At 31.7% G+C, this 104,562-nt stretch overlaps 2 protein-coding genes across 33 annotated transcripts; both read right to left on the bottom strand.

Moving 5' to 3' along the window:
* Nucleotides 1-3,317: 3,317 nt before the first annotated feature.
* Nucleotides 3,318-37,125, bottom strand: LOC139521003 (uncharacterized). Of its 31 annotated transcripts, none has more exons than XM_071314268.1 (24): nucleotides 37,045-37,125; nucleotides 32,137-32,961; nucleotides 27,931-27,969; nucleotides 25,727-25,813; nucleotides 23,991-24,035; nucleotides 22,946-23,033; nucleotides 22,362-22,595; nucleotides 21,828-21,989; nucleotides 21,242-21,353; nucleotides 20,467-20,592; nucleotides 19,581-19,685; nucleotides 18,960-19,048; nucleotides 18,837-18,854; nucleotides 17,092-17,309; nucleotides 16,567-16,587; nucleotides 15,170-15,308; nucleotides 14,602-14,874; nucleotides 13,955-14,156; nucleotides 13,487-13,629; nucleotides 12,948-13,139; nucleotides 9,876-9,929; nucleotides 8,673-8,709; nucleotides 6,769-6,814; nucleotides 3,318-5,412 (listed from the first exon to the last, which is right to left on the bottom strand). In XM_071314268.1, exons 2-22 carry the CDS (start codon nucleotides 32,909-32,911, stop codon nucleotides 8,676-8,678), a joined length of 3,156 nt encoding a protein of 1,051 aa, XP_071170369.1. In that variant the 5' UTR covers nucleotides 32,912-32,961; nucleotides 37,045-37,125; the 3' UTR covers nucleotides 3,318-5,412; nucleotides 6,769-6,814; nucleotides 8,673-8,675. The 31 variants fall into 31 exon arrangements, 28 of the variants coding, with proteins under 28 accessions (XP_071170369.1, XP_071170379.1, XP_071170327.1 ...); XR_011663994.1 differs by lacking the exon at nucleotides 6,769-6,814 and adding an exon at nucleotides 11,404-11,445 and having other exon boundaries at nucleotides 5,271-5,412; XM_071314278.1 differs by lacking the exon at nucleotides 6,769-6,814.
* A 3,803-nt stretch (nucleotides 37,126-40,928) lies between these two features.
* On the bottom strand, nucleotides 40,929-71,372 carry LOC139520995 (serine-rich adhesin for platelets-like). Of its 2 annotated transcripts, none has more exons than XM_071314125.1 (9): nucleotides 71,166-71,372; nucleotides 68,394-68,536; nucleotides 66,448-66,698; nucleotides 64,076-64,314; nucleotides 63,056-63,199; nucleotides 62,301-62,441; nucleotides 55,549-61,647; nucleotides 50,022-54,709; nucleotides 40,929-45,486 (listed from the first exon to the last, which is right to left on the bottom strand). In XM_071314125.1, the coding sequence occupies exons 1-9, from the start codon at nucleotides 71,274-71,276 to the stop codon at nucleotides 43,239-43,241; spliced, it is 14,064 nt and encodes a 4,687-aa protein (XP_071170226.1). In that variant the 5' UTR covers nucleotides 71,277-71,372; the 3' UTR covers nucleotides 40,929-43,238. The 2 variants fall into 2 exon arrangements, with proteins under 2 accessions (XP_071170226.1, XP_071170234.1); XM_071314133.1 differs by having other exon boundaries at nucleotides 55,561-61,647.
* Between the last annotated feature and the right edge of the window lie 33,190 nt (nucleotides 71,373-104,562).

The raw sequence follows: 104,562 nt of genomic DNA, 5'->3' as shown, positions 1-104,562 counted from the left end.
CAAAAAGACATAACTCATCCGATCGATTAAAAGCAAAACAAACAGACTAGACGTCAAGAATGTTTAATGTAAACAGAACTTGACTATACATGTGCCAATGTAGACTTTTGCTCATTGCTGAAGACTTAAAAGTTACTTGCATCTAGCTCATTGGGACTCTGGTGGATAGTTATTTATTAGTCGCCTACCAATGAAGTCAAAGGGACTGAAGGTTTGCACTCTGTCTGTCAGTATGTTATTTTGGCAGTTCACCACATTTCCACGCTTTTTTCTTCCCTGTTTGAAGATATAGATTTGATATATTTGTTTTATCATGACAAGTTACAGACCAATTTCAATTTTGTTCCAGTCTGATTTTTCTGTACAGTGTTATGGTCCTTCGACCAAGAAAATTCATTTTCACACTTTTTTTCGTCATGCTCGAAGATATTGACTTAATCTTTGTTATTTAATGAATGGCTATTATCTATTTTGAATTTATTGAACCATAAAACTAATTTTTGACTCTTCACATTGAATAATCTGCAAAGCGGATTATGTAAAATGTGAAGAGTCAAAAATTAGTTTTATGGTTCAATAAAATCAAAATAAATTATTGCCATTCATTATAAATAAATTTCTATCAAAAATAAGGCTAAAAGAACTTTTTATATTAACAATAACAATGTACACACATGTTGGCGTATGAATACACAACGTCAGAGTGGGCGTGTCGCCATTAAAATTGACAACATTGAAAATAAAACTAATAATTTTAACCAATCAGAAGACAGTGAAAACACCATATTTATTTATATAGTTTACATAATGACAAATTATAGATCAAGTTAGCATTTTGTTCCAGTACAATTACTTTCTAACCAGGAGAGGACTATATATTGCCATGCAATACTCTTGGAATGTTATATTTATTGATCAGATTGTATATTGAAGATGCATCTTATTGTCCATGTTTATGATGAAGTATAAAAATGCTTGATCCTTGATATTTGGTATTCTGTTACATTTTAGTTTCTAGTAGCAAACACTTGAATTTCCTAACTGTAACAATTGGACCCCATTGAAATTGTGTCATTAAATCAAGTTTCGCGATGAACAACTTATTTTAAATTATTAAAATTTTTAAACTAACCTAAGTATACTAGATACAAATTAGGAGAAGGGACACAAGTGTGAATGTATAGAGGTACAACGTGCAACAATGATTAATACCCATACTGTAAGTGAACGTATAGAGGTACAACGTGCAACAATGATTAATACCCATACTGTAAAAGTATAAGTTCCAGGATGACAAACCATTAATTCATTCAAGAAACAACAAACAGCCTGATATACAAACTAAAAACAATAATGTCTAACAGTAATCAATTTCTACTGGATTACAGGCTCTTACTTGGGGCTGGAACATCAAAAATATGATATGGGTAAATATGTTGTGAACACTTTTAAAACCCTCTGCTTATTGACAGTGGTGTAGCAATACAACTTTTAAAATGGATCTCCACTTTCATCTAGTTTATTGAGTTTGTTTATGACCCTTCAGCAGTCTTCAGTTAATTTTTATGGATGAGGTCTGTATCTCTATCTATACAAGATATTTTAAAAGAAATGTAGACATGAGGATGCTAACAATGTTATTTCCATGTAATTTTTATTTCCAGCATGCCTGTAAAAAAAAGTTTCTGATATAAGCATTTTATCTTAATTTCATAAAAGTTAAACAAGAAACATAGATGTGAGAGTGTTTACAATGTAAGGTTCAAAATGAATTGCATTCCACATATCTTTTTGGTGTGGCTCGGTACTCCTGTGTCCTTCAAACTTGTTGTTATGTTGTGGTAAATTTTTGTGTTCTTCTGATGGAATTTTCTATATAGTTTATATAACTTTTTAAAATGATTTATTTCGGTACATTTGTGTACTGAATTTCCAAATTGTCATTTCATAATATCTGGAAAGAATTGTACACTTGAGAGCATTTACAATGATATTTCCTATAAAATTGAAATTTCCAAGGGACATAACTCTTGTTAACAAGAGTGCACACGCTGAAATGTCTCGCCTTCTATACTAATCATTGATATTATGTTGATAGTCCTAAGTATAAAGCTAAGCTTTATAACAACTGTACCATAAACTTAACATTAACCAAGATAACTAAACAAAGACCAATGAACCTTGAAAATGAGGTCAAGGTCAGATGAACCATGCCAGGCAGACATGTACAGCTAACAATGCTTCTATACAACATATATAGTTGACCTATTACTTATTGTTTAAGAAAAATAGACCAAAACACAAAAACTTAACACTGTGCAATGAACCGTGAAAATGAGGTCACGGTCAAATAAAACCTGCGCGACTGACATAAAGATCATAAAATATTTCCATACACCAAATATAGTTGACCTATGGCATATAGTATTAGATAAAAAGACCAAAACTCAAAAACTTAACTTTGACCACTGAACCATGAAAATGAGGTCAAGGTCACATGACATCTGCCCGCTAGACATGTACACCTTACAATCATTCCATACAACAAATATAGTAGACCTATTGCATATAGTATGAGAATAACAGACCAAAACACAAAAATCTAACTATAACCACTGAACCATGAAATGAGGTCAAGGTCAGATGACACCTGCCAGTTGGACATGTACACCTTACAGTCCTTCCATACACCGAATATATTAGCCCTATTGCTTATAGTATCTGAGATATGGACTTGACCACCAAAACTTAACCTTGTTCACTGATCCATGGAATGAGGTCGAGGGCAAGTGAAAACTGTCTGACAGACATGAGGACCTTGCAAGGTACGCACATATCAAATATAGTTATCCTATAACTTATAATAAGAGAGAATTCAACATTACAAAAAATTTGAACTTTTTTTTCAAGTGGTCACTGAACCATGAAAATGAGGTCAAGGACATTGGACATGTGATGACGGAAACTTCGTAACATGAGGCATCTATATACAAAGTATGAAGCATCCAGTTCTTCCACCTTCTAAAATATAAAGCTTTTAAGAAGTTAGCTAACACCGCCGCCGTAGCCGCCGCCGCCGGATCACTATCCCTATGTCGAGCTTTCTGCAACAAAAGTTGCAGGCTCGACAAAAATTACTGATTCAGGTCGATTTTAGAACTTGCCTCAGACATTGTTGATATAAATCTTTGGTATAACCGTATAAATTTCATAAGGATCCTACAATCTGAATAATGAACACAAGAGTGCTTACAAAACCAGACAAATCTTTTCCCCCCACATTGCACTGTGACAACAAAGAGTAAACAAAACGTGTATACAGACTGATGTTTTTATTCTACAAAGATCATCTGTAAAGGCACATAATCAGCAGTACATAATAAATATCACAGAATTAAGAAACAGACATATAATATCAGCAGTAATAAAATCAGCATATTTTCAGCAGGGGATCCAGAATTTTCAAAAGGAAAATCAGGAAAATTTACTCAAGACAAATATTTTACAATTATCTCTTGGATCGGCCCTGAATTAGAAATAACCTATAGAAAGGGATGAGCAAATTGAGTTAATATACATTTGAGGCACTTTAAGATTATTAATGATTAAATTTGTAGTTAAACTTCTATAAATTTGTGGAAATAAATTGTATTTCTAATATTTTATCACCAGATCAGTATTGTACGATAATAGCAATTTTGTTATATAGAGACAATAGCATAAACAAAACTTTGAACAATTGGCAAGTTACTCATGAAAAAAGTTAATTTCAATTTCAACAAAAACATTTTTTTAAACAAAACTGCACAAAAATATTCATGTCTCCAGAAGCTAACAGTAACCTTTGTTTTTTTTCCAAGTGCAACAACCACATGCCTCATATCATGCTATTATGCATGTACTATTATTCCAAAATAGTGTGGAAGTAATTTTCAGATTATAAAATAACATTATACATTAAAGCATCTGTTTAACAACCCTAATATAGGAGTTGATCACAAACTAAAGCAGGCAAATAGCACAACAGATAAATGTAAGAAGATATACATGGTGCATTCAAAACTACCACCACCCATTAACAAGTAAGATGATTTAACAGTGTTCTAAGTCAGTTAAGATATTATATTAAATAGTTAAAACAGCACCAAGAGAGAACAAAGGAAAAAACTTCTTTTTTTATTAAATAAATCTTGAAAATGCCACAATCATACATATACCAGGCAACCAGCCCCCTGCAAACATTTTTACTAGTTCCAAATCACTGGGGTTTTGAATAATTTGAAGTAATAAACACTTAATTGAGATGGAAACAACCCTGCCTTTTGAACTTAATTTTACCTCAGTACTGTTATCAGAAATTAACTAGACTTGAATAAATTAAGTATTGGCTTATATAGATTTATGTAACATTTGATTAAAACCAACCAGAATATTTTAATTTGATGCATGCAAATATCAGTCTGGTTGTGAGTTACTTCCTACAGAATAAAAGTTCAACAAAGTTTATGTGGCAAAGTGTACTTAATCTCTATTTGCTGTTGTGTCGTCACTGAAAGCCAAATATACATTTAAATACAATGAATAAAAAATCATAGAAAATGGAAACCGGTACTATTTTTCAAATCTATTATGTGGAATATATGATGAAAAAATGGAAAACTTTAATTTTAGAATATTTCAGGTACTCAGAAAAATATATCAATTTTCTGTTGTCTTATTGTAATTTTAAACAAATACATAAAAGGTCAAAAAGTCATCCGGCATTGTAACAATAAACAGGACATAAATTGGCACAAACATATAATTAAACAATTTGGCACAAATACAAACCAAAATATCAAACCAAATACAGTTATTTAAAAAAAAAGATACTGCAGGAATTCAATATTTATGCAGGAATTTTTTATTCTAAAATTTTAAATTCAATATGAAAAAATATATGAATATTATAAATATGTAATAGAAAGGGCACTTAGGCTGTATGAAAGTGAGCTTGAAGCATACAAATTCAATGATACAAAAATATAACCAATAATAACATATATCTGTCAAACATTCATATCAATTTGCCATTTGTGCAAAAATAAATTAATCTACATGTCGTACAAGAAAGTACAATGTATATTCAGTAATTTACAATTTTTCTAACGAAATCAAAATCTGTTACAATAGTTATATAAATAAATATATAATTGCAAATTTGACACTGGCATACACCACTCCATTTAAACTTCATCCAACAATGATATTGTCATGAGTTATCTTCCCTGTTTTGGTTCCTAGATTGAGGATTATCTCCCTTAAGTAACAGTTCCCTGAAGTCTTCTACCTGGGGCAGAGAAATGTCTTTTCATGTCTAGAATATGGTAACGAACAGGTGACGGCGAATGATCCACATACTTCTCATATCCTCTGAAAAATATATAAAACAAACATACAGCTTCCCATAAAACAGCTTAATCTGAAATGTGTTTCTGAAAATAGCCTGGCATTAGTATTGACAATCACAAGAGTCCTTTTTCACAAATGAATGACTTGTGATTTTTAAACTGTTTCTTTGTCTCAAAGACTCACAATCATTTTGGAACCAAGGTTAGTTTATCATGGTAAAAACAAACTACTTCCCAAACTTCTATAATATATACAAGATATGTCAATTCTACCATAGTTATACAAAATCTACTTTTCATTGAATAAGTGTAATTTTTCATTAACAGGTGACATCAAAATAGTTATGGTATCAATGTGTAATAATTACTTTAAAAAGGAAAAAATAATTGGGAGAAAATGGATTTAAAACAAATATAAAATACTACAATGTACAACAGAGTGGTGTTGCTTGTTTGATTTTTTGTTGTCAATGGGTTTTACTTTATTGCTACAGGTATTTTTTAGGGTTGATGGTTAACATATTTCATAAGTTCTGAAAATTATGGTTCTCAAAGTAAAAATATTCTTTAAATTATGATTGACATTCTTTACAGATTCCTTTAGATTATTGTTCACATGCTTGATGAACTTCAATCAGGTTGGTTCATAAACATTTTGAACATTCGGAAGATGATAAACTCTGTTTTGAATATTCCTTAGATTTTGGATTCTAACATTTTCTAATAAAGAAATTTGAAAAATATCCTAACTTTGAAAACCACTATAAATGATATGATAATGAATGTATATTGTTGTATTTAAGGACTAGGGTAGGACTTGTGCATCAGCTAGTGAACTAATAGACAACTTTCGAGTTCAATGCATTTCCGTCAAAAACTCTGGTTTTAGTGAACGTCATTTGTGCGTTTAGGGGCGTCGTCACTTCCATTTTAATGTTGAGCGAGTGGTTGGAAATCTATAATTCTATATTGTACGAATTATTCGGCAAATTGAATTCTCAAAATTGACAATCAGCACTGCTGTCATTAGGGAATTGTCATTAAGTACCTACAGTACAACCATTATTTCTAGTTTATCCTGCACAACGACGATCACTAAGACGCTTGATGAACGTTAATAGTGCAGGCTTACAGGCGAGCCCCTCTATCTGGTAAATGACGTCATAAAGGCGCGCATAATTGACGAGTTTTTTCCGGTGACAGATGAACTCGAAAGTGGTCTATTGTTTGAAATGTATATAGGAAGAAGTGACAAAGATAAATCACTATCATATATATGTAATAAGATATTGGGATTGTTGAAATTTATGTAAAATTTGGATTTCCCTATGAACTGTAAATACATGGGAGAACCTGTCTTTAAAGTGTCTGTAATTACCTGTAAATCAACTAAACGAGGAACAAAAGTCCGATGACGCTGAAGTCTGTTAATAAAATAACATGCAGTAAATAGACAGACCATGCACTATTAACAATGAATATATATGTTTAATATAATACACAGACCATGCACTATTAACAATGAATATATGTGTTTAATACTTGTTAACTAATGTTATACAATTCTAATACTAGTCTAAAATACAGTAAAATAATATAAGTCTATCAAATGAAATAACCAAACAAGATTGAATGAAATGCATGAGCTTAAAGAAAACATTAACAATATATAATTTCTTCTTCTCTATCTCGTGTAGTAATAGGTTCTGATTTTTTGATAATATGTTATAATCATCATGACATGGTAGCTTAAATTCAAATCATTTCAAAGTTTTCAACCTTATTTGAATCAAATCTTTATTAAACTATCAATTTCTCAGTCATATGGAGCAAATTCAAGTTCAAGTTCAAGCTACCACACATCTAAATGGAAAATGAGTCAATAAAATAATTTTTAAGTAAATTCTTTTTTTTTTATCCTGAAGTTATTGTTATATTGTAGATATAGAATGTGACATTCATTTTTCAAAAATTGATAAATTATTGATTAATTTTACCAGTTTTTGCCTTAAAAAGTTGTGTACTTCTTTTTTTTTTTTTTTGAATAATAGAAACAATATCAAGAGGAGTGTTAAGATAAGCTTAAAACAAAAACATAAGTTAAAGACACATAAACTTTAGACACCACAACAGCATTAATCATTTATATCAGTTCACATTTCATTATGAACAATGGCTATAGTGCATAAGATCATTTAATATATTCTTCTGATAGATTGGTATTAAGATTTGTTGTGAATTGGCTTGTACTCAGATACATCCACTTCTAAGTAATAATACATTTCCCAACACTTTTGCAGCAATCTCATTACAGTGCAACAATTGTCACCATCAAGTGAGGTGAATTTAGAAATCATTTTCTTTCAACTTCAATATCTACTTGAATAAAAAAATATGTGAAGCCATGCCAGCATGCAAGTAGTATCTATTGTATTTCCTATAAGGACCTTTTGGATCAAATGTTTTGCCTATTTTAAAAGACCTTGTGGATTAACAACAACATTTTTAACCAAATAAGCTGGGTTTTTTTCACCCAAAGATAGTTCTAAAAAAACACTTTTACAAATGTTTTCAAGTACTGAGCTGCTTAACAGTTCTCAATGTTAATGATCACTGAACTGGAGTATGTTAGTCCTTTTAAATGTGTTATACTGAACCACTTTTTGATTGATTGATTGTTGGTTGCTTAATGTCCAGTTGCAAATATTTCATGCATATTCAGGACAAACACCTTTTTTGGTGTAATCCAAACTGGTTGTTATCTTTCATTATACTAAATTGGTCAAATTTCAAATTATTAGACAATAAACCTCATGGGAGAATCTTTAAAATCTGAGTTTTAATGTCCAATTCTTAATTTTCTAAATAATTTAAGAAGCTTGAGATGGTATGTCCTGAACTGTTAAAGGACTTTGTATAAGTGAAAAATCAATAAAACCAATGCAAATAATTGTTATCCGAAGTTTCAAAAGTAATATTATGTTAAAAAGTTCTGTGTGACTTTAGTTCCTTCTATACACTCTTTAAAATGTAATATTATTTTTACGGTTTATCATTTTTCTCTTTCTTTTGAAAGAGTGCCTATCTTGCATAGCTTAATTGTTTCATTTACTTGGTGGATATCAAAAATATTTAAAAATTGCAGCCCTAAATTACTGCATGTAACCCCCTTGGGCATAATTTTAGAAAATAATATCAATAATCCAAAAGGTAGTGAACCTTTGCTAAAATATTTGTGCATGTATTGCTTCACTACAAAATCAATCCTTCCGTCGTACTTACAAACTAATTTACATAAATGATCTGGCCCCTTTCCTCTCTGTACAAAAAAAGGGGAAACAGACTTACTAGTAATTCAACTTGGTTCACATGAGCAAATGATGAGAATAACATAGTCAACTACTTTTTCTTCAAACAAAAAGTACATGTAGGTTCATAGAAATAATTTGAATTTAACACATAAAATTTCTACATTCAAATTAGATTAAGATATTAAAATAACTTTAAAATCAAAATTCTTCATAAAAAGAGTCATTTTATAAAATAAAACATTCTGATCTTGAAAAGATATAAATGAGATAGACCACCAAAACATTATGTGACCACCATGAATGATTATATAGAATGAAATGATGTAGGTGTAACTATGCTTCAGATATATTCTTATGCCCATCTACCCTCATTTCTTTACTTAGATAATTAGAACACGAGTCTGCCATCACATGTATGTACAGTCCAGACTGACACACCAAGAACTAATGTAAATTTTATAGATGTTTAGCAGGCATGTCTTGTATGTATCTTATGATAAAATTTAAACTTAGGTTATAATAAAATAACTCATCTACATGCAGTGTCAATTGCAAGAAACCTATTTCATAAAAATCTAACCAGACAAGATTCAAACAAAAAATAGAATTATAAAATATTTAAAAATGCAAAACCCTACAAAATAAAATTCTGAGTATAAAATAGAAAATCAAATCTACCATTAGTATGCAAAGGAATTTAAAACAGATTTTAAAATAAATTAACATATTAGATGAATTAGCATAAATTATTGGTAAATCAATCAATGTGAGTTTTATTCCTAATTTAACGAAAATTTGGTTAAAACACAATTCATTCAAGTCTGGTCTAAAATTAGAAAGTATAATTATGTTCCCTAAAACATTATAAAACTTTCAGTTATGAAGTCTTAATGAATAAATAAGCTTTTTAACAAATGATTATGTTAAAACATGCCAAAGTTATAACGCTAGCCTAAATACAAAATGCATTACGTGATAAATTTTGAGTTCCTTTCAAAATTTTCTATGTAATGGCATGCATATTGTGTTATAAAAATTAATTTCCTTGAATTATTTTTACATTAATTGTCATCTTTTTGTTAAAGCAGTAAATGACATGCTGATGAAATGCCGGAATGAATTGTGAGGTGATTCCCCTTAGATTATAAATGTGCGAGCATACAACACAAGTTACCTCCTCTTGAATGGTTCGATTGATAGCATTGGCCCAAGTTTAGCATAAATTTCCCTAAAAAGTTATAAAGATATAATGAAAATTTCTACTGAAGTTATTTTTACTTTTTTAATAATTTTTTTTTTTTTTTTTAGAGAAGACATCTTGATTAAGATTAAAATTGCATGAAACAAAAATGTGACATTAGGTTATCAAATCAGTTAGATATTTGTTTCTTAGTAATACAGTGGCAATATGGTGTAGATTTATAATAACACACCATACACAATCAAGAAAGATATTATACACAGGCTAACTTGCATAATACTGGTAACGTTCCTTGACCACATATAGAAAGAAACCTGAAACACATTATAGGGCTTTCACTATTTAATCAACGACAATTTTTTTACCGGAAAATATGATGTTATCAAATTCAGTGTGATATCCAGTTTGAGCAACAAAATCTGTGAAAATTTTATTAAACGATCAGAGATGAAATGTATATCCTTCCTGCAATCATCCTGCTTGAAAAAGCATAGTTATCTCCCCTTAAACTGTAAACATCTAGCTTGACAAAGCATATTTATCTCCCCTTAAATGAATTTTACAAAATTAAAACATCCATCAGTTGAATATTTTAATATGAAAAAAATAGTCATTAAAAATGAGTTTTGTTAAAAATTTGTTTGTTATTGTTAGATCAAGTTTTTTTGAAAGCTACATGTTTTATAAATCCTTTTAACCTTAACATTAAAAAAATTTCATTACTTTGAAAAATTGTATATGCTTTGGTAATTTTTTTTAAGCAATAAGAAATGTTTAATATTCACTGTCACCTGTAGTTCCCAATTTACATAATTTCTATTTTTTCTATACCCAGTTACTTTTAATGATAAATAATGGTATTACTATATCTGCAATTAGAAAGTTGGTAATTAGCTACCACCAAGGAAAACTAAGAAAATCCTCATCAATATCTCCGTCACCGTTTAAATCTACAAGCAACAAAGGTGACCTAGGCCTAAGTGAAAAAAACTTTAAGTGACAATACATTTAAATTGTTTAAACATATAGTTTTTTTTCTTACAAAAACCCAGCAGTCATAGACATATTTTCTTGAGACTGGTTAAATCTATTTTGATTGTTGCAAACACTATATAAAACGCCAATAGGTCTTGAAATTTTGAAAGATTTCTTTAGTTGTACTTGGGTCAATTTCATATTTTTATTGTTTTCTAACCATCGAAATAGAGGTACCAATAATAAGTTCCAATGTAAACATATATGTATTCCAGCTGGGTTTTGATAATAAATGACTACTGTTTTTTTTATTCAAGATGATGATATTGATTTATATTATCATCATAATTTACAGGTTAGAACGTTGGTTGAACACCAAATCTTCTTTATGGCAAAATTTCATAAACAATCTTATCATATCAAAATCTACTTGTATTCAATTAAATGATTTCTAAATAAAGAAAAGTACTTTTAGTATTGTCACTAGCTAAATTGTGAAAAGTGTTTTGACAAAAAAATCCAAAACCTCAATCCCCTTTTCCATCAGTGCACGCTATACCTAATCCACCTTCAAAAGTGAAATAAAATTGTAAATTCAAAGGAAATTATACAACAAATAGTCCTTAGTTTTAAAACAGGCTAAATGTCTGAGACCATTATAACATCTTATTTTAGGTATCTAAGAAAAAGATAATAATTTTTTGAAACTAGTGACATCACTTACTCAAATTATCATTTTATTATCAAATAGGGGTGGTGGTAAGATGTGGTTTCATACTGAGTTCCTGAAGATGCTTAATTCCAGAAAAAGGCCCTTCTGTTCCTCTCTAATACATTGTGTTGCAAAACAATAAAGGTATTAAGAAGAATTAAGATTATATATTTTTTTATATTCATTGAAGTTGGAAAATATGTGAGCATTGAGAGTTACCTCAATATGCATCAGGAACTGGATAAATTGAAAGGAAATTGTTTTTCAAGTTTTCTGTCTTGTTTTTTCTTGTGAAGAGTATATGAACTTTTCAATAATTTTTTATAAAATTGTGTGGAATTTTTAAGTATCTAAAAATGTTCATGTGAAATTCTAGAAATGTAAGAGTTCATTTGAAAAACAACTTTTCCCCGTGATTTGTGAGAGGGATTTATTTACAACACCGTGAATATTGATATATGGGAGGTAACATCTAGCTAATATATAGAACTATTTACTAATAATATAAAACACACAATACACCATGTAACATTGAATTATATATATGTAATGTACAATACTGATCGTAATGATAAGGTCAGATTTCTGCATCTCTTATGGTGTCAGACCACCAATTACTCCCTCCAATTTAGAACGTATGTAAAAGTAGTCCTACTTTGACACAAAATAGTGCTTTTGATGTCATTGTTTACTTAAACTAACCAACAAATTTGCAGAAATGAAACTTTTGGTGAAAGGGAAATATATTTAGACCATTTTGAGCCAAAATTCACTTGTCTATGAGTTTGCATTAAAAATTCAGGATTAATGCGCTACATAGTACACTAATTTAAGATTTCCAGAAAACCGGGAGTTATTTTGGTAGTACCTGTCTTTTCAAAATCAGAAATTTGTTACAAGACTTTAAACATTGGTTGAAAATTGGCATGTAGGAAGGTGATACATGTACAATTCAGGATATACCTGGTTTCCTTGAAGTTAAACTTAAGGTAAAATACTTAGAAAGCTGTGAAAATTGCAAAATTTGGTTGAACAGATAGGGATTTTTAATTGGTGGTCTGACACCTTATCTTAGTACCATTCAAACATTCAATTTTCTAATTTAGACATTTTGGTTGGAAAAATATATGTTGCTCATTGGCATTTGAATCCATTCTGATCAATTAATTGCAAAAATAAAATTCTGTAATTTGTTTCGTGGTACTAAACCTGGAAATTTACAAAACCTTGTACCCTTATTAACAATAATAACCCTTTTTTTCTCTCTTAATGCCTATAAAAATGTTTTTCTAATATCCCCAGCGGTATCTTCACTTACCAAGATATGAAATACAATGACTGTACAACAATAGACTTACTTGACTTGCTGTATATTTGTGTTTTCTCTGAGTCTGTCCACTCTGTCCTCGTCAGTCGAAGATGTGAGGGGGCGCTGTATTGGCATTAGTGCAGAGTCTACGGACATTCCAGGATTACCCCAGTGGTCCACTCCTGTACCCCCTATCTCTCCACCCCAAGCTGATCTCATCCCAGATTTACCCTTCACTGGACTGAAAATATCAATTGATTCCTAATATCAGTGTATATAGTGAAGAATACAAATCATGTTCTTGTTAATAAATACATGCCATTTTTATCAAATCAGCTCATGTATAAGCAGGGAAATAGGAACTCCCAAAGTTGTCGTTCGTGTGAGGCCTTTATAGCCAGTCAACATTGTCAAAAACCACCATCATTATCCTAATGTTGTAGTTCTCTCCAGGTACTCTGGCCTCTTCAACCAATAAAAACTGGTTGCCACGAAATAGACAAGAGTGTTTAACATGGCATTACACATCAACAATCAATTAATGAGGTCTTATTTTAATTTAAGTTACCTTTTATACTTGATATTTACCTGAATCTGAAATCTCTGGGCAAGGCGAACCCTTGCATTGCCTGTAACCTGGTTTTCATTACTTGTTTTTTGAAGTCTCTTCTTGCATTACCATAGCCATTGAATATATGATCACAGAATGACAGATGCCCATTCATATACATCTAAAATATCATTTAGGATGTGTTAAGACATGTTAACAGTATAGCATGTTAACATCAACTTGTCACAATTTATAGAGTTTTGTAATGAATAAAACTTTTAGGCAGTAAAAAATTAAACTAAAAGTCAATTATGCAAATTGATAGGTTAAGTAGATAAAATGTGTTGTGTATAGATTGTGTTTATTCAAAGCCTTTCTTTTGCATATTAACGTAACATCATAAACATAAGAGTCAGCTAGCAACATCTACATGAAATAAATAGTGCTAAATTTTCAACAGAGCTATTGAATTTATATCTATTGATTTCATTCATAATAGGACTCACAAGAATCATGCCAGGAACTACATTATGCCGAGTAAGAAGAAGAGGTGTTGTGTGATGTGACCCTTCAGCTGCCGTATTAATATCATATTGAAAAATCCTATAGGTATCATTCCGTCCTTGAACACAAGGTTTAGTCCGATTCCTATTTTGATTCATATAAATTTCTTCCAACATATCTTCTGCTGAATTAACATATGGAAATCTGAAAAAGAGACCAGACATATTTCTGTGGAATTATATCATCTGAACACTTTGTATTTCCCTTCCCCTGTTGTGTCATTATCCATCAGGCTGAAATAACTCTTTCTGCTTCTGTTACAATGGTGCCCAAATTTTGAAAGTCTACCAATAATTTTCTATTTTCACCACTGCACACCAAAATCTGAGATTTTATTTTGAAAACTTTGCATATCAATTATTTGTTTGATTTTTTTAGACACTTTTCTCAGCCGTCTTTAAAATTGTCAACATAGTCTTAGAATTTCAGTACAGTGAAAATTAAAGAAGTGAAATTTTTTTAAATATATGATAATTTATCCCGAAAAAACAGTAGGAATTCTCGTAATATGAATAAAACAAGATGTGGGGTGCATGTCAATATCAAATATAACCACAAGATGTATATAGGGAACTGAAAGTTGACTTACAATGATGAAATAACGCTGATAACAATAACTTGTGATTCTGGAGCTTCAGTTGAAACAAAATCATCATATTCAATGTCAGTGATCTGTGGAATGTAATGTCTGCTGCAGCGACAAGATGGCCGCTCTAATCCTAATAGCTGTTGTCGAATAGCTATTGGACAATGGACTTTGACAGATGACAAGTCTATATGGCTTAAGCTTGTTAACTGTCTAGACACAGGAGCACTAGATAAACTTGTTCTAGTACTTCTAGTGGATCTTTTACCAGCTGACCTGAAAGTAAATTTAGATAAAAATGCATGATTTCTTTGTATACTATAACAAACAAACAAATCTACAAAATGTGTTTCTAATGATTTTTGGGTAAGGAAATTTCAAAGAGAAAAACAAAAATACTTCTGTCAAATGATAAAAAATTTCTTCCAATTCAAAATTATGCCATGTCATCAAATTTTTATGTGATGAACTCCAATGGTAGCTTGTCAACAAGGTTTATTTATGGCCAACCTGCAATCAAATTTAAGTGTCAAAATACCACCCCATTCCCTAAACAATATAATAATCCTACTGTGTTAATCTCTCTAGGACAGCTAATGCAGTGGGTGACACATCATCATCACCGATCTCATGTGGCTCGTCATCAAACTTAACCACTGATGCCACAGCAGACTTCCTTGCAGTGTCTTTAGGTGTGGTCCGTGATAAAACTGGAAATAAAAAACATGCATTCATTCAAATTAAACTCTTTTAGACCAGATATTATTATAATTGCACTGCAGCATATGTAACCAAACAAATTACTAAAAAAATTGTCTTTTGAAAGTGATAATAATTCTAAGGATACATGGTCAGGTTTGACATAAAGTTAAACTTCAATTAGCTGCACCATCCCTTGAATAATATAACCAACACAAAATCAGATCACTCATCAAAATGTCTCATCTGCATACATCTAAATCTATTAACAACACAAAATTTAGGTCAAAGTTATGACACCTTTTACACAGACATGTACTCCCTTCAGTAAGCTTTCTTATCGCTATTTTACGAAAATTTTCCTTTGATCCTGCTGACTGATAATTTCCTTTCTCAGTACAGTCGAGTGATATGAAAAATTACCGCTAGAAACTAAGAGGGCATGTGGCATTGTCAATGACATTGACAACATCGTCATAGGTAAAATAGCAATAAACAGATTATCCTTGGTCATCTCAACTTGATTGCTTTTCTCATTTTCAAGCGAGAAAATCAATATCATTGAGATGATCATCAATTATCTATAAATATCACATATTTTTAATTCATCATGCTTTGTTACCAAGGAAGTTAATTCAAAATATTTAATCAGATTTAAAATGCTGCAAATAAAATCCACATACCAAATAAATTATGAACAAGTCATGCATAGTTATTGAGAATAAGAAATTCTCCAAAATCTTTAATATGGGTACTGGAATGTTAAGATTAGGACAAGGTCATGCAAGTTGTGACTGGCTGAGATGGTTACTGTGTTAGCTAACGATTTACAACTTTTGGCTGGTCATTGTTGAATATTTGAAAAGGATTAACAGTATAAACTATTTCTGACAATTAATGGTTCCTGTTCAAAATTGTCAAGTGAAATAAAGATTAATTACATATGGCATTTAAGAAGAATTATGTCATTTGGGTAGGTAAATCTAGTGTTCTTGTTGAATTTGGCAATGAAGTATTTTGGGGTTGAAATAAGACTAATAAAATAAGATAAATATTACTTTAAAAATATGTAGGCTATCAAATTAGGAAATCCAGCAGGCATTTGAATTTTGAACTTGCCCAAATAATCTTCCTGCAAAAAGAAACAAACAATTTTCTTTCTTATTTCAACCCTTGCAACTGGTATTTCTGGTTTAAAGGATTCGCTCGGGAAATATAGGACAGGGATTCGGATTGTATAGGTGATCATTTAGATAGGGTTAACTTTACCTTTCTTTAGGCAAGAACGGGCTAAAATAAATACATGAGTTGGTAAGTCATAACATATGCAAATCCAAATAATAGTATCAAGTAAAAAGTTATATTATCTACTAATTATAAATATGAATTTGGCTGACCTTTTCTTTTAAAAACAATAAGCCAAGTTTAATCTTGCTTTTCAAAGTGACATTGAATTTGGTTTAGTTGTTTAGTCAAACACAAATCTAAATTCACAAAGTAATAATAATTGAACCTTGATTCAGACATTTTAGATATCTTACAATATGCATCAAATTTTCCTGAAAATAAAAATAAAATATTAAATACCCTTGAATTTTCTATGGTGTCCTGATTCCAGAAATTTACAAAATTATTTGGTATTCTTTAATTAAATCCTCTGTCAGTTATTATATTTAAAGTACTCTAAAATAGCAGTAAATCATGTATACACCTTCTCCAGTACAGAACTTTAACTGACTGTTAGGATATAAGAAAGTATCATAAGTTTAAAATCCTATTTCCTTTTGCAATTACCTAATGGTGCTGATGGGGCTCTAATTCGTCTGTCAGTAGCCAGGTCAAGTACTGGTCTCTGGCTTGCTGGGTCTCTGTCCAGTCTTTCTGATATTCTAGCTGATTGTATCTTGCGTCTGTAATCTGTAAATTCAGGTCGGTCTTTCATTCGGCTGATATCAGGGGAGATAAGTCCTATTGTTACACGATAATGTTCCATCCAGTCGTCAACTAAATTTCTACAATTTAAAATTACAATGCAAATTTACATGTTACATACAATATATTACAAGAAATAATTCATAAAGGTTTACTTTTCATGACTGCTTACAACTTTTATTATTCTAAATTTACATAACTTGAAACAAATTATACTTTACAGCCCTCAATGTAGTCTATTGAAATGGTCGCTTGGGCGTTTTTAAAAGCTGATTGGTAACCAAAAATTTATATCTGGTCACCATTTTGGCAATTAGAATATTAAAGATCTGGGAACCAGAAATTTTTGGAAATTTGCCCTGATCTGAGTCTGGTTTTAAAAAATCGCCTGAGCGCTGGACAGTAACACAAATTTATACTGTATTTCAAGCGCCTTTTAGATTTAAGCTTGATCTTATCAGCGCTTTATTGCATCAGGCAATTGTAGGTCATTTGTAAGCATTGACTTAAATTGGCACAGATCCATCTATTTTCTTATTTTGCTCTCAGTCTAACCCGAATAATGTCAGTCTTTATATTCCGCCGATCTCTGTCTAATCTCTGATTGCTAAATTAACCTCTATAGGCTATAGGCTGCTAGAGGGCGCAAAATTATTGGGTTCACTCTCAGTCACAATTTTGACTATTATGTGCCATTAGTAAGAAACCCATTAGCATTTGTGGATTGTTTATTAAAAGCACATGGTCGAGCCTCCTTCATGATTTCGTCAGTAAACAGATGAAACAAGGTTGGCGACAATTTTGTAACTTGTTCTCATAGTCTACGACATAGATTTAATAAACTACTGGCTACAATTTCTACAACGATTTCAGATGTTTGCTTGCTACTGCAAAAGTCTGATGAGATTTTTTTTTGACTGGGCTTCAGACTACCGCTAAACGTCACAGATTGTTATATAAAGCATAAAATTAAATAAATCATGTGATTATTTTACAATTGATTTATACAAACTATTTTCTACACTCAACAATATTAAAAAAAACACAGAACAAAAAAATAGTATTTTTATTCAGCAAGGGTTGTTTAGCTAGAAAAAAAATGTAGGCGGCCTGAAATTATATCCTGGCCACTTAAATTTTGATTTGGCCACTTCATGCTGTTCATGTCTGGTCGCCAGTTGGCCACTTCATTTCAGAAGCTACTTTGAAGGCTGCTTTGTTAAAACTGTAAACAATAACAGAAATGGTCTTTTGTTTTCTTGTCTCATCTTTGTTTTTTATTTAAAGGAATTAGATTTTTACAATGATTCAATAATGTTTAACATCAATTGAAATTTTGTTTTCTCTGTGAATATTGCAATAAAAACATTTCACAGCATGTGACAATCTAATAGTATTGATTTTTGTATTTCACTTTACATTATTTTTCTATAACTAGGAACTGATCATTTCCAAACCATTTATATTATAAGTTTAATTGAAAACATTGTATGACTTGTAAATAATTAATGTTTATGTAAATAATTCAAGTTTATGGTATTGCAGATCTCTAGTCCCAATCTATATAATTTTTACTTGACTGCAAAAGACAACATATTTTAACCTACTTTGCTTTTCTTTGTAATCTTGGATATTATTTGTATTTTACTAGAGTATTGTCTCATGTCCAATTTATCTGTATTCTTTTATTACCCAAACCTAACTAAACCTACTTTGCTTTTCTTTGTAACCTTGCTAAGTCTCTTTCAGATTCGTGCTCATACTGTAGTTTATCAGGAAACTCTAATAACTTCTGCATTTCAGCTATGTGGGCTTTCACCTGAAAGTAATTATGTACTTTTCTTATTGGTTATCAAAACAAAATTAAATTTGTATGGAATATACAATATTTTACAATATTTTTTTATTTTCCAAATTCAAGGGCCCATTAAGAGAATATAACCTTTTAGTGTCTGGATTTTTTTGTCTTTGGGTTCCTTCCTGTTCAATGAAATAAACCTATCATTTTCCCTTTTTTTCAGCTCATACAAACAATATTCATATTTCAAGCCACCATTGCAAATTGTTTAATTATAGGAATTGCACATGGTTAATGTGTCTAACAATGAACTAATGATACATCCAGTGGCAACAACAAAAAAAACAGTCATCTACTAATTATATGGGCATAAAAATTACTTTAAAAATTCAGAAAAAAATTTAAAAAATCTTTGGATTCTTACTTGTAGTCAAGAACAAGACCTCCATTAATTAGAGCTTTGTAAGGCAATTTTCCATTATGATTTCTATGTTACAGATTTTTTTCAGACAGATCCAATTTTCAAATTCTGTTGAAATGTTATTCTTTTTACCTTTTTCTGTTTTCCTCTGTTCTTCGTTTTGGTTTTTGGTGCAAAAATTCTCATAAGCTCTTTGGCTGCTCTTGAAGTAAAGTTAATTCCTGTAAGTAATTGTTCCTAAAAAAAATTGCAAATTAATTTAAAATTAATTTTAAGAAATTGATAATATAGAAATGTAAAAAATATAAATAATTAATCAAAACACTTATGGATAATTAACAACTATTAACCAAGGATGTCATTAATAGCTCAGTGGAAATTACTTCATTGTTTGACAAAAATATGTAATTATCTTTTCAGTTACAGTATATATTTGAATATAATGACAATATAAAAAAGAAAATGTGTTATGATTTCCAATGACAAAACTCTCTACAAGAGACCAAATGACACAGAAATTAAGAACTGTAAATATTCGTACAGCCTTCAACAATGAGCAAAACCCATACTGCATAGTCAGCAATAAAAGACCATGAAATGACAAATGTAAAAGAATTCAAATGACAAATCTAATGGCCTAATTTATGTACAAAAATTGAACAAAAAACATATGTAGCACATCAACAAACGACAACCGCTGAATTACAGGCTCCTGACTAGGGATAGGCACATACAGAATGTGTCCGTGTTAAACATGTTAGTGTTGGTTCCGGCCTCAGGGAAGATAAGTTATATAGCTAACTGTGTAACCTTCTTAAAATACAGTATTGTTGTTGTTGTTGTTGGTTCTTCTAATATTTTCTTTAAATTTTTTTTTTAAATGCTGTGAGATTTTTTGATTTTTTTTTGGAGTGATCAAGCTGTTTCTGAAATCTAGGAGAAACATTATTGCTGTCACTTTTCCATTTTTAAAACCTGATCACATGATTATTGATTACTATCTTGCCATTTTACTCACATTGTCTTCCTTCTCCACAGCTCCTGTATAAGGTAAGATAGGAAACTTGGCTGTTTCTTTCTGACAGTTGAACACGATGGCCATACTTGTCTGACTATAACATCTGAACACTAGGTGGCTATTGAGCTGGGAAAAAAACATATTTTAATTGTTTATTGCTGTTGAAAGGTATACAGTATTAAGCTTTCTGTGAAGTGAGGGAGAAAAAGAACACAGTTGACTATCTGTAATGACTACTAATGAGTATGATTTATTTGATCAAAATTGCAGATATCAGGAGAAAACTAAAAATTACATCTCTTTTTGTTGTATTAAACTTCTGGAGTCGATTTCACAAAAAAACTTACGACTAAGATTGATCGTAAGTCATGAACAATTCAGTATACTTAAGATTAATCTTAGTCGTAAGTTTTTTTGTGAAATCGACTCCAGGTTATTCATTTCAGCCAAGCAGGATAGTTATAGTCAATATTGACAAAGATGTTACTTTATATTTGTAGTGATTCAAAAGAATTCCTCCTGAATTTAAGGAGTACCAACTATTGTTAGTCAACCACAATAAGTTTGTCATGTTTTGTATTCTATTTTAATTTTTATTTTCATATTGGAAATATAAGATATTGTGAAATATATACTACATAAGTGTTTAAGACAGATACATATCCATGTAAAATTTCTTTCTTTGTGCAATTTTTTTTTTGTAAAGATCATGTACAGTCCACAAAGTGTAATGATTTGTACCTGTAATATAACAAGAGTCCCCAGTTTAACATACCTGTAATATAACAGGAGTCCCCAGTTTAACACTACCCATCGGCCATTTCCATCTCTGTATAACACTACCTTCAGTGTCGGTTAAATGACCTCCCTTTGCTGTAGACAAAAACCTACAATAAAAAGTAGAATTGTTAAAGTTATTTTAGTGTTGTAAACACGGTGGATAGTTGACTCATTGGCAATACTTCTTATTTTGTTTTGTTATTTTGTTAGCCTTAGATAAAATGAGACAGTTTTGAAAGAAATATGATTTACAATAATCTTAGACTAAAAAAAAATACTTTAACAGAAATTATAATATGAAATGTATTAAATTTATCTTGTTAATTTAAAAATAATGTGCCTTAAGCAGACGACACATTCAGATGAATGGCAGTTTGCCCAGTCTAAGCTTCCATTTCAATGTCTTTTTTATATATCTTATCAGTGTTGTGATATCCTTTGAAATTTGTGATTCTTGGGGACATGACTTCTAACAAGTAGATTTGATGGATCTTATGATGACAGACAACAAAACCTACCTCATATTTTAGAACAATTGTGTTAGGAGACCTCCTTATGTTATTTTCCTTTCTCTTTCTTACCTAATATTTTTACTGGTATTGCTAAAACATACACCCTTGCCACAGGGAGTAAAACAGGCTAGCATTCTAGGATTGTTGCCATCATCATATGCCACCAAGTAATATCCTGGGCGACCATATCCTGCAGAACTAAACATTATAGCTGGCTTTCCAGAGGGGTAACTGACAATAGTTAAGGATAATGCACTGTATCTAATAAATTGTGAAAAAGTTTTATTTTAGACAAATTATGTAAGTACCAAACAAAAAAAATATTGTAATGTTTATAAATGTCACAGCCTGTATTCTAGTTACTGTGGATTCATTTTCTTTCATTTGTATCAATTTTCATGGATACAACAAAAAATTGTATTTCCATTGATATTTGAATTCATGGTTTTACCACAGTCTACATTCAAGCCTACAGAAAATGTGTACTTCATTTGACATTTAATTCGTAGTTTACTGGTAACCATGAAATCAACGTTGATATCTCATGAATAATAATGAATCCACAGTATCATTAATTTCAATGGCATCATTAACAAAGGATACTAAACAAAACTAGTTCCATCATGAACTGTGGCCTGTATGAGTTGTTTCCCTTCATTTCTATCATCTCCAATGATGGGTATCCGGATTTTCCCTGACTTTCCTAATACTGGACTATCTGTTTTTACAGGTGACTTTCTGTATTTTAGAAGGACTTCTTTTTTGTGGTCTCCATAGTAACGAACTACAACTGGCTTATCTTTTCCTTCATCAAGATCATCTTGTTGCTGTTGTTTTCTAAAAACAAAGAACAGTACATACAAAACAAAGGATAGTTTTTTTTATTAATTTATCAATTGGTTTGTCCTGAAAAATGACTAGGCTTAAATACTAATCTGATGAAAGTAATTGTCAAATTGTTAAATTGAGTGATTAGATCTGAAGATTGAAAACCAGCTTGGTGTCAAATACTTTCTCATTATAACCTTTTTTTTTTAAATAACTGGATATAAATAACATTACATATATTGCAAAATATACAAGAGTTTATCATTTTTAGGTTATAGCACAAAACTACAACAGTTTATCATTAAATTATGCCCCAATGCTACCTAATAAATAAAAATATTTAAAACTGAAATACATACACTGTCTTAATAAGTTCTTTGAAAGCTTCATATTCTTCTTGCAGTTTCTTCCGGTCTACTTCTTCTACGTTGTTGTCCATTATTACACCTAAAAAGTCAAAATAATGTACTTTAACTGTGCATTTGCATTCAGGGAGCGCAGATCAAATTTATAGTCATAGACATAGTGTGTTAATTTACATTTTTTTATTGATATTTTATCATGTGGTTTTCTATGTTGTGATGTTATGCTATTGTTTTAGAAAAAGGGAGAAGGTTTGGTACCATTAAAACCTTTAATCCCACTGCAAATGTTTGCACCTGTCCTAAGTCAGGAATCTGATGTACAGTAGTTGTCGTTTGTTTATGTAATTTACATGGGTTTCTCGTTTTTTTATATAGATTAGACCGTAGGTTTTCCCGTTTGAATGGTTTTACACTAGTAATTTTGGGGCCCTTTATAGCTTGTTGTTTGGTGTGAGCCAAGGCTTCGTGTTGAAGGATGTACATTGACCTATAATGGTTTACTTTTATAAATTGTTATTTAGATGGAGAGTTGTCTCATTGGCACTCACATCACATCCTATATCTTATTAATTTCAAATCTTGCAAGAAAACACATTTTGTTCTTAATATAAGCTGATGTTTCTTGAAATAAACAAACAAAAGGAGATATGTCTCATTGGCAATTAGATTATATCACATTTTTTATTTTTTATAAATTATTAAATATTTTCTTTCTAAAGATAATGTAATATCCTAGAATGGGAGAGAACTTCATATACTTTAGTTCAATAACAAATCTTTAACAAGGATACTGTGAAAGTCTAGATGGGAGATAACTCTATATACCAGGAATCAATAACACATCTTAGAAAGATTTTCATAACAGTTTTAAACACTTTAAATCTTAATCAATATCATAAAATTACAGTATACCAATATTTAATCTTTTGTTGCTGTTGGTGATAAACATATGGATCTCACTATTTCAATTCAAATGTAAATTCTCATCATTTTGATAAACAAATATAAAACAATATTCTATCTAATAAGTTACACAAACCTTTTTTGTCTTTTAATGAAAAACTAATTGTAACTAAAGCAGTTGCTGAAAAATAGTGAAAAGTATTAGAATATCATCATGTGTCACAATCAATGCGATATTAATCTTATTTCTTCTTTCCAAACGTTACTTATCTTATCTGTTTTGCTTTAATTTAGCAAATGAAATAGGGTTTAAACAAAAATATTGTATGTTTGTTTTAAATATTACAACAGGCAATTTTCAGTACTTTCTAACTTGGAAATGTTTGTACATATATATTGACTGTTTTTTAAGGATTTGTGTATAAATATTCAGTTAAAATAATATCAAGGAGGTGTTAAAGGTGTTAAAGGGCTTTGACTTCCCATAACTGTGTCACACAGTTGGCTCAATATCTTTAATTGTTTTTACATAGGCGGTAATGGTAACGTTTTTTCCTGTAGCTCAGTCCATATCGTAAACTTGGATATGTATGATAGCTCGTTTCGAAGCTGTGACATTTTCACATATGTGGTTAAATTTTCGGGGTACGAAGTGAGATTACTTTTTCCGTAAATTTGCAAACCCCGAACATCCTTTTGTGATGCGGCTCCTTGTGGTAAAATATCCCCTTTTTAACACAATAAGTTCTTTGAAAATTTAATACTTTGAACACATTCAATAGCTCCATAGTTTTTACACATTTATTCTATGTTCCTCTACTTTCCTAATCACCACAAATAATTAAGTTCAGTCATTTGTTAAAAATAGAAACATGTCCAATATCACTACACAGAGATTTTTTCTTTACACATGACTTTTGAGTTCCTCATTTCGAGGCGCATTAGGGATGTTGTCCCAGTTAAACAATTTAATTCATTCCAAGAAATGTTATTTGACAAGGTAACAGGTTTAAAACTGAATACAGTAAATTTTTTCAAAAGACAATATTTTTATCAATTAAACTAAAGCACTTCAATTAGAAGAAAAACAGCAATATGTGTAGATATCTTGTTTTAAATTAATTATTTTTCTTATCACGTTATTGTCATATGTAGGTTTTTTTCAACTGCAGTCAAGAAGCATAATTTGCCTATCATATCAAGCCATTAAAAGATTGTTACAAGTGTAAAGGAGTTGAAATTTGATGGCAGTAGAGATAATTAGAATATCTTGGTTAAAACCCTAACCATAAAGACATTATTATTAGAGACTATGTAAACTTAGTTTAACTCCCAACCATAAAATGACTAACTAACTTTTGCCAAAACTAGATCAAGTATATCAAAAGTCACTTTTGGAAAAAGGAAGTGTATAGATAAGAGGGGATTTAAAACAGTGATCATAAGAGAGGTCATCCTATACCCTGAATCTAATACACATTATTGGGGGGGAAAGTATTAAAATAAAATTGAGATTATTAAAATTACTGCCTCATCCAAGTATAAATATTACATATTAATTTAGTTTGATTCAAAAGACAGCTGCAGTTATGTAGGATAATGGAGAAAGGTGTTTGCTGATCTGAAATTAAATAACATATTTTATATATTAAGGTTCTCATACCAGCATAACTATTAAATGTTAGATGGTTGTTAGTTAGTTGTTAGTACTAAAGATCAATCTGATTAATAGAATAATTAAGTCGAGGATAATATATATGGGTATAAAGAAGTATACTTATCGTAACCTATCAAACGGCTTACTCATTAAGTCAGATAGATATCAAAATTATCATTTTTGTGAATCATAATTAAAACATTTTGACAACTCACATCTTGGATCAGATGGCGTTTCTGCAATATTGGAATAAGCATCATCGTGCAATCCCTTTCTGATATTTGGTGAGCGTAATCCAGCGACTGTAAGTGGAGAGGAGGAGAAAAAATCTAATTATTATAAGCATTATATTCAAATAAACATGCAAAGTGGTATAATGAATTGTTCTAGTTTCGTGGATAGTTAAACTTTACTTTTTTTTAAAGGCGGCCAGTTAATTTAATATATTATGAAAAAACAGCCAATAAAACTATTATTGAATCAAACTTTTTGCAAATCTAATGAAAGTTGCCAAGCAATTGAAAAAAAGCATGAAAATAAAAGCATGAAATTCCTAAAACTCCAGCAATGATATAAATGATCCACGAAAATAATAAAAATTCATGCTACTTAATCAATGTACAGCTTTTAAAACTACATTTTTAAATCATTTTAATGCCTCATATGCATACTCATTGATAAATTTTTACAGAAGTGCAAAAAAGCCAAAGTGCAAATAACAGTAACTTCAAAACTTAAAAAATCCTTTTACTTTCATCAAAATATTCATAAAAAAATCTTAGCAACCTTAACGCTGATTTAAAATAAAATTGAGAATGGAAATGGGGAATGTGCCAAAGAGACAACAACCCGACCATAGGAATAAACAACAGCAGAAGGTCACCAACAGGTCTTCAATGTAGCGAGAAATTCCCGCACCCGGAGGCGTCCTTCAACTGGCCCCTAAACAAAATTGTATTTCAATGCTATTTACGTATACATGACAATATCTATTTTTTACGATAGTATGCTGGACTGGTGTGAGTAACTGCAGGATACATGTGTAAATTTGAATCCTTAAAATGAAGATGTTAGCTATAAATTTAATATTATTTCACTTAAAGTTTCCAAACATTATCAAATTTTGTCCTGTAAAAAGAGACATATGAGAAAGAAAGAGGCATTAAATGACAACACAAAGGCTACTCATGCATTTTAAAGTTCTAATAAGTAATTATATAACACAAGATACATGTAATAACTAAGTATATAACATGTTTATAAATATAAACTATTTATAATCATTAATATGTCTATATAAATTACAATAAAAATATAATCACAATATATAAATAAATGTGAAAATAGAATTTTTGTGTAACAGTACTTTTGTTTATTTTAACTAGGCTAACATGACTTTTCTTTATTTTTCATTTAATTGGTTTTAAAATCTATATGATTAAGATTAAAAGATATTTCTACAAACTACAGTTGAACATGCAGTCTGAGTAATCCAGTTTTTTGTCTGACTCTTAATAGAATACTTTGTTGACCATGATCATGTGTAGCGATGATGTTAACTTCACTTCATGCATTCAAATTTCGTTATGTTTTTGAAACAAAATATCTTTTTTTTATTACCTGGCAGTTTATCTAGAAATGACACAAAAAATAAATGTATACTTGAAGATTGATTGGTTGATTGCTATATAACATCAAATGAATTTCACAGTCACATTTATATTATTCTAGATAATGAAATGTTGAAGTTATAAGACTAGACTCTGCTTTATACTCAACCAATAATGCTGATTTCTAAATCAAATTAATATTCTAGCTCATCTGGTTACAGTCCAAAAGAAGACATGCCATCCTTTTTGGACCCATCATTCTGAGTATGAGAACAATAGTCTTTGCTCTTGCTCTTAATAGCTGTATACTTTAACATAGTATGCTGAGCAGCAAAAAAAAAAACAACAAATAAAAACAGGGGAGCATGAAAAATTCTTGATGGACCAGGAAAGGAGATAAAAAATATCTGCAATATTTTCCTGTCATGTTTCCTGACAAATACTGAATGCCTTACAAATCTTCCAGCAACTTTATGTACTTAACACACAAAGCATTATATTTTTATAATGCAATATATACAATGCACAATGAATTTTGACTATAATACTTTAACCTGTGAATGTGCATTTATGTTTCCCTCATACATTGTTTGCATTTTATTTGACTAAAAAAATATGTTACCTTTAATGCCTAAATTACTGCATTAATAAAACAAAAATATCAAGTGTACCCAGACCTAAAAGCAAACCTAGTTACCATGCTTATAAAATTTGACTTGAAATCACAACAAACTAATAATTTCACTATTAAGTGCAGGACACATGCAATCTGCAGTGCAATGATGCAGATTTATAAATATTTGTTTTACCCTTTCTAGGTTTATATATCGGCTGATTAGGAGATATTCCTATAGAAAACAAAAACACAATCTTATTTGACAACATAATTGTTCATTATCACATTAAAGCAATGGTGATGTTAGGAATCATGACGTTAGTCCTCCCGCCACAAATTTTAAACTTCATCAAGAACTGAACAAGTTTGAGACCCTACATATTGAATTGACTGAATGACTAAATAGTTTAATACAAGAGGCACAGGATGATTTGTACTGTTGCAATACAAATTATCAAAAGTAAAATAAAAATAAGAAAATGTGGTATGATTGTCAATGAGACAAATCTCGAAAAAGAAACAAAATGATATAGAAATTAACAACTATGGGTCACTGTATGGCCTTCAACAATGAGCAAAATCCATACCCATAGTCAGCTATAAAAGGCCCCAAAATGAATAGTTTTTGACAGTGGTATAACAGTACAACAGAAGAACAAACTTAAACACAGTTGAAAAAGTTTTAACTCATCAGATGTATATACTGAAATAGAAATAGAATCTTACAAAAACACAGAGTGAACCTGGCAAGGTGCTTATATATTCCCACAACAATAGACACTAAGTACAGATTTGTGAGAGAGGACTCATAGTTACTAACAGCTACATTGTAGTTCAAAGCCATTAACAACTAATAAAAAAAAACATGTGCATCTAAGACTCAAACATCAATCACATTATCAGTACACATCCAATGGATTTAGTGTAAAGCATTTCCAGTTTTATCACATATACTACATCAGCTTCAGGAGACCTATAAATCCTTTATTAGTCCCTTGCAATATGTTTGTCAGTGATGAAAGGAAAAATGTTTTAAGAGTCCTTTCCAAAAATAATAGTCATTCACTTTAATTAAATGTTACCTCTAGACCTGTATTATGATACATCTGAACTTTATAATACAGAAGTATTTTTGGTAATTATACAGTTTATAGAATTGGGAAAGTGTTTTCCTTTAGATTTGACTCTTGAATATCAAATGTTTATTCACTTTCCTAACCAGTGGTGTTTACAGTCCTTATAAGGTATACATGTATATGTTGTATTAACTAATTCCAAATAATCTTACATTAAATATCATATCTGTTTAATATGTGTGGTCATAACAATTCTATAATATGCTAAAAATATTACATAAAGATGTAACGATTTTAGTCTTAATCTATTTTTTCTGACATAATATATTTAGAAATCAAATTTGAAAGTTTACAGCTTATTTAAGGTTTTATTATGAAACTTAAATAACAAGCGCTTTAATAATTGAACAGAAACATAACCAAATTAGTTAATTTAACCTATACAAATTATGAAATCTTTGTTCACTGTTTTACAGAAACAAGTAACAGACCATCTATTATATATTTTATAGCGTGTATTATATATTTTATAGCGTGTCATTTACTCCTAATTACATCAAATTTAAAAATCAAGATCAATGAGATATTGTATTAAACTATTTAGTCATTCAGTCAATTCAATATGTAGGGTCTCAAACTTGTTCAGTTCTTGATGAAGTGTAAAATTTGTGGCGGGAGGCCTAACGTCACGAGTCCTAACATCCTAACTTGTTGACACGCCAAACATTGATTTATTGTTTGAATTGAATTTACTATTGATCCTAACATCAAATTAATACCTTATAAAAAAAAGCATTAGTCAGACTTTCTAACAGATTATATTAAATGTAAAACTTCTGATATTCTGATACTCAATGTTGTAAATAAAAATTGTATAAAATTGGATTAAAGCATACAAATCAATACTTAAGAAGGAATAAGACATGAAAAATAAAAGTTATTTCAGGTTTGTAATGCTACATTTTACTTAAAGGTAAACCAGCAGCATTTAATTTAATCAAATCACCCTATGTAACGTTCAACTTGCATGTAATTCAAAATATCATAGTACATTGTAGTACAATAGTTACAAATATATTATATCTATTTCTGTTTTTGGCTTTTAAGTGCAAGGCATGCAATTTCTTATATATATATATATATATATAAATTGTTTATCAAAGTTGGGCAATACTTAACCAGTTTGGGACCGAATCACTTAAATGGAATATAAATTCACTGTGCACAAATAAATAATATTCAAGAGAAATTTATTACATAGTGCAAAATTTCACATACATTTGTTTGTAAAAGAAACAACTTTTTGCTCACAACTTTTCTGAATACATCATGGTTCAATGAATTTGATGCAGTTTCGGAGAGGCTCAGCTTTTCAGATCCACAATCTTAGCAACATAGTTGATACATTTGACCTTAACTCATAATACAAATTTTACATGTATCTGCACGGCAATTATATTTAATAAGTCCTAACTAGTGAAGTTCCAGGTATAAAATTGAGAATGGAAATAGGGAATATGCCAAAGAGACAACAACCCGACCAAAGAGCATACAACAATCGAAGGCCATGAATGGGTGTTTAACACAGACAGAAAATCCCTAATTGGAGGAGGTCCTCACAAGACTAATATAACAAAGGCCAGAGGCTACTGACTACAAAATGTATGTACAAAAAAGGCAGAGGGGTTGAACATGTTTTGTGAGATCTCAACCCTCCGCCTATACCTCTAGCCAATAGAGAATAAAGAAACACAGCAATATGCACAGTAAAATTCAGTTGAAAAAATGTCCAAGTTTGATCTCAGAATAGCTAACAAAAGAAACTAAGCAAAATGACAATGATACATAAATAACAAAGGACTACTAGCAGTTACATTATACTGACAAGCCAGCTCCTGCAGACCTTAATTAAACTGATTGAAAGATTATGTCTTACAGTCTTCATTATACGAACAGACACTTTCATAACAGTACATGTATTAGAAATAAGTATGTTAAGCTGCTCTGGAATTGACTATAGTAAGTTTAATGATCTAATAGCTTATTCAAAATTAAATCAGTTTAAGTTAAAAGTTCCTAACTGCATTAAGTGATTAAAACACCATTAACTATTTAAATGCATTTACCTTTTACCATATAGTTTAAATTGCATTTATATTTTCAGATCAAAGCATTTGTTAATTACTACTGGACGTATAATAAATTAGCCATTATCAATTAATATATGCCCAACGGAATAAGATTTTGTATTTTTAATTGATTTCCATTTTAAATTATATCTAATAACGTGTTATCCTTTCACAATGCATGAAGAAGGGAACAAAAGAATACCCATTAAAGCATTAGAAAACTTTTCTATTTACAATTGAGGTTTAATTATTGATTTTTCCATTTAATACTTAACAACTCTTACGAGTATAGGATATCTGAAGTAGGTTGGCAAATAAATTCATTTAACATGTATGGATTGTGTGTGATTTACATAGCGATAAGACATTATCGGAACAACCAATTCAACACAAGATATTGTACCAGTTTTAAGTGTTTGCTTGTAATGACTCTTCAATTGTGTCCAGGAAACCAGATTGTTTGACTCTGTTAAAGTCAATATCAGTTTTATAAAAGAGTCCAAAAACTACACAAGAAATTAATAATATACAAATCAATCTGCTAAACTATAATACAAATAGGTTTACAGGACCTTATTTAAAAAAAAGTTTTATCACTTGAATACTATCTGTAAATATATGATATATATCTATATATATATAGAATCCATGCATTTGTTAGTAAATCTATGGAATAAGAATTCAGGATGAGGTACATTTCATTTACCCTAAAATAGACAATTTATAGCAAACATGGGTACAAATGAACATTATATATTTTAACTTTTTATGTAAACTTAAGAACCAACAATTCATTGTTGGAAGGAATGATACATTCTTTGAATGATACAAATTGACAAAATGGTAAAAGAATTATAAATGAATTGTGAGTTTGTGTCAGACCTTTTATTTTGCACAAGCATAAAGCACCCTTAAAAATAGGGTCTAGTGTTAAGTAATGATTGAATTTAAATTCACATTTATAATAATTTTATGAGATGTCTTGGAACATCTGAGAGATCCATGGGTCTATTAAACATCTAAATAAAACAGATATTACAGAATCTAGAATGTGTTGGCCATGCCAGGGAAGTATATTTCTTACTGATTTACACATGATACTTTATAATATTAGTATTATCTGGGTCTCGAAAAAATTAAAATGAAAAAAATGAATAATGAATGTTGAAAGAAAGGGTTATTAATGTGACCTACTTGACCCTCTATGATCCCTTGATGCTCTACCTCCTGCTCGTACTTCTAGTTTACTTCTTGCTACTGACTGAGTTGACATTCGACTATCGCTTCTTTTTGGCATTCTATTATCTCCCTTTGAATCATCTTCAATTATTTCTGGTATAAGAGGTCGGTTTGATATTTTTTTCACTTTTGGTTTTGAAGATTTATCTAACACTGAAGTTCTACCGCCAAGGACATCATCGTCTTCGTCATCACTATGAGTATCCCGCAGTGAATTAAAATACTGTTCTTTAATTTCCACCGTCTGCCATTCCCTCTGTACATAAATTACATCGTTAGTCAATTCTTTCCATGTTGACATCAACTGATATTCCAAACTTTTTGGAACATGATCAGCAATATCATCATAAGAATATAAATATTTGGCTAACTGCTGAAGAATAGTATATGATGTACTTTTAGTGTCTTCGAATAAATATTTTTGTGAGTCCTCATCATTTGACAAGGCACTATCCAATCGATTTTTAATGTTTGTGACTGACTGGTTAATATTTGGCAGCAAGCTTTTCTTTCCCAATCCATCGCCAAATGGATCTTGTTCCTGGTGTTTTAAAGCTTCCCTGTTCTTGCTAGCTAAGTAGGCAGCTACTTTAGGATTTGGATGTGCAAATCGTAAAGCTTCTGGTAACTCCTCTGGTGCCTTACGACAACGTTTTGGTATCTTCCTTTTCACCTCTTGTTGAAAGAAATAGATTTCTTTTTCATTGTAAAGCACATCATTTGCTGCCATTCTTGTAATCCATAGGTTACTTGCTTGCCAAGCTTATCCCTCAGCCATATCTATCAACAAAAATGGTTTAATTTTTACTTTAGTTTATATAATATTAAAAAATCATTCATATGCGATCAATTCTAAACACAACAGAAGTGCATGGTTGTTTTAAATTCACAAGTTCTAACAAACTCCATGATCTGAAATTAAAAATTGACAATGTAATCCTTTATTTATGATCTTATATAAACTTTTATTGTCAGAACATTAGATAAGAAGTCAAAAAATTACTATGTACACAGACAGTATAAAACTGACAAGAGTTAAATGTTCTTTTCATTATAAAATGAATTTGAATGTTGACAAATACTTAACAATAGATCAATGGTAAAATGGGATATAGTACCGGAAGATATCTGAATAATCAGGTTGTCAAACATCTAATAAGTCAGTAGAGGTATAAAAGATAGGTCATGTAGGTAACCACATTTTTCAAGCATTTGACTTTATAAGCTATAAATTTGGAAATAATCTTGTGAAAATGGGCCTTGGTTTAGTATCAAGTAATCGAATAGCATTATGAATTTTATAAAAAGGTTTCTTGAATTCAGCATACATTAATATATATACTGTAATAGGTATGGAAGTATAGTTGAGGGTCTTCATTTCTAAATTCTTCAAATGTTTTGAACATTTTTATCTATTCTGTATACAATGTAGATAAGCAGCCCATTAATTTCTATTCTCTATAAATTTTGATTCAGTTTTATCTACAGTAATTTTTTTTTTTTTATCAATTATTTTACGTGTATTGTAGCTTATTTTCTTTTCAGAAACCCCATCTATATAGTGATCTAGACCATCATGTCAGCTGCCTCATGTATCAAACTGCTAGAAGTAGATTCTTAACAAAATGTAATTGAAACATCTGAATTGAAATTTGGCAATACATGTACATTATAAGTTATCTACATTATGTACGTTCATATCCGTAGATATGGATATTTTAACCCCCTGAGGCGGAGCCGAAGGGTGTACAGGGCACTGAAGGGTGTTAAAATATCCATATCTACGGATATATGAACATAGATAATGAATTTATCCCCGGTCTTAGTCTAAATCTGGCGATTTTTAGAGAAATTCCACCACAAAGTTGAACGTGAAAGTAACGTTTTTTTCATTTTTCAAATATCTTTTATTGAAATTTAGGATTTTGACATATTTTTAACATTGTGTAGGGTTCTACCCTTTGGTAGAACCCTACAGGTAGACAAATATAAGAAGTTTTTAATCTAAAGACAGAGAAAGTGAAATGGGTTGAATTTGGTGCTCAAAGTTGTGAGAGTTACATCATGATCATAGATGGTGTGACGTCAACATGGGTCATTTGCGTAGCTAGGTCAGTAGTCCTATCCATAGACAATGTGGCAGAATAGTGATGGGTTTACTAAAATGAGTGCAAATAATCGACATAATAAGATAAAATCGTTAGTGGATTAAGTATCTAATTATACAGACATCATGGATAATCTACAGAATTCGATATTTCATAAGGAACAACCATGGAACTAAGGAAAACGCGTGTGAATTTCCCCGATGTAATGGGTAGCAACGTCCGGGGATATGGGTTAGCAACACTCAGGGGCTATGGGTTTTGTAACGACGTGCGTTAACCAATCAAAATCCTAGAAATATACTAAGCCGGGGATAAGTATCATATATCCCTGTATGTATCTTTAAGCATTTATTCAAAATTAACATACATGTATAAAAAGATCAGTTTGTACTGCTTTTATCACTAAAATTATCTGTGTCAAAAAAGCATCTGCCTTTTGTTGAGCTAGCCATGCCATCCATCAGTAAAAACAGAAAATCCTCTTATAATAGCGGGAATATTACTGATAAATGGGATAAGTCCAGGTGAACATTTATTAAGATAGCCTCCCCTAATGGTTTTTTTATGCTTTTTTAACATAAATAAGAATGTATTTAACGTCACAATTTCCTTTGAAAAACCACATGCATAGTAGGAATTCATGTGATATACGAAAACATATGATTTTGACAATATAAATAAGAAGAGCTTTATTGTATGAGTGCCAATTCAACAACTCTCCATCCAAGTGATATTGTGTAAAAACTTAAAAGTATTTAGTGTAAAGAAGTTTTAAAAATGTCAAAAGTATGGCCTTCAACACAGAGCCTTGACTCCCACGAAACAGAAAGAATAAAGGGTCCCAAAATGACTAGTATTAACAGTGATATAGTGAGGATTTGAAAAGGGCAGGGTACTAGTCAGAAAAAGGGCAATTTTTAACGTGTAAATGTCATTGAAAAAAAGGGCAATTTTACGCATAAATTAATATCATTGAAAAAGGGTAATGACTTAAGTCTCATGATTAATTAGCATATAACTTAACCATTATGGTAAAATCAAGTTTCAGTTACGTAAAAGGGAGGAATTCAAAATAATACTTTTGGCACAATTTTTTTATGGTGATGTTCATAAATCTATGGTCATGATGCTGAGACACTCTTTAACCATGTTAACAGCTGAAATTCAATATTTAGGGAACCTTTTTACTTTCAACTTATATTATGCTGGTTTTTTTTACTGACATACTACATGTAGTTTAACCAGATGAATCCTTAATTATTTAAATTTTTACTTCATTGCACTTGATAGATCAATTAATGGAAGTAACGATGGTGGGGGGTAGGAGGTGTCCTGATCCGGAAATCCCCGGCTTAAAAACATACAATCCCAAGGTCCCAAATTTAAATAAATTCAAATCACGACATCCGAAATACGAAAAAAGAATTCCAGGATCCCAAAATACCGAAATCACGAGCTTAAAAACTCTGGATCCCGGAGTCCCAATAAAGGTCCTATCCCCACTCAAAGATGAAAAATATAATTTTCAAAATATTTATTTTTGAAGTGAATTCAGGTAAAAGTAATTACTATAATGTTCTATTATATATGCATTTGCATTCAATTTGTTTTGTATTTATTAAATCTTTTAACGAAAAGAAACATAAATTGAAGGAATATATTGTGAACAGGTGATAAAAAAAAATAAGTAACTCAAATTCTTTTTTTCTTAATACACAAATTATTTATGACCTATAGTTAAGGTAATTGGTGCTAATTAACAATGTGTTTGACACCAAATCTGTCAGGTGAAGCCATGCACTAAATGGGTCACTTAATTTGACAGTTTGCACAGGTATCTGAACTTCCACTTTATGGAAGAATTACGAATTAACCAGTATTTCAAAGGCAGAAATTGCTAATTTTTTTCGCAATTAAAACGGACGGGCGCCCAAGAAACGGCATTAAAAAGGCATGGGCATCAATAGAAAAGGGTGGGCGCTGTGGCCTGTTCAACCTATGAAACCAGAACACTGGTTAAACTATTCAGCACAGAAAAACAAAGGGTCTAATCTATTTAAACAAGGAGAATCGAAAAACAATAATGTACCATGTACAGGGGCAGATCCAGCCATTTTAAAAAGGGGGGTTCCCATTCCAGGACAAAGCAGGGGGTGGGGGTTCCAACTATATGTCCCCATTCAAATGCATTGATCGTTCAAAAAAAGGGGGGTTCCAACCCCCAGAACTCTCCCCCTGGATCCGCCACTGACGTACATCATCAAACACCAACTACTATACAACAGGTGTACATGTATGATTGGTAAAAGTTTATGTTAAGGATAAATTCTGCTTAGGACTCAACATTCATTCTAAAATACTGCAGTACTGTATAAGAAAATAAAATATTTTTTTTTATTTAAGCACATATACCTGAACAGCATCATATACATTCCTATGTACACAGAATGTTTACCTTTGTTGATTAGATCAAATGCCAATCTGAGTTATTCGTTCTTGTATGGTTATAATTTTTTGTAAATTGTTCATTAAAAGAAACAAAATCACTGACCCGGTTTGTTGTGATGCATTGAATTTGAGAACATGCACTCCCACGAGTCACAGCTCCCTCGACATAAATGTAATAAATTTTGTCAAGATGCCTCAGAAAGAAACGATGAAATAATTCATAAAATCTATGGATACAAAATATGATTAATGTGTAATTCTTATCTATGTAGAGACATTAACTGAATTAAATCTTCAAATGAAGTACCTGTTCGTTTTCGCCGCCATCTTGGTTGACATCGTAACCTGGCAACTCGAAACAGGACGGGACGGACATGACACAGTATACGGGTTTAAGTGGGAGTGCTCCAAAATAAAAGGAGGATCAAACATGTTCAGATATTTTTTTTGAGACCAGTCGTTGAGAGACTATGATATTCGTCCGCTAGTTAATCACATTCTTCTTGTTAGATCTTTAAAGTAAATCTGTTATTTAAATTCTGCCAATGTAGGCACACCCTCTACTGATTATTCTGGTTCACAATATGAATAACAATTTCTTCCACCAATATCACAGTCACTGTACAATTTTTACATCATATTATTGTCAATAAAATCAGGCTTAATGTCAGTTTAATCAGTACCAACACATTTTCTATAAAATCAAAAAGTACCTAGCTAAAAAGGGTATACAACCAGCAATAGTCCATACCTTTCACAATGAAGATTAAAAATTATTGTATTGTATATTGTGTATTGTATATTGTATTGTATTGTATTGTATTGTATTGTATTGTATTGTATTGTATTGTATTGTATTGTATTGTATTGTATTGTATTGTATTGTATTGTTATTGTATTGTATTGTATTGTATTGTATTGTATTGTATTGTATTGTGTTGTATTGTGTATTGTATATTGTATTGTATTGTATGTATTGTATTGTATTGTATTGTATTGTAGTGTATTGTATTGTATTGTATTGTATTATATGGGGACGAAGTCCCCATTAACAGTAGAAAATTCAATAAAAAAAAAAATTCGGGAAAATTTCCCGAATTTTTCATTGTACTAATGAACTCAAAATCGTTCAATTTTTTTTTATGTCATGTTTTGAAATCCCGGACCTGCGCAGAAATGTACAATGTACTTCCTTTTTCCGGTCTCGTTTGTATGAAACTTTGATTAAAATATATATTTATCAGTCTAGTATAAAATAGGAAGGAACGCGCAATACCAATTTCATTTTTAATAATTCCTTGATATGAAAAAACGTTACCTGATGATAGCGTTTCTTTGTTTACATTGCATATGACGTCATAACTTAAATAACGTCATAACTAAAATCCCTAACAACAGAACCAAAATCGGAAACGTTACGGTATTTCCGTTTCTTTTTCTTAACAAATATAAAAATGTAAGTTACAAAAAAATAATTATTTGTCAAAAAAAAGACACGGAAATACAGTAACGTTTCCGATTTTGGTTCTGTTGTTAGGGATTTTAGTTGTGACGTTATTTAAATTATGACGTCATATGCAATGTAAACAAGAAACGCTATCATTAGGTAACGTTTTTTCATATCAAGGAATTATTAAAAATGAAATAAGTATTGCGCGTTCCTTCCTATTTTATACTAGACTGATAAATATATATTTTACTCAAAGTTTCATACAAACGAGACCGGAAAAAGGAAGTATATTATACATTTCTGCGCAGGTCCGGGATTTCAAAACATGACATAAAAAAAATTGAACGATTTTGAGTTCATTAGTACAATGAAAAATTCGGGAAATTTTCCCGAATTTTTTTTTTTATTGAATTTTCTACTGTTATTGGGGACTTCGTCCCCATATTATTGTATTGTATTGTATTGTATTGTATTGTATTGCATGGTATTGTATTGTATTGTATTGAATGGTATTGTATTGTGTTGTATTTATTGTATTGTATTGTATTGTGTTGTATTCTATTGTATTGTGTTGTATTGTATTGTGTTGTATTGTATTGTATTAAATTGTATTTGTATTGTATTGTATTGTGTTGTATTGTATTGTATTGTATTGTGTATTGTATTGTATTGTATTGTATTGTATATTGTATTGTATATTGTATTGTATTGTATTGTATTGTATTGTATTGTATTGTCATTTTCTGCTAATCAATAAAGGATAGTTCATCCATCTCATTGATGCTGTCATTTGAGTGCAGGAGTGCTTTACATTACTGGTGCTATAAAATAATTTACATAGTGTTCAGTTATATATTGTAGGATCAGAAGGTGTGATATGATTGACAATGGGACAACTATCCATCATCAACATTTTTTGCTTCTTTTTTATTTAATTCATCCAACTGCAATAGTCTATAGCTTTAGCACTGAAGAAAATAGAATAATTGTCTACATTTGTATATTGTATTGTATTGTATTATATTGTATTTATTGTATTGTATTGTGTATTGTATTTGTATTGAGTATTGTGTATTGTATTTTGTATTGTATTGTACTAATCAATAACATCACATTGATTTTGTCATTTGGGTGCAGGAGTGCTTTAGATTGTTATAAAAGTATTTACAGTGTTCAGTTTTGTATTGTAGGTTGTCATTTGGGTGCAGGAGTGCTTTAGATTGTTATAAAAGTATTTACAGTGTTCAGTTTTGTATTGTAGGATAAGAAGGTGTGGTACCAGATACAGTGTACGTATTGCTTAATATACATAAAAAACTTAATCTGATCAATGAACCATGAAATGAAGTCAAGATCAGATGATGCCTGCCAGAAAGACATATTCACCTCACAATCTTTCCATTCACCAAATATAGTTGATCTACATAGCTTGTAGAATCTAATAAACATACTTAACCAGGAAAACTTGTCATTTATTAATTAACTATGAACATGAGGTCAAGGTCAGATAATACCTGCCAGACAGATGTATACACCATACAATCATTTCATTCATTAGATATAGTTGACCTATTAGTTTAAACATATTTATTTATAGTGGATTGAGAAACAAGTTGCCTTTAACGTGCAAGAGATATGTCTCTCTCTTAACACGGGTCAGCCATTTATCGTCCCCTTCCGCCGGACTATCATTGTTTCCTCAAGACCATACTCGCAAATGGTGTCAAGGGAGAGCCGAAAATTCAGTTGACCTATTGCTTATGGTATCTAAGCCTTACCCTTCCGGGGCACCCGAGATCACCTCCAGTCTCCAGTTTTTGGTGGGGTTTGTGTTACTTAGTCTTTAGTTTTCTATGTTGTGTGTTGTGTACTGTTGTTTGTCTGTTTTTCTTTTTTAGCCTTGGTCTGGTCATTTTATTTTTCATTCTGAGTATGACTGGTCCTTTGGTATCTTTCGCCCTGTCTTTTAGAAGAGGGAATCACTACTGTAACCTAACATTGACAATCAAACCTTGAAAATAAGGTTAAGACGGTTGATATCTGCAAGGCAGACATATACACCTAACAATTATTCCATACCCTAAATAAAGTTGACCTACTTCTTACATTATTTGCAAGGAACCTAAAATACCATATTATTATCCTATTACTCATAATTAGTGAGAAATTCACATGACAAATAACTACGATTTCTTGTAAGGCAGTCGCTGAACCATTGAAATAAGGCCAATGAAAAAGGACACATGAGAGACTGAAACTTCCCATCATAAGGTATTTGCATACAAGGCATCTTCTTACATCTTAAATATGAAGCTTTATACAAATAGTTTACTCTGCTGCCAGATAGTAATTCCAAAGTCTCCTATACAAGACTAAAACCTAACGAGGAGTCAGATATATGCCAGTGGAAAATACAATCCTTATTTTGATAATCTGTTTGTTAACATTTATAAACAATAAAATTGAGAATGGAAATGGGGAATGTGTCAGAGAGACAATAACCCTACAAAAGAGCAGATAACAGTTGAAGGCCACCAATGGTCCTTTAATGCAGTTCAAGCCTGTTAGTCATGATATCAATATTTCTATGGACATTTTCCCTAGCAGAACATAACATTGCTCATTGTTGAAGTTTGGTGGTCACTGGATAATAGTGTCAACACAGATCTCTACTGATGATTGTACAGTGACTGTTGGTTGTAAGATACATCAGTTGCATGGAATTCAAAAAAACAAATAAGTTAGTTATTAAATTTATTTAGTTTGCATGATGAATAAACCAATGCAAATGACTTTAAAATGAGATGCATCAACTCATCCGTACCAACAAGAAACAACAATCTTTACATTTGATATATACAAGTCTAATATGGTAACAATTATTTTATCAAGATAAATATTCATGCATGATCATGGAAACAGGAAACCAGCATCACATATCTTACCTATAAAAATACCTCCCAAAAAACATACAATTATCAAAAGAATATACAGATAACTTCTTAACTCCCCTCCTATAAAAAAAAAATATTGTGAAAAAAATATTAACCCTATCATTGATTTAATATGTTGAAATACTTCATGTTACACTTTCAGAAAAATTGTTTTAAGAGGTAAGTATTCTTATGGTCAGATGCTGAAAGAGAAGGAAAACAATTCTTTGGAAATTTATATTAATTGAAAAATAGCAATATTTAGTTTATGGTTATGATATCTCATGAGAATAAAGTTGCTGTAGACACAGTCTTTGCAGATATCAAATCTTGTTAATTATAAAATTTGTGGCTCTAGGAACACAAACTATTTAAAGAGTTTATTTGGGGGAATATTCATTATCAACCATCAAAGACATAGTTCAGACATAACAAGTAAATAAAAGGCATGACATTAAATGATTATGCAAAATCATTTATTTCAACAATTTTTAAAACTACACTAGTTTAAGTTCAGTATTATTCTATCACACAATTTCACAGCTTTCCAATAGAGGACCAATTAATTTATTGGCTATCTCTGGCCTGTATCATCTCATGTTTATCTATCACGAATCATTAACTATAAAACACACTCAATCTCAATGAATATATGAGTACTTACAATGTATAATATGGAACAGTCAATAAAACAAAGTGGCATTACTGTACATAAATAATTTATCAATTAAATGTTTATTTACATAAAACTTTTCCCTATTCAAAATTCCTGAAAACTTTATAAAATGATTTGCTGATTGGTTTTTCTTTTATTATGTTTATGTACCATTATTTTCAGTTAGATGCTACAATTGTTTTGCTTTTACACTGCTCTAACTTATGCATAGGAGGCAAAGCAAATTATGAAATTCTGCTTTGTATAAGCAGTTAACAATGCCTTATAAAAATCACCACAAAATGTAGTACAAGATTTAAAAAAAAATAATTCTAATCTACAAATGGTAATATTTTTGATGTTGTCGATATTTCATTTAATTAAAAAATTCTTTTCCCGCCATCAGTAGAACATGAAGAGACCAATTATTTCCCACATACAAATATACAGTTTATATGAAAACTTAAGAATAGATTTATGCTTTCCAAAAAAAATCAGTTTAAAAATTAACCAAATAAATTTTAAAATGACATCTTACTGTTGTCTATTAAAGAAAATATCTGAATATAAAAAAAAAAATATAATTATTTTTAAGATAGATTATGGTTATTATGTTGCTTCAAAAGACAAGTGAAGTTTACACCAAAATTTCTGTTATAAAAATAAAATACAGAGACACAAAGCAAGTATAAAAGAATCACCTGTATAATGGGTTGTAAAAATATGTACACTACAAAACACAAAAAAATAGTTGTATGTAAAATGATTAATGTAAATTGAAGTACATTTGTAATTGTATTGTACATATTTTGATGAATTGAAACAAAAAAGGGCATGTTTAAGCTCAAGCGAGGAATCATTTATGAATGTTTTATTTCACTTTAGACACAAAAACTAAGCAGCAAAGCATAAATAAATCTTTAAAAATCTGATGTTTTAGTTATTGCTATAAAGTTATTTTTCTAAACATAATAACCACATAAACAAAAACTAGACTTGTTAACATTTTGAACACATGTGACGTCACTTATGAAAAACTTCATTAAACCCATAAACTGAAAATAGACTTGTTAACATTTAGAACACCCTTATGATTTTACTTTTTCCTAAAAATTTCCTAACTTGATTAAATAGTCCTCTATGATTAAAGGCTGTTACTTTGCATGATACCCAATTAACCAAAATTTCCAGCTTAGTGACTAAGACTACTTTTAGAAACACAATGCACAAGTGATAAAAATAAAATTGCTTCTCTGAGTAGGTAACCCATTTCTAATAATGTGTCTCCCTTGGTACAATATATATGATATATGACAAAATGGACAAGGAATTAAATAATACTCATTCTAAGAAACATAAAATGGCACACAATTTTTTAATACATTTATGATAAAGTTGCTCAAACATCTTCCTATCTGCTTAAAAAAAAGATGTGGAAATCCAATGTACTACTTCCTAATATGTTATGTCGGAGAACTTCTCGTTCGTTTACTCTCTACATTGTCATCAGTTGGTGCCGATCTTTTCTCTGATTTCCATCGATTATGTTTTTCACCGTCTTTTTCATCCCCCTGCTCAGATGATTTAACCTCTTTCTGACCATCGTCATTAACATTCATCGTTTCAGTGTTTTTTGCTTCTTCAATATTTAATGCCTTGTTGTTTTGACAATTTGACTGCTGACGCTTTGTGGGACTTGATAAATGTGTGGAAGATACGGAGCCTTGTCCAATTTGCCAGACTTTACCACCATGGTACATATGTCTTATACGATGAGCATCAACAGGAACAAGTTTGTGATGAGTAGAAGAGGAAGATTTGGTGTCTGATTTAGAGTCAGAACTTTCTTTATCTTTAGCCTCCTGACTGTCAACAACACTAAACTCAGAAATAGGAATGAGTTTCTTATTTGTTGTAATCTTAGGAACAACAAAGGGCGCCTTTGAAGAATATCTCTTCCTTGGCGGTGATGGTAAATTGTATCTGGCTATACGATTTTTCAAAAAATGTCCAGCACTTGATGAAAATCCACGAAAAGCAGGCCTACTTTTGACAGAATCGGTTGTTGAAGCAACACCCCGATCAAGAGTAGAAGACACAGATTTAGTTTCCATTTTAACAATTTTCTTTTCACCGGATTTAGAGACAACTGATGATAGTTCAGTAAAGTGTTTCTGTCCTTTATTAACACCACATTTTTTCCCTTTATCTAACTTCACAGATTCCTTATCACTTTTCTGAGATTTGCTCTCCTCCAAATCAATGTCAGTATTTAATGCTGTAGATACAAATTTCTCAAAATGTATTTCAAAGTTTGTATCTGTGTGTTTTCCCTCTACAGAATCTTTACCCGCACATGATTTGTCACTAGAACTGTTTGAAGATGATGGAGAAGTTCTCTTACTCTTGCTATCCAAATATTCCTTATCTGATTTAGGTTTGGCAGATTTCTTCCTAGTAGATTTTGTGTTGTTTTTATTGTTCCCCTTAGAGTTAGAAGACTTGCTACTTCGACTTGGTTTAGAAGTTTGTTTTTTTGACAGAGAATCTGATTTGTGTTGAACTTGTTTCTCTGATTTTTCATTGGTACAAACATTTACACATTCTGACTTATCAGAGATCTGAGTATCACTGTCAGCATTGGTATCCATGCTTTCTTTAGATTTCACATTTTCACTGCTTTTCGTATATGAACTTTTGCTAGATTCAGTACTTTTAGCCACCGTTGAACTTTTGCTAGATTCAGTACTTTTAGCCACTGTTGAACTTTTGCTAGATTCAGTACTTTTATTCACCTTTGAACTTTTGCTAGATTCAGTACTTTTAGCCACGGTTGAACTTTTGCTTGATTCAGTACTTTTAGCCACCGTTGAACTTTTGCTAGATTCAGTACTTTTATTCACCTTTGAACTTTTGCTAGATTCAGTATTTTTATCCACCTTCGAACTTTTGCTAGATTCAGTACTTTTAGTCACCGTTGAACTTTTACTAGATTCAGTGCTTTTAGCCACCGTTGAACTTTTGCTAGATTCAGTATTTTTATCCACCTTTGAACTTTTTCTAGATTCAGCACTTTTGTCCACGGTCGGACTTTTACTTGATTCAGTACTTTCATCCATGGTTGAATTTTCAGTACTTTTATCCACGGTTAAATTTTCAGTACTTATGTCCAAGGGTGAACTAGATTTAGACTCACTACATTCACCAGACTTCGGCTGTTTACTAGGTTTTGATTCAATGTACCGACCAGACTTTTTTTCGTATGTTTTCATTTGGGAATGTTTACTGCTGTCAGTTTCTTCATCATCTAGTTCCCATTTAAATGGCAATTTCTTTTGTGATAATTTATCACGCCTGGATGAACTGTTTGATCCTATATACGACATAAAACTATTTTGAAACTGAGACTCCCCACCTGGTGATTTACACAACGTTCCTTTATTTTTCTTCTCTATCTTCAAACTATCACTTTTTCCTTTCCTATTCTTATTCTTTTCATTTTTCTCCTTCACAGCCTGTTTTTCTCCGCTTTTTTTACTTTTTTGTTCCACAATTGCTTGCTTTGTTTCCACATCATTAACCCCTGACGTCTTATCATTCCTCTTTTCATCACAATTTTGTGTCAATCTTTTAGATACAATATTTTTTGTCCTAGATGCTTCCTTCTGTTGGTTTTTAGATGTTGTTTTTGCCTTTTCTGGTCCTTTGGATCTACAAATACATAAAATTACACAATTGAGAATCTGCTCAACTAAAAGCACAAGCCAACTTTATTAAAACTCGAAGCTTCTAGTTTTTCCTAGCAACAAAAATGTCATATTTTTTACTGAAATCAAGGCTTATAAGTTTGTTAATCTTCACTCTAGTGCTCAATCACATTATATTAATCGTTGTAAAATCAGGATAATATAGATGTGTCTGTGCAACATGAATTTCCTTCCCTGATACTGTATATTCAGAAACTATTGCAATGTTTTTAATATTGCGATAAATGCAATGGGTATAATTGCAATTACTTTAACTCATGCTTTGAAATTTTTATATGAATTAAACAGGATGTTTCTCAATATTTCAAAAATTGAAATCGCTTTTTTGTCTAAAATGACAAAATCACAATAAAAATGCTTGCCATAATTTCTGAATTACAGTAGTCATTATCATTATTTGCATTACATCTCTGCTTTTTAAAGTCATGACGTCCATGTTGAACTAATTATTGTGTTTCTCTGAGCTTATATCACCCTGCTAAGTCACTACATAATGTTTGAAGTGCTGATAATTAATCATACCAATGTGCAGATAACTAGATAACCTACTATATATACTCCCTCTAAAACAAGTCCATTTTGACATAACAATGGTCATTATCTTAGCAATTAATAACTAATAAGTACAAAATTTTGATAAGGGCAGTAACTCCAATAAGGAGTCAACTAACGATTTCAGTTATAATGAAGAATCAATGATTTTGATGGATAACAAGTGTTCTCCAAATGCCTTTAGAGCACCACAGCACTATACAGTGTACATAGTGCTATGTTTTCATATTCTGCAAGTTTTATGTCAAAATTGCATCTTGATACGTATACCCCACTTATTTTATGTCAAACTTCTGACAATGTAAACATCATTACTGATCTGTCAAATTTTGGTTCTTTGGAGTGATATACAAGTAATTAATGGTTCATATAATGATGTATTCACCTACTATGAGCATTTGGTCATCTATTCAAGAAAAATATGTTTTATTACAGTTTCAGCATGCATGTTTGCCCTGAAATTCAGAGAGAATATTAATACTGTAAATTCAGAAATTGTTGCTTTCATTCATTGTGTTTATTGTTGTCATTTTTTAAAAAAAAATTTTTTTAAAGAATAAAAATGCCAGATAATTATTGCAATATCAAGAAATATACTGCAGCTGTGCTATTTGAGCAGTCAAATTGCATTCACTGTATATTCATATGTGATATACAGTCACTGACCGTATATCACCTTGTTTATGACGTTGACAATGTGTTTCCGTAGAGTTTTATTTATGACGTCGATAAAACATACAGGTTCGCAGCAATTTTACGTTGTCCGCTGACTATTAAAGAATGACGGTTTTTACCCTAAATACTTCATTTTGAACAGTTATAAGAGTTGCAGTATATAAAGAATAACCATACATTGTCTCGAAATATCAATCTGTTATTTGTACTCGGCTCGAAACAGGTAGAAATGCTCGGCACAGCCTCGCTTTCTACCTGTTTCTAAGCCTTGTACAAATAACATTGATATTTCGAGACAATGTATGGTTATTATATATATATGCAGATATAACTATCAAATATAAGAATGTGAATTCTTGTATTGCAATACTCAGTCACATTTAAAATATTGCATTAATTTCTGAATTTACAGCATTTAAAGAAAAAAAAGGTGACAGATTTTGTTTCCTAATGAATAGCCTAATGAATAGCCCATGTCATAAGAGTTAATGTCATAACTTTGTAAACGTGTCAAGCTTTTTCTCTTTAAAAAAAAACTACTAGGTGGCTTCATATATTATCATGGATATAAACTTTTCGTAGATTGAGGAACACTTGCATTTTTGTCAATATATTATGTTATGGTTTTAACAGTCTGCATATTTTCCTACACAAAAATTTGTAATCCATTGAACATTGAACAACGGTAAGTGGTTAAACTGTACACATGAAATCAATTAATTTGGTACACAATGAAATCAATTAATTTGGTACACAATGGGTACACAATGAAATCAATTAAATTGGTACACAATGAAATCAATTAATTTGGTACACAATGAAATCAATTAATTTGGTACACAATGGGTACACAATGAAATCAATTAAATTGGTACACAATGAAATCAATTAAATTCACTGTGCTTAAACGGCTGTGGGTAACTTAAGTTACCCACAGCCCAAGATGGAGCCGCCTTGCGTCGGTTAGATACTTTTCTTCTATAGAATAACAATACCACGAATGCATCAATTAAACAACTGAATTTAAAAGTTGTATTAATCGTTTAGGGAAACCCCTAAACTGGAAAGGTGATTAAATTCTACAAAATAAACGATCACAGAACGATTTTAAAAAACACTTAGGCTGTCCGTAACTTCAAAACAACTTGTCCGTAACTTTTTTCATCATACCAATAGAGATGTCCGTAACTTTCAAAGAATCGACATACGCGGATGTAATGTTTAAACTGATGATAGAGATTGCATCGAATACTTATTCACAAAACGTAGTAGATATCTAGTATGATATAATTCATTGTATCGATGGAAGACAAAATTGGGAAAAATATGAAAAAAATCACGATAAATCCGCAAAACTCGGGTCTCATTTTGTATAACGTCGGGGTACCCGAATCGCCTAGTTCGGAGGTTTGTTTCCGATCATAGCAGATAAACTGTTGAAACATCATTGTTCGTTTTTATTTTTGAACAAGTACACTACACAAGTATTTTTTACACATACATGTAGCATGTATACACTTACTGATTTTCTGCCAGCAACGACAAGGGTAGCGTGAATCCGGGATTTTGGAGGGGAACCCAAATTGCCCAGGCATGCAGTGGATAGACTATACGAAACTTAAGTGCACAAACTTTTTCCGTCTTTTTGAAAAAGCCAAAAACACTTTTCTCTCATCCCCACAAAAACAAATCCCATCAGCATTGACAGTAAAATAAAAGGGGTGTCAATCTGGACACACTGAGACGTTGCGGACGGTGATATTGCGGCACCCTGGCCAAGATTTACAGTAAATGGGAAAACTTTAAAAAAAGGACATTTTGTATAAATGAATAAACCTAGTTTTACAGCTAGCTGCATATTTCATTTGTATGCAAGTTGCATTAAATCTCATTAAACTGAATAAAACTAAAAGACACAATAGGTAAAAGTCAGTGACAATAAAAGGAAAAGAGCAGTCAACATAGTGTAACTATTCGACATAGTATATAAAAATATAAATAACTACGTAGGACAACAGGGTAATTTAATAGTCTAACAACGCCTGATAACATACAAAGAGAGAAAAAAAAACATACTGGAAACATATTAAAAAAATCATAACACTATAACTAACTGGTGGGATGTATAAATACCGAGCCGCGTCAAAGAGTATTCATCAAAATACACATAGAAAGAAACAGAGGTGAAGGTTAACCTCAAACATATAATTAAACTCAAAACAGTAAAGAGTATGGAAAAGCCTTGGTCTGACAAGCGAAAAACGTCGATAAGACGCACATCAGTAAATAAAAGTTCAAACCAGAACCAGGATGGAGTTCCACAAACCCCACATAAAACTTCTGTGGTGTAAGTATGATGCGTTAATAAAATCACATTTGGTGGTGAATGAGTAGTATAAACGGCCGCGAAGGTTACAAATATGATGTTAATTGTCTTCTAATTGTTGAAATTATAATTCCTAAAATTTTAAATCAAAAGTTACCCACATCTGAAAATAAAGTTACGGACAGTCTGCTTAGTTTCGATAAAAAAGTTACGGACGTCTTATGCATTTTTTTAAGTTGGCCTTGCGCTTTAGTGAACTCTATATTAACAAATTTATGGTAATTGTTAGTTATTTCTTTATTCAATAATCCTATAAATATTTACATTCTGCATGAAAAACGTCGCAAAAGGTACATTTTGTATGAATTAAATATCAACGAGTTTAGGGTCCGCCATCTTGGGCTGTGGGTAACTTAAGTTACCCACAGCCGTTTAAGCACAGTGAAATTGGTACACATGAAATCAATTAAATTGGTACACAATGAAAAATAATGATTCCACAGTATTACATATTTGTACACTTTAAATAAACAACTCAATTCTTTTGTCTGTGCTTTTAGTTCTTGAAATTTAGTCCAATGTTTTTATCATGTGTGCTGTTTATTATGCCTCTCCCTAATAAAATATCACAATATCAATAAATATTTTGTAAGGAAATATAGGTTAATTACTTGTCTACTGTTTTATCCATGCTGCAGTTAGAGTGACCATATGATTTCTAAACCTTTTGAGTTTTACAAATCTAACATTAACCTATGTAAACACAACTTGCTCATCAGGTTTCTAGATTGATTGTGTCCGATTTTGTTACACAACTGCTTCTTTTAGTGGAATTTACAATATAATTTTGCTTAAATTCACGCCATGGTGGATAGTTGTCTCATTGGCAACTATAACACATCTCCTTATTTATATATTATACATACCGGGTCTGTTCCTTCGTAGACTTCGTCTGTTCAACAGGAGCCTTCTCTGACTTGGCATGTTGTTTATTTGAACCTTTCAGTTCTTTGTTGTCATGATTATGGCTTTCAGGTATCTTATTGTCTGCTTTCTCCGAGCTTGTCTTCATGTGTTTAACATCTAAGTTTGATGAAAAATCATTTTTCCTCTTAGTAGAAGAGTTTCTTCCATCAAATGTTTTGGAGTCATTATTAACATGTGCCAGAAAACTATCAAGGAATGATGGCTTATGAGAGGTAGAATTATTTAATTTGTCATTTGATGAAGAACCTGCTTCTTTCATTGATTGTTGTTTAGTATCTATACTTTCCATGTCTTCCGTCAGATCTATCACTTCTACTTTTTTATTGTCCTTGGAGGTATTTTTGTTTGATTTCCTGAAATCTTTTATTTCAATGAGATCACCCAGTTCCATCTTTCCTTTAGCATTCTGTTCTACACGATTTGTCTCTTCTTTCACTTTCCTCAACTGTTTCCTCTGATGAATATTTGCCTGAGATTTGAGTTTGGAGGATTTTCCTTGCTTGAGACTTTTAATTGGATAAGAGACAGAGGTTGGTTTTGATATTCCGACAAATTGCTTAAAACTGTCAAGGAAGGCATTCTGTGTGTCCTTCCCTCCTTCATAGGTCTCAGATAACTCTTTCTTCTTACTGCTGTTACTATCTTTTTGTTTCATTTCTTCACTATTTTCCACTGATTTTCTGTCTCTTAAATGCCTATCACTTTTCAAAAGATCAGTTTCATCTGTCTTATTGTCCAAACTAAATCGTTTGCGTGGCAGAGGCTCCATTAAATTTTTGTTTGCCTCTAGTAATTGTTGATCAGAATTACTTTTCTTCTTACTTGTATGTTGGTCTTTCTTATCATCTTTCTTATCAGCTGAGGTAGCATTTTCACTTTTGATTTTTTTACCTTGATTAGACATTTTACTTGCATTTGATTCCGTACTTGAATGCCTTTTCCTGGTACTGCGAGTAGACAATGATTCTATTGCTTCTTTTTTCACATCTTCAGTTGTTGTAAATGAAGTTTTACTGGAATCTGATTCCCGACTTGAATGTCTTATCCTAGTACTGCGTCTAGATGGTGTTTCTGACTTCTCATTTTCTGCTGTTGAAACAGAAATTTTACTTGAATTTGACTCTAAACTTAAATGTCTTCTCCTTGTGTTGTGTGACCTTGAACCATCAGATTCAGGTTCTTCTTTTGAAGGAGATTTTTTCTCCATTGATTTTCTTGTATTCATAACTGAAGTTTTGTCAAAGTTTTTACAGTTTGTAATCACTTTTTTATCATTTGATTTTTCAGCAATGTCACAATTTTCTGCCTCCTTTGAATTCCTATTATGAATTCTAGATCTTGAGGTTTTATTATTTAGTTTCTCCTTTGTTTCTTCTTTCTTTGTTTCTTTACTTGTACTTTTATTATCTTTTCCTGCAGTAAGTGTCTTAGAACTTCTAGTATTCAAAGATTTGTTGAGTACTTTGACATCATCTATTACTTGTGACTGATTTTCTTCACTTCTACATACTGCATCGTCCTCTTCAACAGATTTTGCTGCCTTTTTATTAGACAGTTGGAAATCTTTATACACTGATAAACCATCTGTTCTCTTCCGAGAACTTCTCCGTACAAAAGACGAATCAGGTGATGGAAGTGAATCCTGATTGTTATCGAATTCATCTGATTTTAAAGAATCGTTTTCAGTCTTTATGTCCAGTTCTTTAACAGAAGTTATCTTTTCACTCTGTCGTCTGCTGCGTTGTCTTATGGAAATTGACTCATGGATGGAATGCTGTTCTGCTGTATTGTTATCTGATTTCATTTCCTTCTTTGATAATTTCTCGATTGTCTTTTTAGAGTTCTTACCAATGTTAGTATCTTCCTTCCCCTTTTTGCTGACAGTAATATCCTTAATATCACATTTTACTTCCTTCCTCATTTTCTCCTTATCGTTTTCTTCAATCATTCTAGTTTTTCTGGTTCTTATAGAAGTTTTGTTTCTGCTTATTTCCTGACCAGGCTTAAGATCATCCTTGAGGTCTTGTGTAACTTTAGAAACAGTTTTGTTATTTAACGAAACTGTGTCTTCACTTTGAGTAATGCTTTCCATTTTTTTTTGGTCAATTATTGATAATAAAACTGTTATCACATTCAAAGAAGAATTTGATATATTGTCCATGACAATTTCTGTCAAGTGGTTTGCTGAGTGTGCAACTATTTTGTTCTCACTATCACCACGGAAACTACAATATGTGCACTGAAAGTCTTTACTTTTTGTTTGCTTATACATTGAGAAATTGTGGCGTTTGTCAAAATGTGACATCATAGAAAAATGAGTTTTATAAGGTCCTCTACAAATTTTTATAGGACATCTAAACACTTTTCTACCTTTTTTTTCAAAGGTTAACTGTCTGAATAACTCCATGCTGTCAGCCATGGTAAAGTTTTCTCTTTTGTAACTTGTCACTTTTTCAGTAAGTTCTGTCCTACTCTTGGTTACTATAAATCCTTTATCCTCTTTTAACACTTTATTTTGGTTCTTCCACCGGGAGTTAATGTTCATTTGTTCTTTCACTTGAGAGTTATTCTTATTTTTCAAGGCTTCAAATGTTTTTCTTACTTTAGAAATTTTCTTGTTTTTTAATGCTCTCCTAAGTTTTGGAGAAATATTCAAATTTGCTCTATAACCTGGTTTGAATTTTCTCTTTAAATTGACCTTTTTTGCTTGTTTCTCTACAAATTCTGGCACTTCAAACTGATCACCAAAGAATTTTTTGGCTTTAATCATTCTTTTCCCTATTTTTTTGTTAATCAACCTTGCTGAATGTTTCTGTTGAACAGATTTTGGCTTGTAATCACCACTCTTGATTGATGACGTTTCACTGGCATCTATTGTAACATACGATGATTCAGTTGAAAAACTTTTCACACTTTCATTGTCTACGTCTTTTTCAAATTCAATTTTCTGCCGTTTAGATTTTATTTCAAGAACTTTTTGTGTTGCTTGTAACATTTCATTTTCAGCCAGTTCCTGTGTGACCCCTACCTTGGGGTCAATATTTGGGATGATTGTCAGGTGATCAGGTTCATCCTCCATGTTTTTCTGTTGATCTTGTTTTACAGCGTTAGAAAGATTTACCTCGTCAGATTTCTTTCTCTGCTTTGTGACAGACTTTTCACTGTTTATGTCACTACTTTGTTTTTCTGTAGACAACGTCAATGAATTATTCACAGATTCTGAATGTTTTGGTGAATGTCCATGCTTCGGTAACTTTTTACACAATTTATCGACATGATCACAGGCACTCTTTTGTAAGATAAACTTTTCTCCACACATTTTACATCTGAAGAAAGTATTCATACTATAGCCAGAATCAACATTTCTCCCGTTACAAACTTCACAGTGAAGTTTAGCAGCAAATTCAGTTTTTAAGGAAGCCTTACATATATTACAGTTAAATACGTATTCACAATCTAACGTTTTCCGAAGGTCCATTCGACATGGATGTTTGACATGTTGCTGTAATCGTTTCATGGTATCGAATGTTCTTTGACATATTTGACATTTTGGTTCATTTCTTTTATCTTGTAATAGTTTCCGTTCCTTCACTGTTCCGATTGGAACTTCTGGTTTGATGGCTACTGATTCAATAATTTGCTGTGTGACAATTTCTACAGTTTTATCATTGTTTTTCCATTCATTATAAGTGAGTAAAGAGGTTTGAGATTTTGGTCGGACTTTATTGGATTGTAGTTGAGGCAATGCTAATCGGTATTTTCCACTTTTTCCACAAAAGTTCAATTTGTACATCTGAAAACTTTCTGACATACTTTTCTTCCTGGTATCAGACGTCTGAAATCCTTGTAAACTCTTTTCTTGATACTCTCTATCAGATATCACAGATTGAGATTCAAAATCTGAAGAATTTCCATCAATTTTAGACAAATCAACATCTGAAAACGACCTTTTAAGAGTTCTTCCTTCCTTTGAAAAGGATTGCTCCAATTGTTTTGACCATCTTGGTGCCCAATCATCCGGTAAACTTCTTGTAGTTAAGTCTCTCTGTGAGCAACTTTCTGGTAGCTTATTCAAATCATCGGCAAAAATACTAAAACTTTCAACCGACTTTTCTTGACCACCATTCTGTCTAGACAGTGACTCATTCTTATCTAAATCGTCAAAACCAAAACTTCTGTTCATAGAAAATTTATCATTATTTTGAGATAACTGATCTGACCTTTGTTTCGATGATGATAAACTTAGCATTTCATCCATTAATTTCTTATAGTTAGTCACCAAATCGTTTTTTGTTGGAGTCTTGATTTCAGAATCACTTTTTGTACATGTTGTGACATCAGAATCGTTTTTGTTTATTTCAATATCACTCTGTTCTGACTTTTCAAGATCAGTGTTATCTTTAGTACTGCTACAATCATTATACAGTTCAGGTTCTGCTTGAGTGAATTCAACACTTGAATGAACGATTTCCACATTTTCTCCGTCTTTTGATGCAAGATCAAATGATTTAGATATTTCCTTGTCCTGAATATTAACCTTATCTGATGACGGGGATAATGACATTGTCTCCTCAATTTTCTGTGCACTCTCTTCTTTCCCTGACAGACTGAAAGCATTCTCAGATACCTAAAATTTATAAACCAACTTAGGTACACTGCAAAGTTTATTATACATGAAATTGTCCTGAAAAGTAAATATATCATGTTAAAAAAAACCTTAAGCCTACAGGAAACTTGTTCCAGCAGCTTACTTCATGGTATATTCCTATTTCCAGAGAAATACTGACATCTAAATCCCCTGCACTTGTTTGCACCTGTCCTAAGTCAGGAACCTGATGATCAGTAGTTGTTGTTTGTTCTTTTGTTACAGAAAACCATCAACATACTGATGTTTGCTTGTGGTTTATAAGTTTTTCTAGTTTTTCATTTTTTTATTTAGATTAGACAGTTCGTTTTCCCGTTTAAATGGTTTTACACTAGTCATTTCTTGTATGTGTGTGCTTTTTTGTTTATATGTAGCTGTTTCAATGACTATATATTTATACATTTATAACCCAATATCTCCTCTTTTTTTTTCTTTTTATTTTTGTTAACTGTTATAATCTTAAATAATGCCCAAATTTTCTTGTAATTGTTCAACATTTGTCGATCTTTGGGCCTTTTAAAGATTCCTTTATGGTATCAAATTTGCTCACTGTTGAAGGTCATACGATAAAATGTAATTGTTTACATTCTTGTCTTTTGTTCTTTAGGAATACAGAACTTATAAATCATTCAGCAACCCTTATTTTTATATGAATGATATTCACATTTCATCTCGCTAGATTAATCAGTCATGAAATGGAATAGTTATAGGTGTCACTACTATACAAGGTGCTGATGGGTGACTCATAAACCTCAAACAAACAAAAAATAAATAAAAATTCTGACCTAGCATACAACATTCATATAAATTAAGTAGCATACATTTATAATTACCTCCTCTTGGTTACAGGTTCTGTCACCAGGGACACTGTCCTCATTGGTCTCTTGGGATATGTCACTCAGTGTAGCTATTTGTTTGAGTGTCTGTTCTGTATCCTGATCTACAATATCCTGTTTAGAGGTCAAATCGAATCCTTCAGAAGGTTGATCTGTGTTCTGTACAGAAGTATCAGCAATTTCACTTGGTTTGAGATTATCTGCAGTTTTTCTGAGGTTCTCCATTTCTGAATCTGAATCAGAGGATTCTGGGTAATCCACAATGTTCACAGGTTTGGATACCTTTTCAAAATTGGCATCAGAATCAGAAGTTTCTGAATAATCAACAAGTTGAATTAACCGTTTTTTAGTTTTATCCTTATCCACAGTAACCTTTAAATTTGTTTTATAATGACCTTGAACTCCTTCCATTCCTGTGCTTTCTTCCTCATAAGCACTATCATGTTTTTCTTCTGATATTCCCACATTTTCTGTAGTTTTTAAATTATTTACTATTGCCGTAACACTTTCAGCTGTAGCTGTTTTGCCATTTACAGAAGTCAAAAAATCTTCCGTCCTTCTATCAGAAGCCACCACATCTAACTCCTCCTCTTTTTCTGATCCTGTATGATTGGCATTAGACAATTCAATACGGTCTATGTTTACGCCAAACTGTTTCTCACTGTCAGAATCTGCATTTGATATTTGATTTGTATTAAGTTGACTTTTATCATGACATTCCTGATCTTTTTCTAGTATTATTGTATTGGTTTGTATATCAGTGTCATCATCTTTTTCTGAATTTGTATTTCTATATGATCCTGAATCATTATCTCCATTTTTCATATTTTCATCTTCCACACTATTATAATCTTGATCCCCTACGTCATCCATCCTTGTTGAAGATTCTAAATTAGAGTCCTCTATCTTGGTGTTTATTTCTACATTTTGTGTCCCCAAGGGAGATAATACATTCTGACTTATCTCGGTATTGTCTTCTATAGATTTGTGTATGTAATCATTATTCTGACCAATGTCTGTATTGGAATATTCCAGTGCTAAATCTGTGTTCTCTCCTTCTACATGACTGTTGCTAACCTGTTCTACATTGAAAGCTTCTGGAGAATTTACTTGCAAGTCACAAACTGGTTTTACGTTCTGATTATCCTGTTCATTTGATGTCTCTTCAGAACTTTTCTCTGGACTACCCAGCATGTTAGTGATTTTATTATCAATAAGCTCTCTATATGTCAAGTCTTCTAAATTCTCATTGTCCTCTGAATCATTTTGTGATTCAGTATCTTTTGTTTCGCAAGTTTCCCTGTTTTTTGCATTGTTTTCTAAAATGTTTTGCCCCTCTTTACTAGTAGAGGTCACAGATCTTTTACAATTTGCCAATCTTTCCTTAAAACGACTAAAATCTTTCCAAAAGTTTTCATGAACATTGTCTGACAAAAACTTATTCCCACTGTTGTCTTGTTTATCATTCTTAGAATTCTTGGACTTGGGACTTGAAAGCGTATTTTGATTGTCAGAAGTTTTTTCTACAGACCCACTACTTGAAATATCCTGTGCTTCATTCTCTTTTTTCTCATTACCAAAAGTGGTAATATGAACATCAACAATATTTACCCCAGATGTATTAGAGATAGGTGTCATGGTATTTGTTATTAAACTTTCTATTCCAGGTTGTGCAGACATTGTAGTATCAACATTTTCTAGAAACTTCAAATTTTCATCTAGTGGAACACTGTTGATATTTAAAACATTTGTTTGTTTACACTCGCTGTTAGCTATAAGGCTAAGTGATTTACTAGACATACAACTTAAGCTTGAAGTTGTGCTTGTAGTTTCTCTTTCAAGTTCACTAGCACTAACCCGTCTTACAATCTCAAAGTTATGTTCCTTAGGCGTCACTGGAGTAGTTTCTGCTTTTTTGTTATTTGAATCTTCCACAGTTGCACCCTTTCCTCTATTCAACATAGCCTCTAATATTGGTGACTGAATATTCATGTCCATTGGTTGAGCCACAGACATTGTAACAGATCCAACATTACTTTCAGGACTTGGAAGAATGGTTGGTGCAGAATTAGTATTTGTGACCGGAAGCAAATATCCTTGTGAACTTGAACACGTTGGTACTGTGTTCATGACCAATGGGTCAGGGACAAATCTAAATGGACCAACAACAACATTGCTGGTAGTTGTTGCTGTTTTTGGCAGTATTGTAACATTTTGTTTTGGCATCCTTGGAGATATGGCTGTGGCTGTAAATGAAGGCGTACCAAAGGCTATTGGTGGTGTTTTTTGAAGGGCAGGAGCAATTGCGATTGGTTGGTTCAAGTTAAGTGTTGACGGAGTAATTGAAGGTGTATGAAACGCTACTGGTGTATTAATGTCAGGAACCATTGCCATTGGTTGGTTTAAGCTAAGAGTTGTATTATTCTGCATATTGGAAGAGTTTGGTAGAATAATTTGTCCTGGTTGCAATGTTGTGTTGTGAACCAGATTAAATGATGCGGGACCAGTAGATATAACATTTCCCATAATAGAGGTATTTGCTATTGGTCCTCCTTGTAACATGTTTCCAATATAATTCATTGGTGCATGACCAGTTGTCTGAGTCAGTGTCAAGCTGTTCCCTGGTAAGATTACATTGTTCATTGCAGAAGTATTTGGACTATTTAATGGCAAAATGTTAGTTGGCGCTGAAACTTCTGCAGACATAACTCGGGTAGAATTTGTAAATGTGACACTTGTATTCGGAACTGCACGTTTTATATTCATGCTAATGCCACCATCAGGCAAACTTGTAAAGCCTATTGTTTGTGAAGATTGTGGCATACTAGGTACACCAACAAAGGATTGACCTTGGTTCATGAGTGCTAAAGAGTTTGTATCTAGCGAAGGCTGATAAGTTAATCCTTGAATTCCAACAGGCTGGTTTATCTGTACAATGTTATTATCGTTTGTGATTCCTTGAACACTAAATGATGGAGCACTAATAGTTTGAATGTTTGTATGGCCACCTATTGTTTGAATGTCAGTCTGACCACTAATTGTTTGAAACCCTAAAGTCTGAGCACCAAATCCTTGTACTAATGTATTTTGTGTATTCACTGTTTGAATAGCCAATCCCTCAGTGTAACTTCCTTGTAAAGTCTGAACAGCTTGAGGTAGTATTTCCTGTACTACCATATTCTGAGTATTCATTGTTTCAGCTTGCATGCCTGGTATTGCTATGTTTTGATGATTCATCGTTTGAACTGCCATTCCCTGAACATTCATTTGTTGTAAATTCATATTTGCAGCACTAAATGTCTGTACATCCATTGGTTGCTGTGACACACCTCCTAGTCCTTGTATCATTACATTTTCAGTACTGCCAGTCTGAATTGAAGGAGAACAAATGTTTTGAATAGAGAGGTTTGAAGCACCAAAGTTTTGTACTACTGACGGATTATTCAAATTTTGTACAGGAAGTGATTGAACAGCCATTCCTTGACTAGCTAAATTCACAGAGTTCATATTCTCCACAGGAACACTATTCATTTGATTAGAAACAGTTAATGTTGAAGCACCACTTAATTGCTGAACTGGATTTAATTCAGATGATTTTCCAGTTTTAATTTGTCCTAGATATAATAGTTGATATGCTGAGTTTTGTCCTTGTTCATTCTGTTGCTTTTGTATCGATGTAACAGTTGTGGATGTCTGCGAACTTGTAAATGATTGTACTAATGGCACTGTTGGTTGTGTTGTTACCACTATTGTTGTTGTTGACATGAGACTTGGCTTGGCTGATGCAGGACGTGTAGGTCGTTCTTCTTTAGATTTATTAGACTTGCTAAAGGCTGTTGGATTCTGGTTTAAAAATGTGGATGATTTATCTAGCACTTTTGATAAGGACTGTAATGCATTTTGAATGTCAACCTGTCGATATTTTGGAGGTTTTGAATGGCCATCAGAAGATGATACAGATACTTGACTAGCTATTGGTTGAGCACCGAGATTAAGTGTTGGCTGTGTTGATAAATCACTTTGTTTTATGCTTTGCTGTTTTGTTGATTGGATCATATGGTTGACAAACATGTATCCATCATGTGACCCAATATTTTGAAGTTGAGGCTGATAGTTAGAGGTTGTGACTGTTGTTGTTGTTTCTGTTGCTACTGGTGACGGACTTGAAGGTTGAACTGTTTTCAGTTTGTGTTTATCCTGTAACAATTTAGTTCTGTGTCCTTGCAGTTTAGATTGCATGACCATATGGGCTGACCCAGGAATTAACAAGAATCCTTTAGACACTGCTTGTTGTTGTTTTTTCTGTTGTTCCTTTAACTGTTTTTCCTTCAATGCCTCCTCTTGCTGTTGTCGCATTATCAATTTAATTTTAGCAATGTTTATTTGTTCTTCAGTCATTCCTGGTCGTATGCCAACTTTTGTCATCACCTGACTGGCAAAGTTTTTGGAATCATCACGCTTGATTTTTAACTGCTGACCCGGTTTTGTATTTTGAATAGCTTGACCGGGACTTGATCCAAATGCTACGTATTGAACAGAATTATCCTGACTACTAGTTTTTGCTGAACTTTCTTTCTTCTTTTTTGGAACTAATCCTACACTTTCCTCTTTTGATGGTTTTAATAAAAGCTGTGAATTTATTTTTGCATCCTCTGTACCAATTTGCAACCAGTCAACAATACTTTGAAGCTCCTCTTTTGATGGCTGTCTACTTCTGCGAGCTGGAGTAGCGGTTGTAACACTTTGTTTGTCACTGGTTCCTTTTGGGTTATTAGTTACTTCTTTAGATGTTTGAAGCTGCTTACTAGGAAGGCTTTTGTGAAGAGAAGATTTGTTTGTTGTGGAAGATTCGTTAGCGTTACTCCCAAATGAATGTTGGAATGGTGTCAAAGTTTTATCATGTGATCTCTCTGGAATGATTCTTGGGCGATGATTTGATGTTTTGCTTAAATCAGTAGCAGAACTCCAGGCTGACATCTTACCAGGTTCTGAGATCTGTCGCTCTAAAGACAAAGTTCTAGAACGTTGGACTTGTTTCTGATGTACATCAGAAGAACTGACCTTTGATTTTTGAACTTTTAACTGGTCTACGGAAAATGATCGACTCAAATTTTTTTGATGTTGAACCAAAGCACGCTCAACTTCTTTTGTAGTAAGTCCAGGTACATATGGTATTTGGAAATTTCCATGCGTTGAAGGGGGTGGCTTCTTTGAAACTAGTGTTGCAGTTTTAGTCAGTGCTTGCATCTGAGGCATATTTTTGGTTGCTTCCAGAAGTTTGGCAAAGTCAATGGTTTTTTCTGGTTTTACTTTTGGCTTTATTGGAGCTTCTGGACTAGACTTTGTCATGTCAATTGGACTTCCTTCAATAGACATAGTTTTAAGTTTTGCATATGGAATCAATTTGGATTCTCTGTTAACAGCAGGTTTGCTTTGAGTGGCAGTAGAAGTCCATGGTGATTTTGGCGGAGAATTACCAGTGGGTGCCTTTGCTGCCTGTTTATATGGTGTAAACTGTGTAGTATCATCACAGTAATATTGCATCAGTCCATCTTTAACAGAATCAGACATTTTCTCCTTTGGAGACTTTTGTGTTTCTTTGGAACTGTTAGTCCCTTTTTCCAACATGAACTTTTGACAAACAGGAAACAGTTCTGACCACGACAAATCAGGGTTTAAGTAGTATGGTCTAAACATGTTTAATATTCGTTCTACTTCATACAGTGTTGCCAGATTTACTTCTCCATCATGAGTTATTCTTCTGTCCTTTCCTTTGTTCATTTTTTCTTGTCTTTTAGTTGAAGCTTGGTTTAATGTTTTATTCACATACATTTTTTCCACTAGATACATGTTTGATCGAGAAGGATTTAAGGAAAATGCTGTTAAAGCACTAACTTTTGCTGCTTTCAGATTGTTCATCGCAATAATATTAGCCAATTTTTCACAAGTTGCGGCCATTGATATTTGCTTCTCTTTAACACCGTCCATGTTGTTGTGCATCATCTCCTGTTCACACCCTCCTTTGTCCAAATTAATGGCATAAACACACAGATCAGTGTACAGTTGGCGTAACTTTGTACCACACTGAAATAATAACAAAAATGCACTTTAAATTTTATACTAAATGTAACTTATCAACATCAACATCTTTTAATTTGTGTATAATGGTGGGTGTCACTATTGGAGCAGAACTGCTGACCCTCAAGGAGAACCAGAGTTCATCCATGATTTTTGGTTAAGTATATGTTGATCAATCTTGTGTTTTCTTTGCATTTTTGTCTATTTTCATATATTTCAATATAACTTGTATAACATTGGTTGTAATAACTGAAAATTGTTCTATTTACAAAAGGGACATAACTCAAAATTTGTGAAAGTGATCATACCCAAATTTGAACTTGATTTGTGTTTGTTGGTAATATGCACTGTGTATAAGTTTTATAACATTTGATTGAGGCAAACTTGTAAGACCACAGAAACTAATTTTGGGTGTACAGATGGAGGTACAGATGGACAAGAGTTAAACCTAATGCCCCTTCACCAAGGCAGGGGATATAAAACTATTCAAAATTTGTTCATTTAGTCAATAACTCTGAAATAAGTCCTATGATGGTTTCATTCATTCTGGAAAGCTTTTGTTTTCTGATTATCTTTAACATTTACAAGCATGCAAAGTATCTAAATATTTAAGTACTTCAAATACTTAGACCTAACTAAAATAAATACATCATACATACCTCTTTTTGTAAACCAGTAACTAAGACACCAATTTGTTCTGTTTTACTGGACAATTTTGCTATAGACCAAACATTTTCCAGGAACTTTGCTCTATCCCTGTCAGCCATGTACTGGTGTCTAATCCACAGCTTCAGTAATTCCTGAAATTCAAATGTAAACATATTTAACATTTTGTGATAAATAAAACATCAATTTTGTCACGAGATCATACAGAACAGCAATCATATATTCAAACTCAGATTAAGTATAGAAAACAGAAATATATAATATATGTTGTTTATACTACATGCATGGAAGATAATCTCTCATAAACAAATTGGTATATGGGTTTTCTGTCTTTCAGCTTTTGTAATCAATTTGTGTTTAGACCTCCATATTCTGTATTTCTCATCCCAAGTCAGGAGCCTGTAATTAATTGTTTTTTGTTGTTTGCTGTTTGTCATATTTGTTTACTGATTGTTGCTTTTTCTTATCATTTGAACGGTTTCATATTTTGTCATTTCGAAGACTTTATAAAGAACAAAAGCAAGGCTAAAAGCATGTACAACAAATGATGCCCTATCTTCCAGTGCACCTTCCATGTCTGTGAACTGATATGGGAGATCTTATAAGGGTTTTATGTTCTAAATACATGTTCTCCAAGTGTCAAACATTTATTTTGTTATTTTAATGTTAAAATCAGCACAATATCAGATCCAATTCCAACAATCAAATTTGAATGAACAACCACACAGACTTGGGGATCAGGCCTCACCTTTGTACAGCAGTTACGATCTGGATTGATCCAGTCTTGGACGAGAAATATCTGGACAAGTCTGACACACAGTTGTTGGTTACTTTCCTTTTGTTCAAGTCTGTTTATTATCTTGATACCAGTATGACATATAATCTGTTCACACTAAAATACAAAATTGTTTACATTATTTCTATAGTAATTTGGTGGATGTTCTTTATATTACAAAGTTCTACATTGATACATACTTTTAAAGAAATCGTATATCTGATACAACAATGTTTTTGTAGACATTGTTTTGCAAGTCTTGAGAAATAAAACACAAAATGTATTCCACCTAATTGTCGCTTTGTAATCTACTCCAGATATCTGTTGGTCATTTACAGTAAAGTTATGGACAATCTAATACTCAAACTTTGGGATTTTATATCAATAAAGATACTAAACTTCAGACTTTTAATATAAATTTACAACTTCATTTTTTATGTAAGCTGTTACATTGAGAGTGCACCATTCAAAGTGTATAACATCAGTGTACCACTGTCTGCCTTAGAATCATTTTCATAGCACACTGAGTTTAAGTAGTTCTTTCCACATTATTTCTTTAAGAAAATAATTGAAATGAACTGAAGATGAAGTTTCAAATATTTTTTTAGTATTATAAAAGAATTCAGATGCATGATCAACACTTACACATATGCACTTTAGTTGTTAGAGGTGGTCTCTTGTGGAGAGTTCTCTCATTGGCAATTATACCATATCTTCTTATTTTTATAGTTCAACTTTTCACTTAAATACTTTTTTATTACTTCTTTGTTTGTTTAGGCAATACAACTGTTTTAGAAGGCATTGTATGGAGACAGAAAACAACAGAACTGTTTTTTTTTTATCAAAGACTGGACTATTATCAAAAACCTTAAATGTGCTTAATCCTCAACTATAAATGAATGTGAAAATATTAATTTTCTTCCTGCTATTGTGTATGATTGTTTTATGTAGTCTTTACATTTGTATAACTGCATATCTTGGAAACATTCTTACCTCTTCCTGTAGTTTGTCCATGTGGTTAAGTTTGTGGAGTAATTTAAACTGCATCTCTCTCAGATCCAAATCATCTTTAAATGGTTCATACTTCACTATACAGTTGCATAGATTAAGAGCAAAGTCCTCACAATTCTCTAGGATTAACATTTCTACACGTAGTTTTAGTATCAATGAATCTTCTTTTCGGACGTAATTAGCTATCTCATCCAATCTTTCCTTCACTTTTCTTTCTTTTTCTAAAACAAACGAATTAATTTAATTATCATTTTTTATTAAATTTATATTTTTATGCATTTTGTTTCATTCAGAGAATAAAGAAATGATTAAAAGAAATACTTGAGGCTCTAAAAGGCCAATATTGTTCCCTTAGATCTATGTCAAATGTCAACAATCATGACAAAAGACCAATGTTCAAGGTCAAATTTCAACAATCATGACAAAAGACCAATGTTCAAGGTCAAATGTCAACAATCATGACAAAAGACCAATGTTCAAGGTCAAATGTCAACAATCATGACAAAAGACCAATGTTCAAGGTCAAATGTCAACAATCATGACAAAAAACCAATGTTCAAGGTCAAACACTCAATTATCAGAAAGGTTTCATTGAAATTTAAAATCATCAGAACTTTATAATTACTTCTCACTATTCAGATGAATGAAAGAAATAAAAGTTCAATATCAATATTAACCGTATCATAGACATATATCTCTTCTTTATCTTATATTAAAAACATTAATCTTAATTAAATAATCAATAATAACATTTCCTCATGTTACAAAATAAAAAAACATATGTTAGAATAAGGAAGCTATACATGCTATATGCATAAATACAGTCTGTCAAGATACTCATAGTACTAAAAGGAAAATAACCTGAATGTTGTAATTAGATATATAAAATGATTGTAATATTTTTTCTGTCTATGAAGAAATAAGTTATAACATCAAAATTTGGTGCATACTGAATAGTAGCAGGTTGTTTTAAAGTGTGTACCAAATTTTGATGCTATTTCTTCATAGACAGAAAAAATATGACAGTCATTCATTACAAATAAGTAAATCATGAGAAAATGTTGATGATGGTCACATGACAAAATTATGTCTATGAGTTGGTAGACAAACCACTGTCAGCCAATCACAAGATGTGTTACATCCTAAATTAAATTATTCTTACATGTCTATACAACCACTAATGATCTTCTATTTACAGAAATCAATAATATCATTCTTAATTTCTCAGTTCTAAATTATTACATGTTTTTTGTTTACTGAAAACATTGCTGTTTAAAACATCCCACAAATAACTTAATGACTCTTGAGACTTCCACAATTTATGACATTCTTTCACAAATGACTTAACTATCCAACTTCTTCGTAATTCAATTCAGTTAGTTTAAAGGATACCAAATATTGTGGATTGAGAAAAAAAAGTGTTTTTTGTCGATATTTGATTTTGAGGATCTGGTGAAGTCTGCCTACAATCCTTTAGAAAACGTGTGAACTTCATGAACATTTGAATTTGTGATTAAAACACATTCACAAAATCAACAAAACTTGAATTCCATGAACAATAATGAATTCTCTGTACAGTTCATAAAAAATTGGATGTGTCTATTAAATTTATCCACAACATGTCTATTGATGTACAAATGTAGAACATGATGTGTTTTGTGTTTGCTATGGCATTGAAAGATAGAATGTTGGTGTTTTAAGCCACTTTAAGAATAAAATGTATCTGTTATTACATTGCAGCCATTTTTATTTTTTTTTGGTGGAGGAAGCTGGAGTGGCAGAAGAAAAACACTAATTAGTCAATTAAGATTGTACTTAACATGTTGTAGTTGAATGCAATTGCCATGTGACTTGTTTGCTTTCACAACCTAAGTGTGGCCACTCTACAATCTCTACAATGGCATTAATCGATTGATTGGGGTATAACGCCAATATTAGCACTATTGGCTTTTTTGTGGAGGTCAGTTTTTATAAGTGAAGGAGTGCTCTTAGAATTCCAACCACAAACCTCAGACAAAAGGTTATCCTTATCAATTAGAATTTGAGTTGAACCTATGGCATTGATATATGTCTGACACTTACATGACCCAGACTATAATCATAATTTTAACAATGTAATGCAAAATTATGTCAATACCAGAAGGTCATGTTTGAGGTAAAAGAAAGGATAAAATAAAAGAAACATTGACAATATATATATCTTTAGGACACTATGTACCTCTTTGAGATAAAATATACATCTTTGACCTGCAACTGTTTACTTTTTACACATTGTGACTTAAATGGAGAGTTGTCTCATTGGCACTCATACACCATCTTCGTATTTTTATCTTTAGGACAATATTCATGTATACCTCTTTCTGTCTCTTCTGTTTCTGTATCACTCCCAGACGATTCCTCTTTCTCATCTCCAGACATAATTTTACTGAGAATTGGATCTGTCCATGGATTTTCCATCAGAGGAGTCAACAACTCAAACCTCTTAAAACCAGTATTAACAAGGTGTTGATGTGTATTGGCAATGGTTTGAGAAAAGTTAACCTTTCCCTGGTCATCGTCAGGTAGTTGCTGCCATTTTATATTAAGCACAACTTTGGCACACAATCTGAAATAAATCAATTTAATCTTGAAATAGTTAACTTTCTGTACAATGGATTTAAGAAATATAAGACGTTTGTCTGACTTATAAATTATATCTCAGGTATGATGTATATAGTCTATTGATAATGAATATCAGTAATTTCAATTTTAATGCATTTTGTTTACAGAACGATGTTATAAAGTGTGCATTCTCCTTTCATCATATATTATACAATAATCCAACTTCAATAAATATTAAAATGTCACTTTTTTAAAGTTGACCAAACAAGTGAAACTGCGAGCTACTGCTCACTGATGATTCCCCGCCCAAATACTTGATGGTAAACAGGAAGTTGTTATACAAACCCTGAAACCTAATTTCAGAAATCCTTGTATTGTAGTTCCTGAGAAAAATGTGACAAAAATTTTCAATTGCATGTCATGTGTAAAATGATGTTAGTGTAAGGATATTGTTAAGTTTTGAATCTGAAAAGGCATCACACAGTTTATATATATAGCATTATAGCTGACTTATAAACCTTGAAACCCAATTTCAGAAATTATCTAATGTAGTTCCTGAGAAAAATGTTGTCAGTGTTTGGTAAACAGGTAGTTAGTGTAGACTGTCTCTGGCAGGACACGAGACACATACAACTTACAGAAATATATGTATACATGTACACTGTCTCTGACAGGACACGAGACAATATAACTTACAGAAATATGTGTTGGTATAGAGTCGGGCTAAGACTGTCTCTGAAAGGACACGAGACAAATACAACTTACAAAAACATATGTAGGTATACATCTACACTGTCTCTGACAGGACACCAGACAAATACAACTTACAGAAATATATGTAGGTACATGTACTACGTCTCTGACAGGACACGAGACAAATACAACTTACAGAAATATATGTAGGTATACATGTACACTGTCTCTGACAGGAAACCAGACAAATACAACTTACAGAAATATATGTAGGTATACATGTACACCGTCTCTGACAGGACACGAGACAAATACAACTTATAGAAATATATGTAGGTATACATGTACACTGTCTCTGACAGGACACCAGACAAATACAACTTACAGAAATATATGTAGGTATACATGTACACCGTCTCTGACAGGACACCAGACAAATACAATTTACAGAAATAAATGTAGGTATACATCTACACTGTCTCTGACAGGACAGAAGACAATATAACTTACAGAAATATGTGTTGGTATACATGTACACTGTCTCTGACAGGACAGGAGACAATATAACTTACAGAAATATGTGTAGGTATACATGTACACTGTCTCTGACAGGACAGGAGACAATATAACTTACAGAAATATATGTAGGTATACATGTACACTGTCTCTGACAGGACAGGAGACAATATAACTTACAGAAATATATGTAGGTATACATGTACACTGTCTCTGACAGGACAGGAGACAATATAACTTACAGAAATATATGTAGGTATACATGTACACTGTCTCTGACAGGACAGGAGACAATATAACTTACAGAAATATATGTAGGTATACATGTACACTGTCTCTGACAGGACAGGAGACAATATAACTTACAGAAATATATGTAGGTATACATGTACACTGTCTCTGACAGGACAGGAGACAATATAACTTACAGAAATATATGTAGGTATACATGTACACTGTCTCTGACAGGACAGGAGACAATATAACTTACAGAAATATGTGTTGGTATAGACTGTCTCTGGCAGGACATGACGTCAAGGTCTGGTATGTATTACAGAGCTGAGATAGGGTCATCCATAGTATAACAATCTGGTCTCCATATTCTGATACTCCATTCTCTGCCTTCTGTAAAATCTGTTCAGAAAATACAAGTGTAATTACAGCAGTGCAACTTTATAGTAAGTACATATAGGTTTATCATGTGTTACCATTTCAATAGTGTACCTTGTGTGGTCAGTCCACAATGTCAAGGCTAAAAACATATGCAATGTCCTAATCAGAAGGCATTTACAGAACATGCAGTATTAAAAAATAGTTAATTTCATAAAAACAAGACAGAATAGAGTTCATATTTTAAGTTACAAAGGTATAATAAAATATACTACAGAAGTACAATGTACTTGTGAAACTCAACCAATCAATAATAATCAACTTTCTCGTAGCCACTTTTTTCTGAGGTCATGTCATTTGAAATCGTTTAAAGGGTCAATAGCTGTCAAATTTTTCTTTTATGAATCCGACTCAGAATTTCATATTTGATTTATCATGTTTATAACATACTAAAATGTATTTCAAATAACAACAAGTCTAATATAAACAATTATCAAGGCATGGATTCATTTTGTGTGTATTTTGGTCTAGACATCTTATTAGCCATCAAGATAACCTCCGAAGACAGTTGACAGTCAAATAATCTGCATACAAATTGTGATAATGTGCAACAAGAAATAACACTTCACACATACATACAATAATAATATTAAGAATGGAAATGGGGAATATGTCAAAGAGACAACAATCTGACCAAAGAGAAGACAGCAGCCGGAGGCCACCAATGGGTTTTCAACGCAGCGAGAAAATCCCACACCCGAGGTGGTATCAGGTCCGTTCGCACCCAATACACTTTCGCACCCTACACATTCGCTCCTCGATCATTTGCACCCTAAAGGTTTGCACCCAATTTTAAAGCAAATTCTAGTTGAATAATTAGAAAATCATGAATGTTGTTTAAATTGCTTTGATGTAAATACTGCATGTATTAAGCTTGGTATGATTAAAAAAATTGAAGATTTTAACTGAAAAACACATAAGATAATTGTTTTTACTGTGACAGCTTGAAAAAAAACATTGTCAGTATCTCACTTTATTTTGAAACAATGATAAAAAGTTATAGAGTGGGGCGCTCATTTTCGCCGTGGACACAATTTCGCCGTTTTATGATTTTGAGGTGTAAACACTTCAAAGGATGGTTGAAAATAAAAAAATATGCCGGTAAATTATATTTTTATAACAAATATGATAATTTTTGAAAATGAAACCAAATTTTGGCGCTAACCGCAAAGGACCGAAAAACGGACAACGATTTTCAGACAATTTCCTGAATGAAAAAAACGATTTCAAAGAGGTATTTCTTGAGTAATTCTTTGACTGATTGCCCTAAATTTCAGTTTTTTTTTTACACCTTTCAAATGTCTGCTATTCATCTATAATGAAATTTATTTGATACATGTTGTTTAAAGCTGCAGTTATTTGGTTTTAAATAGATGTGTAACAACGGCAAATATGTGTCCCCCGTTGACAAAACATCAGGAAATTTCAAACACCCTTTAATCCAACATTTCAAATGATTTTTCTCAAAACAAACACGTTTTAAAGCTAAGAATATTTTGCATTTGAAGTTATCTTCATATAAAAATATCAGTATACTTCAAAAACATAAGGACCTGAACATAAACTGAAGAAAACATGGAAAGATATGGCGAAAATGAGCACTCCACTCTAGCAATACACTAACCAAAACATGATTAAGAGTTATTAAAAAAAAAAAAAAAAACAAAAAAAAAAAGGTTGACAGAATCTCACTTTATTTAGAAACTGATTATTTTTTTTTAACAATGCACAATCCAAAACATGATTAAGATTTATTCAACACACAAAAAACGTCGTCTCAATTTATTTTGAGACATTAAGATTTATTCAACATACAAAAAAAACATTGTACAAAAAATTATTCTTAAAGGAATATACTTGCCAAAACTTGATTACAAAGTCATTAAACACAAAACCAAAGAAACAAATTGGGTACGAACGTGTAGAGTGCGAAAGTGAAAGGGTGCGAACGAGACTGGGTGCGAACATACTCGGATTCACCGGAGGTGGTCCTCAGCTGGCCCGTAAATAAAATGTTAATGTAGATTAAAGGCAACCACATAATTTTATTCTCTTCCGTTTAATGAATTAGCAGTAATGCGAAGCACATGATGTTTATACAACAATGTCTGCTTGTTTCACAGGTCCATTCATTTAAAGAACAAGGGACCTACACAAATTATAAGATATGTCTATATAGTAAGAAACACCAGGAACTCATTCTGACATTCTTTAACAATTTAAATAAAGCTAAAAATTGACATGTACTGATTATGAATTGTTTATTTGGACATATATATATTTGCAGTTAAACATATCTGGGTTTTCTCAAAGTTTAGTTTATTTCATTTCTGGGTCACAAGGAATGTCACGAATGCATTTTATTTCAGAAATTCAATCTTTATGGATGGTTAAAACAATAATAAGTGTGCCTTTATAGGCATATGTTTTCATACATATCATATAATGTCAAGTATTCATTCTGAAGATTGTTGATTTACGTGCAACCCGTCACGATCATCATGTCTTCGGCAATACACAAGACATGATAGCCAACCAATATAACACCCGTCATACGGGACCCCCACCTCACTTTATCATCAAATTTACGCACCTTGCGAAACATTTCGCAATACATAGATGTTGATACATTGCGGTCGGTGTCTTTACTGTTGTACCGACTTGCAATGGTCCTCAAATCGGCAATCAGGGCCGAGAAATCCATCCCAAACTTGATGATATTTAGGCCTACATGTGTGCGCTGTACGTAAACACTCTATTGCTTTCAATTACCACCGCCGTCTGGCGGTCGCGGTACCTTTGATCATGTTCAATGGAAACGATAACTCTAACTTTATCAAACATTCCCCGCCATATTTCCCCTCTTTCGTTATGCCGAATATATATTCTGGCAAATTAATTTAAGGTGTTTGGAAAAAAATAAATTAACCAAAATAGAAATCGGTAAAAAAGCTAAATTAATAATTATTTACTTAAACTATCCATGAACAATTTTATAGCTTTTTTTAATTTATTTAAAATACTAATCATCCACATTTTTTAAAGTTTTTAAAGTGTGTCTTGACATGCACAACTTTAATAAGAAATGCTTGGTTTGAACTTTTTATGGTAGGGATCGTTTGCTGAGTCTTTAGTTTTCTCAGAGACATATATACATATATGTCTCTGGTTTTCTATCTGACATTTAACAATCTTTAACATTTTTCGTTGTAAATATATATTTATAATTTCTATTTTCTATTTCTCACGGGCCATATATTCTTCAAAAGTCCTCAAAAGGATACTCAGTTAGCCAGAGATCACATAATACAATTGGATAAAAATAATAGTATTATATGTCTCTGCTCTAGCGTAGCGTTACACTACCATTAAAAGTGTGTTTGTTACTGAGTCCGACACTAAGTTAATTACTGTTTTGCCTGCTGACTAGCTTACTTCTTGGCCGTGGGGTTCCGTGGCCTCAACTTGACTTACAAAACAGCCGTTGGACGTCATAACAGAGACACCACCGAAAGCTTAATTTTTGTGAAGCCCAGGTGGTCGTGTGGTCTAGCGGGACGGCTACAATGCAGGCGATTTGGTGTCACGATATCTCAGTAGCATGGGTTCGAATCCCGGCGAGGGAAGAACTAAAAATCTGCCGCTTTTGCAAGTCATTGGGATTCTATTCTAATTTAAGTCCCCTTTGTGGAGGAACTGTATTTTCATATGCCAAAAAAAGGTGCTCTGTTTAATTCAGTGAATTGTCGCATCTTTCTTAACCTCCAGTGACAAACATTTCATACATACCGACAGGAAAAGATTAGCGGTAACAATAAGTAATACACAAGAGCCCAGATAGATTCTGGAGCCTCACCATTGTTTTTGTATAGTGATTGTTTAATTACCAGACCAAACCTTTTATGATTATTTGATTATTTGTTAAAAAAAAATAATGATTATGTGATCATAGTATAAAAATGTGATCATGCTTCAACACCCCTATGAGGGTATCATGTTGTAAATTGTGTGACTCGTTACGTATTATTGTTTGAAAAAGAAAAGATAGACGAAGTTGCAGTGAAATGAAATAGTCCATGGACAGTCATTTTCTTTTATGTAACGTACCACTGAATAATTTCTTATCAATTTTTAGAAACAACGAATCAGTAAAGTCGTGTTGAAAAATATTAAATGCACCAACCCACTAGCATTAAACGAAAAAAAAAAACCCGAACTTTAATGGTGGATAGTTGTCTCATTAACAATCACACCACATCTCCTTACTTTAATGGTGGATAGTTGTCTCATTAACAATCACACCACATCTCCTTACTTCTATAATTTTCATTAAATCTGAATACAGTGCTAAAAGAACGAGAACACAACAAAGCCAATGACTGTGTTGTTTGATCGACAAAAGAAACAGCCCGGTACACACTTGTTCAACACTTTGGGGATTTCCATCAACAAAAAAATATATGATTTAATTTGTTACTAGCATCAGGCCAAATTTTGCATCACAGTTGCGTTTTTCAAAGTCTTACAGCTGATTTCATTGAGTGTGTAGGCAAAGGTAATATCTTTGGTTAGCTTGTTTGTTAGCTGAACATTATTAGGTCAGGTATACTACCCTCCTTTCAGAGTAGCATAGTCCAACAGACAGATAGATTGATTATCTGTCGGACTAGTCTACTCTTAAAGGAGCGTAGTTTACCTATAATCTAATAATAACTTCACGGTTCAGTTAGCAAACAAGGCAGCTAACCAAAGAATCGGCTCTAATCATTTATATGCACAAGAGGACTCCGGTAATCTTCCTTCTTGTATTTGCGAATACTTCACAGCCACTTGGGTTAAAATTTGGATTTGTTTTTATTGTTTGTACTTAATATATAATTTTTCTTTTTTTTATTCCACAAAGCTTGTGTCTTACCTTGTTTTGGGGTGAATATATCTTATAGAATAAAATCCTTCTTAATTCTAGTCATGCTGAAAAACAACGTATGTATAGTAAAATACGGGAGATTTTTGAGTGGATAAATTCACAAAAAAACAAGGTAGGAGAAGGTTGGTAGTGTTACGTATGTGGTATACAAATAGAAAATTAAATATTTAGCATCCAAATCCTGCACTTAAGCGACTGGGGAATACATAGTGAGAAATTAAGTGCCTATTCAGGAGGAGATCATGATAAGATGATATGCAATTTAAACCCTGCTTTGTACTAGACAGAATTCCTGAGTGGAACACCGGTACACTTGGGTTTTGGTCATTCGTGTCGTTGTGTTGCTGTCTTGTTCATATATTACCTACATATCTTTTAATTGCTTTACACAAACAACAGATGCTACTAAACATGTTAATAAGAGATTTTGTATACTTATAATGAATGAGTATTATGTTGAAAGTTTTAAATGCCAGTCATACTATATGTGTACATAGATAAAATAGCCATACTATACAACAGAAATTTAACATTATCCAAACTTATCTTAAACCCCTTTTGAGAGGAACCATATTTATCAATGATTATTAATCATATGAATCACCAATTATATGTGACATGTTGCTGATAAACGGCCATACCAGCTTTGACCTATAAGAGGAACATGTAATTTTTTTAACCTTACAATCCCCGAATAAATAACAGTAATAAATATGGTTGATCTACACTAGTTCCAGTGGCAGGTCTAGAGGGTCCGGGGCTAGAAACCCCCTTTTATTTGACGATCAAAGATTTGAATGAGGACATATGGCTAGAACCCCCTCCCTCCTTTATCCTAGGTTGAGAATCCGTCCTTTTGAAAATGGCTAGTTTCTCCCCTGAGTTCTTCTTATAGTATCAGAGAAACATATATATGTTTATGTTCTTCTCATATATTTTATGATGGTATAATACTAAACCTCTAATGGGAGGGATTGTGCCTGATATTGATATGATAAAGAAATAATCTTTCAATCAGTTTAATTGAGGTCTGGAGCTGGCATGTCACTAACTGCTAAAAGTCTGTTGTTATTTATGTATTATTGTCATTTTTTTTGTTACCTCTTCTGACATCGGACTCGGACTTCTCTTGAACTGATTTTTTTCTGTGTGTTATGTTATGCGTTTACTTTTCTACATTGGCTAGAGGTATAGAGGAAGGGTTGAGATATCAAAAAAACATGTTTAACCCCGCCGCATTTTTGCGCTTGTCCCAAGTCAGGAGCCTCGAGCCTTTGTTTGTCTTGTATGATTTTTAATTTTAGTTTCTTGTGTTTAATTTGGAGTATAGTATGACTTCCAGAATATATATTTATTTAGGGGCCAGCTGAAGGACGCCTCCGGTTGCGGGAGGTCCTCGCTGCATTGAAAAACTATTGGCTACTCTCTGCTGTTGTCTGTTTTATGGTCAGATTGTTGTCTCTTTGACACATTCCCCATATCTATTCTCAATTTTATAACCACGAATATTGACATTGACAAACGAACCATGGTAAGGAATGTTTCAGGTCTACCGTGTCAGTAGGACATGTACACATAACACTGGAACTGTTGACTTACTGTTTTAATTTAATCCTGCCACATTATGTATGTATGTGCCTGTAATTCAGTGGTTGTCGTTTGTGTGTAAAATGTTTGTTTTTCGTTCATTTTTTGTACATAAATAAAGCCGTTTGTTTTCTCATTTGAATTGTTTTACGTTGTCATTTTGTGACCTTTTATAGCTGACTATGCGGTATGGGCTTTTCTCATTGTTGAAGGCCCTATGGTGACCTACAGTTATTAATTTCTGTGTCCTTTTGGTCTCTTGTGGAGAGTTGTCTCATTGGCAATCATACAACATCTTCTTTTTTATAATGGAAACAAACTTAATACTGAAATAAATGGGGAATGTGTCAATAGGGACACAGATGATGGCTAGCATATAACTTTATAAAGGGACATAACTCAAGAACTGTAAAAGTGAAGCTGTCAAAATTTGAACTTAAACTGAGTTTAGTGGTAATAAGCATTATATATACATATCATTACATTTAGTTCAGATTTAAATTAAGAGAACAGAAAAGAAAAATTCAGCAATGTTTCTATTTGTAAAGGGGCATAACCCTAGAATGGTAATCAAAGTGCCTGTAAGCACTGAATGGTAAAGATTGCTTCATTTATCAGTTGGTAGTAAAACTGGAAATGGCATTGTATAAGGCATTGGTATTGGTTGATTCAACTATCATTCTGGACAAAGAAAAATAACTCCAACTTTCAAAGAAGATTTTTAAAAGCATTGATTGTAGTTGATTCATGGACAAAGGAAGATAACTCCAATTTGGAAAAAAACTTGATTGATACTTCTGAAATTTTTCAATTTGAAAAAGGCATAACTATAGAACAGTAAAAGTGATTGCACCAAAATTCAAACTTGATCTGTATTTTGTAGTAATACGCATTGTGTATAGGTTTCATAAATTTGGTTGAGGCAGACTTAGAAAACGGAAACCAACTTGGACATACATACATCGTATAGATGGCCAAGGGTAAAACGTAATGCCCCCTCTGCTACACCCCCTTTATAAATACTTAATGTTGTTTACTGATTCATGAAATGAGGTCAAGGACAGGTGAACATGCATACCTAAAATGATTATATATGCCAAACCAAAACAGCATCCTCATGCCTGGAATTTTGCAATCTTTATCAAAACAGACATGGTTATAGTCCCACAATATCCACTGAAATCATCAAATAAAAAAAACGAGAGTAAAGTATTGTAACATTTTGTTGTAAATACAGCTGTTTCACAAGCCATTACTCTTTTGGGGAGATATATAATATTAATATATATTTTGTATTGTTTACATACATACTGCTTTCCAAATATGATCTCTCTATCATTTCATAGAGAAATAACTTAGGAATGTTATCAGGATAAAAAACACATGGTACTGGTGAAAATTTAATTCTGAGGAAGACCCAAAGTGAAGGTAGGGGTAGTACAAAATCAAAGTATAAGATAATTCTCTTTAGATGTACAGGGCATATAAATGTTGAAAATTTGTGTGACAATATGATGGCTTAAAATATATATAAATATATATACTATATATTTATATTTATGATTATATATTCTCAAAATGTTTATAAAATTTAATAAAATAAATACAGGAGAATATCTATTAAGAAAAACATGACCTTGTAAAAGGTTATTCAATTGACCGCTGGGTTTCATATACCATGTTTACATGCAGATCTAACCCAGGTGGTGACATGTAGCAATTAGTTAAAACACGGGAAATATGTGTATTCTTTGACCATTAATCTCCAGGTTGGTCAAAACATGTCAATTAAAGTCAACTTAATAGATATTCATCCCTGTATCTTTTGATTTAGGACTACAATGGTCAAATTAATAGAAACCTTGACACTGTTTATTTTCTGTATATATACTTGTGTATTTTACTGTATAGAGGAGACCGTCCGTTATGGACACTGGTCCAGACCGGCTTGAATAAACTACTATTCCAAATAACCATGTGTTGTGTTACATGTGGTTATTTTTGGTTAACCGTGACCAAAGGATATTAAGGTAAAGTGACTTTTTATTTGATACTCTTTATTTTAATTTCTCAAAATGGCTGATAAAGAATTTAATTTTAGGTCTGTTTTTCAAAATTTAAAAACACAAGTTCAAAGTCTCATTCAAAAGGTATTTAAAAACGGCATTAATTCGATTAAAAACTTTGATGGTTCAAAATCAGACACATTAGGAATAGGTGTATCAGATGTGAGCACAATTGTTTATGATCCAGATGCTGATTAACTCATTAAAAAAAAGGTTTTATTGAATAATGTTTTTTTTTTAAGCGAAAATGTAGATATTTTTTTTTTTATGAATCAATGGTGAAGGTTTAATTTTTTAATTGATATTTTTTTATGTAATCATTATCATAAGGGTGAAGGTACTTATAATAGGTATTGGATTGTTTTAGTCAATATAAAAGACTGGCAACTTTGTTAGGTATTTAATAGTATAAGTCAATACATAAGATTTGCATGTATATTGTAATGATATAATCAGAAGTTTTTATATGCTGTTTTTTTTTAAAGACAGAATAGATATTTAAATAAGAAAAAAAACAACACTTGAATATTAATATTTAAGAATTAAATAACAATAGGTAAAAAAGATGTTGGTTATATTTTAAAGTATTTAACTGCAGGAATAATGATAATATTAAAACATTTAATATACCTTGATTTTGAATATAATAATTTAATTTTTAATTCATATTTTGAGCTGTTTTCTGAAGAGACACTCTGTAATTCTAGAATATACGCGCCTATATACATTGGTATAAGAAAGTTTCATAAGAACACTTTTGGCGACGAATTTAAGGGTATTTCTGCGATGTTATAATCATATGGTTGTTAAAATATGGTTGCGCAGTTGGGTAAGTGCGTAAGCACATTTGTTTAGAGAAACAAAATATTCTATGGTATTTAGAATCCAAACCTTGATTTTCGCACAGTTATTGTGGTATTTTTAAAGAATTGCGGAACTATCTTCGGAAAATAGCACTTAAATGATAAAAATTGATATTATTGTTTAAGTCCACTCTTAGGGAAATGTAGGGTTTTATAAGTTTTAAAAGTATTAAAAGTATTGACAGTATTTAGCGATAGATGAAATATAAGATTAATTATAGAGTATATAAATCTATACTAAGGGTTGAAAATGGAAATGTTTTCATAATAAAACAATTTAGGACTTAAAATATGGAAATAAGTATCATATGATTAATCGTTATAAACAATTATAACGCGATACATCTTCCGCAAATATTTTAATGTGACCCTGATTGAATTAAAAGAAAATTAGCAACCCAAGAAAAAATGAGACAAAGAGAAGCATAAGGTCATCTATAACTTCCGGTTTAAGTGATATGACAAATAATAATAGTTCTGATAGATATAATTTAGAAAATAGCCAAGACATGCCTGTTGATGAAATCATAATACCAAAGAAAAATAAGCGAAATGTTAAAAAGTCTGAAAAGAAAGACGAATTAATTTTAAGTTTTCTCTCAAACATTTCTTGTTATCTTGATAAAATGAACGACTAACATGTCGTAAAAGTAGGCTTCGTGATGATTGTTTTTAAATGAATATATGTGTATATAAAATAATTTTGTTTTGATTAATCATTCTAATTCTCGCTTCAGATTGATCGCTGAAAAATTGATTGTTTAGAAATCCTATAAATATCAGTAATCTCTGAATCACAGCTTTGTTTATGAAAAAGGAAGGAAAGTGTTGGTTGGATGTCAAACCTTATTTAAATAATTTTTCAGTCCTAACTAGAGAAAAGTTTATCTTATTAGTTTATTGTTTTTGTATTTGAGTTTATTTTTATTTTTTGTTCTTATTTAAAATAAATAACATATCGATAATTTAATTTTTTCAAATTAAAGCAGTTAGAACTTGAGGACGACTTTGAACTATCAAATTTAGTAAATGTATTAATTCATTTTGTTGCTATATTTATAGGTATTTTGTTATTAAAATATTCTTAAGTTTAATAATAGGTGTTTAGCCAAGAGAATTTAGTAATAGAGAGGTTCAAATAGTCACACGATACCTTGGTGGCGATCAAATGGTGTCAACTAATGTTGAGGGCGATGGTACTGCCTCCAGAGATGTTAAAATAGCTTCTGCACCATTACAGGAATCAGCCACTAAGAACCATTATCCAGTATTGGATATTGGCTTTGATCATTGGACACAACGCAGACGATTAGATGTACATAAAACTATACGATCACATAACTTATATTGGTAGAGGGAATTGTTCTACAGCATCACAGGTAGATTTGCCTGTTATGTTTCAGCCGGTGATAACTGAGCAACCTAGTCAGGGACTCTGAATTAACAGAGTAGGTAAGCTAGGTCAGTTAGGAGTAAATCAACGACAGATGGTGGATCATATGCAGGTTGGATTTTCGCCGATGGATGGTGGATCACATGCAGGTTGGATTTTCGCCGATGGATGGTGGATCACATGCAGGTTGGATTTTCGCCAATGGATGGTGGATCACATGCAAGTTGGATCTTCGACGATGAATGGTGGATCACATGCAAGTTGGATTTTCGACGATGGATGGTGGATCACATGCAGGTCGGAGTAATTGCAGTACTTCTAAATGATGGGAATTGGCGTTGCAGATAAACAAAGGGATTGTTGGAGTTGACAACGACGATCAGAGGAGCAGTTCACTGGAGTCGGGGTTATGAAGACGGTCCGCAGTTAATGGTTGCGCCTTTTTCTGGAAATAAGAAGTTCCGATATTTGATGTTACGAACTTAGTTATTCACACAAGAATTGTATGAACTATACATTGCTGAACATTTAGATGTTGTTGAACTTTTGAAATGATTTTGTTTATGAATATTTTTTTGTTGTTTTTAGGGAAATTGCAAGCATTCATATTGTCACCGATTTTAACTAAAATATAAAATTATATTTCTTAAGAAAGGGAGGAATGTGACAATATGATGGCTTAAAATATATATAAATATATATACTATATATTTATATTTATGATTATATATTCTCAAAATGTTTATAAAATTTAATAAAATAAATACAGGAGAATATCTATTAAGAAAAACATGACCTTGTAAAAGGTTATTCAATTGACCGCTGGGTTTCATATACCATGTTTACATGCAGATCTAACCCAGGTGGTGACATGTAGCAATTAGTTAAAACACGGGAAATATGTGTATTCTTTGACCATTAATCTCCAGGTTGGTCAAAACATGTCAATTAAAGTCAACTTAATAGATATTCATCCCTGTATCTTTTGATTTAGGACTATAATGGTCAAATTAATAGAAACCTTGACACTGTTTATTTTCTGTATATATACTTGTGTATTTTACTGTATAGAGGAGACCGTCCGTTATGGACACCGGCTCAGGCAGGCTAATAAACGATAACAAATTCCATCTTGTTATATTTGCACACAGCCGTATGTTTTGACCTTTGAATAAAATAGCAGTGAATATCAACTTTCTGTTAGTTCTAGGATATCACTTTTACAAATCTTCATAGTAAAAAGGAACAGTTTGAGTCGCAAAGGAAGTTACTGTGGAATATGGCATTGTTTATATAAACAGAAGTGTATCCTATATGATTTAAAAGTAGAGGTGAATTATTATGTCTTACTTCATAAATTACCCATGGGGTTTCAAAGTTAAAGAGTGGAAACAATTTTTCTACACTTGTGCAGTGGTGAGTTCCCAGTGACTTTTATTTATCTTGACCTTCACCATGGGGTTTTCTTCCTGAAACATGACACACCCTCTAGCACTGGTAAATACTCATGTCAAGTTTTATTTTCGAATTTCAAAGGGTTTAAAAGCAGAAACAGTATTTCTTCACATCCACAGGGGTTTCAAAGTTGAACTAAATGTTAGATCTTGACCCTCACCAATTTTTCTTTCTTGTGCTCTAGGCATTCAGCTGATCAATCAGTGGGATCCTTATAATCAAAATCCTGACTATATGTTCACCTGTAGAAGCAGTATGTGTTCTAAGATGCTGTTTATTTTAAAGTTCTAGGTCGTAGTAGTTTGCTGCCAACAGACAAAGAATATCAACATGTCCTCTACTGTTTGCCTGGTGAGGTAAAATAATAGGATGGCCTTTTAAGGTGGTACCCAACACTTTCACTAAAATTAATTTGGCTCGTTTAATTTTCATAAAATTTTGTCAAAGTATTTACTTTGACCCTTCAACACCCTTTAACAAAAATATAAAAATTTTGAAAATTTTGAACCGACGGTTTTGTCAGAAAAATTACACTGGTTATATAGAAGTTTGATAAACAACAATTTTGATCATTGAGAAGCTTAATATTCCTTTTACAACACAATGTAATTAAAACGTTTAGCTGACTTTACAGAGTTATCTCCCTGTAGTGTTAGGTATCACCTTAAACTATACGGCCCAAGACCACAATTAATGACCCCGCTTTTCGTTGTCCACGAATATAGTTCCTTTTAATTAGAGTGTATTTTTCCTTAATTTTTTTTCTTTCCTTTCCTCACTCATTCCTTAAATCTTTTTGGGTGGAAATGAAAGAAGAGAGGTCAAATAAATTTTTGGAGGTTGTATTTTAACTGATTTTGATATGGAATGAGTGATTAGGTCAAGTGCAAAAGGTTGATATTTACAGTTTTCGGAACATCTCTTGACTTGTCAATAGGGGTATGGATGTGTATTGGCTAAATTTGTAAAAGTGATTGCTTCAATCTTTCTGAATTTTGAATATATATTTGGACTAGGACAATACATTACACGCACAAAAAATTGGACAAAAGTGCATGGTGCAATTTTTTTAATGATGCAAAAGGTTATAAAGAACTGATAGAGGAATTAATTGTGGTCTGTGGCCTAAGAGGTGCATTTCAGCAAATTTAGAATTTTTACTTTGGCATCTTTTCTGAATGATCTATTGGTATTGATTTGTCAAACTATATGAGAAGAAATGATTTTCACTTTCATTTGATAGAAATTTTGTGAAAAAGTCACTTTTCAGGTTAAATGCCTAAAATGTAGCCTTTTCACTTTTTTCACTATTTTTTCAAAAACAGCATGCTTAATTTCTCTCTGACAGTTTTTTTCTGATATCTATTTGTGTTTGTGGTATTTATTTCAGTTGTTTGACTTATTTGTGAACTCTGAACACAAAAAAAAGTAGATAAAAACATAAAAAGAGTGCAAAATGTGCTGTTTTAATAGTCTAAGTCTAACGGTCAGTATACGCAGCAGGTGAAATGTGAAGTTCTATGCACTTAAAAGTTGTATTCCAAAACAGATTGCACTGAACCTACATCAAAAACACTTATTACTGGTTGCTTAACCATTTCTGTTTCACAGACTACCTTTACTTTCTTCTGTTGGATAGCTAGTGGTTTAAATATTGGCCTTTTGAGGCTGACATTTCATTCAGTTTTTAAACAGTAAAGTTAATAAACTTTGCATCAGACCATACTGTCTGCATATATAGTTGAAAGTGACAGTCTTGTTACATCCAGGCTCCATGTTTTATCATATCTGAGCACAGATTTTAGCAAAAAGAAGTATATCTCCATCTCCCATATCATTTATATGCTTTTAAATATGCAAATGTGGGGAACGGCCTAAACTGGCAATCTGTTTTTTTAAGCATAACATTGCTAAAGACCATTTTATCCACATGCGTTATGCTATTTGAAACTTATATTTCCATCAAAAGTACATTTATAACCTGTTAAAGTTTGTTTGATAACTTAACAACTTCAGAAAATTGTGGTAAGTGAAAAATATTACATTTGATATAAGGCCTCACCCTAATTGAAAACCTCTATTTTTTGGCACAGGCTCATATAAAATTAACTTCTGGCCATTTTGAATAAGTCTGATGCATGAAATATGCTTTCTGTTGCTTTAAATAGATGTTAACTTATACATAGAGACATTAAAAAGTGTTAGTTTTGGTATCTTTTGGTTTTTAGAAGCTCAAATTTGATAGTTTTAATTGTTCTAATTCAACGCCACAATTCAGCACCCAAAATTCAGATATAAAAAATGCCACATTTTTTTTATTTGGTATCATATGGCTTTGAAACTTTGTAACCTGTTTTATAATATACTAAGCTTGAATCATGCCAAGTTTTATTAGAATTGGTCAAGTTTTAGGCCCCTAATAGGCCCAAGACCACAATTAATGACCCCGCTTTTCGTTGTCCACGAATATAGTTCCTTTTAATTAGAGTGTATTTTTCCTTAATTTTTTTTCTTTCCTTTCCTCACTCATTCCTTAAATCTTTTTGGGTGGAAATGAAAGAAGAGAGGTCAAATAAATTTTTGGAGGTTGTATTTTAACTGATTTTGATATGGAATGAGTGATTAGGTCAAGTGCAAAAGGTTGATATTTACAGTTTTCGGAACATCTCTTGACTTGTCAATAGGGGTATGGATGTGTATTGGCTAAATTTGTAAAAGTGATTGCTTCAATCTTTCTGAATTTTGAATATATATTTGGACTAGGACAATACATTACACGCACAAAAAATTGGACAAAAGTGCATGGTGCAATTTTTTTAATGATGCAAAAGGTTATAAAGAACTGATAGAGGAATTAATTGTGGTCTGTGGCCTAAGAGGTGCATTTCAGCAAATTTAGAATTTTTACTTTGGCATCTTTTCTGAATGATCTATTGGTATTGATTTGTCAAACTATATGAGAAGAAATGATTTTCACTTTCATTTGATAGAAATTTTGTGAAAAAGTCACTTTTCAGGTTAAATGCCTAAAATGTAGCCTTTTCACTTTTTTCACTATTTTTTCAAAAACAGCATGCTTAATTTCTCTCTGACAGTTTTTTTCTGATATCTATTTGTGTTTGTGGTATTTATTTCAGTTGTTTGACTTATTTGTGAACTCTGAACACAAAAAAAAGTAGATAAAAACATAAAAAGAGTGCAAAATGTGCTGTTTTAATAGTCTAAGTCTAACGGTCAGTATACGCAGCAGGTGAAATGTGAAGTTCTATGCACTTAAAAGTTGTATTCCAAAACAGATTGCACTGAACCTACATCAAAAACACTTATTACTGGTTGCTTAACCATTTCTGTTTCACAGACTACCTTTACTTTCTTCTGTTGGATAGCTAGTGGTTTAAATATTGGCCTTTTGAGGCTGACATTTCATTCAGTTTTTAAACAGTAAAGTTAATAAACTTTGCATCAGACCATACTGTCTGCATATATAGTTGAAAGTGACAGTCTTGTTACATCCAGGCTCCATGTTTTATCATATCTGAGCACAGATTTTAGCAAAAAGAAGTATATCTCCATCTCCCATATCATTTATATGCTTTTAAATATGCAAATGTGGGGAACGGCCTAAACTGGCAATCTGTTTTTTTAAGCATAACATTGCTAAAGACCATTTTATCCACATGCGTTATGCTATTTGAAACTTATATTTCCATCAAAAGTACATTTATAACCTGTTAAAGTTTGTTTGATAACTTAACAACTTCAGAAAATTGTGGTAAGTGAAAAATATTACATTTGATATAAGGCCTCACCCTAATTGAAAACCTCTATTTTTTGGCACAGGCTCATATAAAATTAACTTCTGGCCATTTTGAATAAGTCTGATGCATGAAATATGCTTTCTGTTGCTTTAAATAGATGTTAACTTATACATAGAGACATTAAAAAGTGTTAGTTTTGGTATCTTTTGGTTTTTAGAAGCTCAAATTTGATAGTTTTAATTGTTCTAATTCAACGCCACAATTCAGCACCCAAAATTCAGATATAAAAAATGCCACATTTTTTTTATTTGGTATCATATGGCTTTGAAACTTTGTAACCTGTTTTATAATATACTAAGCTTGAATCATGCCAAGTTTTATTAGAATTGGTCAAGTTTTAGGCCCCTAATAGGCCCAAGACCACAATTAATGACCCCGCTTTTCGTTGTCCACGAATATAGTTCCTTTTAATTAGAGTGTATTTTTCCTTAATTTTTTTTCTTTCCTTTCCTCACTCATTCCTTAAATCTTTTTGGGTGGAAATGAAAGAAGAGAGGTCAAATAAATTTTTGGAGGTTGTATTTTAACTGATTTTGATATGGAATGAGTGATTAGGTCAAGTGCAAAAGGTTGATATTTACAGTTTTCGGAACATCTCTTGACTTGTCAATAGGGGTATGGATGTGTATTGGCTAAATTTGTAAAAGTGATTGCTTCAATCTTTCTGAATTTTGAATATATATTTGGACTAGGACAATACATTACACGCACAAAAAATTGGACAAAAGTGCATGGTGCAATTTTTTTAATGATGCAAAAGGTTATAAAGAACTGATAGAGGAATTAATTGTGGTCTGTGGCCTAAGAGGTGCATTTCAGCAAATTTAGAATTTTTACTTTGGCATCTTTTCTGAATGATCTATTGGTATTGATTTGTCAAACTATATGAGAAGAAATGATTTTCACTTTCATTTGATAGAAATTTTGTGAAAAAGTCACTTTTCAGGTTAAATGCCTAAAATGTAGCCTTTTCACTTTTTTCACTATTTTTTCAAAAACAGCATGCTTAATTTCTCTCTGACAGTTTTTTTCTGATATCTATTTGTGTTTGTGGTATTTATTTCAGTTGTTTGACTTATTTGTGAACTCTGAACACAAAAAAAAGTAGATAAAAACATAAAAAGAGTGCAAAATGTGCTGTTTTAATAGTCTAAGTCTAACGGTCAGTATACGCAGCAGGTGAAATGTGAAGTTCTATGCACTTAAAAGTTGTATTCCAAAACAGATTGCACTGAACCTACATCAAAAACACTTATTACTGGTTGCTTAACCATTTCTGTTTCACAGACTACCTTTACTTTCTTCTGTTGGATAGCTAGTGGTTTAAATATTGGCCTTTTGAGGCTGACATTTCATTCAGTTTTTAAACAGTAAAGTTAATAAACTTTGCATCAGACCATACTGTCTGCATATATAGTTGAAAGTGACAGTCTTGTTACATCCAGGCTCCATGTTTTATCATATCTGAGCACAGATTTTAGCAAAAAGAAGTATATCTCCATCTCCCATATCATTTATATGCTTTTAAATATGCAAATGTGGGGAACGGCCTAAACTGGCAATCTGTTTTTTTAAGCATAACATTGCTAAAGACCATTTTATCCACATGCGTTATGCTATTTGAAACTTATATTTCCATCAAAAGTACATTTATAACCTGTTAAAGTTTGTTTGATAACTTAACAACTTCAGAAAATTGTGGTAAGTGAAAAATATTACATTTGATATAAGGCCTCACCCTAATTGAAAACCTCTATTTTTTGGCACAGGCTCATATAAAATTAACTTCTGGCCATTTTGAATAAGTCTGATGCATGAAATATGCTTTCTGTTGCTTTAAATAGATGTTAACTTATACATAGAGACATTAAAAAGTGTTAGTTTTGGTATCTTTTGGTTTTTAGAAGCTCAAATTTGATAGTTTTAATTGTTCTAATTCAACGCCACAATTCAGCACCCAAAATTCAGATATAAAAAATGCCACATTTTTTTTATTTGGTATCATATGGCTTTGAAACTTTGTAACCTGTTTTATAATATACTAAGCTTGAATCATGCCAAGTTTTATTAGAATTGGTCAAGTTTTAGGCCCCTAATAGGCCCAAGACCACAATTAATGACCCCGCTTTTCGTTGTCCACGAATATAGTTCCTTTTAATTAGAGTGTATTTTTCCTTAATTTTTTTTCTTTCCTTTCCTCACTCATTCCTTAAATCTTTTTGGGTGGAAATGAAAGAAGAGAGGTCAAATAAATTTTTGGAGGTTGTATTTTAACTGATTTTGATATGGAATGAGTGATTAGGTCAAGTGCAAAAGGTTGATATTTACAGTTTTCGGAACATCTCTTGACTTGTCAATAGGGGTATGGATGTGTATTGGCTAAATTTGTAAAAGTGATTGCTTCAATCTTTCTGAATTTTGAATATATATTTGGACTAGGACAATACATTACACGCACAAAAAATTGGACAAAAGTGCATGGTGCAATTTTTTTAATGATGCAAAAGGTTATAAAGAACTGATAGAGGAATTAATTGTGGTCTGTGGCCTAAGAGGTGCATTTCAGCAAATTTAGAATTTTTACTTTGGCATCTTTTCTGAATGATCTATTGGTATTGATTTGTCAAACTATATGAGAAGAAATGATTTTCACTTTCATTTGATAGAAATTTTGTGAAAAAGTCACTTTTCAGGTTAAATGCCTAAAATGTAGCCTTTTCACTTTTTTCACTATTTTTTCAAAAACAGCATGCTTAATTTCTCTCTGACAGTTTTTTTCTGATATCTATTTGTGTTTGTGGTATTTATTTCAGTTGTTTGACTTATTTGTGAACTCTGAACACAAAAAAAAGTAGATAAAAACATAAAAAGAGTGCAAAATGTGCTGTTTTAATAGTCTAAGTCTAACGGTCAGTATACGCAGCAGGTGAAATGTGAAGTTCTATGCACTTAAAAGTTGTATTCCAAAACAGATTGCACTGAACCTACATCAAAAACACTTATTACTGGTTGCTTAACCATTTCTGTTTCACAGACTACCTTTACTTTCTTCTGTTGGATAGCTAGTGGTTTAAATATTGGCCTTTTGAGGCTGACATTTCATTCAGTTTTTAAACAGTAAAGTTAATAAACTTTGCATCAGACCATACTGTCTGCATATATAGTTGAAAGTGACAGTCTTGTTACATCCAGGCTCCATGTTTTATCATATCTGAGCACAGATTTTAGCAAAAAGAAGTATATCTCCATCTCCCATATCATTTATATGCTTTTAAATATGCAAATGTGGGGAACGGCCTAAACTGGCAATCTGTTTTTTTAAGCATAACATTGCTAAAGACCATTTTATCCACATGCGTTATGCTATTTGAAACTTATATTTCCATCAAAAGTACATTTATAACCTGTTAAAGTTTGTTTGATAACTTAACAACTTCAGAAAATTGTGGTAAGTGAAAAATATTACATTTGATATAAGGCCTCACCCTAATTGAAAACCTCTATTTTTTGGCACAGGCTCATATAAAATTAACTTCTGGCCATTTTGAATAAGTCTGATGCATGAAATATGCTTTCTGTTGCTTTAAATAGATGTTAACTTATACATAGAGACATTAAAAAGTGTTAGTTTTGGTATCTTTTGGTTTTTAGAAGCTCAAATTTGATAGTTTTAATTGTTCTAATTCAACGCCACAATTCAGCACCCAAAATTCAGATATAAAAAATGCCACATTTTTTTTATTTGGTATCATATGGCTTTGAAACTTTGTAACCTGTTTTATAATATACTAAGCTTGAATCATGCCAAGTTTTATTAGAATTGGTCAAGTTTTAGGCCCCTAATAGGCCCAAGACCACAATTAATGACCCCGCTTTTCGTTGTCCACGAATATAGTTCCTTTTAATTAGAGTGTATTTTTCCTTAATTTTTTTTCTTTCCTTTCCTCACTCATTCCTTAAATCTTTTTGGGTGGAAATGAAAGAAGAGAGGTCAAATAAATTTTTGGAGGTTGTATTTTAACTGATTTTGATATGGAATGAGTGATTAGGTCAAGTGCAAAAGGTTGATATTTACAGTTTTCGGAACATCTCTTGACTTGTCAATAGGGGTATGGATGTGTATTGGCTAAATTTGTAAAAGTGATTGCTTCAATCTTTCTGAATTTTGAATATATATTTGGACTAGGACAATACATTACACGCACAAAAAATTGGACAAAAGTGCATGGTGCAATTTTTTTAATGATGCAAAAGGTTATAAAGAACTGATAGAGGAATTAATTGTGGTCTGTGGCCTAAGAGGTGCATTTCAGCAAATTTAGAATTTTTACTTTGGCATCTTTTCTGAATGATCTATTGGTATTGATTTGTCAAACTATATGAGAAGAAATGATTTTCACTTTCATTTGATAGAAATTTTGTGAAAAAGTCACTTTTCAGGTTAAATGCCTAAAATGTAGCCTTTTCACTTTTTTCACTATTTTTTCAAAAACAGCATGCTTAATTTCTCTCTGACAGTTTTTTTCTGATATCTATTTGTGTTTGTGGTATTTATTTCAGTTGTTTGACTTATTTGTGAACTCTGAACACAAAAAAAAGTAGATAAAAACATAAAAAGAGTGCAAAATGTGCTGTTTTAATAGTCTAAGTCTAACGGTCAGTATACGCAGCAGGTGAAATGTGAAGTTCTATGCACTTAAAAGTTGTATTCCAAAACAGATTGCACTGAACCTACATCAAAAACACTTATTACTGGTTGCTTAACCATTTCTGTTTCACAGACTACCTTTACTTTCTTCTGTTGGATAGCTAGTGGTTTAAATATTGGCCTTTTGAGGCTGACATTTCATTCAGTTTTTAAACAGTAAAGTTAATAAACTTTGCATCAGACCATACTGTCTGCATATATAGTTGAAAGTGACAGTCTTGTTACATCCAGGCTCCATGTTTTATCATATCTGAGCACAGATTTTAGCAAAAAGAAGTATATCTCCATCTCCCATATCATTTATATGCTTTTAAATATGCAAATGTGGGGAACGGCCTAAACTGGCAATCTGTTTTTTTAAGCATAACATTGCTAAAGACCATTTTATCCACATGCGTTATGCTATTTGAAACTTATATTTCCATCAAAAGTACATTTATAACCTGTTAAAGTTTGTTTGATAACTTAACAACTTCAGAAAATTGTGGTAAGTGAAAAATATTACATTTGATATAAGGCCTCACCCTAATTGAAAACCTCTATTTTTTGGCACAGGCTCATATAAAATTAACTTCTGGCCATTTTGAATAAGTCTGATGCATGAAATATGCTTTCTGTTGCTTTAAATAGATGTTAACTTATACATAGAGACATTAAAAAGTGTTAGTTTTGGTATCTTTTGGTTTTTAGAAGCTCAAATTTGATAGTTTTAATTGTTCTAATTCAACGCCACAATTCAGCACCCAAAATTCAGATATAAAAAATGCCACATTTTTTTTATTTGGTATCATATGGCTTTGAAACTTTGTAACCTGTTTTATAATATACTAAGCTTGAATCATGCCAAGTTTTATTAGAATTGGTCAAGTTTTAGGCCCCTAATAGGCCCAAGACCACAATTAATGACCCCGCTTTTCGTTGTCCACGAATATAGTTCCTTTTAATTAGAGTGTATTTTTCCTTAATTTTTTTTCTTTCCTTTCCTCACTCATTCCTTAAATCTTTTTGGGTGGAAATGAAAGAAGAGAGGTCAAATAAATTTTTGGAGGTTGTATTTTAACTGATTTTGATATGGAATGAGTGATTAGGTCAAGTGCAAAAGGTTGATATTTACAGTTTTCGGAACATCTCTTGACTTGTCAATAGGGGTATGGATGTGTATTGGCTAAATTTGTAAAAGTGATTGCTTCAATCTTTCTGAATTTTGAATATATATTTGGACTAGGACAATACATTACACGCACAAAAAATTGGACAAAAGTGCATGGTGCAATTTTTTTAATGATGCAAAAGGTTATAAAGAACTGATAGAGGAATTAATTGTGGTCTGTGGCCTAAGAGGTGCATTTCAGCAAATTTAGAATTTTTACTTTGGCATCTTTTCTGAATGATCTATTGGTATTGATTTGTCAAACTATATGAGAAGAAATGATTTTCACTTTCATTTGATAGAAATTTTGTGAAAAAGTCACTTTTCAGGTTAAATGCCTAAAATGTAGCCTTTTCACTTTTTTCACTATTTTTTCAAAAACAGCATGCTTAATTTCTCTCTGACAGTTTTTTTCTGATATCTATTTGTGTTTGTGGTATTTATTTCAGTTGTTTGACTTATTTGTGAACTCTGAACACAAAAAAAAGTAGATAAAAACATAAAAAGAGTGCAAAATGTGCTGTTTTAATAGTCTAAGTCTAACGGTCAGTATACGCAGCAGGTGAAATGTGAAGTTCTATGCACTTAAAAGTTGTATTCCAAAACAGATTGCACTGAACCTACATCAAAAACACTTATTACTGGTTGCTTAACCATTTCTGTTTCACAGACTACCTTTACTTTCTTCTGTTGGATAGCTAGTGGTTTAAATATTGGCCTTTTGAGGCTGACATTTCATTCAGTTTTTAAACAGTAAAGTTAATAAACTTTGCATCAGACCATACTGTCTGCATATATAGTTGAAAGTGACAGTCTTGTTACATCCAGGCTCCATGTTTTATCATATCTGAGCACAGATTTTAGCAAAAAGAAGTATATCTCCATCTCCCATATCATTTATATGCTTTTAAATATGCAAATGTGGGGAACGGCCTAAACTGGCAATCTGTTTTTTTAAGCATAACATTGCTAAAGACCATTTTATCCACATGCGTTATGCTATTTGAAACTTATATTTCCATCAAAAGTACATTTATAACCTGTTAAAGTTTGTTTGATAACTTAACAACTTCAGAAAATTGTGGTAAGTGAAAAATATTACATTTGATATAAGGCCTCACCCTAATTGAAAACCTCTATTTTTTGGCACAGGCTCATATAAAATTAACTTCTGGCCATTTTGAATAAGTCTGATGCATGAAATATGCTTTCTGTTGCTTTAAATAGATGTTAACTTATACATAGAGACATTAAAAAGTGTTAGTTTTGGTATCTTTTGGTTTTTAGAAGCTCAAATTTGATAGTTTTAATTGTTCTAATTCAACGCCACAATTCAGCACCCAAAATTCAGATATAAAAAATGCCACATTTTTTTTATTTGGTATCATATGGCTTTGAAACTTTGTAACCTGTTTTATAATATACTAAGCTTGAATCATGCCAAGTTTTATTAGAATTGGTCAAGTTTTAGGCCCCTAATAGGCCCAAGACCACAATTAATGACCCCGCTTTTCGTTGTCCACGAATATAGTTCCTTTTAATTAGAGTGTATTTTTCCTTAATTTTTTTTCTTTCCTTTCCTCACTCATTCCTTAAATCTTTTTGGGTGGAAATGAAAGAAGAGAGGTCAAATAAATTTTTGGAGGTTGTATTTTAACTGATTTTGATATGGAATGAGTGATTAGGTCAAGTGCAAAAGGTTGATATTTACAGTTTTCGGAACATCTCTTGACTTGTCAATAGGGGTATGGATGTGTATTGGCTAAATTTGTAAAAGTGATTGCTTCAATCTTTCTGAATTTTGAATATATATTTGGACTAGGACAATACATTACACGCACAAAAAATTGGACAAAAGTGCATGGTGCAATTTTTTTAATGATGCAAAAGGTTATAAAGAACTGATAGAGGAATTAATTGTGGTCTGTGGCCTAAGAGGTGCATTTCAGCAAATTTAGAATTTTTACTTTGGCATCTTTTCTGAATGATCTATTGGTATTGATTTGTCAAACTATATGAGAAGAAATGATTTTCACTTTCATTTGATAGAAATTTTGTGAAAAAGTCACTTTTCAGGTTAAATGCCTAAAATGTAGCCTTTTCACTTTTTTCACTATTTTTTCAAAAACAGCATGCTTAATTTCTCTCTGACAGTTTTTTTCTGATATCTATTTGTGTTTGTGGTATTTATTTCAGTTGTTTGACTTATTTGTGAACTCTGAACACAAAAAAAAGTAGATAAAAACATAAAAAGAGTGCAAAATGTGCTGTTTTAATAGTCTAAGTCTAACGGTCAGTATACGCAGCAGGTGAAATGTGAAGTTCTATGCACTTAAAAGTTGTATTCCAAAACAGATTGCACTGAACCTACATCAAAAACACTTATTACTGGTTGCTTAACCATTTCTGTTTCACAGACTACCTTTACTTTCTTCTGTTGGATAGCTAGTGGTTTAAATATTGGCCTTTTGAGGCTGACATTTCATTCAGTTTTTAAACAGTAAAGTTAATAAACTTTGCATCAGACCATACTGTCTGCATATATAGTTGAAAGTGACAGTCTTGTTACATCCAGGCTCCATGTTTTATCATATCTGAGCACAGATTTTAGCAAAAAGAAGTATATCTCCATCTCCCATATCATTTATATGCTTTTAAATATGCAAATGTGGGGAACGGCCTAAACTGGCAATCTGTTTTTTTAAGCATAACATTGCTAAAGACCATTTTATCCACATGCGTTATGCTATTTGAAACTTATATTTCCATCAAAAGTACATTTATAACCTGTTAAAGTTTGTTTGATAACTTAACAACTTCAGAAAATTGTGGTAAGTGAAAAATATTACATTTGATATAAGGCCTCACCCTAATTGAAAACCTCTATTTTTTGGCACAGGCTCATATAAAATTAACTTCTGGCCATTTTGAATAAGTCTGATGCATGAAATATGCTTTCTGTTGCTTTAAATAGATGTTAACTTATACATAGAGACATTAAAAAGTGTTAGTTTTGGTATCTTTTGGTTTTTAGAAGCTCAAATTTGATAGTTTTAATTGTTCTAATTCAACGCCACAATTCAGCACCCAAAATTCAGATATAAAAAATGCCACATTTTTTTTATTTGGTATCATATGGCTTTGAAACTTTGTAACCTGTTTTATAATATACTAAGCTTGAATCATGCCAAGTTTTATTAGAATTGGTCAAGTTTTAGGCCCCTAAGAGGTGCATTTCAGCAAATTTAGAATTTTTACTTTGGCATCTTTTCTGAATGATCTATTGGTATTGATTTGTCAAACTATATGAGAAGAAATGATTTTCACTTTCATTTGATAGAAATTTTGTGAAAAAGTCACTTTTCAGGTTAAATGCCTAAAATGTAGCCTTTTCACTTTTTTCACTATTTTTTCAAAAACAGCATGCTTAATTTCTCTCTGACAGTTTTTTTCTGATATCTATTTGTGTTTGTGGTATTTATTTCAGTTGTTTGACTTATTTGTGAACTCTGAACACAAAAAAAAGTAGATAAAAACATAAAAAGAGTGCAAAATGTGCTGTTTTAATAGTCTAAGTCTAACGGTCAGTATACGCAGCAGGTGAAATGTGAAGTTCTATGCACTTAAAAGTTGTATTCCAAAACAGATTGCACTGAACCTACATCAAAAACACTTATTACTGGTTGCTTAACCATTTCTGTTTCACAGACTACCTTTACTTTCTTCTGTTGGATAGCTAGTGGTTTAAATATTGGCCTTTTGAGGCTGACATTTCATTCAGTTTTTAAACAGTAAAGTTAATAAACTTTGCATCAGACCATACTGTCTGCATATATAGTTGAAAGTGACAGTCTTGTTACATCCAGGCTCCATGTTTTATCATATCTGAGCACAGATTTTAGCAAAAAGAAGTATATCTCCATCTCCCATATCATTTATATGCTTTTAAATATGCAAATGTGGGGAACGGCCTAAACTGGCAATCTGTTTTTTTAAGCATAACATTGCTAAAGACCATTTTATCCACATGCGTTATGCTATTTGAAACTTATATTTCCATCAAAAGTACATTTATAACCTGTTAAAGTTTGTTTGATAACTTAACAACTTCAGAAAATTGTGGTAAGTGAAAAATATTACATTTGATATAAGGCCTCACCCTAATTGAAAACCTCTATTTTTTGGCACAGGCTCATATAAAATTAACTTCTGGCCATTTTGAATAAGTCTGATGCATGAAATATGCTTTCTGTTGCTTTAAATAGATGTTAACTTATACATAGAGACATTAAAAAGTGTTAGTTTTGGTATCTTTTGGTTTTTAGAAGCTCAAATTTGATAGTTTTAATTGTTCTAATTCAACGCCACAATTCAGCACCCAAAATTCAGATATAAAAAATGCCACATTTTTTTTATTTGGTATCATATGGCTTTGAAACTTTGTAACCTGTTTTATAATATACTAAGCTTGAATCATGCCAAGTTTTATTAGAATTGGTCAAGTTTTAGGCCCCTAATAGGCCCAAGACCACAATTAATGACCCCGCTTTTCGTTGTCCACGAATATAGTTCCTTTTAATTAGAGTGTATTTTTCCTTAATTTTTTTTCTTTCCTTTCCTCACTCATTCCTTAAATCTTTTTGGGTGGAAATGAAAGAAGAGAGGTCAAATAAATTTTTGGAGGTTGTATTTTAACTGATTTTGATATGGAATGAGTGATTAGGTCAAGTGCAAAAGGTTGATATTTACAGTTTTCGGAACATCTCTTGACTTGTCAATAGGGGTATGGATGTGTATTGGCTAAATTTGTAAAAGTGATTGCTTCAATCTTTCTGAATTTTGAATATATATTTGGACTAGGACAATACATTACACGCACAAAAAATTGGACAAAAGTGCATGGTGCAATTTTTTTAATGATGCAAAAGGTTATAAAGAACTGATAGAGGAATTAATTGTGGTCTGTGGCCTAAGAGGTGCATTTCAGCAAATTTAGAATTTTTACTTTGGCATCTTTTCTGAATGATCTATTGGTATTGATTTGTCAAACTATATGAGAAGAAATGATTTTCACTTTCATTTGATAGAAATTTTGTGAAAAAGTCACTTTTCAGGTTAAATGCCTAAAATGTAGCCTTTTCACTTTTTTCACTATTTTTTCAAAAACAGCATGCTTAATTTCTCTCTGACAGTTTTTTTCTGATATCTATTTGTGTTTGTGGTATTTATTTCAGTTGTTTGACTTATTTGTGAACTCTGAACACAAAAAAAAGTAGATAAAAACATAAAAAGAGTGCAAAATGTGCTGTTTTAATAGTCTAAGTCTAACGGTCAGTATACGCAGCAGGTGAAATGTGAAGTTCTATGCACTTAAAAGTTGTATTCCAAAACAGATTGCACTGAACCTACATCAAAAACACTTATTACTGGTTGCTTAACCATTTCTGTTTCACAGACTACCTTTACTTTCTTCTGTTGGATAGCTAGTGGTTTAAATATTGGCCTTTTGAGGCTGACATTTCATTCAGTTTTTAAACAGTAAAGTTAATAAACTTTGCATCAGACCATACTGTCTGCATATATAGTTGAAAGTGACAGTCTTGTTACATCCAGGCTCCATGTTTTATCATATCTGAGCACAGATTTTAGCAAAAAGAAGTATATCTCCATCTCCCATATCATTTATATGCTTTTAAATATGCAAATGTGGGGAACGGCCTAAACTGGCAATCTGTTTTTTTAAGCATAACATTGCTAAAGACCATTTTATCCACATGCGTTATGCTATTTGAAACTTATATTTCCATCAAAAGTACATTTATAACCTGTTAAAGTTTGTTTGATAACTTAACAACTTCAGAAAATTGTGGTAAGTGAAAAATATTACATTTGATATAAGGCCTCACCCTAATTGAAAACCTCTATTTTTTGGCACAGGCTCATATAAAATTAACTTCTGGCCATTTTGAATAAGTCTGATGCATGAAATATGCTTTCTGTTGCTTTAAATAGATGTTAACTTATACATAGAGACATTAAAAAGTGTTAGTTTTGGTATCTTTTGGTTTTTAGAAGCTCAAATTTGATAGTTTTAATTGTTCTAATTCAACGCCACAATTCAGCACCCAAAATTCAGATATAAAAAATGCCACATTTTTTTTATTTGGTATCATATGGCTTTGAAACTTTGTAACCTGTTTTATAATATACTAAGCTTGAATCATGCCAAGTTTTATTAGAATTGGTCAAGTTTTAGGCCCCTAATAGGCCCAAGACCACAATTAATGACCCCGCTTTTCGTTGTCCACGAATATAGTTCCTTTTAATTAGAGTGTATTTTTCCTTAATTTTTTTTCTTTCCTTTCCTCACTCATTCCTTAAATCTTTTTGGGTGGAAATGAAAGAAGAGAGGTCAAATAAATTTTTGGAGGTTGTATTTTAACTGATTTTGATATGGAATGAGTGATTAGGTCAAGTGCAAAAGGTTGATATTTACAGTTTTCGGAACATCTCTTGACTTGTCAATAGGGGTATGGATGTGTATTGGCTAAATTTGTAAAAGTGATTGCTTCAATCTTTCTGAATTTTGAATATATATTTGGACTAGGACAATACATTACACGCACAAAAAATTGGACAAAAGTGCATGGTGCAATTTTTTTAATGATGCAAAAGGTTATAAAGAACTGATAGAGGAATTAATTGTGGTCTGTGGCCTAAGAGGTGCATTTCAGCAAATTTAGAATTTTTACTTTGGCATCTTTTCTGAATGATCTATTGGTATTGATTTGTCAAACTATATGAGAAGAAATGATTTTCACTTTCATTTGATAGAAATTTTGTGAAAAAGTCACTTTTCAGGTTAAATGCCTAAAATGTAGCCTTTTCACTTTTTTCACTATTTTTTCAAAAACAGCATGCTTAATTTCTCTCTGACAGTTTTTTTCTGATATCTATTTGTGTTTGTGGTATTTATTTCAGTTGTTTGACTTATTTGTGAACTCTGAACACAAAAAAAAGTAGATAAAAACATAAAAAGAGTGCAAAATGTGCTGTTTTAATAGTCTAAGTCTAACGGTCAGTATACGCAGCAGGTGAAATGTGAAGTTCTATGCACTTAAAAGTTGTATTCCAAAACAGATTGCACTGAACCTACATCAAAAACACTTATTACTGGTTGCTTAACCATTTCTGTTTCACAGACTACCTTTACTTTCTTCTGTTGGATAGCTAGTGGTTTAAATATTGGCCTTTTGAGGCTGACATTTCATTCAGTTTTTAAACAGTAAAGTTAATAAACTTTGCATCAGACCATACTGTCTGCATATATAGTTGAAAGTGACAGTCTTGTTACATCCAGGCTCCATGTTTTATCATATCTGAGCACAGATTTTAGCAAAAAGAAGTATATCTCCATCTCCCATATCATTTATATGCTTTTAAATATGCAAATGTGGGGAACGGCCTAAACTGGCAATCTGTTTTTTTAAGCATAACATTGCTAAAGACCATTTTATCCACATGCGTTATGCTATTTGAAACTTATATTTCCATCAAAAGTACATTTATAACCTGTTAAAGTTTGTTTGATAACTTAACAACTTCAGAAAATTGTGGTAAGTGAAAAATATTACATTTGATATAAGGCCTCACCCTAATTGAAAACCTCTATTTTTTGGCACAGGCTCATATAAAATTAACTTCTGGCCATTTTGAATAAGTCTGATGCATGAAATATGCTTTCTGTTGCTTTAAATAGATGTTAACTTATACATAGAGACATTAAAAAGTGTTAGTTTTGGTATCTTTTGGTTTTTAGAAGCTCAAATTTGATAGTTTTAATTGTTCTAATTCAACGCCACAATTCAGCACCCAAAATTCAGATATAAAAAATGCCACATTTTTTTTATTTGGTATCATATGGCTTTGAAACTTTGTAACCTGTTTTATAATATACTAAGCTTGAATCATGCCAAGTTTTATTAGAATTGGTCAAGTTTTAGGCCCCTAATAGGTGCATTTCAGCAAATTTAGAATTTTTACTTTGGCATCTTTTCTGAATGATCTATTGGTATTGATTTGTCAAACTATATGAGAAGAAATGATTTTCACTTTCATTTGATAGAAATTTTGTGAAAAAGTCACTTTTCAGGTTAAATGCCTAAAATGTAGCCTTTTCACTTTTTTCACTATTTTTTCAAAAACAGCATGCTTAATTTCTCTCTGACAGTTTTTTTCTGATATCTATTTGTGTTTGTGGTATTTATTTCAGTTGTTTGACTTATTTGTGAACTCTGAACACAAAAAAAAGTAGATAAAAACATAAAAAGAGTGCAAAATGTGCTGTTTTAATAGTCTAAGTCTAACGGTCAGTATACGCAGCAGGTGAAATGTGAAGTTCTATGCACTTAAAAGTTGTATTCCAAAACAGATTGCACTGAACCTACATCAAAAACACTTATTACTGGTTGCTTAACCATTTCTGTTTCACAGACTACCTTTACTTTCTTCTGTTGGATAGCTAGTGGTTTAAATATTGGCCTTTTGAGGCTGACATTTCATTCAGTTTTTAAACAGTAAAGTTAATAAACTTTGCATCAGACCATACTGTCTGCATATATAGTTGAAAGTGACAGTCTTGTTACATCCAGGCTCCATGTTTTATCATATCTGAGCACAGATTTTAGCAAAAAGAAGTATATCTCCATCTCCCATATCATTTATATGCTTTTAAATATGCAAATGTGGGGAACGGCCTAAACTGGCAATCTGTTTTTTTAAGCATAACATTGCTAAAGACCATTTTATCCACATGCGTTATGCTATTTGAAACTTATATTTCCATCAAAAGTACATTTATAACCTGTTAAAGTTTGTTTGATAACTTAACAACTTCAGAAAATTGTGGTAAGTGAAAAATATTACATTTGATATAAGGCCTCACCCTAATTGAAAACCTCTATTTTTTGGCACAGGCTCATATAAAATTAACTTCTGGCCATTTTGAATAAGTCTGATGCATGAAATATGCTTTCTGTTGCTTTAAATAGATGTTAACTTATACATAGAGACATTAAAAAGTGTTAGTTTTGGTATCTTTTGGTTTTTAGAAGCTCAAATTTGATAGTTTTAATTGTTCTAATTCAACGCCACAATTCAGCACCCAAAATTCAGATATAAAAAATGCCACATTTTTTTTATTTGGTATCATATGGCTTTGAAACTTTGTAACCTGTTTTATAATATACTAAGCTTGAATCATGCCAAGTTTTATTAGAATTGGTCAAGTTTTAGGCCCCTAATAGGCCCAAGACCACAATTAATGACCCCGCTTTTCGTTGTCCACGAATATAGTTCCTTTTAATTAGAGTGTATTTTTCCTTAATTTTTTTTCTTTCCTTTCCTCACTCATTCCTTAAATCTTTTTGGGTGGAAATGAAAGAAGAGAGGTCAAATAAATTTTTGGAGGTTGTATTTTAACTGATTTTGATATGGAATGAGTGATTAGGTCAAGTGCAAAAGGTTGATATTTACAGTTTTCGGAACATCTCTTGACTTGTCAATAGGGGTATGGATGTGTATTGGCTAAATTTGTAAAAGTGATTGCTTCAATCTTTCTGAATTTTGAATATATATTTGGACTAGGACAATACATTACACGCACAAAAAATTGGACAAAAGTGCATGGTGCAATTTTTTTAATGATGCAAAAGGTTATAAAGAACTGATAGAGGAATTAATTGTGGTCTGTGGCCTAAGAGGTGCATTTCAGCAAATTTAGAATTTTTACTTTGGCATCTTTTCTGAATGATCTATTGGTATTGATTTGTCAAACTATATGAGAAGAAATGATTTTCACTTTCATTTGATAGAAATTTTGTGAAAAAGTCACTTTTCAGGTTAAATGCCTAAAATGTAGCCTTTTCACTTTTTTCACTATTTTTTCAAAAACAGCATGCTTAATTTCTCTCTGACAGTTTTTTTCTGATATCTATTTGTGTTTGTGGTATTTATTTCAGTTGTTTGACTTATTTGTGAACTCTGAACACAAAAAAAAGTAGATAAAAACATAAAAAGAGTGCAAAATGTGCTGTTTTAATAGTCTAAGTCTAACGGTCAGTATACGCAGCAGGTGAAATGTGAAGTTCTATGCACTTAAAAGTTGTATTCCAAAACAGATTGCACTGAACCTACATCAAAAACACTTATTACTGGTTGCTTAACCATTTCTGTTTCACAGACTACCTTTACTTTCTTCTGTTGGATAGCTAGTGGTTTAAATATTGGCCTTTTGAGGCTGACATTTCATTCAGTTTTTAAACAGTAAAGTTAATAAACTTTGCATCAGACCATACTGTCTGCATATATAGTTGAAAGTGACAGTCTTGTTACATCCAGGCTCCATGTTTTATCATATCTGAGCACAGATTTTAGCAAAAAGAAGTATATCTCCATCTCCCATATCATTTATATGCTTTTAAATATGCAAATGTGGGGAACGGCCTAAACTGGCAATCTGTTTTTTTAAGCATAACATTGCTAAAGACCATTTTATCCACATGCGTTATGCTATTTGAAACTTATATTTCCATCAAAAGTACATTTATAACCTGTTAAAGTTTGTTTGATAACTTAACAACTTCAGAAAATTGTGGTAAGTGAAAAATATTACATTTGATATAAGGCCTCACCCTAATTGAAAACCTCTATTTTTTGGCACAGGCTCATATAAAATTAACTTCTGGCCATTTTGAATAAGTCTGATGCATGAAATATGCTTTCTGTTGCTTTAAATAGATGTTAACTTATACATAGAGACATTAAAAAGTGTTAGTTTTGGTATCTTTTGGTTTTTAGAAGCTCAAATTTGATAGTTTTAATTGTTCTAATTCAACGCCACAATTCAGCACCCAAAATTCAGATATAAAAAATGCCACATTTTTTTATTTGGTATCATATGGCTTTGAAACTTTGTAACCTGTTTTATAATATACTAAGCTTGAATCATGCCAAGTTTTATTAGAATTGGTCAAGTTTTAGGCCCCTAATAGGCCCAAGACCACAATTAATGACCCCGCTTTTCGTTGTCCACGAATATAGTTCCTTTTAATTAGAGTGTATTTTCCTTAATTTTTTTTCTTTCCTTTCCTCACTCATTCCTTAAATCTTTTGGGTGGAAATGAAAGAAGAGAGGTCAAATAAATTTTTGGAGGTTGTATTTTAACTGATTTTGATATGGAATGAGTGATTAGGTCAAGTGCAAAAGGTTGATATTTACAGTTTTCGGAACATCTCTTGACTTGTCAATAGGGGTATGGATGTGTATTGGCTAAATTTGTAAAAGTGATTGCTTCAATCTTCTGAATTTTGAATATATATTTGGACTAGGACAATACATTACACGCACAAAAAATTGGACAAAAGTGCATGGTGCAATTTTTTTAATGATGCAAAAGGTTATAAAGAACTGATAGAGGAATTAATTGTGGTCTGTGGCCTAAGAGGTGCATTTCAGCAAATTTAGAATTTTTACTTTGGCATCTTTTCTGAATGATCTATTGGTATTGATTTGTCAAACTATATGAGAAGAAATGATTTTCACTTTCATTTGATAGAAATTTTGTGAAAAAGTCACTTTTCAGGTTAAATGCCTAAAATGTAGCCTTTTCACTTTTTTCACTATTTTTTCAAAAACAGCATGCTTAATTTCTCTCTGACAGGTTTTTTTCTGATATCTATTTGTGTTTGTGGTATTTATTTCAGTTGTTTGACTTATTTGTGAACTCTGAACACAAAAAAAAGTAGATAAAAACATAAAAAGAGTGCAAAATGTGCTGTTTAATAGTCTAAGTCTAACGGTCAGTATACGCAGCAGGTGAAATGTGAAGTTCTATGCACTTAAAAGTTGTATTCCAAAACAGATTGCACTGAACCTACATCAAAAACACTTATTACTGGTTGCTTAACCATTTCTGTTTCACAGACTACCTTTACTTTCTTCTGTTGGATAGCTAGTGGTTTAAATATTGGCCTTTTGAGGCTGACATTTCATTCAGTTTTTAAACAGTAAAGTTAATAAACTTTGCATCAGACCATACTGTCTGCATATATAGTTGAAAGTGACAGTCTTGTTACATCCAGGCTCCATGTTTTATCATATCTGAGCACAGATTTTAGCAAAAAGAAGTATATCTCCATCTCCCATATCATTTATATGCTTTTAAATATGCAAATGTGGGGAACGGCCTAAACTGGCAATCTGTTTTTTTAAGCATAACATTGCTAAAGACCATTTTATCCACATGCGTTATGCTATTTGAAACTTATATTTCCATCAAAAGTACATTTATAACCTGTTAAAGTTTGTTTGATAACTTAACAACTTCAGAAAATTGTGGTAAGTGAAAAATATTACATTTGATATAAGGCCTCACCCTAATTGAAAACCTCTATTTTTGGCACAGGCTCATATAAAATTAACTTCTGGCCATTTTGAATAAGTCTGATGCATGAAATATGCTTTCTGTTGCTTTAAATAGATGTTAACTTATACATAGAGACATTAAAAAGTGTTAGTTTTGGTATCTTTTGGTTTTAGAAGCTCAAATTTGATAGTTTTAATTGTTCTAATTCAACGCCACAATTCAGCACCCAAAATTCAGATATAAAAAATGCCACATTTTTTTTATTTGGTATCATATGGCTTTGAAACTTTGTAACCTGTTTTATAATATACTAAGCTTGAATCATGCCAAGTTTTATTAGAATTGGTCAAGTTTTAGGCCCCTAATAGGCCCAAGACCACAATTAATGACCCCGCTTTTCGTTGTCCACGAATATAGTTCCTTTTAATTAGAGTGTATTTTTCCTTAATTTTTTTTCTTTCCTTTCCTCACTCATTCCTTAAATCTTTTTGGGTGGAAATGAAAGAAGAGAGGTCAAATAAATTTTTGGAGGTTGTATTTTAACTGATTTTGATATGGAATGAGTGATTAGGTCAAGTGCAAAAGGTTGATATTTACAGTTTTCGGAACATCTCTTGACTTGTCAATAGGGGTATGGATGTGTATTGGCTAAATTTGTAAAAGTGATTGCTTCAATCTTTCTGAATTTTGAATATATATTTGGACTAGGACAATACATTACACGCACAAAAAATTGGGACAAAAGTGCATGGTGCAATTTTTTTAATGATGCAAAAGGTTATAAAGAACTGATAGAGGATTAATTGTGGTCTGTGGCCTAAGAGGTGCATTTCAGCAAATTTAGAATTTTTACTTTGGCATCTTTTCTGAATGATCTATTGGTATTGATTTGTCAAACTATATGAGAAGAAATGATTTTCACTTTCATTTGATAGAAATTTTGTGAAAAAGTCACTTTTCAGGTTAAATGCCTAAAATGTAGCCTTTTCACTTTTTTCACTATTTTTTCAAAAACAGCATGCTTAATTTCTCTCTGACAGTTTTTTTCTGATATCTATTTGTGTTTGTGGTATTTATTTCAGTTGTTTGACTTATTTGTGAACTCTGAACACAAAAAAAAAGTAGATAAAAACATAAAAAGAGTGCAAAATGTGCTGTTTTAATAGTCTAAGTCTAACGGTCAGTATACGCAGCAGGTGAAATGTGAAGTTCTATGCACTTAAAAGTTGTATTCCAAAACAGATTGCACTGAACCTACATCAAAAACACTTATTACTGGTTGCTTAACCATTTCTGTTTCACAGACTACCTTTACTTTCTTCTGTTGGATAGCTAGTGGTTTAAATATTGGCCTTTTGAGGCTGACATTTCATTCAGTTTTTTAAACAGTAAAGTTAATAAACTTTGCATCAGACCATACTGTCTGCATATATAGTTGAAAGTGACAGTCTTGTTACATCCAGGCTCCATGTTTTATCATATCTGAGCACAGATTTTAGCAAAAAGAAGTATATCTCCATCTCCCATATCATTTATATGCTTTTAAATATGCAAATGTGGGGAACGGCCTAAACTGGCAATCTGTTTTTTTAAGCATA

The sequence above is a fragment of the Mytilus edulis genome, chromosome 1 (genome assembly GCF_963676685.1).
Source record: "Mytilus edulis chromosome 1, xbMytEdul2.2, whole genome shotgun sequence".
NCBI classification, from domain to species: domain Eukaryota; kingdom Metazoa; phylum Mollusca; class Bivalvia; order Mytilida; family Mytilidae; genus Mytilus; species Mytilus edulis.
The sequence above is the reverse complement of the archived record's forward strand: the minus strand, read 5'-3'. Positions and strand labels throughout refer to the sequence as shown.

What these genes read in the sequence shown, in the direction of transcription:
- LOC139521003 (XM_071314155.1), bottom strand. Translation starts at nt 32,911, where the DNA reads ATGGCAGCAAATGATGTGCTTTACAATGAAAAAGAAATCTATTTCTTT. An exon ending in AATACCAGTAAAAATATTAG is followed by an intron (nt 21,354 to 21,827) that starts GTAAGAAAGAGA and finishes TTTTTATTGTAG; the next exon opens with GTTTTTGTCTACAGCAAAGG. An exon ending in ACAAATATACAGCAAGTCAA is followed by an intron (nt 9,930 to 12,947) that starts GTAAGTCTATTG and finishes ATAACTTTTTAG; the next exon opens with GGAAATTTATGCTAAACTTG.
- LOC139520995 (XM_071314125.1), bottom strand. Translation starts at nt 71,276, where the DNA reads ATGGATTTCTCGGCCCTGATTGCCGATTTGAGGACCATTGCAAGTCGG. An exon ending in CTATACCAACACATATTTCT is followed by an intron (nt 66,699 to 68,393) that starts GTAAGTTATATT and finishes GATTTATTTCAG; the next exon opens with ATTGTGTGCCAAAGTTGTGC. An exon ending in ATCGTAACTGCTGTACAAAG is followed by an intron (nt 62,442 to 63,055) that starts GTGAGGCCTGAT and finishes TTTGAATTTCAG; the next exon opens with GAATTACTGAAGCTGTGGAT.